Genomic DNA, 144,179 nt, shown 5'->3' on the forward strand with positions numbered 1-144,179 from the left:
CTTAAGATTTTGCATGAACCGAACTCTGGCAGCCACATTACACGAGAAAAAGCGATAAGTGGTAATTCGTAGTAAAAACCGCAGAAAACATAACGTTTTCAACATTTGTTTTCGAAATGACGTAACTGAAAATCTTCACATTGGACGCATTACTCTCAGAAACGTTTACATTTATCGTCTGGCAACTAATGCAGCGTGATGACGTTTGCGGTCGTACCACTCTGTACGAAGTAGAAGCTTCTAAGTTGTTGCAGTCACCAAGAAAGAGGCACAGAAATTCAAGTTTTAGTTTTTGAAAATTCAGTTTTTGGCTGCTTTTGCTGCCTTGTAGTTGACCTAGGACCTTAAGATTTTGCATGAACCGAACTCTGGCAGCCACATTACACGAGAAAAAGCGAGAAGTGGTAATTCGTAGTAAAAACCGCAGAAAACATAACGTTTTCTACATTTGTTTTCGAAATGACGTAACTGAAAATCTTCACATTGGACGCATTACTCTCAGAAACGTTTACATTTATCGTCTGGCAATTAATGCAGCGTGATGACGTTTGCGGTCGCACCACTCTGTACGAAGTAGAAGCTTCTAAGTTGTTGCAGTCACCAAGAAAGAGGCACAGAAATTCAAGTTTTAGTTTTTGAAAATTCAGTTTTTGGCTGCTTTTGCTGCCTTGTAGTTGACCTAGGACCTTAAGATTTTGCATGCACCGAACTCTGGCAGCCACATTACACGAGAAAAAGCGAGAAGTGGTAATTCGTAGCAAAAACCGCAGAAAATATAACGTTTTCTACATTGTTTTCGTATCGACGTAACTGAAAATCTTCACATTGGACGCATTACTCTAAGAAACGTTTACATTTATCGTCTGGCAACTAATGCAGCGTGATGACGTTTGCGGTCGCACCACTCTGTACGAAGTAGAAGCTTCTAAGTTGTTGCAGTCACCAAGAAAGAGGCACAGAAATTCAAGTTTTAGTTTTTGAAAATTCAGTTTTTGGCTGCTTTTGCTGCCTTGTAGTTGACCTAGGACCTTAAGATTTTGCATGCACCGAACTCTGGCAGCCACATTACACGAGAAAAAGCGAGAAGTGGTAATTCGTAGCAAAAACCGCAGAAAACATAACGTTTTCTACATTGTTTTCGTATCGACGTAACTGAAAATCTTCACATTGGACGCATTACTCTAAGAAACGTTTACATTTATCGTCTGGCAACTAATGCAGCGTGATGACGTTTGCGGTCGCACCACTCTGTACGAAGTAGAAGCTTCTAAGTTGTTGCAGTCACCAAGAAAGAGGCACAGAAATTCAAGTTTTAGTTTTTGAAAATTCAGTTTTTGGCTGCTTTTGCTGCCTTGTAGTTGACCTAGGACCTTAAGATTTTGCATGAACCGAACTCTGGCAGCCACATTACACAAGAAAAAGCGAGAAGTGGTAATTCGTAGTAAAAACCGCAGAAAACATAACGTTTTCTACATTTGTTTTCGAAATGACGTAACTGAAAATCTTCACATTGGACGCATTACTCTCAGAAACGTTTACATTTATCGTCTGGCAATTAATGCAGCGTGATGACGTTTGCGGTCGCACCACTCTGTACGAAGTAGAAGCTTCTAAGTTGTTGCAGTCACCAAGAAAGAGGCACAGAAATTCAAGTTTTAGTTTTTGAAAATTCAGTTTTTGGCTGCTTTTGCTGCCTTGTAGTTGACCTAGGACCTTAAGATTTTGCATGCACCGAACTCTGGCAGCCACATTACACGAGAAAAAGCGAGAAGTGGTAATTCGTAGCAAAAACCGCAGAAAACATAACGTTTTCTACATTGTTTTCGTATCGACGTAACTGAAAATCTTCACATTGGACGCATTACTCTAAGAAACGTTTACATTTATCGTCTGGCAACTAATGCAGCGTGATGACGTTTGCGGTCGCACCACTCTGTACGAAGTAGAAGCTTCTAAGTTGTTGCAGTCACCAAGAAAGAGGCACAGAAATTCAAGTTTTAGTTTTTGAAAATTCAGTTTTTGGCTGCTTTTGCTGCCTTGTAGTTGACCTAGGACCTTAAGATTTTGCATGAACCGAACTCTGGCAGCCACATTACACGAGAAAAAGCGAGAAGTGGTAATTCGTAGTAAAACCCGCAGAAAACATAACGTTTTCTACATTGTTTTCGTATCGACGTAACTGAAAATCTTCACATTGGACGCATTACTCTCAGAAACGTTTACATTTATCGTCTGGCAACAAATGCAGCGTGATGACGTTTGCGGTCGCACCACTCTGTACGAAGTAGAAGCTTCTAAGCTGTTGCAGTCACCAAGGAAGAGGCACAGAAATTCAAGTTTTAGTTTTTGAAAATTCAGTTTTTTGCTGCTTTTGCTGCCTTGTAGTTGACCTAGGACCTTAAGATTTTGCATGAACCGAACTCTGGCAGCCACATTACACGAGAAAAAGCGAGAAGTGGTAATTCGTAGTAAAAACCGCAGAAAACATAACGTTTTCTACATTGTTTACGTATCGACGTAAGTGAAAATCTTCACATTGGACGCATTACTCTCAGAAACGTTTACATTTATCGTCTGGCAACTAATGCAGCGTGATGACGTTTGCGGTCGCACCACTCTGTACGAAGTAGAAGCTTCTAAGTTGTTGCAGTCACCAAGAAAGAGGCACAGAAATTCAAGTTTTAGTTTTTGAAAATTCAGTTTTTGGCTGCTTTTGCTGCCTTGTAGTTGACCTAGGACCTTAAGATTTTGCATGAACCGAACTCTGGCAGCCACATTACACGAGAAAAAGCGATAAGTGGTAATTCGTAGTAAAAACCGCAGAAAACATAACGTTTTCTACATTTGTTTTCGAAATGACGTAACTGAAAATCTTCACATTGGACGCATTACTCTCAGAAACGTTTACATTTATCGTCTGGCAACTAATGCAGCGTGATGACGTTTGCGGTCGCACCACTCTGTACGAAGTAGAAGCTTCTAAGTTGTTGCAGTCACCAAGAAAGAGGCACAGAAATTCAAGTTTTAGTTTTTGAAAATTCAGTTTTTGGCTGCTTTTGCTGCTTTGTAGTTGACCTAGGACCTTAAGATTTTGCATCAACCGAACTCTGGCAGCCACATTACACGAGAAAAAGCGAGAAGTGGTAATTCGTAGTAAAAACCGCAGAAAACATAACGTTTTCAACATTTGTTTTCGAAATGACGTAACTGAAAATCTTCACATTGGACGCATTACTCTCAGAAACTTTTACATATATCGTCTGGCAACTAATGCAGCGTGATGACGTTTGCGGTCGCACCACTCTGTACGAAGTAGAAGCTTTTAAGTTGTTGCAGTCACCAAGAAAGAGGCACAGAAATTCAAGTTTTAGTTTTTGAAAATTCAGTTTTTGGCTGCTTTTGCTGCCTTGTAGTTGACCTAGGACCTTAAGAATTTGCATGAACCGAACTCTGGCAGCCACATTACACGAGAAAAAGCGAGAAGTGGTAATTCGCAGTAAAAACCGCAGAAAACATAGCGTTTCCTACATTGTTTTCGTATCGACGTAACTGAAAATCTTCACATTGGACGCATTACTCTCAGAAACGTTTACATTTATCGTGTGGCAACAAATGCAGCGTGATGACGTTTGCGGTCGCCCCACTCTGTACGAAGTAGAAGCTTCTAAGTTGTTGCAGTCACCAAGAAAGAGGCACAGAAATTCAAGTTTTAGTTTTTGAAAATTCAGTTTTTTGCTGCTTTTGCTGCCTTGTAGTTGACCTAGGACCTTAAGATTTTGCATGAACCGAACTCTGGCAGCCACATTACACGAGAAATAGCGAGAAGTGGTAATTCGTAGTAAAAACCGCAGAAAACATAACGTTTTCAACATTTGTTTTCGAAATGACGTAACTGAAAATCTTCACATTGGACGCATTACTCTTAGAAACGTTTACATTTATCGTCTGGCAACTAATGCAGCGTGATGACGTTTGCGGTCGCACCACTCTGTACGAAGTGGAAGCTTCTAAGTTGTTGCAGTCACCAAGAAAGAGGCACAGAAATTCAAGTTTTACTTTTTGAAAATTCAGTTTTTGGCTGCTTTTGCTGCTTTGTAGTTGACCTAGGACCTTAAGATTTTGCATGAACCGAACTCTGGCAGCCACATTACACGAGAAAAAGCGAGAAGTGGTAATTCGTAGTAAAAACAGCAGAAAACATAACGTTTTCAACATTTGTTTTCGAAATGACGTAACTGAAAATCTTCACATTGGACGCATTACTATCAGAAACGTTTACATTTATCGTCTGGCAACTAATGCAGCGTGATGACGTTTGCGGTCGCACCACTCTGTACGAAGTAGAAGCTTTTAAGTTGTTGCAGTCACCAAGAAAGAGGCACAGAAATTCAAGTTTTAGTTTTTGAAAATTCAGATTTTGGCTGCTTTTGCTGCCTTGTAGTTGACCTAGGACCTTAAGATTTTGCATGAACCGAACTCTGGCAGCCACATTACACGAGAAAAAGCGAGAAGTGGTAATTCGTAGTAAAAACCGCAGAAAACATAACGTTTTCAACATTTGTTTTCGAAATGACGTAACTGAAAATCTTCACATTGGACGCATTACTCTCAGAAACGTTTACATTTATCGTCTGGCAACTAATGCAGCGTGATGACGTTTGCGGTCGCACCACTCTGTACGAAGTAGAAGCTTCTAAGTTGTTGCAGTCACCAAGAAAGAGGCACAGAAATTCAAGTTTTAGTTTTTGAAAATTCAGTTTTTGGCTGCTTTTGCTGAATTGTAGTTGACCTAGGACCTTAAGATTTTGCATGAACCGAACTCTGGCAGCCACATTACACGAGAAAAAGCGAGAAGTGGTAATTCGTAGTAAAAACGGCAGAAAACATAACGTTTTCTACATTGTTTTCGTATCGACGTAACTGAAAATCTTCACGTTGGACGCATTACTCTCAGAAACGTTTACATTTATTGTCTGGCAACTAATGCAGCGTGATGCCGTTTGCGGTCGCACCACTCTGTACGAAGTAGAAGCTTCTAAGTTGTTGCAGTCACGAAGAAAGAGGCACAGAAATTCAAGTTTTAGTTTTTGAAAATTTAGTTTTTGGCTGCTTTTGCTGCCTTGTAGTTCGCCTAGGACCTTAAGATTTTGCATGAACCGAACTCTGGCAGCCACATTACACGAGAAAAAGCGATAAGTGGTAATTCGTAGTAAAAACCGCAGAAAACATAACGTTTTCAACATTTGTTTTCGAAATGACGTAACTGAAAATCTTCACATTGGACGCATTACTCTCAGAAACGTTTACATTTATCGTCTGGCAACTAATGCAGCGTGATGACGTTTGCGGTCGTACCACTCTGTACGAAGTAGAAGCTTCTAAGTTGTTGCAGTCACCAAGAAAGAGGCACAGAAATTCAAGTTTTAGTTTTTGAAAATTCAGTTTTTGGCTGCTTTTGCTGCCTTGTAGTTGACCTAGGACCTTAAGATTTTGCATGAACCGAACTCTGGCAGCCACATTACACGAGAAAAAGCGAGAAGTGGTAATTCGTAGTAAAAACCGCAGAAAACATAACGTTTTCTACATTTGTTTTCGAAATGACGTAACTGAAAATCTTCACATTGGACGCATTACTCTCAGAAACGTTTACATTTATCGTCTGGCAATTAATGCAGCGTGATGACGTTTGCGGTCGCACCACTCTGTACGAAGTAGAAGCTTCTAAGTTGTTGCAGTCACCAAGAAAGAGGCACAGAAATTCAAGTTTTAGTTTTTGAAAATTCAGTTTTTGGCTGCTTTTGCTGCCTTGTAGTTGACCTAGGACCTTAAGATTTTGCATGCACCGAACTCTGGCAGCCACATTACACGAGAAAAAGCGAGAAGTGGTAATTCGTAGCAAAAACCGCAGAAAATATAACGTTTTCTACATTGTTTTCGTATCGACGTAACTGAAAATCTTCACATTGGACGCATTACTCTAAGAAACGTTTACATTTATCGTCTGGCAACTAATGCAGCGTGATGACGTTTGCGGTCGCACCACTCTGTACGAAGTAGAAGCTTCTAAGTTGTTGCAGTCACCAAGAAAGAGGCACAGAAATTCAAGTTTTAGTTTTTGAAAATTCAGTTTTTGGCTGCTTTTGCTGCCTTGTAGTTGACCTAGGACCTTAAGATTTTGCATGAACCGAACTCTGGCAGCCACATTACACGAGAAAAAGCGAGAAGTGGTAATTCGTAGTAAAACCCGCAGGAAACATAACGTTTTCTACATTGTTTTCGTATCGACGTAACTGAAAATCTTCACATTGGACGCATTACTCTCAGAAACGTTTACATTTATCGTCTGGCAACAAATGCAGCGTGATGACGTTTGCGGTCGCACCACTCTGTACGAAGTAGAAGCTTCTAAGTTGTTGCAGTCACCAAGGAAGAGGCACAGAAATTCAAGTCTTAGTTTTTGAAAATTCAGTTTTTGGCTGCTTTTGCTGCCTTGTAGTTGACCTAGGACCTTAAGATTTTGCATGAACCGAACTCTGGCAGCCACATTACACGAGAAAAAGCGAGAAGTGGTAATTCGTAGTAAAAACCGCAGAAAACATAACGTTTTCTACATTGTTTACGTATCGACGTAAGTGAAAATCTTCACATTGGACGCATTACTCTCAGAAACGTTTACATTTATCGTCTGGCAACTAATGCAGCGTGATGACGTTTGCGGTCGCACCACTCTGTACGAAGTAGAAGCTTCTAAGTTGTTGCAGTCACCAAGAAAGAGGCACAGAAATTCAAGTTTTAGTTTTTGAAAATTCAGTTTTTGGCTGCTTTTGCTGCCTTGTAGTTGACCTAGGACCTTAATATTTTGCATGAACCGAACTCTGGCAGCCACATTACACGAGAAAAAGCGATAAGTGGTAATTCGTAGTAAAAACCGCAGAAAACATAACGTTTTCTACATTTGTTTTCGAAATGACGTAACTGAAAATCTTCACATTGGACGCATTACTCTCAGAAACGTTTACATTTATCGTCTGGCAACTAATGCAGCGTGATGACGTTTGCGGTCGCACCACTCTGTACGAAGTAGAAGCTTTTAAGTTGTTGCAGTCACCAAGAAAGAGGCACAGAAATTCAAGTTTTAGTTTTTGAAAATTCAGTTTTTGGCTGCTTTTGCTGCCTTGTAGTTGACCTAGTACCTTAAGATTTTGCATGAACCGAACTCTGGCAGCCACATTACACGAGAAAAAGCGAGAAGTGGTAATTCGCAGTAAAAACCGCAGAAAACATAGCGTTTCCTACATTGTTTTCGTATCGACGTAACTGAAAATCTTCACATTGGACGCATTACTCTCAGAAACGTTTACATTTATCGTGTGGCAACAAATGCAGCGTGATGACGTTTGCGGTCGCCCCACTCTGTACGAAGTAGAAGCTTCTAAGTTGTTGCAGTCACCAAGAAAGAGGCACAGAAATTCAAGTTTTAGTTTTTGAAAATTCAGTTTTTTGCTGCTTTTGCTGCCTTGTAGTTGACCTAGGACCTTAAGATTTTGCATGAACCGAACTCTGGCAGCCACATTACACGAGAAATAGCGAGAAGTGGTAATTCGTAGTAAAAACCGCAGAAAACATAACGTTTTCAACATTTGTTTTCGAAATGACGTAACTGAAAATCTTCACATTGGACGCATTACTCTTAGAAACGTTTACATTTATCGTCTGGCAACTAATGCAGCGTGATGACGTTTGCGGTCGCACCACTCTGTACGAAGTGGAAGCTTCTAAGTTGTTGCAGTCACCAAGAAAGAGGCACAGAAATTCAAGTTTTAGTTTTTGAAAATTCAGTTTTTGGCTGCTTTTGCTGCTTTGTAGTTGACCTAGGACCTTAAGATTTTGCATGAACCGAACTCTGGCAGCCACATTACACGAGAAAAAGCGAGAAGTGGTAATTCGTAGTAAAAACAGCAGAAAACATAACGTTTTCAACATTTGTTTTCGAAATGACGTAACTGAAAATCTTCACATTGGACGCATTACTCTCAGAAACGTTTACATTTATCGTCTGGCAACTAATGCAGCGTGATGACGTTTGCGGTCGCACCACTCTGTACGAAGTAGAAGCTTTTAAGTTGTTGCAGTCACCAAGAAAGAGGCACAGAAATTCAAGTTTTAGTTTTTGAAAATTCAGATTTTGGCTGCTTTTGCTGCCTTGTAGTTGACCTAGGACCTTAAGATTTTGCATGAATCGAACTCTGGCAGCCACATTACACGAGAAAAAGCGAGAAGTGGTAATTCGTAGTAAAAACCGCAGAAAACATAACGTTTTCAACATTTGTTTTCGAAATGACGTAACTGAAAATCTTCACATTGGACGCATTACTCTCAGAAACGTTTACATTTATCGTCTGGCAACTAATGCAGCGTGATGACGTTTGCGGTCGCACCACTCTGTACGAAGTAGAAGCTTCTAAGTTGTTGCAGTCACCAAGAAAGAGGCACAGAAATTCAAGTTTTAGTTTTTGAAAATTCAGTTTTTGGCTGCTTTTGCTGAATTGTAGTTGACCTAGGACCTTAAGATTTTGCATGAACCGAACTCTGGCAGCCACATTACACGAGAAAAAGCGAGAAGTGGTAATTCGTAGTAAAAACGGCAGAAAACATAACGTTTTCTACATTGTTTTCGTATCGACGTAACTGAAAATCTTCACGTTGGACGCATTACTCTCAGAAACGTTTACATTTATTGTCTGACAACTAATGCAGCGTGATGCCGTTTGCGGTCGCACCACTCTGTACGAAGTAGAAGCTTCTAAGTTGTTGCAGTCACGAAGAAAGAGGCACAGAAATTTAAGTTTTAGTTTTTGAAAATTCAGTTTTTGGCTGCTTTTGCTGCCTTGTAGTTGACCTAGGACCTTAAGATTTTGCATGAACCGAACTCTGGCAGCCACATTACACGAGAAAAAGCGAGAAGTGGTAATTCGTAGTAAAAACCGCAGAAAACATAACGTTTTCTACATTGTTTTCGTATCGACGTAAGTGAAAATCTTCACATTGGACGCATTACTCTCTGAAACGTTTACATTTATCGTCTGGCAACTAATGCAGCGTGATGACGTTTGCGGTCGCACCACTCTGTACGAAGTAGAAGCTTCTAAGTTGTTGCAGTCACCAAGAAAGAGGCACAGAAATTCAAGTTTTAGTTTTTGAAAATTCAGTTTTTTGCTGCTTTTGCTGCCTTGTAGTTGACCTAGGACCTTAAGATTTTGCATGAACCGAACTCTAGCAGCCACATTACACGAGAAAATGCGAGAAGTGGTAATTCGTAGTAAAAACCGCAGAAAACATAACGTTTTCTACATTGTTTTCGTATCGACGTAACTGAAAATCTTCACATTGGACGCATTACTCTCAGAAACATTTACATTTATCGTCTGGCAACTAATGCAGCGTGATGACGTTTGCGGTCGCACCACTCTGTACGAAGTAGAAGCTTCTAAGTTGTTGCAGTCACCAAGAAAGAGGCACAGAAATTCCAGTTTTAGTTTTTGAAAATTCAGTTTTTGGCTGCTTTTGCTGCCTTGTAGTTGACCTAGGACCTTAAGATTTTGCATGAACCGAACTCTGGCAGCCACATTACACGACAAAAAGCGAGAAGTGGTAATTCGTAGTAAAAACCGCAGAAAACATAACGTTTCCTACATTTGTTTTCGAAATGAGTTAACTGAAAATCTTCACATTGGACGCATTACTCTCAGAAACGTTTACATTTATCGTCTGGCAACTAATGCAGCGTGATGACGTGTGCGGTCGCACCACTCTGTACGAAGTAGAAGCTTCTAAGTTGTTGCAGTCACCAAGAAAGAGGCACAGAAATTCAAGTTTTAGTTTTTGAAAATTTAGTTTTTGGCTGCTTTTGCTGCCTTGTAGTTCGCCTAGGACCTTAAGATTTTGCATGAACCGAACTCTGGCAGCCACATTACACGAGAAAAAGCGATAAGTGGTAATTCGTAGTAAAAACCGCAGAAAACATAACGTTTTCAACATTTGTTTTCGAAATGACGTAACTGAAAATCTTCACATTGGACGCATTACTCTCAGAAACGTTTACATTTATCGTCTGGCAACTAATGCAGCGTGATGACGTTTGCGGTCGTACCACTCTGTACGAAGTAGAAGCTTCTAAGTTGTTGCAGTCACCAAGAAAGAGGCACAGAAATTCAAGTTTTAGTTTTTGAAAATTCAGTTTTTGGCTGCTTTTGCTGCCTTGTAGTTGACCTAGGACCTTAAGATTTTGCATGAACCGAACTCTGGCAGCCACATTACACGAGAAAAAGCGAGAAGTGGTAATTCGTAGTAAAAACCGCAGAAAACATAAAGTTTTCAACATTTGTTTTCGAAATGACGTAACTGAAAATCTTCACATTGGACGCATTACTCTCAGAAACGTTTACATTTATCGTCTGGCAACTAATGCAGCGTGATGACGTTTGTGGTCGCACCACTCTGTACGAAGTTGAAGCTTCTAAGTTGTTGCAGTCACCAAGAAAGAGGCACAGAAATTCAAGTTTTAGTTTTTGAAAATTCAGTTTTTGGCTGCTTTTGCTGCTTTGTAGTTGACCTACGACCTTAAGATTTTGCATGAACCGAACTCTGGCAGCCACATTACACGAGAAAAAGCGAGAAGTGGTAATTCGTAGTAAAAACCGCAGAAAACATAACGTTTTCAACATTTGTTTTTGAAATGACGTAACTGAAAATCTTCACATAGGACGCATTACTCTCAGAAACGTTTACATTTATCGTCTGGCAACTAATGCAGCGTGATGACGTTTGCGGCCGCACCACTCTGTACGAAGTAGAAGCTTCTAAGTTGTTGCAGTCACCAAGAAAGAGGCACAGAAATTCAAGTTTTAGTTTTTGAAAATTCAGTTTTTGGCTGCTTTTTTTGCCTTGTAGTTGACCTAGGACCTTAAGATTTTGCATGAACCGAACTCTGGCAGCCACATTACACGAGAAAAAGCGAGAAGTGGTAATTCGTAGTAAAAACCGCAGAAAACATAATGTTTTCTACACTGTTTTCGTATCGACGTAACTGAAAATCTTCACATTGGACGCATTACTCTCAGAAACGTTTACATTTATCGTCTGGCAACTAATGCAGCGTGATGACGTTTGCGGTCGCACCACTCTGTGCGAAGTAGAAGCTTCTAAGTTGTTGCAGTCACCAAGAAAGGGGCACAGAAATTCAAGTTTTAGTTTTTGAAAATTCAGTTTTTGGCTGCTTTTGCTGCCTTGTAGTTGACCTAGGACCTTAAGATTTTGCATGAACCGAACTCTGGCAGCCACATTACACGAGAAGTGGTAATTCGTAGTAAAAACCGCAGAAAACATAACGTTTTCAACATTTGTTTTCGAAATGACGTAACTGAAAATCTTCACATTGGACGCACTACTCTCAGAAACGTTTACATTTATCGTCTGGCAACTAATGTAGCGTGATGACGTTTGCGGTCGCACCACTCTGTACGAAGTAGAAGCTTCTAAGTTGTTGCAGTCACCAAGAAAGAGGCACAGAAATTCCAGTTTTAGTTTTTGAAAATTCAGTTTTTGGCTGCTTTTGCTGCCTTGTAGTTCACCTAGGACCTTAAGATTTTGCATGAACCGAACTCTGGCAGCCACATTACACGAGAAAAAGCGAGAAGTGGTAATTCGTAGTAAAAACCGCAGAAAACATAACGTTTTCAACATTTGTTTTCGAAATGACGTAACTGAAAATCTTCACATTGGACGCATTACTCTCAGAAATGTTTACATTTATCGTCTGGCAACTAATGCAGCGTGATGACGTTTGCGGTCGCACCACTCTGTACGAAGTAGAAGCTTCTAAGTTGTTGCAGTCACCAAGAAAGAGGCACAGAAATTCAAGTTTTAGTTTTTGAAAATTCAGTTTTCGGCTGCTTTTGCTGCCTTGTAGTTGACCTAGGACCTTAAGATTTTGCATGAACCGAACTGTGGCAGCCACATTACACGAGAAAAAGCGAGAAGTGGTAATTCGTAGTAAAAACAGCAGAAAACATAACGTTTTCTACATTTGTTTTCCAAATGACGTAACTGAAAATCTTCACATTGGACGCATTACTCTCAGAAACGTTTACATTTATCGTCTGGCAACTAATGTAGCGTGATGACGTTTGCGGTCGCACCACTCTGTACGAAGTAGAAGCTTCTAAGTTGTTGCAGTCACCAAGAAAGAGGCACAGAAATTCAAGTTTTAGTTTTTGAAAATTCAGTTTTTGGTTGCTTTTGCTGCCTTGTAGTTGACCTAGGACCTTAACATTTTGCATGAACCGAACTCTGGCAGCCACATTACACGAGAAAAAGCGAGAAGTGGTAATTCGTAGTAAAAACCGCAAAAAACATAACGTTTTCAACATTTGTTTTCGAAATTACGTAACTGAAAATCTTCACATTGGGCGCATTACTCTCAGAAACGTCTACATTTATCGTCTGGCAAATAATGCAGCGTGATGACGTTTGCCATCGCACCACTCTGTACGAAGTAGAAGCTTCTAAGTTTTTGCAGTCACCAAGAAAGAGGCACAGAAATTCAAGTTTTAGTTTTTGAAAATTCAGTTTTTGGCTGCTTTTGCTGCCTTGTAGTTGACCTAGGACCTTAAGATTTTGCATGAACCGAACTCTGGCAGCCACATTACACGAGAAAAAGCGAGAAGTGGTAATTCGTAGTAAAAACCGCAGAAAACATAACGTTTCCTACATTTGTTTTCGAAATGAGTTAACTGAAAATCTTCACATTGGACGCATTACTCTCAGAAACGTTTACATTTATCGTCTGGCAACTAATGCAGCGTGATGACGTTTGCGGTCGCACCACTCTGTACGAAGTAGAAGCTTCTAAGTTGTTGCAGTCAACAAGAAAGAGGCACAGTTATTCAAGTTTTAGTTTTTGAAAATTTAGTTTTTGGCTGCTTTTGCTGCCTTGTAGTTAACCTAGGACCTTAAGATTTTGCATGAACCGAACTCTGGCAGCCACATTACACGAGAAAAAGCGAGAAGTGGTAATTCGTAGTAAAAACCGCAGAAAACATAACGTTTTCAACATTTGTTTTCGAAATGACGTAACTGAAAATCTTCACATTGGACGCATTACTCTCAGAAACGTTTACATTTATCGTCTGGCAACTAATGCAGCGTGATGACGTTTGCGGTCGTACCACTCTGTACGAAGTAGAAGCTTCTAAGTTGTTGCAGTCACCAAGAAAGAGGCACAGAAATTCAAGTTTTAGTTTTTGAAAATTCAGTTTTTGGCTGCTTTTTTTGCCTTGTAGTTGACCTAGGACCTTAAGATTTTGCATGAACCGAACTCTGGCAGCCACATTACACGAGAAAAAGCGAGAAGTGGTAATTCATAGTAAAAACCGCAGAAAACATAATGTTTTCTACATTGTTTTCGTATCGACGTAACTGAAAATCTTCACATTGGACGCATTACTCTCAGAAACGTTTACATTTATCGTCTGGCAACTAATGCAGCGTGATGACGTTTGCGGTCGCACCACTCTGTGCGAAGTAGAAGCTTCTAAGTTGTTGCAGTCACCAAGAAAGGGGCACAGAAATTCAAGTTTTAGTTTTTGAAAATTCAGTTTTTGGCTGCTTTTGCTGCCTTGTAGTTGACCTAGGACCTTAAGATTTTGCATGAACCGAACTCTGGCAGCCACATTACACGAGAAGTGGTAATTCGTAGTAAAAACCGCAGAAAACATAACGTTTTCAACATTTGTTTTCGAAATGACGTAACTGAAAATCTTCACATTGGACGCATTACTCTCAGAAACGTTTACATTTATCGTCTGGCAACTAATGTAGCGTGATGACGTTTGCGGTCGCACCACTCTGTACGAAGTAGAAGCTTCTAAGTTGTTGCAGTCACCAAGAAAGAGGCACAGAAATTCAAGTTTTAGTTTTTGAAAATTCAGTTTTTGGCTGCTTTTGCTGCCTTGTAGTTGACCTAGGACCTTAAGATTTTGCATGAACCGAACTCTGGCAGCCACATTACACGAGAAAAAGCGAGAAGTGGTAATTCGTAGTAAAAACCGCAGAAAACATAACGTGTTCAACATTTGTTTTCGAAATGACGTAACTGAAAATCTTCACATTGGACGCATTACTCTCAGAAACGTTTACATTTATCGTCTGGCAACTAATGCAGCGTGATGACGTTTGCGGTCGCACCACTCTGTACGAAGTAGAAGCTTCTAAGTTGTTGCAGTCACCAAGAAAGAGGCACACAAATTCAAGTTTTAGTTTTTGAAAATTCAGTTTTTGGCTGCTTTTGCTGCCTTGTAGTTGACCTAGGACCTTACGATTTAGCATGAACCGAACTCTGGCGGCCACATTACACGAGAAAAAGCGAGAAGTGGTAATTCGTAGTAAAAACCGCAGAAAACATAACGTTTTCAACATTTGTTTTCGAAATGACGTAACTGAAAATCTTCACATTGGACGCATTACTCTCAGAAACGTTTACATTTATCGTCTGGCAACTAATGCAGCGTGATGACGTTTGCGGTCGCACCACTCTGTACGAAGTAGAAGCTTCTAAGTTGTTGCAGTCACCAATAAAGGGGCACAGAAATTCAAGTTTTAGTTTTTGAAAATTCAGTTTTTGGCTGCTTTTGCTGCCTTGTAGTTGACCTAGGACCTTAAGATTTTGCATGAACCGAACTCTGGCAGCCACATTACACGAGAAGTGGTAATTCGTAGTAAAAACCGCAGAAAACATAACGTTTTCAACATTTGTTTTCGAAATGACGTAACTGAAAATCTTCACATTGGACGCATTACTCTCAGAAACGTTTACACTTATCGTCTGGCAACTAATGCAGCGTGATGACGTTTGCGGTCGCACCACTCTGTACGAAGTAGAAGCTTCTAAGTTGTTGCAGTCACCAAGAAAGAGGCACAGAAATTCAAGTTGTAGTTTTTGAAAATTCAGTTTTTGGCTGCTTTTGCTGCCTTGTAGTTCACCTAGGACCTTAAGATTTTGCATGAACCGAACTCTGGCAGCCACATTACACGAGAAAAAGCGAGAAGTGGTAATTCGTAGTAAAAACCGCAGAAAACATAACGTTTTCAACATTTGTTTTCGAAATGACGTAACTGAAAATCTTCACATTGGACGCATTACTCTCAGAAATGTTTACATTTATCGTCTGGCAACTAATGCAGCGTGATGACGTTTCGGGTCGCACCACTCTGTACGAAGTAGAAGCTTCTAAGTTGTTGCAGTCACCAAGAAAGAGGCACAGAAATTCAAGTTTTAGTTTTTGAAAATTCAGTTTTCGGCTGCTTTTGCTGCCTTGTAGTTGACCTAGGACCTTAAGATTTTGCATGAACCGAACTCTGGCAGCCACATTACACGAGAAAAAGCGAGAAGTGGTAATTCGTAGTAAAAACAGCAGAAAACATAACGTTTTCTACATTTGTTTTCGAAATGACGTAACTGAAAATCTTCACATTGGACGCATTACTCTCAGAAACGTTTACATTTATCGTCTGGCAACTAATGTAGCGTGATGACGTTTGCGGTCGCACCACTCTGTACGAAGTAGAAGCTTCTAAGTTGTTGCAGTCACCAAGAAAGAGGCACAGAAATTCAAGTTTTAGTTTTTGAAAATTCAGTTTTTGGTTGCTTTTGCTGCCTTGTAGTTGACCTAGGACCTTAACATTTTGCATGAACCGAACTCTGGCAGCCACATTACACGAGAAAAAGCGAGAAGTGGTAATTCGTAGTAAAAACCGCAGAAAACATAACGTTTTCAACATTTGTTTTCGAAATGACGTAACTGAAAATCTTCACATTGGGCGCATTACTCTCAGAAACGTTTACATTTATCGTCTGGCAAATAATGCAGCGTGATGACGTTTGCCATCGCACCACTCTGTACGAAGTAGAAGCTTCTAAGTTGTTGCAGTCACCAAGAAAGAGGCACAGAAATTCAAGTTTTAGTTTTTGAAAATTCAGTTTTTGGCTGCTTTTGCTGCCTTGTAGTTGACCTAGGACCTTAAGATTTTGCATGAACCGAACTCTGGCAGCCACATTACACGAGAAAAAGCGAGAAGTGGTAATTCGTAGTAAAAACCGCAGAAAACATAACGTTTCCTACATTTGTTTTCGAAATGAGTTAACTGAAAATCTTCACATTGGACGCATTACTCTCAGAAACGTTTACATTTATCGTCTGGCAACTAATGCAGCGTGATGACGTTTGCGGTCGCACCACTCTGTACGAAGTAGAAGCTTCTAAGTTGTTGCAGTCACCAAGAAAGAGGCACAGAAATTCAAGTTTTAGTTTTTGAAAATTTAGTTTTTGGCTGCTTTTGCTGCCTTGTAGTTAACCTAGGACCTTAAGATTTTGCATGAACCAAACTCTGGCAGCCACATTACACGAGAAAAAGCGAGAAGTGGTAATTCGTAGTAAAAACCGCAGAAAACATAACGTTTTCAACATTTGTTTTCGAAATGACGTAACTGAAAATCTTCACATTGGACGCATTACTCTCAGAAACGTTTACATTTATCGTCTGGCAACTAATGCAGCGTGATGACGTTTGCGGTCGTACCACTCTGTACGAAGTAGAAGCTTCTAAGTTGTTGCAGTCACCAAGAAAGAGGCACAGAAATTCAAGTTTTAGTTTTTGAAAATTCAGTTTTTGGCTGCTTTTGCTGCCTTGTAGTTGACCTAGGACCTTAAGATTTTGCATGAACCGAACTCTGGCAGCCACATTACACGAGAAAAAGCGAGAAGTGGTAATTCGTAGTAAAAACCGCAGAAAACATAAAGTTTTCAACATTTGTTTTCGAAATGACGTAACTGAAAATCTTCACATTGGACGCATTACTCTCAGAAACGTTTACATTTATCGTCTGGCAACTAATGCAGCGTGATGACGTTTGTGGTCGCATCACTCTGTACGAAGTTGAAGCTTCTAAGTTGTTGCAGTCACCAAGAAAGAGGCACAGAAATTCAAGTTTTAGTTTTTGAAAATTCAGTTTTTGGCTGCTTTTGCTGCCTTGTAGTTGACCTAGGACCTTAAGATTTTGCATGAACCGAACTCTGGCAGCCACATTACATGAGAAAAAGCGAGATGTGGTAATTCGTAGTAAAAACCGCAGAAAACATAACGTTTTCAACATTTGTTTTCGAAATGACGTAACTGAAAATCTTCACATTGGACGCATTACTCTCAGAAACGTTTACATTTATCGTCTGGCAACTAATGCAGCGTGATGACGTTTGCGGTCGCACCACTCTGTACGAAGTAGAAGCTTCTAAGTTGTTGCAGTCACCAAGAAAGAGGCACAGAAATTCAAGTTTTAGTTTTTGAAAATTCAGTTTTTGGTTGCTTTTGCTGCCTTGTAGTTGAACTAAGACCTTAAGATTTTGCATGAACCGAACTGTGGCAGCCACATTACACGAGAAAAAGCGAGAAGTGGTAATTCGTAGTAAAAACCGCAGAAAACATAACGTGTTCAACATTTGTTTTCGAAATGACGTAACTGAAAATCTTCACATTGGACGCATTACTCTCAGAAACGTTTACATTTATCGTCTGGCAACTAATGCAGCGTGATGACGTTTGCGGTCGCACCACTCTGTACGAAGTAGAAGCTTCTAAGTTGGTGCAGTCACCAAGAAAGAGGCACACAAATTCAAGTTTTAGTTTTTGAAAATTCAGTTTTTGGCTGCTTTTGCTGCCTTGTAGTTGACCTAGGACCTTACGATTTAGCATGAACCGAACTCTGGCAGCCACATTACACGAGAAAAAGCGAGAAGTGGTAATTCGTAGTAAAAACCGCAGAAAACATAACGTTTTCAACATTTGTTTTCGAAATGACGTAACTGAAAATCGTCACATTGGACGCATTACTCTCAGAAACGTTTACATTTATCGTCTGGCAACTAATGCAGCGTGATGACGTTTGCGGTCGCACCACTCTGTACGAAGTAGAAGCTTCTAAGTTGTTGCAGTCACCAAGAAAGAGGCACAGAAATTCAAGTTTTAGTTTTTGAAAATTCAGTTTTTGGCTGCTTTTGCTGCCTTGTAGTTGACCTAGGACCTTAAGATTTAGCATGAACCGAACTCTGGCAGCCACATTACACGAGAAAAAGCGAGAAGTGGTAATTCGTAGTAAAAACCGCAGAAAACATAACGTTTTCTACATTGTTTTCGTATCGACGTAACTGAAAATCTTCACATTGGATGCATTACTCTCAGAAACGTTTACATTTATCGTCTGGCAACTAATGCAGCGTGATGACGTTTGCGGTCGCACCACTCTGTACGAAGTAGAAGCTTCAAAGTTGTTGCAGTCACCAAGAAAGAGGCACAGAAATTCAAGTTTTAGTTTTTGAAAATTCAGTTTTTGGCTGCTTTTGCTGCCTTGTAATTGACCTAAGACCTTAAGATTTTGCATGAACCGAACTCTGCCAGCCACATTACACGAGAAAAAGCGAGAAGTGGTAATTCGTAGTAAAAACCGCAGAAAACATAACGTTTCCTACATTTGTTTTCGAAATGACGTAACTGAAAATCTTCACATTGGACGCATTACTCTCAGAAACGTTTACATTTATCGGCTGGCAACTAATGCCGCGTGATGACGTTTGCGGTCGCACCACTCTGTACGAAGTAGAAGCTTCTAAGTTGTTGCAGTCACGAAGAAAGAGGCACAGAAATTCAAGTTTTAGTTTTTGAAAATTCAGTTTTTGGCTGCTTTTGCTGCCTTGTAGTTGACCTTGGACCTTAAGATTTTGCATGAACCGAACTGTGGCAGCCACATTACACGAGAAAAAGCGAGAAGTGGTAATTCGTAGTAAAAACCGCAGAAAACATAACGTTTTCTACATTGTTTTCGTATCGACGTAACTGAAAATCTTCACATTGGACGCATTACTCTCAGAAACGTTTACATTTATTGTCTGGCAACTAATGCAGCGTGATGACGTTTGCGGTCGCACCACTCTGTACGAAGTAGAAGCTTCTAAGTTGTTGCAGTCACCAAGAAAGAGGCACAGAAATTCAAGTTTTAGTTTTTGAAAATTCAGTTTTTGGCTGCTTTTGCTGCCTTGTAGTGGACCTAGGACCTTAAGATTTTGCATGAACCGAACTCTGGCAGCCACATTACACGAGAAAAAGCGAGAAGTGGTAATTCGTAGTAAAAACCGCAGAAAACATAACGTTTTCTACATTGTTTTCGTATCGACGTAACTGAAAATCTTCACATTGGACGCATTACTCTCAGAAACGTTTACATTTATCGTCTAGCAACTAATGCAGCGTGATGACGTTTGCGGTCGCACCACTCTGTACGAAGTAAAAGCTTCTAAGTTGTTGCAGTCACCAAGAAAGAGGCACAGAAATTCCAGTTTTAGTTTTTGAAAATTCAGTTTTTGGCTGCTTTTGCTGCCTTGTAGTTGTCCTAGGACCTTAAGATTTTGCATGAACCGAACTCTGGCAGCCACATTACATGAGAAAAAGCGAGAAGTGGTAATTCGTAGTAAAAACCGCAGAAAACATAACGTTTTCTACATTGTTTTCGTATCGACGTGACTGAAAATCTTCACATTGGACGCATTACTCTCAGAAACGTTTACATTTATCGTCTGGCAACTAATGCAGCGTGATGACGTTTGCGGTCGCACCACACTGTACGAAGTAGAAGCTTCTAAGTTGTTGCAGTCACCAAGAAAGAGGCACAGAAATTCAAGTTTTAGTTTTTGAAAATTCAGTTTTTGGCTGCTTTTGCTGCCTTGTAGTTGACCTAGGACCTTAAGATTTTGCATGAACCGAAATCTGGCAGCCACATTACACGAGAAAAAGCGAGAAGTGGTAATTCGTAGTAAAAACCGCAGAAAACATAACGTTTTCTACATTGTTTACGTATCGACGTAACTGAAAATCTCCACATTGGACGCATTACTCTCAGGAACGTTTACATTTATCGTCTGGCAACTAATGCAGCGTGATGACGTTTGCGGTCGCACCACTCTGTACGAAGTAGAAGCATCTAAGTTGTTGCAGTCACCAAGAAAGAGGCACAGAAATTCAAGTTTTTGTTTTTGAAAATTCAGTTTTTGGCTGCTTTTGCTGCCTTGTAGTTGACCTAGGACCTTAAGATTTTGCATGAACCGAACTCTGGCAGCCACATTACACGAGAAAAAGCGAGAAGTGGTAATTCGTAGTAAAAACCGCAGAAAACATAACGTTTTCTACATTGTTTTCGTATCGACGTAACTGAAAATCTTCACATTGGACGCATTACTCTCAGAAACCTTAACATTTATCGTCTGGAAACTAATGCAGCGTGATGACGTTTGCGGTCGCACCACTCCGTACGAAGTAGAAGCTTCTAAGTTGTTGCAGTCACCAAGAAAGAGGCACAGAAATTCCAGTTTTAGTTTTTGAAAATTAAGTTTTTGGCTGCTTTTGCTGCCTTGTAGTTGACCTAGGAACTTAAGATTTTGCATGAACCGAACTCTGGCAGCCACATTACACGAGAAAAAGCGAGAAGTGGTAATTCGTAGTAAAAACCGCAGAAAACATAACGTTTTCTACATTGTTTTCGTATCGACGTAACTGAAAATCTTCACATTGGACGCATTACTCTCAGAAACGTTTACATTTATCGTCTAGCAACTAATGCAGCGTGATGACGTTTGCGGTCGCACCACTCTGTACGAAGTAAAAGCTTCTAAGTTGTTGCAGTCACCAAGAAAGAGGCACAGAAATTCCAGTTTTAGTTTTTGAAAATTCAGTTTTTGGCTGCTTTTGCTGCCTTGTAGTTGTCCTAGGACCTTAAGATTTTGCATGAACCGAACTCTGGCAGCCACATTACACGAGAAAAAGCGAGAAGTGGTAATTCGTAGTAAAAACCGCAGAAAACATAACGTTTTCTACATTGTTTTCGTATCGACGTAACTGAAAATCTTCACATTGGACGCATTACTCTCAGAAACGTTTACATTTATTGTCTGGCAGCTAATGCAGCGTGATGACGTTTGCGGTCGCACCACTATGTACGAAGTAGAAGCTTCTAAGTAGTTGCAGTCACCAAGAAAGAGGCACAGAAATTCAAGTTTTAGTTTTTGAAAATTCAGTTTTTGGCTGCTTTTGCTGCCTTGTAGTTGTCCTAGGACCTTAAGATTTTGCATGAACCGAACTCTGGCAGCCACATTACATGAGAAAAAGCGAGAAGTGGTAATTCGTAGTAAAAACCGCAGAAAACATAACGTTTTCTACATTGTTTTCGTATCGACGTGACTGAAAATCTTCACATTGGACGCATTACTCTCAGAAACGTTTACATTTAACGTCTGGCAACTAATGCAGCGTGATGACGTTTGCGGTCGCACCACTCTGTACGAAGTAGAAGCATCTAAGTTGTTGCAGTCACCAAGAAAGAGGCACAGAAATTCAAGTTTTAGTTTTTGAAAATTCAGTTTTTGGCTGCTTTTGCTGCCTTGTAGTTGACCTAGGACCTTAAGATTTTGCATGAACCTTACTCTGGCAGCCACATTCTACATCTACATCTACATTGATACTCCGCAAGCCACCCAACGGTGTGTGGCGGAGGGCACTTTACGTGCCACTGTCATTACCTCCCTTTCCTGTTCCAGTCGCGTATGGTTCGCGGGAAGAACGACTGTCTGAAAGCCTCCGTGCGCGCTGTAATCTCTCTAATTTTACATTCGTGATCTCCTCGGGAAGTATAAGTAGGGGGAAGCAATATATTCGATACCTCATCCAGAAACGCACCCTCTCGAAACCTGGCGAGCAAGCTACACCGCGATGCAGAGCGCCTCTCTTGCAGAGTCTGCCACTTGAGTTTGTTAAACATCTCCGTAACGCTATCACGGTTACCAAATAACCCAGTGACGAAACGCGCCGCTCTTCTTTGGATCTTCTCTATCTCCTCCGTCAACCCGACCTGGTACGGATCCCACACTGATGAGCAATACTCAAGTATAGGTCGAACGAGTGTTTTGTAAGCCACCTCCTTTGTTGATGGACTACATTTTCTAAGCACTCTCCCAATGAATCTCAACCTGGTACCCGCCTTACCAACAATTAGTTTTATATGATCATTCCACTTCAAATCGTTCCGTACGCATACTCCCAGATATTTTACAGAAGTAACTGCTACCAGTTACACGAGAAAAAGCGAGAAGTGGTAATTCGTAGTAAAAACCGCAGAAAACATAACGTTTTCTACATTGTTTTCGTATCGACGTAACTGAAAATCTTCACATTGGAAGCATTACTCTCAGAAACGTTTACATTTATCGTCTGGAAACTAATGCAGCGTGATGACGTTTGCGGTCGCACCACTCTGTACGAAGTAGAAGCTTCTAAGTTGTTGCAGTCACCAAGAAAGAGGCACAGAAATTCCAGTTTTAGTTTTTGAAAATTCAGTTTTTGGCTGCTTTTGCTGCCTTGTAGTTGACCTAGGAACTTAAGATTTTGCATGAACCGAACTCTGGCAGCCTCATTACACGAGAAAAAGCGAGAAGTGGTAATTCGTAGTAAAAACCGCAGAAAACATAACGTTTTCAACATTTGTTTTCGAAATGACGTAACTGAAAATCTTCACATTGGACGCATTACTCTCAGAAACGTTTACATCTATCGTCTGGCAACTAATGCAGCGTGATGACGTTTGCGGTCGCACCACTCTGTACGAAGTAGAAGCTTCTAAGTTGTTGCAGTCACCAAGAAAGAGGCACAGAAATTCAAGTTTTAGTTTTTGAAAATTCAGTTTTTGGCTGCTTTTGCTGCTTTGTAGTTGACCTAGGACCTTAAGATTTAGCATGAACCGACCTCTGGCAGCCACATTACACGAGAAAAAGCGAGAAGTGGTAATTCGTAGTAAAAACCGCAGAAAACATAACGTTTTCAACATTTGTTTTCGAAATGACGTAACTGAAAATCTTCACATTGGACGCATTACTCTCAGAAACGTTTACATTTATCGTCTGGCAACTAATGCAGCGTGATGACGTTTGCGGTCGCACCACTCTGTACGAAGTAGAAGCTTCTAAGTTGTTGCAGTCACCAAGAAAAAGGCACAGTAATTCAAGTTTTAGTTTTTGAAAATTCAGTTTTTGGCTGCTTTTGCTGCCTTGTAGTTGACCTAGGACCTTAAGATTTTGCATGAACCGAACTCTGGCAGCCACATTACACGAGAAAAAGCGAGAAGTGGTAATTCGTAGTAAAAACCGCAGAAAACATAACGTTTTCTACATTGTTTTCGTATCGACGTAACTGAAAATCTTCACATTGGACGCATTACTCTCAGAAACGTTTACATTTATCGTCTGGCAACTAATGCAGCGTGATGACGTTTGCGGTCGCACCACTCTGTAGGAAGTAGAAGCTTCTAAGTTGTTGCAGTCACCAAGAAAGAGGCACAGAAATTCAAGTTTTAGTTTTTGAAAATTCAGTTTTTGGCTGCTTTTGCTGCCTTGTAGTTGACCTAGGACCTTAAGATTTTGCATGAACCGATCTCTGGCAGCCACATTACACGAGAAAAAGCGAGAAGTGGTAATTCGTAGTAAAAACAGCAGAAAACATAACGTTTTCTACATTTGTTTTCGAAATGACGTAACTGAAAATCTTCACATTGGACGCATTACTCTCAGAAACGTTTACATTTATCGTCTGGCAACTAATGCAGCGTGATGACGTTTGCGGTCGCACCACTCTGTACGAAGTAGAAGCTTCTAAGTTGTTGCAGTCACCAAGAAAGAGGCACAGAAATTCAAGTTTTAGTTTTTGAAAATTCAGTTTTTGGCTGCTTTTGCTGCTTTGTAGTTGACCTAGGACCTTAACATTTTGCATGAACCGAACTCTGGCAGCCACATTACACGAGAAAAAGCGAGAAGTGGTAATTCGTAGTAAAAACCGCAGGAAACATAACGTTTTCAACATTTGTTTTCGAAATGACGTAACTGAAAATCTTCACATTGGGCGCATTACTCTCAGAAACGTTTACATTTATCGTCTGGCAAATAATGCAGCGTGATGACGTTTGCCATCACACCACTCTGTACGAAGTAGAAGCTTCTAAGTTGTTGCAGTCACCAAGAAAGAGGCACAGAAATTCAAGTTTTAGTTTTTGAAAATTCAGTTTTTGGCTGCTTTTGCTGATTTGTAGTTGACCTAGGACCTTAAGATTTTGCATGAACCGAACTCTGGCAGCCACATTACACGAGAAAAAGCGAGAAGTGGTAATTCGTAGTAAAAACCGCAGAAAACATAACGTTTCCTACATTTGTTTTCGAAATGAGTTAACTGAAAATCTTCACATTGGACGCATTACTCTCAGAAACGTTTACATTTATCGTCTGGCAACTAATGCAGCGTGATGACGTTTGCGGTCGCACCACTCTGTGCGAAGTAGAAGCTTCTAAGTTGTTGCAGTCACCAAGAAAGAGGCACAGAAATTCCAGTTTTAGTTTTTGAAAATTCAGTTTTTGACTGCTTTTGCTGCCTTGTAGTTAACCTAGGGCCTTAAGATTTTGCATGAACCGAACTATGGCAGCCACATTACACGAGAATAAGCGAGAAGTGGTACTTCGTAGTAAAAACCGCAGAAAACATAACGTTTTCTACATTGTTTACGTATCGACGTAACTGAAAATCTCCACATTGGACGCATTACTCTCAGGAACGTTTACATTTATCGTCTGGCAACTAATGCAGCGTGATGACGTTTGCGGTCGCACCACTCTGTACGAAGTAGAAGCATCTAAGTTGTTGCAGTCACCAAGAAAGAGGCACAGAAATTCAAGTTTTATTTTTTGAAAATTCAGTTTTTGGCTGCTTTTGCTGCCTTGTAGTTGACCTAGGACCTTAAGATTTTGCATGAACCTTACTCTGGCAGCCACATTACACGAGAAAAAGCGAGAAGTGGTAATTCGTAGTAAAAACCGCAGAAAACATAACGTTTTCTACATTGTTTTCGTATCGACGTAACTGAAAATCTTCACATTGGACGCATTACTCTCAGAAACGTTAACATTTATCGTCTGGAAACTAATGCAGCGTGATGACGTTTGCGGTCGCACCACTCCGTACGAAGTAGAAGCTTCTAAGTTGTTGCAGTCACCAAGAAAGAGGCACAGAAATTCCAGTTTTATTTTTTGAAAATTCAGTTTTTGGCTGCTTTTGCTGCCTTGTAGTTGACCTAGGAACTTAAGATTTTGCATGAACCGAACTCTGGCAGCCACATTACACGAGAAAAAGCGAGAAGGGTAATTCGTAGTAAAAACCGCAGAAAACATAAGGTTTTCAACATTTGTTTTCGAAATGACGTAACTGAAAATCTTCACATTGGACGCATTACTCTCAGAAACGTTTACATTTATCGTCTGGCAACTAATGCAGCGTGATGACGTTTGCGGTCGCACCACTCTGTACGAAGTAGAAGCTTCTAAGTTGTTGCAGTCACCAAGAAAGAGGCACAGAAATTCAAGTTTTAGTTTTTGAAAATTCAGTTTTTGGCTGCTTTTGCTGCTTTGTAGTTGACCTAGGACCTTAAGATTTAGCATGAACCGAACTCTGGCAGCCACATTACACGAGAAAAAGCGAGAAGTGGTAATTCGTAGTAAAAACCGCAGAAAACATAACGTTTTCAACATTTGTTTTCGAAATGACGTAACTGAAAATCTTCACATTGGACGCATTACTCTCAGAAACGTTTACATTTATCGTCTGGCAACTAATGCAGCGTGATGACGTTTGCGGTCGCACCACTCTGTACGAAGTAGAAGCTTCTAAGTTGTTGCAGTTACCAAGAAAAAGGCACAGTAATTCAAGTTTTAGTTTTTGAAAATTCAATTTTTGGCTGCTTTTGCTGCCTTGTAGTTGACCTAGGACCTTAAGATTTAGCATGAACCGACCTCTGGCAGCCACATTACACGAGAAAAAGCGAGAAGTGGTAATTCGTAGTAAAAACCGCAGAAAACATAACGTTTTCAACATTTGTTTTCGAAATGACGTAACTGAAAATCTTCACATTGGACGCATTACTCTCAGAAACGTTTACATTTATCGTCTGGCAACTAATGCAGCGTGATGACGTTTGCGGTCGCACCACTCTGTACGAAGTAGAAGCTTCTAAGTTGTTGCAGTCACCAAGAAAAAGGCACAGTAATTCAAGTTTTAGTTTTTGAAAATTCAGTTTTTGGCTGCTTTTGCTGCCTTGTAGTTGACCTAGGACCTTAAGATTTTGCATGAACCGAACTCTGGCAGCCACATTACACGAGAAAAAGCGAGAAGTGGTAATTCGTAGTAAAAACCGCAGAAAACATAACGTTTTCTACATTGTTTTCGTATCGACGTAACTGAAAATCTTCACATTGGACGCATTACTCTCAGAAACGTTTACATTTATCGTCTGGCAACTAATGCAGCGTGATGACGTTTGCGGTCGCACCACTCTGTAGGAAGTAGAAGCTTCTAAGTTGTTGCAGTCACCAAGAAAGAGGCACAGAAATTCAAGTTTTAGTTTTTGAAAATTCAGTTTTTGGCTGCTTTTGCTGCCTTGTAGTTGACCTAGGACCTTAAGATTTTGCATGAACCGATCTCTGGCAGCCACATTACACGAGAAAAAGCGAGAAGTGGTAATTCGTAGTAAAAACAGCAGAAAACATAACGTTTTCTACATTTGTTTTCGAAATGACGTAACTGAAAATCTTCACATTGGACGCATTACTCTCAGAAACGTTTACATTTATCGTCTGGCAACTAATGCAGCGTGATGACGTTTGCGGTCGCACCACTCTGTACGAAGTAGAAGCTTCTAAGTTGTTGCAGTCACCAAGAAAGAGGCACAGAAATTCAAGTTTTAGTTTTTGAAAATTCAGTTTTTGGCTGCTTTTGCTGCTTTGTAGTTGACCTAGGACCTTAACATTTTGCATGAACCGAACTCTGGCAGCCACATTACACGAGAAAAAGCGAGAAGTGGTAATTCGTAGTAAAAACCGCAGGAAACATAACGTTTTCAACATTTGTTTTCGAAATGACGTAACTGAAAATCTTCACATTGGGCGCATTACTCTCAGAAACGTTTACATTTATCGTCTGGCAAATAATGCAGCGTGATGACGTTTGCCATCACACCACTCTGTACGAAGTAGAAGCTTCTAAGTTGTTGCAGTCACCAAGAAAGAGGCACAGAAATTCAAGTTTTAGTTTTTGAAAATTCAGTTTTTGGCTGCTTTTGCTGATTTGTAGTTGACCTAGGACCTTAAGATTTTGCATGAACCGAACTCTGGCAGCCACATTACACGAGAAAAAGCGAGAAGTGGTAATTCGTAGTAAAAACCGCAGAAAACATAACGTTTCCTACATTTGTTTTCGAAATGAGTTAACTGAAAATCTTCACATTGGACGCATTACTCTCAGAAACGTTTACATTTATCGTCTGGCAACTAATGCAGCGTGATGACGTTTGCGGTCGCACCACTCTGTGCGAAGTAGAAGCTTCTAAGTTGTTGCAGTCACCAAGAAAGAGGCACAGAAATTCCAGTTTTAGTTTTTGAAAATTCAGTTTTTGACTGCTTTTGCTGCCTTGTAGTTAACCTAGGGCCTTAAGATTTTGCATGAACCGAACTATGGCAGCCACATTACACGAGAATAAGCGAGAAGTGGTACTTCGTAGTAAAAACCGCAGAAAACATAACGTTTTCTACATTGTTTACGTATCGACGTAACTGAAAATCTCCACATTGGACGCATTACTCTCAGGAACGTTTACATTTATCGTCTGGCAACTAATGCAGCGTGATGACGTTTGCGGTCGCACCACTCTGTACGAAGTAGAAGCATCTAAGTTGTTGCAGTCACCAAGAAAGAGGCACAGAAATTCAAGTTTTATTTTTTGAAAATTCAGTTTTTGGCTGCTTTTGCTGCCTTGTAGTTGACCTAGGACCTTAAGATTTTGCATGAACCTTACTCTGGCAGCCACATTACACGAGAAAAAGCGAGAAGTGGTAATTCGTAGTAAAAACCGCAGAAAACATAACGTTTTCTACATTGTTTTCGTATCGACGTAACTGAAAATCTTCACATTGGACGCATTACTCTCAGAAACGTTAACATTTATCGTCTGGAAACTAATGCAGCGTGATGACGTTTGCGGTCGCACCACTCCGTACGAAGTAGAAGCTTCTAAGTTGTTGCAGTCACCAAGAAAGAGGCACAGAAATTCCAGTTTTATTTTTTGAAAATTCAGTTTTTGGCTGCTTTTGCTGCCTTGTAGTTGACCTAGGAACTTAAGATTTTGCATGAACCGAACTCTGGCAGCCACATTACACGAGAAAAAGCGAGAAGGGTAATTCGTAGTAAAAACCGCAGAAAACATAAGGTTTTCAACATTTGTTTTCGAAATGACGTAACTGAAAATCTTCACATTGGACGCATTACTCTCAGAAACGTTTACATTTATCGTCTGGCAACTAATGCAGCGTGATGACGTTTGCGGTCGCACCACTCTGTACGAAGTAGAAGCTTCTAAGTTGTTGCAGTCACCAAGAAAGAGGCACAGAAATTCAAGTTTTAGTTTTTGAAAATTCAGTTTTTGGCTGCTTTTGCTGCTTTGTAGTTGACCTAGGACCTTAAGATTTAGCATGAACCGAACTCTGGCAGCCACATTACACGAGAAAAAGCGAGAAGTGGTAATTCGTAGTAAAAACCGCAGAAAACATAACGTTTTCAACATTTGTTTTCGAAATGACGTAACTGAAAATCTTCACATTGGACGCATTACTCTCAGAAACGTTTACATTTATCGTCTGGCAACTAATGCAGCGTGATGACGTTTGCGGTCGCACCACTCTGTACGAAGTAGAAGCTTCTAAGTTGTTGCAGTCACCAAGAAAAAGGCACAGTAATTCAAGTTTTAGTTTTTGAAAATTCAATTTTTGGCTGCTTTTGCTGCCTTGTAGTTGACCTAGGACCTTAAGATTTTGCATGAACCGAACTCTGGCAGCCACATTACACGAGAAAAAGCGAGAAGTGGTAATTCGTAGTAAAAACCGCAGAAAACATAACGTTTTCTACATTTGTTTTCGAAATGACGTAACTGAAAATCTTCACATTGGACGCATTACTCTCAGAAACGTTTACATTTATCGTCTGGCAACTAATGCAGCGTGATGACGTTTGCGGTCGCACCAATCTGTACGAAGTAGAAGCTTCTAAGTTGTTGCAGTCACCAAGAAAGAGGCACAGAAATTCAAGTTTTAGTTTTTGAAAATTCAGTTTTTGGCTGCTTTTGCTGCCTTGAAGTTGACCTAGGACCTTAAGATTTTGCATGAACCGAACTCTGGCAGCCACATTACACGAAAAAAAGCGAGAAGTGGTAATTCGTAGTAAAAACCGCAGAAAACATAACGTTTTCTACATTTGTTTTTGAAATGACGTAACTGAAAATCTTCACATTGGACGCATTACTCTCAGAAACGTTTACATTTATCGTCTGGCAACTAATGCCGCGTGATGACGGTTGCGGTCGCCCCACTCTGTACGAAGTAGAAGCTTCTAAGTTGTTGCAGTCACCAAGAAAGAGGCACAGAAATTCAAGTTTTTGTTTTTGAAAATTCAGTTTTTGGCTGCTTTTGCTGCCTTGTAGTTGACCTAGGACCTTAAGATTTTGCATGAACCGAACTCTGGCAGCCACATTACACGAGAAAAAGCGAGAAGTGGTAATTCGTAGTAAAAACCGCAGAAAACATAACGTTTTCAACATTTGTTTTCGAAATGACGTAACTGAAAATCTTCACATTGGACGCATTACTCTCAGAAACGTTTACATTTATCGTCTGGCAACTAATGCAGCGTGATAACGTTTGCGGTCGCACCCCTCTGTACGAAGTTGAAGCTTCTAAGTTGTTGCAGTCACCAAGAAAGAGGCACAGAAATTCAAGTTTTAGTTTTTGAAAATTCAGTTTTTGGCTGCTTTTGCTGCCTTGTAGTTGACCTAGGACCTTAAGATTTTGCATGAACCGAACTCTGGCAGCCACATTACACGAGAAAAAGCGAGAAGTGGTAATTCGTAGTAAATACCGCAGAAAACATAACGTTTTCTACATTTGTTTTCGAAATGACGTAACTGAAAATCTTCACATTGGACGCATTACTCTAAGAAACGTTTACATTTATCGTCTGGCAACTAATGCAGCGAGATGACGTTTGCGGTCGCACCACTCTGTACGAAGTAGAAGCTTCTAAGTTGTTGCAGTCACCAAGAAAGAGGCACAGAAATTCAAGTTTTATTTTTTGAAAATTCAGTTTGTGGCTGCTTTTGCTGCCTTGTAGTTGACCTAGGACCTTACGCTTTAGCATGAACCGAACTCTGGCAGCCACATTACACGAGAAAAAGCGAGAAGTGGTAATTCGTAGTAAAAACCGCAGAAAACATAACGTTTTCAACATTTGTTTTCGAAATGACGTAACTGAAAATCTTCACATTGGACGCATTACTCTCAGAAACGTTTACATTTATCGTCTGGCAACTAATGCAGCGTGATGACGTTTGCGGTCGCACCACTCTGTACGAAGTAGAAGCTTCTAAGTTGTTGCAGTCACCAAGAAAGAGGCACAGAAATTCAAGTTTTAGTTTTTGAAAATTCAGTTTTTGGCTGCTTTTGCTGCCTTGTAGTTGACCTAGGACCTTAAGATTTTGGATGAACCGAACTCTGGCAGCCACATTACACGAGAAAAAGCGAGAAGTGGTAATTCGTAGTAAAAACCGCAGAAAACATAACGTTTTCAACATTTAGTTTCGAAATGACGTAACTGAAAATCTTCACATTGGACGCATTACTCTCAGAAACGTTTACATTTATCGTCTGGCAACTAATGCAGCGTGATGACGTTTGCGGTCGCACCACTCTGTACGAAGTAGAAGCTTCTAAGTTGTTGCAGTCACCAAGAAAGAGGCACAGAAATTCAAGTTTTAGTGTTTGGAAATTCAATTTTTGGCTGCTTTTGCTGCCTTGTAGTTGACCTAGGACCTTACGCTTTAGCATGAACCGAACTCTGGCAGCCACATTACACGAGAAAAAGCGAGAAGTGGTAATTCGTAGTAAAAACCGCAGAAAACATAACGTTTTCAACATTTGTTTTCGAAATGACGTAACTGAAAATCTTCACATTGGACGCATTACTCTCAGAAACGTTTACATTTATCGTCTGGCAACTAATGCAGCGTGATAACGTTTGCGGTCGCACCACTCTGTACGAAGTAGAAGCTTCTAAGTTGTTGCAGTCACCAAGAAAGAGGCACAGAAATTCAAGTTTTAGTTTTTGAAAATACAGTTTTTGGCTGCTTTTGCTGCCTTGTAGTTGACCTAGGACCTTAAGATTTTGCATCAACCGAACTCTGGCAGCCACATTACACGAGAGAAAGCGAGAAGTGGTAATTCGTAGTAAAAACCGCAGAAAACATAACGTTTTCTACATTGTTTTCGAAATGACGTAACTGAAAATCTTCACATTGGACGCATTACTCTCAGAAACGTTTACATTTATCGTCTGGCAACTAATGCAGCGTGATGACGTTTGCGGTCGCACCACTCTGTACGAAGTTGAAGCTTCTAAGTTGTTGCAGTCACCAAGAAAGAGGCACAGAAATTCAAGTTTTAGTTTCTGAAAATTCAGTTTTTGGCTGCTTTTGCAGCCTTGTAGTTGACCTACGACCTTAAGATTTGGCATGAACCGAACTCTGGCAGCCACATTACACGAGAAAAAGCGAGAAGTGGTAATTCGTAGTAAAACCCGCAGAAAAAATAACGTTTTCAACATTTGTTTTCGAAATGACGTAACTGAAAATCTTCACATTGGACGCATTACTCTCAGAAACGTTTACATTTATCGTCTGGCAACTAATGCAGCGTGATGACGTTTGCGGTCGCACCACTCTGTACGAAGTAGAAGCTTCTAAGTTGTTGCAGTCACCAAGAAAGAGGCACAGAAATTCAAGTTTTAGTTTTTGAAAATTCAGTTTTTGGCTGCTTTTGCTGCCTTGTAGTTGACCTAGGACCTTAAGATTTTGCATGAACCGAACTCTGGCAGCCACATTACACGAGAAAAAGCGAGAAGTGGTAATTCGTAGTAAATACCGCAGAAAACATAACGTTTTCTACATTTGTTTTCGAAATGACGTAACTGAAAATCTTCACATTGGACGCATTACTCTAAGAAACGTTTACATTTATCGTCTGGCAACTAATGCAGCGAGATGACGTTTGCGGTCGCACCACTCTGTACGAAGTAGAAGCTTCTAAGTTGTTGCAGTCACCAAGAAAGAGGCACAGAAATTCAAGTTTTATTTTTTGAAAATTCAGTTTGTGGCTGCTTTTGCTGCCTTGTAGTTGACCTAGGACCTTACGCTTTAGCATGAACCGAACTCTGGCAGCCACATTACACGAGAAAAAGCGAGAAGTGGTAATTCGTAGTAAAAACCGCAGAAAACATAACGTTTTCAACATTTGTTTTCGAAATGACGTAACTGAAAATCTTCACATTGGACGCATTACTCTCAGAAACGTTTACATTTATCGTCTGGCAACTAATGCAGCGTGATGACGTTTGCGGTCGCACCACTCTGTACGAAGTAGAAGCTTCTAAGTTGTTGCAGTCACCAAGAAAGAGGCACAGAAATTCAAGTTTTAGTTTTTGAAAATTCAGTTTTTGGCTGCTTTTGCTGCCTTGTAGTTGACCTAGGACCTTAAGATTTTGGATGAACCGAACTCTGGCAGCCACATTACACGAGAAAAAGCGAGAAGTGGTAATTCGTAGTAAAAACCGCAGAAAACATAACGTTTTCAACATTTAGTTTCGAAATGACGTAACTGAAAATCTTCACATTGGACGCATTACTCTCAGAAACGTTTACATTTATCGTCTGGCAACTAATGCAGCGTGATGACGTTTGCGGTCGCACCACTCTGTACGAAGTAGAAGCTTCTAAGTTGTTGCAGTCACCAAGAAAGAGGCACAGAAATTCAAGTTTTAGTGTTTGGAAATTCAATTTTTGGCTGCTTTTGCTGCCTTGTAGTTGACCTAGGACCTTACGCTTTAGCATGAACCGAACTCTGGCAGCCACATTACACGAGAAAAAGCGAGAAGTGGTAATTCGTAGTAAAAACCGCAGAAAACATAACGTTTTCAACATTTGTTTTCGAAATGACGTAACTGAAAATCTTCACATTGGACGCATTACTCTCAGAAACGTTTACATTTATCGTCTGGCAACTAATGCAGCGTGATAACGTTTGCGGTCGCACCACTCTGTACGAAGTAGAAGCTTCTAAGTTGTTGCAGTCACCAAGAAAGAGGCACAGAAATTCAAGTTTTAGTTTTTGAAAATACAGTTTTTGGCTGCTTTTGCTGCCTTGTAGTTGACCTAGGACCTTAAGATTTTGCATGAACCGAACTCTGGCAGCCACATTACACGAGAGAAAGCGAGAAGTGGTAATTCGTAGTAAAAACCGCAGAAAACATAACGTTTTCTACATTGTTTTCGAAATGACGTAACTGAAAATCTTCACATTGGACGCATTACTCTCAGAAACGTTTACATTTATCGTCTGGCAACTAATGCAGCGTGATGACGTTTGCGGTCGCACCACTCTGTACGAAGTTGAAGCTTCTAAGTTGTTGCAGTCACCAAGAAAGAGGCACAGAAATTCAAGTTTTAGTTTCTGAAAATTCAGTTTTTGGCTGCTTTTGCAGCCTTGTAGTTGACCTACGACCTTAAGATTTGGCATGAACCGAACTCTGGCAGCCACATTACACGAGAAAAAGCGAGAAGTGGTAATTCGTAGTAAAACCCGCAGAAAAAATAACGTTTTCAACATTTGTTTTCGAAATGACGTAACTGAAAATCTTCACATTGGACGCATTACTCTCAGAAACGTTTACATTTATCGTCTGGCAACTAATGCAGCGTGATGACGTTTGCGGTCGCACCACTCTGTACGAAGTAGAAGCTTCTAAGTTGTTGCAGTCACCAAGAAAGAGGCACAGAAATTCAAGTTTTAGTTTTTGAAAATTCAGTTTTTGGCTGCTTTTGCTGCCTTGTAGTTGACCTAGGACCTTAAGATTTTGCATGAACCGAACGCTGGCAGCCACATTACACGAGAAAAAGCGAGAAGTGGTAATTCGTAGTAAAAACCGCAGAAAACATAACGTTTTCAACATTTGTTTTCGAAATGACGTAACTGAAAATCTTCACATTGGACGCATTACTCTCAGAATCGTTTACATTTATCGTCTGGCAACTAATGTAGCGTGATGACGTTTGCTGTCGCACCACTCTGTACGAAGTAGAAGCTTCTAAGTTGTTGCAGTCACCAAGAAAGAGGCACAGAAATTCAAGTTTTAGTTTTTGAAAATTCAGTTTTTGGTTGCTTTTGCTGCCTTGTAGTTGACCTAGGACCTTAAGATTTTGCATGAACCGAACTCTGGCAGCCACATTACACGAGAAAAAGCGAGAAGTGGTAATTCGTAGTAAAAACCGCAGAAAACATAACGTGTTCAACATTTGTTTTCGAAATGACGTAACTGAAAATCTTCACATTGGACGCATTACTCTCAGAAACGTTTACATTTATCGTCTGGCAAATAATGCAGCGTGATGACGTTTGCGGTCGCACCACTCTGTACGAAGTAGAAGCTTCTAAGTTGTTGCAGTCACCAAGAAAGAGGCACAGAAATTCAAGTTTTAGTTTTTGAAAATTCAGTTTTTGGCTGCTTTTGCTGCCTTGTAGTTGACCTATGACCTTATGATTTTGCATGAACCGAACTCTGGCAGCCACATTACACGAGAAAAAGCGAGAAGTTGTAATTCGTAGTAAAAACCGCAGAAAACATAACGTTTCCTACATTTGTTTTCGAAATGACGTAACTGAAAATTTTCACATTGGACGCATTACTCTCAGAAACGTTTACATTTATCGTCTGGCAACTTATGCCGCTTGATGACGTTTGCGGTCGCATCACTCTGTACGAAGTAGAAGCTTCTAAGTTGTTGCAGTCACCAAGAAAGAGGCACAGAAATTCAAGTTTTAGTTTTTGAAAATTCAGTTTTTGGCTGCTTTTGCTGCCTTGTAGTTGACCTAGGACCTTAAGATTTTGCATGAACCGAACTCTGGCAGCCACATTACACGAGAAAAAGCGAGAAGTGGTAATTCGTAGTAAAAACCGCAGAAAACATAACGTTTTCAACATTTGTTTTCGAAATGACGTAACTGAAAATCTTCACATTGGACGCATTACTCTCAGAAACGTTTACATTTATCGTCTGGCAACTAATGCAGCGTGATGACGTTTGCGGTCGCACCACTCTGTACGAAGTAGAAGCTTCTAAGTTGTTGCAGTCACCAAGAAAGAGGCACAGAAATTCAAGTTTTATTTTTTGAAAATTCAGTTTGTGGCTGCTTTTGCTGCCTTGTAGTTGACCTAGGACCTTACGCTTTAGCATGAACCGAACTCTGGCAGCCACATTACACGAGAAAAAGCGAGAAGTGGTAATTCGTAGTAAAAACCGCAGAAAACATAACGTTTTCAACATTTGTTTTCGAAATGACGTAACTGAAAATCTTCACATTGGACGCATTACTCTCAGAAACGTTTACATTTATCGTCTGGCAACTAATGCAGCGTGATGACGTTTGCGGTCGCACCACTCTGTACGAAGTAGAAGCTTCTAAGTTGTTGCAGTCACCAAGAAAGAGGCACAGAAATTCAAGTTTTAGTTTTTGAAAATTCAGTTTTTGGCTGCTTTTGCTGCCTTGTAGTTGACCTAGGACCTTAAGATTTTGGATGAACCGAACTCTGGCAGCCACATTACACGAGAAAAAGCGAGAAGTGGTAATTCGTAGTAAAAACCGCAGAAAACATAACGTTTTCAACATTTAGTTTCGAAATGACGTAACTGAAAATCTTCACATTGGACGCATTACTCTCAGAAACGTTTACATTTATCGTCTGGCAACTAATGCAGCGTGATGACGTTTGCGGTCGCACCACTCTGTACGAAGTAGAAGCTTCTAAGTTGTTGCAGTCACCAAGAAAGAGGCACAGAAATTCAAGTTTTAGTGTTTGGAAATTCAATTTTTGGCTGCTTTTGCTGCCTTGTAGTTGACCTAGGACCTTACGCTTTAGCATGAACCGAACTCTGGCAGCCACATTACACGAGAAAAAGCGAGAAGTGGTAATTCGTAGTAAAAACCGCAGAAAACATAACGTTTTCAACATTTGTTTTCGAAATGACGTAACTGAAAATCTTCACATTGGACGCATTACTCTCAGAAACGTTTACATTTATCGTCTGGCAACTAATGCAGCGTGATAACGTTTGCGGTCGCACCACTCTGTACGAAGTAGAAGCTTCTAAGTTGTTGCAGTCACCAAGAAAGAGGCACAGAAATTCAAGTTTTAGTTTTTGAAAATACAGTTTTTGGCTGCTTTTGCTGCCTTGTAGTTGACCTAGGACCTTAAGATTTTGCATGAACCGAACTCTGGCAGCCACATTACACGAGAGAAAGCGAGAAGTGGTAATTCGTAGTAAAAACCGCAGAAAACATAACCTTTTCTACATTGTTTTCGTATCGACGTAACTGAAAATCTTCACATTGGACGCATTACTCTCAGAAACGTTTACATTTATCGTCTGGCAACTAATGCAGCGTGATGACGTTTGCGGTCGCACCACTCTGTACGAAGTAGAAGCTTCTTAGTTGTTGCAGTCACCAAGAAAGAGGCACAGAAATTCAAGTTTTAGTTTTTGAAAATTCAGTTTTTGGCTGCTTTTGCTGCCTTGTAGTTGAAATAGGACCTTACGATTTAGCATGAACCGAACTCTGGCAGCCACATTACACGAGAAAAAGCGAGAAGTGGTAATTCGTAGTAAAAACCGCAGAAAACATAACGTTTTCAACATTTGTTTTCGAAATGACGTAACTGAAAATCTTCACATTGGACGCATTACTCTAAGAAACGTTTACATTTATCGTCTGGCAACTAATGCAGCGTGATGACGTTTGCGGTCGCACCACTCTGTACGAAGTAGAAGCTTCTAAGTTGTTGCAGTCACCAAGAAAGAGGCACAGAAATTCAAGTTTTAGTTTTTGAAAATTCAGTTTTTGGCTGCTTTTGCTGCCTTGTAGTTGACCTACGACCTTAAGATTTTGCATGAACCGAACTCTGGCAGCCACATTACACGAGAAAAAGCGAGAAGTTGTAATTCGTAGTAAAAACCGCAGAAAACATAACGTTTCCTACATTTGTTTTCGAAATGACGTAACTGAAAATTTTCACATTGGACGCATTACTCTCAGAAACGTTTACATTTATCGTCTGGCAACTTATGCCGCTTGATGACGTTTGCGGTCGCATCACTCTGTACGAAGTAGAAGCTTCTAAGTTGTTGCAGTCACCAAGAAAGAGGCACAGAAATTCAAGTTTTAGTTTTTGAAAATTCAGTTTTTGGCTGCTTTTGCTGCCTTGTAGTTGACCTAGGACCTTAAGATTTTGCATGAACCGAACTCTGGCAGCCACATTACACGAGAAAAAGCGAGAAGTGGTAATTCGTAGTAAAAACCGCAGAAAACATAACGTTTTCAACATTTGTTTTCGAAATGACGTAACTGAAAATCTTCACATTGGACGCATTACTCTCAGAAACGTTTACATTTATCGTCTGGCAACTAATGCAGCGTGATGACGTTTGCGGTCGCACCACTCTGTACGAAGTAGAAGCTTCTAAGTTGTTGCAGTCACCAAGAAAGAGGCACAGAAATTCAAGTTTTAGTTTTTGAAAATTCAGTTTTTGGCTGCTTTTGCTGCCTTGTAGTTGACCTAGGACCTTACGATTTAGCATGAACCGAACTCTGGCAGCCACATTACACGATAAAAAGCGAGAAGTGGTAATTCGTAGTAAAAACCGCAGAAAACATAACGTTTTCAACATTTGTTTTCGAAATGACGTAACTGAAAATCTTCACATTGGACGCATTACTCTCAGAAACGTTTACATTTATCGTCTGGCAACAAATCCAGCGTGATAACGTTTGCGGTCGCACCACTCTGTACGAAGTAGAAGCTTCTAAGTTGTTGCAGTCACCAAGAAAGAGGCACAGAAATTCAAGTTTTAGTTTTTGAAAATTCAGTTTTTGGCTGCTTTTGCTGCCTTGTAGTTGACCTAGGACCTTAAGATTTTGCATGAACCGAACTCTGGCAGCCACATTACACGAGAAAAAGCGAGAAGTGGTAATTCGTAGTAAAAACCGCAGAAAACATAACGTTTTCAACATTTGTTTTCGAAATGACGTAACTGAAAATCTTCACATTGGACGCATTACTCTCAGAAACGTTTACATTTATCGTCTGGCAACTAATGCAGCGTTATGACGTTTGCAGTCGCACCACTCTGTACGAAGTAGAAGCTTATAAGTTGTTGCAGTCACCAAGAAAGAGGCACAGAAATTCAAGTTTTAGTTTTTGAAAATTCAGTTTTTGGCTGCTTTTGCTGCCTTGTAGTTGACCTAGGACCTTAAGATTTTGCATGAACCGAACTCTGGCAGCCACATTACACGAGAAAAAGCGAGAAGTGGTAATTCGTAGTAAAAACCGCAGAAAACATAACGTTTTCAACATTTGTTTTCGAAATGACGTAACTGAAAATCTTCACATTGGACGCATTACTCTCAGAAACGTTTACATTTATCGTCTGGCAACTAATGCAGCGTGATGACGTTTGCGGTCGCACCACTCTGTACGAAGTAGAAGCTTCTAAGTTGTTGCAGTCACCAAGAAAGAGGCACAGAAATTCAAGTTTTAGTTTTTGATAATTCAGTTTTTGGCTGCTTTTGCTGGATTGTAGTTGACCTAGGACCTTCAGATATTGCATGAACCGAACTCTGGCAGCCACATTACACGAGAAAAAGCGAGAAGTGGTAATTCGTAGTAAAAACCGCAGAAAACATAACGTTTCCTACATTTGTTTTCGAAATGACGTAACTGAAAATGTTCACATTGGACGCATTACTCTCAGAAACGTTTACATTTATCGTCTGGCAACTAATGCAGCGTGATGACGTTTGTGGTCGCACCACTCTGTACGAAGTAGAAGCTTCTAAGTTGTTGCAGTCACCAAGAAAGAGGCACAGAAATTCAAGTTTTAGTTTTTGAAAATTCAGTTTTTGGCTGCTTTTGCTGCCTTGTAGTTGACCTAGGACCTTACGATTTAGCATGAACCGAACTCTGGCAGCCGAATTACACGAGAAAAAGCGAGAAGTGGTAATTCGTAGTAAAAACCGCAGAAAACATAACGTTTTCAACTTTTGTTTTCGAAATGACGTAACTGAAAATCTTCACATTGGACGCATTACTCTCAGAAACGTTTACATTTATCGTCTGGCAACTAATGCAGCGTGATGACGTTTGCGGTCGCACCACTCTGTACGAAGTAGAAGCTTCTAAGTTGTTGCAGTCACCAAGAAAGAGGCACAGAAATTCAAGTTTTAGTTTTTGAAAGTTCAGTTTTTGGCTGCTTTTGCTGAATTGTAGTTAACCTAGGACCTTACGATTTTGCATGAACCGAACTCTGGCAGCCACATTACACGAGAAAAAGCGAGAAGTGGTAATTCGTAGTAAAAACCGCAGAAAACATAACCTTTTCTACATTGTTTTCGTATCGACGTAACTGAAAATCTTCACATTGGACGCATTACTCTCAGAAACGTTTACATTTATCGTCTGGCAACTAATGCAGCGTGATGACGTTTGCGGTCGCACCACTCTGTACGAAGTAGAAGCTTCTTAGTTGTTGCAGTCACCAAGAAAGAGGCACAGAAATTCAAGTTTTAGTTTTTGAAAATTCAGATTTTGGCTGCTTTTGCTGCCTTGTAGTTGAAATAGGACCTTACGATTTAGCATGAACCGAACTCTGGCAGCCACATTACACGAGAAAAAGCGAGAAGTGGTAATTCGTAGTAAAAACCGCAGAAAACATAACGTTTTCAACATTTGTTTTCGAAATGACGTAACTGAAAATCTTCACATTGGACGCATTACTCTAAGAAACGTTTACATTTATCGTCTGGCAACTAATGCAGCGTGATGACGTTTGCGGTCGCACCACTCTGTACGAAGTAGAAGCTTCTAAGTTGTTGCAGTCACCAAGAAAGAGGCACAGAAATTCAAGTTTTAGTTTTTGAAAATTCAGTTTTTGGCTGCTTTTGCTGCCTTGTAGTTGACCTACGACCTTAAGATTTTGCATGAACCGAACTCTGGCAGCCACATTACACGAGAAAAAGCGAGAAGTGGTAATTCGTAGTAAAAACCGCAGAAAACATAACGTTTTCAACATTTGTTTTCGAAATGACGTAACTGAAAATCTTCACATTGGACGCATTACTCTCAGAAACGTTTACATTTATCGTCTGGCAACTAATGCAGCGTGATGACGTTTGCGGTCGCACCACTCTGTACGAAGTTGAAGCTTCTAAGTTGTTGCAGTCACCAAGAAAGAGGCACAGATATTCAAGTTTTAGTTTCTGAAAATTCAGTTTTTGGCTGCTTTTGCTGCCTTGTAGTTGACCTAGGACCTTAAGATTTTGCATGAACCGAACTCTGGCAGCCACATTACACGAGAAAAAGCGAGAAGTGGTAATTCGTAGTAAAAACCGCAGAAAACATAACGTTTTCAACATTTGTTTTCGAAATGACGTAACTGAAAATCTTCACATTGGACGCATTACTCTCAGAAACGTTTACATTTATCGTCTTGCAACTAATGCAGCGTGATGACGTTTGCGGTCGCACCACTCTGTACGAAGTAGAAGCTTCTAAGTTGTTGCAGTCACCAAGAAAGAGGCACAGAAATTCAAGTTTTAGTTTTTGAAAATTCAGTTTTTGGCTGCTTTTTCTGCCTTGTAGTTGACCAAGGACCTTAAGATTTTGCATGAACCGAACTCTGGCAGCCACATTACACGAGAAAAAGCGAGAAGTGGTAATTCGTAGTAAAAACCGCAGAAAACATAACGTTTTCGACATTTGTTTTCGAAATGACGTAACTGAAAATCTTCACATTGGACGCATTACTCTCAGAAACGTTTACATTTATCGTCTGGCAACTAATGCAGCGTGATGACGTTTGCGGTCGCACCACTCTGTACGAAGTAGAAGCTTCTAAGTTGTTGCAGTCACCAAGAAAGAGGCACAGAAATTCAAGTTTTAGTTTTTGAAAATTCAGTTTTTGGCTGCTTTTGCTGCCTTGTAGTTGACCTAGGACCTTAAGATTTTGCATGAACCGAACTCTGGCAGCCACATTACACGAGAAAAAGCGAGAAGTGGTAATTCGTAGTAAGAACCGCAGAAAACATAACGTTTTCTACATTGTTTTCGTATCGACGTAACTGAAAATCTTCACATTGGACGCATTACTCTCAGAAACGTTTACATTTATCGTCTGGCAACTAATGCCGCGTGATGACGTTTGCAGTCGCACCACTCTGTACGAAGTAGAAGCTTCTAAGTTGTTGCAGTCACCAAGAAAGAGGCACAGAAAATCAAGTTTTAGTTTTTAAAAATTCAGTTTTTGGCTGCTTTTGCTGCCTTGTAGTTGACCTAGGACCTTAAGATTTTGCATGAACCGAACTCTGGCAGCCACATTACACGAGAAAAAGCGAGAAGTGGTAATTCGTAGTAAAAACTACAGAAAACATAACGTTTTCAACATTTGTTTTCGAAATGACGTAACTGAAAATCTTCACATTGGACGCATTACTCTCAGAAACTTTTACATTTATCGTCTGGCAACTAATGCAGCGTGATGACGTTTGCGGTCCCACCACTCTGTACGAAGTAGAAACTTCTAAGTTGCTGCAGTCACCAAGAAAGAGGCACAGAAATTCAAGTTTTTGTTTTTGAAAATTCAGTTTTTGGCTGCTTTTGCTGCCTTGTAGTTGACCTAGGACCTTAAGATTTTGCATGAACCGAACTCTGGCAGCCACATTACACGAGAAAAAGCGAGAAGTGGTAATTCGTAGTAAAAACCGCAGAAAACATAACGTTTTCTACATTGTTTTCGTATCGACGTAACTGAAAATCTTCACATTGGACGCATTACTCTCAGAAACGTTTACATTTATCGTCTGGCAACTAATGCCGCGTGATGACGTTTCCGGTCGCACCACTCTGTACGAAGTAGAAGCTTCTAAGTTGTTGCTGTCACGAAGAAAGAGGCACAGAAATTCAAGTTTTAGTTTTTGAAAATTCAGTTTTTGGCTGCTTTTGCTGCCTTGTAGTTGACCTAGGACCTTAAGATTTTTCATGAACCGAACTCTGGCAGCCACAATACACGAGAAAAAGCGAGAAGTGGTAATTCGTAGTAAAAACCGCAGAAAACATAACGTTTTCAACATTTGTTTTCGAAATGACGTAACTGAAAATCTTCACATTGGACGCATTACTCTCAGAAACGTTTACATTTATCGTCTGGCAACTAATGCAGCGTGATGACGTTTGCGGTCGCACCACTCTGTACGAAGTAGAAGCTTCTAAGTTGTTGCAGTCACCAAGAAAGAGGCACAGAAATTCAAGTTTTAGTTTTTGAAAGTTCAGTTTTTGGCTGCTTTTGCTGAATTGTAGTTAACCTAGGACCTTACGATTTTGCATGAACCGAACTCTGGCAGCCACATTACACGAGAAAAAGCGAGAAGTGGTAATTCGTAGTAAAAACCGCAGAAAACATAACCTTTTCTACATTGTTTTCGTATCGACGTAACTGAAAATCTTCACATTGGACGCATTACTCTCAGAAACGTTTACATTTATCGTCTGGCAACTAATGCAGCGTGATGACGTTTGCGGTCGCACCACTCTGTACGAAGTAGAAGCTTCTTAGTTGTTGCAGTCACCAAGAAAGAGGCACAGAAATTCAAGTTTTAGTTTTTGAAAATTCAGATTTTGGCTGCTTTTGCTGCCTTGTAGTTGAAATAGGACCTTACGATTTAGCATGAACCGAACTCTGGCAGCCACATTACACGAGAAAAAGCGAGAAGTGGTAATTCGTAGTAAAAACCGCAGAAAACATAACGTTTTCAACATTTGTTTTCGAAATGACGTAACTGAAAATCTTCACATTGGACGCATTACTCTAAGAAACGTTTACATTTATCGTCTGGCAACTAATGCAGCGTGATGACGTTTGCGGTCGCACCACTCTGTACGAAGTAGAAGCTTCTAAGTTGTTGCAGTCACCAAGAAAGAGGCACAGAAATTCAAGTTTTAGTTTTTGAAAATTCAGTTTTTGGCTGCTTTTGCTGCCTTGTAGTTGACCTACGACCTTAAGATTTTGCATGAACCGAACTCTGGCAGCCACATTACACGAGAAAAAGCGAGAAGTGGTAATTCGTAGTAAAAACCGCAGAAAACATAACGTTTTCAACATTTGTTTTCGAAATGACGTAACTGAAAATCTTCACATTGGACGCATTACTCTCAGAAACGTTTACATTTATCGTCTGGCAACTAATGCAGCGTGATGACGTTTGCGGTCGCACCACTCTGTACGAAGTTGAAGCTTCTAAGTTGTTGCAGTCACCAAGAAAGAGGCACAGATATTCAAGTTTTAGTTTCTGAAAATTCAGTTTTTGGCTGCTTTTGCTGCCTTGTAGTTGACCTAGGACCTTAAGATTTTGCATGAACCGAACTCTGGCAGCCACATTACACGAGAAAAAGCGAGAAGTGGTAATTCGTAGTAAAAACCGCAGAAAACATAACGTTTTCAACATTTGTTTTCGAAATGACGTAACTGAAAATCTTCACATTGGACGCATTACTCTCAGAAACGTTTACATTTATCGTCTTGCAACTAATGCAGCGTGATGACGTTTGCGGTCGCACCACTCTGTACGAAGTAGAAGCTTCTAAGTTGTTGCAGTCACCAAGAAAGAGGCACAGAAATTCAAGTTTTAGTTTTTGAAAATTCAGTTTTTGGCTGCTTTTTCTGCCTTGTAGTTGACCAAGGACCTTAAGATTTTGCATGAACCGAACTCTGGCAGCCACATTACACGAGAAAAAGCGAGAAGTGGTAATTCGTAGTAAAAACCGCAGAAAACATAACGTTTTCGACATTTGTTTTCGAAATGACGTAACTGAAAATCTTCACATTGGACGCATTACTCTCAGAAACGTTTACATTTATCGTCTGGCAACTAATGCAGCGTGATGACGTTTGCGGTCGCACCACTCTGTACGAAGTTGAAGCTTCTAAGTTGTTGCAGTCACCAAGAAAGAGGCACAGAAATTCAAGTTTTAGTTTTTGAAAATTCAGTTTTTGGCTGCTTTTGCTGCCTTGTAGTTGACCTAGGACCTTAAGATTTTGCATGAACCGAACTCTGGCAGCCACATTACACGAGAAAAAGCGAGAAGTGGTAATTCGTAGTAAGAACCGCAGAAAACATAACGTTTTCTACATTGTTTTCGTATCGACGTAACTGAAAATCTTCACATTGGACGCATTACTCTCAGAAACGTTTACATTTATCGTCTGGCAACTAATGCCGCGTGATGACGTTTGCAGTCGCACCACTCTGTACGAAGTAGAAGCTTCTAAGTTGTTGCAGTCACCAAGAAAGAGGCACAGAAAATCAAGTTTTAGTTTTTAAAAATTCAGTTTTTGGCTGCTTTTGCTGCCTTGTAGTTGACCTAGGACCTTAAGATTTTGCATGAACCGAACTCTGGCAGCCACATTACACGAGAAAAAGCGAGAAGTGGTAATTCGTAGTAAAAACTACAGAAAACATAACGTTTTCAACATTTGTTTTCGAAATGACGTAACTGAAAATCTTCACATTGGACGCATTACTCTCAGAAACTTTTACATTTATCGTCTGGCAACTAATGCAGCGTGATGACGTTTGCGGTCCCACCACTCTGTACGAAGTAGAAACTTCTAAGTTGCTGCAGTCACCAAGAAAGAGGCACAGAAATTCAAGTTTTTGTTTTTGAAAATTCAGTTTTTGGCTGCTTTTGCTGCCTTGTAGTTGACCTAGGACCTTAAGATTTTGCATGAACCGAACTCTGGCAGCCACATTACACGAGAAAAAGCGAGAAGTGGTAATTCGTAGTAAAAACCGCAGAAAACATAACGTTTTCTACATTGTTTTCGTATCGACGTAACTGAAAATCTTCACATTGGACGCATTACTCTCAGAAACGTTTACATTTATCGTCTGGCAACTAATGCCGCGTGATGACGTTTCCGGTCGCACCACTCTGTACGAAGTAGAAGCTTCTAAGTTGTTGCTGTCACGAAGAAAGAGGCACAGAAATTCAAGTTTTAGTTTTTGAAAATTCAGTTTTTGGCTGCTTTTGCTGCCTTGTAGTTGACCTAGGACCTTAAGATTTTTCATGAACCGAACTCTGGCAGCCACAATACACGAGAAAAAGCGAGAAGTGGTAATTCGTAGTAAAAACCGCAGAAAACATAACGTTTTCAACATTTGTTTTCGAAATGACGTAACTGAAAATCTTCACATTGGACGCATTACTCTCAGAAACGTTTACATTTATCGTCTGGCAACTAATGCAGCGTGATGACGTTTGCGGTTGCACCACTCTGTACGAAGTAGAAGCTTCTAAGTTGTTGCAGTCACCAAGAAAGAGGCACAGAAATTCAAGTTTTAGTTTTTGAAAATTCAGTTTTTGGCTGCTTTTTCTGCCTTGTAGTTGACCTAGGACCTTAAGATTTTGCATGAACCGAACTCTGGCAGCCACATTACACGAGAAAAAGCGAGAAGTGGTAATTCGTAGTAAAAACCGCAGAAAACATAACGTTTTCTACATTGTTTTCGTATCGACGTAACTGAAAATCTTCACTTTGGACGCATTACTCTCAGAAACGTTTACATTTATCGTCTGGCAACTAATGCAGCGTGATGACGTTTGCGGTCGCACCACTCTGTACGAAGTAGAAGCTTATAAGTTGTTGCAGTCACCAAGAAAGAGGCACAGAAATTCAAGTTTTAGTTTTTGAAAATTCAGTTTTTGGCTGCTTTTGCTGCCTTGTAGTTGACCTAGGACCTTAAGATTTTGCATGAACCGAACTCTGGCAGCCACATTACACGAGAAAAAGCGAGAAGTGGTAATTCGTAGTAAAAACCGCAGAAAACATAACGTTTTCAACATTTGTTTTCGAAATGACGTAACTGAAAATCTTCACATTGGACGCATTACTCTCAGAAACGTTTACATTTATCGTCTGGCAACTAATGCAGCGTGATGACGTTTGCGGTCGCACCACTCTGTACGAAGTAGAAGCTTCTAAGTTGTTGCAGTCACCAAGAAAGAGGCACAGAAATTCAAGTTTTAGTTTTTGATAATTCAGTTTTTGGCTGCTTTTGCTGGATTGTAGTTGACCTAGGACCTTCAGATATTGCATGAACCGAACTCTGGCAGCCACATTACACGAGAAAAAGCGAGAAGTGGTAATTCGTAGTAAAAACCGCAGAAAACATAACGTTTCCTACATTTGTTTTCGAAATGACGTAACTGAAAATGTTCACATTGGACGCATTACTCTCAGAAACGTTTACATTTATCGTCTGGCAACTAATGCAGCGTGATGACGTTTGTGGTCGCACCACTCTGTACGAAGTAGAAGCTTCTAAGTTGTTGCAGTCACCAAGAAAGAGGCACAGAAATTCAAGTTTTAGTTTTTGAAAATTCAGTTTTTGGCTGCTTTTGCTGCCTTGTAGTTGACCTAGGACCTTACGATTTAGCATGAACCGAACTCTGGCAGCCGAATTACACGAGAAAAAGCGAGAAGTGGTAATTCGTAGTAAAAACCGCAGAAAACATAACGTTTTCAACTTTTGTTTTCGAAATGACGTAACTGAAAATCTTCACATTGGACGCATTACTCTCAGAAACGTTTACATTTATCGTCTGGCAACTAATGCAGCGTGATGACGTTTGCGGTCGCACCACTCTGTACGAAGTAGAAGCTTCTAAGTTGTTGCAGTCACCAAGAAAGAGGCACAGAAATTCAAGTTTTAGTTTTTGAAAGTTCAGTTTTTGGCTGCTTTTGCTGAATTGTAGTTAACCTAGGACCTTACGATTTTGCATGAACCGAACTCTGGCAGCCACATTACACGAGAAAAAGCGAGAAGTGGTAATTCGTAGTAAAAACCGCAGAAAACATAACCTTTTCTACATTGTTTTCGTATCGACGTAACTGAAAATCTTCACATTGGACGCATTACTCTCAGAAACGTTTACATTTATCGTCTGGCAACTAATGCAGCGTGATGACGTTTGCGGTCGCACCACTCTGTACGAAGTAGAAGCTTCTTAGTTGTTGCAGTCACCAAGAAAGAGGCACAGAAATTCAAGTTTTAGTTTTTGAAAATTCAGTTTTTGGCTGCTTTTGCTGCCTTGTAGTTGAAATAGGACCTTACGATTTAGCATGAACCGAACTCTGGCAGCCACATTACACGAGAAAAAGCGAGAAGTGGTAATTCGTAGTAAAAACCGCAGAAAACATAACGTTTTCAACATTTGTTTTCGAAATGACGTAACTGAAAATCTTCACATTGGACGCATTACTCTAAGAAACGTTTACATTTATCGTCTGGCAACTAATGCAGCGTGATGACGTTTGCGGTCGCACCACTCTGTACGAAGTAGAAGCTTCTAAGTTGTTGCAGTCACCAAGAAAGAGGCACAGAAATTCAAGTTTTAGTTTTTGAAAATTCAGTTTTTGGCTGCTTTTGCTGCCTTGTAGTTGACCTACGACCTTAAGATTTTGCATGAACCGAACTCTGGCAGCCACATTACACGAGAAAAAGCGAGAAGTGGTAATTCGTAGTAAAAACCGCAGAAAACATAACGTTTTCAACATTTGTTTTCGAAATGACGTAACTGAAAATCTTCACATTGGACGCATTACTCTCAGAAACGTTTACATTTATCGTCTGGCAACTAATGCAGCGTGATGACGTTTGCGGTCGCACCACTCTGTACGAAGTTGAAGCTTCTAAGTTGTTGCAGTCACCAAGAAAGAGGCACAGATATTCAAGTTTTAGTTTCTGAAAATTCAGTTTTTGGCTGCTTTTGCTGCCTTGTAGTTGACCTAGGACCTTAAGATTTTGCATGAACCGAACTCTGGCAGCCACATTACACGAGAAAAAGCGAGAAGTGGTAATTCGTAGTAAAAACCGCAGAAAACATAACGTTTTCAACATTTGTTTTCGAAATGACGTAACTGAAAATCTTCACATTGGACGCATTACTCTCAGAAACGTTTACATTTATCGTCTGGCAACTAATGCAGCGTGATGACGTTTGCGGTCGCACCACTCTGTACGAAGTAGAAGCTTCTAAGTTGTTGCAGTCACCAAGAAAGAGGCACAGAAATTCAAGTTTTAGTTTTTGAAAATTCAGTTTTTGGCTGCTTTTTCTGCCTTGTAGTTGACCAAGGACCTTAAGATTTTGCATGAACCGAACTCTGGCAGCCACATTACACGAGAAAAAGCGAGAAGTGGTAATTCGTAGTAAAAACCGCAGAAAACATAACGTTTTCGACATTTGTTTTCGAAATGACGTAACTGAAAATCTTCACATTGGACGCATTACTCTCAGAAACGTTTACATTTATCGTCTGGCAACTAATGCAGCGTGATGACGTTTGCGGTCGCACCACTCTGTACGAAGTAGAAGCTTCTAAGTTGTTGCAGTCACCAAGAAAGAGGCACAGAAATTCAAGTTTTAGTTTTTGAAAATTCAGTTTTTGGCTGCTTTTGCTGCCTTGTAGTTGACCTAGGACCTTAAGATTTTGCATGAACCGAACTCTGGCAGCCACATTACACGAGAAAAAGCGAGAAGTGGTAATTCGTAGTAAGAACCGCAGAAAACATAACGTTTTCTACATTGTTTTCGTATCGACGTAACTGAAAATCTTCACATTGGACGCATTACTCTCAGAAACGTTTACATTTATCGTCTGGCAACTAATGCCGCGTGATGACGTTTGCGGTCGCACCACTCTGTACGAAGTAGAAGCTTCTAAGTTGTTGCAGTCACCAAGAAAGAGGCACAGATCATCAAGTTTTAGTTTTTAAAAATTCAGTTTTTGGCTGCTTTTGCTGCCTTGTAGTTGACCTAGGACCTTAAGATTTTGCATGAACCGAACTCTGGCAGCCACATTACACGAGAAAAAGCGAGAAGTGGTACTTCGTAGTAAAAACTACAGAAAACATAACGTTTTCAACATTTGTTTTCGAAATGACGTAACTGAAAATCTTCACATTGGACGCATTACTCTCAGAAACTTTTACATTTATCGTCTGGCAACTAATGCAGCGTGATGACGTTTGCGGTCGCACCACTCTGTACGAAGTAGAAGCTTCTAAGTTGTTGCAGTCACCAAGAAAGAGGCACAGAAATTCAAGTTTTAGTTTTTGAAAATTCAGTTTTTGGCTGCTTTTGCTGCCTTGTAGTTGACCTAGGACCTTAAGATTTTGCATGAAGCGAACTCTGGCAGCCACATTACACGAGAAAAAGCGAGAAGTGGTAATTCGTAGTAAAAACCGCAGAAAACATAACGTTTTCTACATTGTTTTCGTATCGACGTAACTGAAAATCTTCACATTGGACGCATTACTCTCAGAAACGTTTACATTTATCGTCTGGCAACTAATGCCGCGTGATGACGTTTCCGGTCGCACCACTCTGTACGAAGTAGAAGCTTCTAAGTTGTTGCTGTCACGAAGAAAGAGGCACAGAAATTCAAGTTTTAGTTTTTGAAAATTCAGTTTTTGGCTGCTTTTGCTGCCTTGTAGTTGACCTAGGACCTTAAGATTTTTCATGAACCGAACTCTGGCAGCCACAATACACGAGAAAAAGCGAGAAGTGGTAATTCGTAGTAAAAACCGCAGAAAACATAACGTTTTCAACATTTGTTTTCGAAATGACGTAACTGAAAATCTTCACATTGGACGCATTACTCTCAGAAACGTTTACATTTATCGTCTGGCAACTAATGCAGCGTGATGACGTTTGCGGTTGCACCACTCTGTACGAAGTAGAAGCTTCTAAGTTGTTGCAGTCACCAAGAAAGAGGCACAGAAATTCAAGTTTTAGTTTTTGAAAATTCAGTTTTTGGCAGCTTTTTCTGCCTTGTAGTTGACCTAGGACCTTAAGATTTTGCATGAACCGAACTCTGGCAGCCACATTACACGAGAAAAAGCGAGAAGTGGTAATTCGTAGTAAAAACCGCAGAAAACATAACGTTTTCTACATTGTTTTCGTATCGACGTAACTGAAAATCTTCACTTTGGACGCATTACTCTCAGAAACGTTTACATTTATCGTCTGGCAACTAATGCAGCGTGATGACGTTTGCGGTCGCACCACTCTGTACGAAGTAGAAGCTTCTAAGTTGTTGCAGTCACCAAGAAAGAGGCACAGAAAGTCAAGTTTTAGTTTTTAAAAATTCAGTTTTTGGCTGCTTTTGCTGCCTTGTAGTTGACCTAGGACCTTAAGATTTTGCATGAACCGAACTCTGGCAGCCACATTACACGAGAAAAAGCGAGAAGTGGTAATTCGTAGTAAAAACTACAGAAAACATACCGTTTTCAACATTTGTTTTCGAAATGACAGAACTGAAAATCTTCACATTGGACGCATTACTCTCAGAAACTTTTACATTTATCGTCTGGCAACTAATGCAGCGTGATGACGTTTGCGGTCCCACCACTCTGTACGAAGTAGAAACTTCTAATTTGTTGCAGTCACCAAGAAAGAGGCACAGAAATTCAAGTTTTAGTTTTTGAAAATTCAGTTTTTGGCTGCTTTTGCTGCCTTGTAGTTGACCTAGGACCTTAAGATTTTGCATGAACCGAACTCTGGCAGCCACATTACACGAGAAAAAGCGAGAAGTGGTAATTCGTAGTAAAAACCGCAGAAAACATAACGTTTTCTACATTGTTTTCGTATCGACGTAACTGAAAATCTTCACATTGGACGCATTACTCTCAGAAACGTTTACATTTATCGTCTGGCAACTAATGCCGCGTGATGACGTTTGCGGTCGCACCACTCTGTACGAAGTAGAAGCTTCTAAGTTGTTGCAGTCACGAAGAAAGAGGCACAGAAATTCAAGTTTTAGTTTTTGAAAATTCAGTTTTTGGCTGCTTTTGCTGCCTTGTAGTTGACCTAGGACCTTAAGATTTTTCATGAACCGAACTCTGGCAGCCACAATACACGAGAAAAAGCGAGAAGTGGTAATTCGTAGTAAAAACCGCAGAAAACATAACGTTTTCAACATTTGTTTTCGAAATGACGTAACTGAAAATCTTCACATTGGACGCATTACTCTCAGAAACGTTTACATTTATCGTCTGGCAACTAATGCAGCGTGATGACGTTTGCGGTTGCACCACTCTGTACGAAGTAGAAGCTTCTAAGTTGTTGCAGTCACCAAGAAAGAGGCACAGAAATTCAAGTTTTAGTTTTTGAAAATTCAGTTTTTGGCTGCTTTTTCTGCCTTGTAGTTGACCTAGGACCTTAAGATTTTGCATGAACCGAACTCTGGCAGCCACATTACACGAGAAAAAGCGAGAAGTGGTAATTCGTAGTAAAAACCGCAGAAAACATAACGTTTTCAACATTTGTTTTCGAAATGACGTAACTGAAAATCTTCACATTGGACGCATTACTCTCAGAAACGTTTACATTTATCGTCTGGCAACTAATGCAGCGTGATGACGTTTGCGGTCGCACCACTGTGTACGAAGTAGAAGCTTCTAAGTTGTTGCAGTCACCAAGAAAGAGGCACAGAAATTCAAGTTTTAGTTTTTGAAAATTCAGTTTTTGGCTGCTTTTGCTGGATTGTAGTTGACCTAGGACCTAAAGATTTTGCATGAACCGAACTCTGGCAGTCACATTACACGTGAAAAAGCGAGAAGTGGTAATTCGTAGTAAAAACCGCAGAAAACATAACGTTTCCTACATTTGTTTTCGAAATGACGTAACTGAAAATCTTCACATTGGACGCATTACTCTCAGAAACGTTTACATTTATCGTCTGGCAACTAATGCAGCGTGATGACGTTTGTGGTCGCACTACTCTGTACGAAGTAGAAGCTTCTAAGTTGTTGCAGTCACCAAGAAAGAGGCACAGAAATTCAAGTTTTAGTTTTTGAAAATTCAGTTTTTGGCTGCTTTTGCTTCCTTGTAGTTGACCTAGGTCCTTACGATTTAGCATGAACCGAACTCTGGCAGCCACATTACACGAGAAAAAGCGAGAAGTGGTAATTCGTAGTAAAAACCGCAGAAAACATAACGTTTTCAACATTTGTTTTCGAAATGACGTAATTGAAAATCTTCACATTGGACGCATTACTTTCAGAAACGTTTACATTTATCGTCTGGCAACCAATGCAGCGTGATGACGTTTGCGGTCGCACGACTCTGTACGAAGTAGAAGCTTCTAAGTTGTTGCAGTCACCAAGAAAGAGGCACAGAAATTCAAGTTTTAGTTTTTGAAAATTCAGTTTTTGGCTGATTTTGCTGCCTTGTAGATGACCTACGACCTTAAGATTTTGCATGAACCGAACTCTGGCAGCCACATTACACGAGAAAAAGCGAGAAGTATTAATTCGTAGTAAAAACCGCAGAAAACATAACGTTTCCTACATTTGTTTTCGAAATGACGTAACTGAAAATCTTCACATTGGACGCATTACTCTCAGAAACGTTTACATTTATCGTCTGGCAACTAATGCAGCGTGATGACGTTTGTGGTCGCACTACTCTGTACGAAGTAGAAGCTTCTAAGTTGTTGCAGTCACCAAGAAAGAGGCACAGAAATTCAAGTTTTAGTTTTTGAAAATTCAGTTTTTGACTGCTTTTGCTTCCTTGTAGTTGACCTAGGTCCTTACGATTTAGCATGAACCGAACTCTGGCAGCCACATTACACGAGAAAAAGCGAGAAGTGGTAATTCGTAGTAAAAACCGCAGAAAACATAATGTTTTCAACATTTGTTTTCAAAATGACGTAACTGAAAATCTTCACATTGGACGCATTACTCTCAGAAACGTTTACATTTATCGTCTGGCAACTAATGTAGCGTGATGACGTTTGCGGTCGCACCACTCTGTACGAAGTAGAAGCTTCTAAGTTGTTGCAGTCACCAAGAAAGAGGACTCAGAAATTCAAGTTTTAGTTTTTGAAAATTCAGTTTTTGGTTGCTTTTGCTGCCTTGTAGTTGACCTAGGACCTTAAGATTTTGCATGAACCGAACTCTGGCAGCCACATTACACGAGAAAAAGCGAGAAGTGGTAATTCGTAGTAAAAACCGCAGAAAACATAACGTTTTCAACATTTGTTTTCGAAATGACGTAACTGAAAATCTTCACATTGGACGCATTACTCTCAGAAACGTTTACATTTATCGTCTGGCAACTAATGCAGCGTGATCACGTTTGCGGTCGCACCACTCTGTACGAAGTAGAAGCTTCTAAGTTGTTGCAGTCACCAAGAAAGAGGCACAGAAATTCAAGTTTTAGTTTTTGAAAATTCAGTTTTTGGCTGCTTTTGCTGCCTTGTAGTTGACCTAGGACCTTAAGATTTTGCATGATTCGAACTCTGGCAGCCACATTACACGAGAAAAAGCGAGAAGTGGTAATTCGTAGTAAAAACCGCAGAAAACATAACGTTTTCAACATTTGTTTTCGAAATGACGTAACTGAAAATCTTCACATTGGACGCATTACTCTCAGAAACGTTTACATTTATCGTCTGGCAACTAATGCAGCGTGATGACGTTTGCGGTCGCACCACTCTGTACGAAGTAGAAGCTTTTAAGTTGTTGCAGTCACCAAGAAAGGGGCACAGAAATTCAAGTTTTAGTTTTTGAAAATTCAGTTTTTGGTTGCTTTTGCTGCCTTGTAGTTGACCTAGGACCTTACGATTTAGCATGAACCGAACTCTGGCAGCCACATTACACGAGAAAAAGCGAGAAGTGGTAATTCGTAGTAAAAACCGCAGAAAACATAACGTTTTCTACATTGTTTTCGAAATGACGTAACTGAAAATCTTCACATTGGTCGCATTACTCTCAGAAACGTTTACATTTGTCGTCTGGCAACTAATGCAGCGTGATGGCGTTTGCGGTCGCACCACTCTGTACGAAGTAGAAGCTTCTAAGTTGTTGCAGTCACCAAGAAAGAGGCACAGAAATTCAAGTTTTAGTTTTTGAAAATTCAGTTTTTGGCTGCTTTTGCTGCCTTGTAGTTGACCTAGGACCTTAAGATTTTGCATGAACCGAACTCTGGCAGCCACATTACACGAGAAAAAGCGAGAAGTGGTAATTCGTAGTAAAAACCGCAGAAAACATAACGTTTTCAACATTTGTTTTCGAAATGACGTAACTGAAAATCTTCACATTGGACGCATTACTCTCAGAAACGTTTACATTTATCGTCTGGCAACTAATGCAGCGTGATGACGTTTGCGGTCGCACCACTCTGTACGAAGTAGAAGCTTCTAAGTTGTTGCAGTCACCAAGAAAGAGGCACAGAAATTCAAGTTTTAGTTTTTGAAAATTCAGTTTTTGGCTGCTTTTGCTGCCTTGTAGTTGACCTAGGACCTTAAGATTTAGCATGAACCGAACTCTGGCAGCCACATTACACGAGAAAAAGCGAGAAGTGGTAATTCGTAGAAAAACCGCAGAAAACATAACGTTTTCTACATTATTTTCGTATCGACGTAACTGAAAATCTTCACATTGGACGCATTACTCTCAGAAACGTTTACATTTATCGTCTGGCAACTAATGCAGCGTGATGACGTTTGCGGTCGCACCACTCTGTACGATGTAGAAGCTTCTAAGTTGTTGCAGTCACCAAGAAAGAGGCACAGAAATTCAAGTTTTAGTTTTTGAAAATTCAGTTTTTGGCTGCTTTTGCTGCCTTGTAGTTGACCTAGGACCTTACGATTTAGCATGAACCGAACTCTGGCAGCCACATTACACGAGAAAAAGCGAGAAGTGGTAATTCGTAGTAAAAACCGCAGAAAACATAACGTTTCCTACATTTGTTTTCGAAATGACGTAACTGAAAATCTTCACATTGGGCGCATTACTCTCAGAAACGTTTACATTTATCGTCTGGCAACTAATGCAGCGTGATAACGTTTGCGGTCGCACCACTCTATACGAAGTAGAAGCTCCTAAGTTGTTGCAGTCACCAAGAAAGAGGCACAGAAATTCAAGTTTTAGTTTTTGGAAATTCAGTTTTTGGCTGCTTTGCTGCCTTGTAGTTGACCTAGGACCTTACGATGTAGCATGAACCGACCTCTGGCAGCCACATTACACGAGAAAAAGCGAGAAGTGGTAATTCGTAGTAAAAACCGCAGAAAACATAACGTTTCCTACATTTGTTTTCGAAATGACGTAACTGAAAATCTTCACATTGGACGCATTACTCTCAGAAACGTTTACATTTATCGTCTGGCAACTAATGCAGCGTGATGACGTTCGCGGTCGCACCACTCTGTACGAAGTAGAAGCTTCTAAGTTGTTGCAGTCACCAAGAAAGAGGCACAGAAATTCAAGTTTTAGTTTTTGAAAATTCAGTTTTTGGCAGCTTTTGCTGCCTTGTAGTTGACCTAGGACCTTACGATTTAGCATGAACCGAACTCTGGCAGCCACATTACACGAGAAAAAGCGAGAAGTGGTAATTCGTAGTAAAAACCGCAGAAAACATAACGTTTTCAACATTTGTTTTCGAAATGACGTAACTGAAAATCTTCACATTGGACGCATTACTCTCAGAAACGTTTACATTTATCGTCTGGCAACTAATGCCGCGTGATGACGTTTGCGGTCGCACCACTCTGTACGAATTAGAAGCTTCTAAGTTGTTGCAGTCACCAAGAAAGAGGCACAGAAATTCAAGTTTTAGTTTTTGAAAATTCAGTTTTTGGCTGCTTTTGCTGCCTTGTAGTTGATCTAGGACCTTTAGATTTTGCATGAACCGAACTCTGGCAGCCGCATTACACGAGAAAAAGCGAGAAGTGGTAATTCGTAGTAAAAACCGCAGAAAACATAACGTTTTCTACATTGTTTTCGTATCGACGTAACTGAAAATCTTCACATTGGACGCATTACTCTCAGAAACGTTTACATTTATCGTCTGGCAACTAATGCAGCGTGATGACGTTTGCGGTCGCACCACTCTGTACGAAGTAGAAGCTTCTAAGTTGTTGCAGTCACCAAGAAAGAGGCACAGAAATTCAAGTTTTAGTTTTTGAAAATTCAGTTTTTGGCTGCTTTTGCTGCCTTGTAGTTGACCTAGGACCTTAAGATTTTGCATGAACCGAACTCTGGCAGCCACATTACACGAGAAAAAGCGAGAAGTGGTAATTCGTAGTAAAAACCGCAGAAAACATAACGTTTTCAACATTTGTTTTCGAAATGACGTAACTGAAAATCTTCACATTGGACGCATTACTCTCAGAAACGTTTACATTTATCGTCTGGCAACTAATGCCGCGTGATGACGTTTGCGGTCGCACCACTCTGTACGAAGTAGAAGCTTCTAAGTTGTTGCAGTCACCAAGAAAGAGGCACAGAAATTCAAGTTTTAGTTTTTGAAAATTCAGTTTTTGGCTGCTTTTGCTGGATTGTAGTTGACCTAGGACCTTAAGATTTTGCATGAACCGAACTCTGGCAGTCACATTACACGTGAAAAAGCGAGAAGTGGTAATTCGTAGTAAAAACCGCAGAAAACATAACGTTTCCTACATTTGTTTTCGAAATGACGTAACTGAAAATCTTCACATTGGACGCATTACTCTCAGAAACGTTTACATTTATCGTCTGGCAACTAATGCAGCGTGATGACGTTTGTGGTCGCACTACTCTGTACGAAGTAGAAGCTTCTAAGTTGTTGCAGTCACCAAGAAAGAGGCACAGAAATTCAAGTTTTAGTTTTTGAAAATTCAGTTTTTGGCTGCTTTTGCTTCCTTGTAGTTGACCTAGGTCCTTACGATTTAGCATGAACCGAACTCTGGCAGCCACATTACACGAGAAAAAGCGAGAAGTGGTAATTCGTAGTAAAAACCGCAGAAAACATAACGTTTTCAACATTTGTTTTCGAAATGACGTAATTGAAAATCTTCACATTGGACGCATTACTTTCAGAAACGTTTACATTTATCGTCTGGCAACCAATGCAGCGTGATGACGTTTGCGGTCGCACGACTCTGTACGAAGTAGAAGCTTCTAAGTTGTTGCAGTCACCAAGAAAGAGGCACAGAAATTCAAGTTTTAGTTTTTGAAAATTCAGTTTTTGGCTGATTTTGCTGCCTTGTAGGTGACCTACGACCTTAAGATTTTGCATGAACCGAACTCTGGCAGCCACATTACACGAGAAAAAGCGAGAAGTATTAATTCGTAGTAAAAACCGCAGAAAACATAACGTTTCCTACATTTGTTTTCGAAATGACGTAACTGAAAATCTTCACATTGGACGCATTACTCTCAGAAACGTTTACATTTATCGTCTGGCAACTAATGCAGCGTGATGACGTTTGTGGTCGCACTACTCTGTACGAAGTAGAAGCTTCTAAGTTGTTGCAGTCACCAAGAAAGAGGCACAGAAATTCAAGTTTTAGTTTTTGAAAATTCAGTTTTTGACTGCTTTTGCTTCCTTGTAGTTGACCTAGGTCCTTACGATTTAGCATGAACCGAACTCTGGCAGCCACATTACACGAGAAAAAGCGAGAAGTGGTAATTCGTAGTAAAAACCGCAGAAAACATAATGTTTTCAACATTTGTTTTCAAAATGACGTAACTGAAAATCTTCACATTGGACGCATTACTCTCAGAAACGTTTACATTTATCGTCTGGCAACTAATGTAGCGTGATGACGTTTGCGGTCGCACCACTCTGTACGAAGTAGAAGCTTCTAAGTTGTTGCAGTCACCAAGAAAGAGGACTCAGAAATTCAAGTTTTAGTTTTTGAAAATTCAGTTTTTGGTTGCTTTTGCTGCCTTGTAGTTGACCTAGGACCTTAAGATTTTGCATGAACCGAACTCTGGCAGCCACATTACACGAGAAAAAGCGAGAAGTGGTAATTCGTAGTAAAAACCGCAGAAAACATAACGTTTTCAACATTTGTTTTCGAAATGACGTAACTGAAAATCTTCACATTGGACGCATTACTCTCAGAAACGTTTACATTTATCGTCTGGCAACTAATGCAGCGTGATCACGTTTGCGGTCGCACCACTCTGTACGAAGTAGAAGCTTCTAAGTTGTTGCAGTCACCAAGAAAGAGGCACAGAAATTCAAGTTTTAGTTTTTGAAAATTCAGTTTTTGGCTGCTTTTGCTGCCTTGTAGTTGACCTAGGACCTTAAGATTTTGCATGATTCGAACTCTGGCAGCCACATTACACGAGAAAAAGCGAGAAGTGGTAATTCGTAGTAAAAACCGCAGAAAACATAACGTTTTCAACAATTGTTTTCGAAATGACGTAACTGAAAATCTTCACATTGGACGCATTACTCTCAGAAACGTTTACATTTATCGTCTGGCAACTAATGCAGCGTGATGACGTTTGCGGTCGCACCACTCTGTACGAAGTAGAAGCTTTTAAGTTGTTGCAGTCACCAAGAAAGGGGCACAGAAATTCAAGTTTTAGTTTTTGAAAATTCAGTTTTTGGTTGCTTTTGCTGCCTTGTAGTTGACCTAGGACCTTACGATTTAGCATGAACCGAACTCTGGCAGCCACATTACACGAGAAAAAGCGAGAAGTGGTAATTCGTAGTAAAAACCGCAGAAAACATAACGTTTTCTACATTGTTTTCGAAATGACGTAACTGAAAATCTTCACATTGGTCGCATTACTCTCAGAAACGTTTACATTTGTCGTCTGGCAACTAATGCAGCGTGATGGCGTTTGCGGTCGCACCACTCTGTACGAAGTAGAAGCTTCTAAGTTGTTGCAGTCACCAAGAAAGAGGCACAGAAATTCAAGTTTTAGTTTTTGAAAATTCAGTTTTTGGCTGCTTTTGCTGCCTTGTAGTTGACCTAGGACCTTAAGATTTTGCATGAACCGAACTCTGGCAGCCACATTACACGAGAAAAAGCGAGAAGTGGTAATTCGTAGTAAAAACCGCTGAAAACATAACGTTTTCAACATTTGTTTTCGAAATGACGTAACTGAAAATCTTCACATTGGACGCATTACTCTCAGAAACGTTTACATTTATCGTCTGGCAACTAATGCAGCGTGATGACGTTTGCGGTCGCACCACTCTGTACGAAGTAGAAGCTTCTAAGTTGTTGCAGTCACCAAGAAAGAGGCACAGAAATTCAAGTTTTAGTTTTTGAAAATTCAGTTTTTGGCTGCTTTTGCTGCCTTGTAGTTGACCTAGGACCTTAAGATTTTGCATGAACCGAACTCTGGCAGCCACATTACACGAGAAAAAGCGAGAAGTGGTAATTCGTAGAAAAACCGCAGAAAACATAACGTTTTCTACATTATTTTCGTATCGACGTAACTGAAAATCTTCACATTGGACGCATTACTCTCAGAAACTTTTACATTTATCGTCTGGCAACTAATGCAGCGTGATGACGTTTGCGGTCGCACCACTCTGTACGATGTAGAAGCTTCTAAGTTGTTGCAGTCACCAAGAAAGAGGCACAGAAATTCAAGTTTTAGTTTTTGAAAATTCAGTTTTTGGCTGCTTTTGCTGCCTTGTAGTTGACCTAGGACCTTACGATTTAGCATGAACCGAACTCTGGCAGCCACATTACACGAGAAAAAGCGAGAAGTGGTAATTCGTAGTAAAAACCGCAGAAAACATAACGTTTCCTACATTTGTTTTCGAAATGACGTAACTGAAAATCTTCACATTGGGCGCATTACTCTCAGAAACGTTTACATTTATCGTCTGGCAACTAATGCAGCGTGATAACGTTTGCGGTCGCACCACTCTATACGAAGTAGAAGCTCCTAAGTTGTTGCAGTCACCAAGAAAGAGGCACAGAAATTCAAGTTTTAGTTTTTGGAAATTCAGTTTTTGGCTGCTTTGCTGCCTTGTAGTTGACCTAGGACCTTACGATTTAGCATGAACCGACCTCTGGCAGCCACATTACACGAGAAAAAGCGAGAAGTGGTAATTCGTAGTAAAAACCGCAGAAAACATAACGTTTCCTACATTTGTTTTCGAAATGACGTAACTGAAAATCTTCACATTGGACGCATTACTCTCAGAAACGTTTACATTTATCGTCTGGCAACTAATGCAGCGTGATGACGTTCGCGGTCGCACCACTCTGTACGAAGTAGAAGCTTCTAAGTTGTTGCAGTCACCAAGAAAGAGGCACAGAAATTCAAGTTTTAGTTTTTGAAAATTCAGTTTTTGGCAGCTTTTGCTGCCTTGTAGTTGACCTAGGACCTTACGATTTAGCATGAACCGAACTCTGGCAGCCACATTACACGAGAAAAAGCGAGAAGTGGTAATTCGTAGTAAAAACCGCAGAAAACATAACGTTTTCAACATTTGTTTTCGAAATGACGTAACTGAAAATCTTCACATTGGACGCATTACTCTCAGAAACGTTTACATTTATCGTCTGGCAACTAATGCCGCGTGATGACGTTTGCGGTCGCACCACTCTGTACAAATTAGAAGCTTCTAAGTTGTTGCAGTCACCAAGAAAGAGGCACAGAAATTCAAGTTTTAGTTTTTGAAAATTCAGTTTTTGGCTGCTTTTGCTGCCTTGTAGTTGATCTAGGACCTTTAGATTTTGCATGAACCGAACTCTGGCAGCCACATTACACGAGAAAAAGCGAGAAGTGGTAATTCGTAGTAAAAACCGCAGAAAACATAACGTTTTCTACATTGTTTTCGTATCGACGTAACTGAAAATCTTCACATTGGACGCATTACTCTCAGAAACGTTTACATTTATCGTCTGGCAACTAATGCAGCGTGATGACGTTTGCGGTCGCACCACTCTGTACGAAGTAGAAGCTTCTAAGTTGTTGCAGTCACCAAGAAAGAGGCACAGAAATTCAAGTTTTAGTTTTTGAAAATTCAGTTTTTGGCTGCTTTTGCTGCCTTGTAGTTGACCTAGGACCTTAAGATTTTGCATGAACCGAACTCTGGCAGCCACATTACACGAGAAAAAGCGAGAAGTGGTAATTCGTAGTAAAAACCGCAGAAAACATAACGTTTTCAACATTTGTTTTCGAAATGACGTAACTGAAAATCTTCACATTGGACGCATTACTCTCAGAAACGTTTACATTTATCGTCTGGCAACTAATGCCGCGTGATGACGTTTGCGGTCGCACCACTCTGTACGAAGTAGAAGCTTCTAAGTTGTTGCAGTCACCAAGAAAGAGGCACAGAAATTCAAGTTTAATTTTTTGAAAATTCAGTTTTTGGCTGCTTTTGCTGCCTTGTAGTTGACCTAGGACCTTAAGATTTTGCATGAACCGAACTCTGGCAGCCACATTACACGAGAAAAAGCGAGAAGTGGTAATTCGTAGTAAAAACCGCAGAAAACATAACGTTTTCAACATTTGTTTTCGAAATGACGTAACTGAAAATCTTCACATTGGACGCATTACTCTCAGAAACGTTTACATTTATCGTCTGGCAACTAATGCAGCGTGATCACGTTTGCGGTCGCACCACTCTGTACGAAGTAGAAGCTTCTAAGTTGTTGCAGTCACCAAGAAAGAGGCACAGAAATTCAAGTTTTAGTTTTTGAAAATTCAGTTTTTGGCTGCTTTTGCTGCCTTGTAGTTGACCTAGGACCTTAAGATTTTGCATGATTCGAACTCTGGCAGCCACATTACACGAGAAAAAGCGAGAAGTGGTAATTCGTAGTAAAAACCGCAGAAAACATAACGTTTTCAACATTTGTTTTCGAAATGACGTAACTGAAAATCTTCACATTGGACGCATTACTCTCAGAAACGTTTACATTTATCGTCTGGCAACTAATGCAGCGTGATGACGTTTGCGGTCGCACCACTCTGTACGAAGTAGAAGCTTTTAAGTTGTTGCAGTCACCAAGAAAGGGGCACAGAAATTCAAGTTTTAGTTTTTGAAAATTCAGTTTTTGGTTGCTTTTGCTGCCTTGTAGTTGACCTAGGACCTTACGATTTAGCATGAACCGAACTCTGGCAGCCACATTACACGAGAAAAAGCGAGAAGTGGTAATTCGTAGTAAAAACCGCAGAAAACATAACGTTTTCTACATTGTTTTCGAAATGACGTAACTGAAAATCTTCACATTGGTCGCATTACTCTCAGAAACGTTTACATTTGTCGTCTGGCAACTAATGCAGCGTGATGGCGTTTGCGGTCGCACCACTCTGTACGAAGTAGAAGCTTCTAAGTTGTTGCAGTCACCAAGAAAGAGGCACAGAAATTCAAGTTTTAGTTTTTGAAAATTCAGTTTTTGGCTGCTTTTGCTGCCTTGTAGTTGACCTAGGACCTTAAGATTTTGCATGAACCGAACTCTGGCAGCCACATTACACGAGAAAAAGCGAGAAGTGGTAATTCGTAGTAAAAACCGCAGAAAACATAACGTTTTCAACATTTGTTTTCGAAATGACGTAACTGAAAATCTTCACATTGGACGCATTACTCTCAGAAACGTTTACATTTATCGTCTGGCAACTAATGCAGCGTGATGACGTTTGCGGTCGCACCACTCTGTACGATGTAGAAGCTTCTAAGTTGTTGCAGTCACCAAGAAAGAGGCACAGAAATTCAAGTTTTAGTTTTTGAAAATTCAGTTTTTGGCTGCTTTTGCTGCCTTGTAGTTGACCTAGGACCTTAAGATTTTGCATGAACCGAACTCTGGCAGCCACATTACACGAGAAAAAGCGAGAAGTGGTAATTCGTAGTAAAAACCGCAGAAAACATAACGTTTTCTACATTATTTTCGTATCGACGTAACTGAAAATCTTCACATTGGACGCATTACTCTCAGAAACGTTTACATTTATCGTCTGGCAACTAATGCAGCGTGATGACGTTTGCGGTCGCACCACTCTGTACGATGTAGAAGCTTCTAAGTTGTTGCAGTCACCAAGAAAGAGGCACAGAAATTCAAGTTTTAGTTTTTGAAAATTCAGTTTTTGGCTGCTTTTGCTGCCTTGTAGTTGACCTAGGACCTTACGATTTAGCATGAACCGAACTCTGGCAGCCACATTACACGAGAAAAAGCGAGAAGTGGTAATTCGTAGTAAAAACCGCAGAAAACATAACGTTTCCTACATTTGTTTTCGAAATGACGTAACTGAAAATCTTCACATTGGGCGCATTACTCTCAGAAACGTTTACATTTATCGTCTGGCAACTAATGCAGCGTGATAACGTTTGCGGTCGCACCACTCTATACGAAGTAGAAGCTCCTAAGTTGTTGCAGTCACCAAGAAAGAGGCACAGAAATTCAAGTTTTAGTTTTTGGAAATTCAGTTTTTGGCTGCTTTGCTGCCTTGTAGTTGACCTAGGACCTTACGATTTAGCATGAACCGACCTCTGGCAGCCACATTACACGAGAAAAAGCGAGAAGTGGTAATTCGTAGTAAAAACCGCAGAAAACATAACGTTTCCTACATTTGTTTTCGTATCGACGTAACTGAAAATCTTCACATTGGACGCATTACTCTCAGAAACGTTTACATTTATCGTCTGGCAACTAATGCAGCGTGATGACGTTCGCGGTCGCACCACTCTGTACGAAGTAGAAGCTTCTAAGTTGTTGCAGTCACCAAGAAAGAGGCACAGAAATTCAAGTTTTAGTTTTTGAAAATTCAGTTTTTGGCAGCTTTTGCTGCCTTGTAGTTGACCTAGGACCTTACGATTTAGCATGAACCGAACTCTGGCAGCCACATTACACGAGAAAAAGCGAGAAGTGGTAATTCGTAGTAAAAACCGCAGAAAACATAACGTTTTCAACATTTGTTTTCGAAATGACGTAACTGAAAATCTTCACATTGGACGCATTACTCTCAGAAACGTATACATTTATCGTCTGGCAACTAATGCCGCGTGATGACGTTTGCGGTCGCACCACTCTGTACGAAGTAGAAGCTTCTAAGTTGTTGCAGTCACCAAGAAAGAGGCACAGAAATTCAAGTTTTAGTTTTTGAAAATTCAGTTTTTGGCTGCTTTTGCTGCCTTGTAGTTGATCTAGGACCTTTAGATTTTGCATGAACCGAACTCTGGCAGCCACATTACACGAGAAAAAGCGAGAAGTGGTAATTCGTAGTAAAAACCGCAGAAAACATAACGTTTTCTACATTGTTTTCGTATCGACGTAACTGAAAATCTTCACATTGGACCCATTACTCTCAGAAACGTTTACATTTATCGTCTGGCAACTAATGCAGCGTGATGACGTTTGCGGTCGCACCACTCTGTACGAAGTAGAAGCTTCTAAGTTGTTGCAGTCACCAAGAAAGAGGCACAGAAATTCAAGTTTTAGTTTTTGAAAATTCAGTTTTTGGCTGCTTTTGCTGCCTTGTAGTTGACCTAGGACCTTAAGATTTTGCATGAACCGAACTCTGGCAGCCACATTACACGAGAAAAAGCGAGAAGTGGTAATTCGTAGTAAAAACCGCAGAAAACATAACGTTTTCAACATTTGTTTTCGAAATGACGTAACTGAAAATCTTCACATTGGACGCATTACTCTCAGAAACGTTTACATTTATCGTCTGGCAACTAATGCCGCGTGATGACGTTTGCGGTCGCACCACTCTGTACGAAGTAGAAGCTTCTAAGTTGTTGCAGTCACCAAGAAAGAGGCACAGAAATTCAAGTTTTAGTTTTTGAAAATTCAGTTTTTGGCTGCTTTTGCTGCCTTGTAGTTGATCTAGGACCTTTAGATTTTGCATGAACCGAACTCTGGCAGCCACATTAGACGAGAAAAAGCGAGAAGTGGTAATTCGTAGTAAAAACCGCAGAAAACATAACGTTTTCTACATTGTTTTCGTATCGACGTAACTGAAAATCTTCACATTGGACGCATTACTCTCAGAAACGTTTACATTTATCGTCTGGCAACTAATGCAGCGTGATGACGTTTGCAGTCGCACCACTCTGTACGAAGTAGAAGCTTCTAAGTTGTTGCAGTCACCAAGAAAGAGGCACAGAAATTCAAGTTTTAGTTTTTGAAAATTCAGTTTTTGGCTGCTTTTGCTGCCTTGTAGTTGACCTAGGACCTTAAGATTTTGCATGAACCGAACTCTGGCAGCCACATTACACGAGAAAAAGCGAGAAGTGGTAATTCGTAGTAAAAACCGCAGAAAACATAACGTTTTCAACATTTGTTTTCGAAATGACGTAACTGAAAATCTTCACATTGTACGCATTACTCTCAGAAACGTTTACATTTATCGTCTGGCAACTAATGCAGCGTGATGACGTTTGCGGTCACACCACTCTGTACGAAGTAGAAGCTTCTAAGTTGTTGCAGTCACCAAGAAAGAGGCACAGAAATTCAAGTTTCAGTTTTTGAAAATTCAGTTTTTGGCATCTTTTGCTGCCTTGTAGTTGACCTAGGACCTTAAGATTTTGCATGAACCGAACTCTGGCAGCCACATTACACGAGAAAAAGCGAGAAGTGGTAATTCGTAGTAAAAACCGCAGAAAACATAACGTTTTCAACATTTGTTTTCGAAATGACGTAACTGAAAATCTTCACATTGGACGCATTACTCTCAGAAACGTTTACATTTATCGTCTGGCAACTAATGCAGCGTGATGACGTTTGCGGTCGCACCACTCTGTACGAAGTAGAAGCTTTTAAGTTGTTGCAGTCACCAAGAAAGGGGCACAGAAATTCAAGTTTTAGTTTTTGAAAATTCAGTTTTTGGTTGCTTTTGCTGCCTTGTAGTTGACCTAGGACCTTACGATTTAGCATGAACCGAACTCTGGCAGCCACATTACACGAGAAAAAGCGAGAAGTGGTAATTCGTAGTAAAAACCGCAGAAAACATAACGTTTTCTACATTGTTTTCGAAATGACGTAACTGAAAATCTTCACATTGGTCGCATTACTCTCAGAAACGTTTACATTTGTCGTCTGGCAACTAATGCAGCGTGATGGCGTTTGCGGTCGCACCACTCTGTACGAAGTAGAAGCTTCTAAGTTGTTGCAGTCACCAAGAAAGAGGCACAGAAATTCAAGTTTTAGTTTTTGAAAATTCAGTTTTTGGCTGCTTTTGCTGCCTTGTAGTTGACCTAGGACCTTAAGATTTTGCATGAACCGAACTCTGGCAGCCACATTACACGAGAAAAAGCGAGAAGTGGTAATTCGTAGTAAAAACCGCAGAAAACATAACGTTTTCAACATTTGTTTTCGAAATGACGTAACTGAAAATCTTCACATTGGACGCATTACTCTCAGAAACGTTTACATTTATCGTCTGGCAACTAATGCAGCGTGATGACGTTTGCGGTCGCACCACTCTGTACGATGTAGAAGCTTCTAAGTTGTTGCAGTCACCAAGAAAGAGGCACAGAAATTCAAGTTTTAGTTTTTGAAAATTCAGTTTTTGGCTGCTTTTGCTGCCTTGTAGTTGACCTAGGACCTTAAGATTTTGCATGAACCGAACTCTGGCAGCCACATTACACGAGAAAAAGCGAGAAGTGGTAATTCGTAGTAAAAACCGCAGAAAACATAACGTTTTCTACATTATTTTCGTATCGACGTAACTGAAAATCTTCACATTGGACGCATTACTCTCAGAAACGTTTACATTTATCGTCTGGCAACTAATGCAGCGTGATGACGTTTGCGGTCGCACCACTCTGTACGATGTAGAAGCTTCTAAGTTGTTGCAGTCACCAAGAAAGAGGCACAGAAATTCAAGTTTTAGTTTTTGAAAATTCAGTTTTTGGCTGCTTTTGCTGCCTTGTAGTTGACCTAGGACCTTACGATTTAGCATGAACCGAACTCTGGCAGCCACATTACACGAGAAAAAGCGAGAAGTGGTAATTCGTAGTAAAAACCGCAGAAAACATAACGTTTCCTACATTTGTTTTCGAAATGACGTAACTGAAAATCTTCACATTGGGCGCATTACTCTCAGAAACGTTTACATTTATCGTCTGGCAACTAATGCAGCGTGATAACGTTTGCGGTCGCACCACTCTATACGAAGTAGAAGCTCCTAAGTTGTTGCAGTCACCAAGAAAGAGGCACAGAAATTCAAGTTTTAGTTTTTGGAAATTCAGTTTTTGGCTGCTTTGCTGCCTTGTAGTTGACCTAGGACCTTACGATTTAGCATGAACCGACCTCTGGCAGCCACATTACACGAGAAAAAGCGAGAAGTGGTAATTCGTAGTAAAAACCGCAGAAAACATAACGTTTCCTACATTTGTTTTCGTATCGACGTAACTGAAAATCTTCACATTGGACGCATTACTCTCAGAAACGTTTACATTTATCGTCTGGCAACTAATGCAGCGTGATGACGTTCGCGGTCGCACCACTCTGTACGAAGTAGAAGCTTCTAAGTTGTTGCAGTCACCAAGAAAGAGGCACAGAAATTCAAGTTTTAGTTTTTGAAAATTCAGTTTTTGGCAGCTTTTGCTGCCTTGTAGTTGACCTAGGACCTTACGAGTTAGCATGAACCGAACTCTGGCAGCCACATTACACGAGAAAAAGCGAGAAGTGGTAATTCGTAGTAAAAACCGCAGAAAACATAACGTTCTCAACATTTGTTTTCGAAATGACGTAACTGAAAATCTTCACATTGGACGCATTACTCTCAGGAACGTTTACATTTATCGTCTGGCAACTAATGCAGGGTGATGACGATTGCGGTCGCACCACTCTGTACGAAGTAGAAGCTTTTAAGTTGTTGCAGTCACCAAGAAAGGGGCACAGAAATTCAAGTTTAAGTTTTTGAAAATTCAGTTTTTGGTTGCTTTTGCTGCCTTGTAGTTGACCTAGGACCTTACGATTTAGCATGAACCGAACTCTGGCAGCCACATTACACGAGAAAAAGCGAGAAGTGGTAATTCGTAGTAAAAACCGCAGAAAACATAACGTTTTCTACATTGTTTTCGAAATGACGTAACTGAAAATCTTCACATTGGTCGCATTACTCTCAGAAACGTTTACATTTGTCGTCTGGCAACTAATGCAGCGTGATGGCGTTTGCGGTCGCACCACTCTGTACGAAGTAGAAGCTTCTAAGTTGTTGCAGTCACCAAGAAAGAGGCACAGAAATTCAAGTTTTAGTTTTTGAAAATTCAGTTTTTGGCTGCTTTTGCTGCCTTGTAGTTGACCTAGGACCTTAAGATTTTGCATGAACCGAACTCTGGCAGCCACATTACACGAGAAAAAGCGAGAAGTGGTAATTCGTAGTAAAAACCGCAGAAAACATAACGTTTTCAACATTTGTTTTCGAAATGACGTAACTGAAAATCTTCACATTGGACGCATTACTCTCAGAAACGTTTACATTTATCGTCTGGCAACTAATGCAGCGTGATGACGTTTGCGGTCGCACCACTCTGTACGATGTAGAAGCTTCTAAGTTGTTGCAGTCACCAAGAAAGAGGCACAGAAATTCAAGTTTTAGTTTTTGAAAATTCAGTTTTTGGCTGCTTTTGCTGCCTTGTAGTTGACCTAGGACCTTAAGATTTTGCATGAACCGAACTCTGGCAGCCACATTACACGAGAAAAAGCGAGAAGTGGTAATTCGTAGTAAAAACCGCAGAAAACATAACGTTTTCTACATTATTTTCGTATCGACGTAACTGAAAATCTTCACATTGGACGCATTACTCTCAGAAACGTTTACATTTATCGTCTGGCAACTAATGCAGCGTGATGACGTTTGCGGTCGCACCACTCTGTACGATGTAGAAGCTTCTAAGTTGTTGCAGTCACCAAGAAAGAGGCACAGAAATTCAAGTTTTAGTTTTTGAAAATTCAGTTTTTGGCTGCTTTTGCTGCCTTGTAGTTGACCTAGGACCTTACGATTTAGCATGAACCGAACTCTGGCAGCCACATTACACGAGAAAAAGCGAGAAGTGGTAATTCGTAGTAAAAACCGCAGAAAACATAACGTTTCCTACATTTGTTTTCGAAATGACGTAACTGAAAATCTTCACATTGGGCGCATTACTCTCAGAAACGTTTACATTTATCGTCTGGCAACTAATGCAGCGTGATAACGTTTGCGGTCGCACCACTCTATACGAAGTAGAAGCTCCTAAGTTGTTGCAGTCACCAAGAAAGAGGCACAGAAATTCAAGTTTTAGTTTTTGGAAATTCAGTTTTTGGCTGCTTTGCTGCCTTGTAGTTGACCTAGGACCTTACGATTTAGCATGAACCGACCTCTGGCAGCCACATTACACGAGAAAAAGCGAGAAGTGGTAATTCGTAGTAAAAACCGCAGAAAACATAACGTTTCCTACATTTGTTTTCGTATCGACGTAACTGAAAATCTTCACATTGGACGCATTACTCTCAGAAACGTTTACATTTATCGTCTGGCAACTAATGCAGCGTGATGACGTTCGCGGTCGCACCACTCTGTACGAAGTAGAAGCTTCTAAGTTGTTGCAGTCACCAAGAAAGAGGCACAGAAATTCAAGTTTTAGTTTTTGAAAATTCAGTTTTTGGCAGCTTTTGCTGCCTTGTAGTTGACCTAGGACCTTACGATTTAGCATGAACCGAACTCTGGCAGCCACATTACACGAGAAAAAGCGAGAAGTGGTAATTCGTAGTAAAAACCGCAGAAAACATAACGTTTTCAACATTTGTTTTCGAAATGACGTAACTGAAAATCTTCACATTGGACGCATTACTCTCAGAAACGTATACATTTATCGTCTGGCAACTAATGCCGCGTGATGACGTTTGCGGTCGCACCACTCTGTACGAAGTAGAAGCTTCTAAGTTGTTGCAGTCACCAAGAAAGAGGCACAGAAATTCAAGTTTTAGTTTTTGAAAATTCAGTTTTTGGCTGCTTTTGCTGCCTTGTAGTTGATCTAGGACCTTTAGATTTTGCATGAACCGAACTCTGGCAGCCACATTACACGAGAAAAAGCGAGAAGTGGTAATTCGTAGTAAAAACCGCAGAAAACATAACGTTTTCTACATTGTTTTCGTATCGACGTAACTGAAAATCTTCACATTGGACGCATTACTCTCAGAAACGTTTACATTTATCGTCTGGCAACTAATGCAGCGTGATGACGTTTGCGGTCGCACCACTCTGTACGAAGTAGAAGCTTCTAAGTTGTTGCAGTCACCAAGAAAGAGGCACAGAAATTCAAGTTTTAGTTTTTGAAAATTCAGTTTTTGGCTGCTTTTGCTGCCTTGTAGTTGACCTAGGACCTTAAGATTTTGCATGAACCGAACTCTGGCAGCCACATTACACGAGAAAAAGCGAGAAGTGGTAATTCGTAGTAAAAACCGCAGAAAACATAACGTTTTCAACATTTGTTTTCGAAATGACGTAACTGAAAATCTTCACATTGGACGCATTACTCTCAGAAACGTTTACATTTATCGTCTGGCAACTAATGCCGCGTGATGACGTTTGCGGTCGCACCACTCTGTACGAAGTAGAAGCTTCTAAGTTGTTGCAGTCACCAAGAAAGAGGCACAGAAATTCAAGTTTTAGTTTTTGAAAATTCAGTTTTTGGCTGCTTTTGCTGCCTTGTAGTTGATCTAGGACCTTTAGATTTTGCATGAACCGAACTCTGGCAGCCACATTAGACGAGAAAAAGCGAGAAGTGGTAATTCGTAGTAAAAACCGCAGAAAACATAACGTTTTCTACATTGTTTTCGTATCGACGTAACTGAAAATCTTCACATTGGACGCATTACTCTCAGAAACGTTTACATTTATCGTCTGGCAACTAATGCAGCGTGATCACGTTTGCGGTCGCACCACTCTGTACGAAGTAGAAGCTTCTAAGTTGTTGCAGTCACCAAGAAAGAGGCACAGAAATTCAAGTTTTAGTTTTTGAAAATTCAGTTTTTGGCTGCTTTTGCTGCCTTGTAGTTGACCTAGGACCTTAAGATTTTGCATGAACCGAACTCTGGCAGCCACATTACACGAGAAAAAGCGAGAAGTGGTAATTCGTAGTAAAAACCGCAGAAAACATAACGTTTTCAACATTTGTTTTCGAAATGACGTAACTGAAAATCTTCACATTGTACGCATTACTCTCAGAAACGTTTACATTTATCGTCTGGCAACTAATGCAGCGTGATGACGTTTGCGGTCACACCACTCTGTACGAAGTAGAAGCTTCTAAGTTGTTGCAGTCACCAAGAAAGAGGCACAGAAATTCAAGTTTCAGTTTTTGAAAATTCAGTTTTTGGCATCTTTTGCTGCCTTGTAGTTGACCTAGGACCTTAAGATTTTGCATGAACCGAACTCTGGCAGCCACATTACACGAGAAAAAGCGAGAAGTGGTAATTCGTAGTAAAAATCGCAGAAAACATAACGTTTTCTACATTGTTTTCGTATCGACGTAACTGAAAATCTTCACATTGGACGCATTACTCTCAGAAACGTTTACATTTATCGTCTGGCAACTAATGCCGCGTGATGACGTTTGCGGTCGCACCACTCTGTACGAAGTAGAAGCTTCTAAGTTGTTGCAGTCACCAAGAAAGAGGCACAGAAATTCAAGTTTTAGTTTTTGAAAATTCAGTGTTTGGCTGCTTTTGCTGCCTTGTAGTTGACCTAGGACCTTAAGATTTTGCATGAACCGAACTCTGGCAGCCACATTACACGAGAAAAAGCGAGAAGTGGTAATTCGTAGTAAAAACCGCAGAAAACATAACGTTTTCAACATTTGTTTTCGAAATGACGTAACTGAAAATCTTCACATTGGACGCATTACTCTCAGAAACGTTTACATTTATCGTCTGGCAACTAATGCAGCGTGATGACGTTTGCGGTCGAACCACTCTGTACGAAGCAGTAGCTTCTAAGTTGTTGCAGTCACCAAGAAAGAGGCACAGAAATTCAAGTTTTAGTTTGTGAAAATTCAGTTTTTGGCTGCTTTTGCTGCCTTGTAGTTGACCTAGGACCTTAAGATTTTGCATGAACCGAACTCTGGCAGCCACATTACACGAGAAAAAGCGAGAAGTGGTAATTCGTAGTAAAAACCACAGAAAACATAACGTTTTCTACATTGTTTTCGTATCGACGTAACTGAAAATCTTCACATTGGACGCATTACTCTCAGAAACGTTTACATTTATCGTCTGGCAACTAATGCAGCGTGATGACGTTTGCGGTCGCACCACTCTGTACGATGTAGAAGCTTCTAAGTTGTTGCAGTCACCAAGAAAGAGGCACAGAAATTCAAGTTTTAGTTTTTGAAAATTCAGTTTTTGGCTGCTTTTGCTGCCTTGTAGTTGACCTAGGACCTTAAGATTTAGCATGAACCGAACTCTGGCAGCCACATTACACGAGAAAAAGCGAGAAGTGGTAATTCGTAGTAAAAACCGCAGAAAACATAACGTTTTCAACATTTGTTTTCGAAATGACGTAACTGAAAATCTTCACATTGGACGCATTACTCTCAGAAACGTTTACATTTATCGTCTGGCAACTAATGCAGCGTGATGACGTTTGCGGTCGCACCACACTGTACGAAGTAGAAGCTTCTAAGTTGTTGCAGTCACCAAGAAAGAGGCACAGAAATTCAAGTTTTAGTTTTAGAAAATTCAGTTTTTGGCTGCTTTTGCTGCCTTGTAGTTGATCTAGGACCTTTAGATTTTGCATGAACCGAACTCTGGCAGCCACATTAGACGAGAAAAAGCGAGAAGTGGTAATTCGTAGTAAAAACCGCAGAAAACATAACGTTTTCTACATTGTTTTCGTATCGACGTAACTGAAAATCTTCACATTGGACGCATTACTCTCAGAAACGTTTACATTTATCGTCTGGCAACTAATGCAGCGTGATGACGTTTGCGGTCGCACCACTCTGTACGAAGTAGAAGCTTCTAAGTTGTTGCAGTCACCAAGAAAGAGGCACAGAAATTCAAGTTTTAGTTTTTGAAAATTCAGTTTTTGGCTGCTTTTGTTGCCTTGTAGTTGACCTAGGACCTTCAGATTTTGCATGAACCGAACTCTGGCAGCCACATTACACGAGAAAAAGCGAGAAGTGGTAATTCGTAGTAAAAACCGCAGAAAACATAACGTTTTCAACATTTGTTTTCGAAATGACGTAACTGAAAATCTTCACATTGGACGCATTACTCTCAGAAACGTTTACATTTATCGTCTGGCAACTAATGCAGCGTGATGACGTTTGCGGTCGCACCACTCTGTACGAAGTAGAAGCTTCTAAGTTGTTGCAGTCACCAAGAAAGAGGCACAGAAATTCAAGTTTTAGTTTTTGAAAATTCAGTTTTTGGCATCTTTTGCTGCCTTGTAGTTGACCTAGGACCTTAAGATTTTGCATGAACCGAACTCTGGCAGCCACATTACACGAGAAAAAGCGAGAAGTGGTAATTCGTAGTAAAAATCGCAGAAAACATAACGTTTTCTACATTGTTTTCGTATCGACGTAACTGAAAATCTTCACATTGGACGCGTTACTCTCAGAAACGTTTACATTTATCGTCTGGGAACTAATGCCGCGTGATGACGTTTGCGGTCGCACCACTCTGTACGAAGTAGAAGCTTCTAAGTTGTTGCAGTCACCAAGAAAGAGGCACAGAAATTCAAGTTTTAGTTTTTGAAAATTCAGTGTTTGGCTGCTTTTGCTGCCTTGTAGTTGACCTAGGACCTTAAGATTTTGCATGAACCGAACTCTGGCAGCCACATTACACGAGAAAAAGCGAGAAGTGGTAATTCGTAGTAAAAACCGCAGAAAACATAACGTTTCCTACATTTGTTTTCGAAATGACGTAACTGAAATTCTTCACATTGGGCGCATTACTCTCAGAAACGTTTACATTTATCGTCTGGCAACTAATGCAGCGTGATAACGTTTCCGGTCGCACCACTCTGTACGAAGTAGAAGCTCCTAAGTTGTTGCAGTCACCAAGAAAGAGGCACAGAAATTCAAGTTTTAGTTTTTGAAAATTCAGTTTTTGGCTGCTTTTGCTGCCTTGTAGTTGACCTAGGACCTTACGATTTAGCATGAACCGAACTCTGGCAGCCACATTACACGAGAAAAAGCGAGAAGTGGTAATTCGTAGTAAAAACCGCAGAAAACATAACGTTTTCAACATTTGTTTTCGAAATGACGTAACTGAAAATCTTCACATTGGACGCATTACTCTCAGAAACGTTTACATTTATCGTCTGGCAACTAATGCAGCGTGATGACGTTAGCGGTCGCACCACTCTGTACGAAGTAGAAGCTTCTAAGTTGTTGCAGTCACCAAGAAAGAGGCACAGAAATTCAAGATTTAGTTTTTGAAAATTCAGTTTTTGGCTGCTTTTGCTGGATTGTAGTTGAACTAGGACCTTCAGATTTTACATGAACCGAACTCTGGCAGCCACATTACACGAGAAAAAGCGAGAAGTGGGAATTCGTAGTAAAAACCGCAGAAAACATAACGTTTCCTACATTTGTTTTCGAAATGACGTAACTGAAAATCTTCACATTGGACGCATTACTCTCAGAAACGTTTACATTTATCGTCTGGCAACTAATGCAGCGTGATGACGTTTGCGGTCGCACCACTCTGTACGAAGTAGAAGCTTCTAAGTTGTTGCAGTCACCAAGAAAGAGGCACAGAAATTCAAGTTTTAGTTTTTGAAAATTCAGTTTTTGGCTGCTTTTGCTGCCTTGTAGTAGACCTAGGACCTTACGATTTAACATGAACCGAACTCTGGCAGCCACATTACACGAGAAAAAGCGAGAAGTGGTAATTCGTAGTAAAAACCGCAGAAAACATAACGTTTTCAACATTTGTTTTCGAAATGACGTAACTGAAAATCTTCACATTGGACGCATTACTCTCAGAAACGTTTACATTTATCGTCTGGCAACTAATGCAGCGTGATGACGTTTGCGGTCGCACCACACTGTACGAAGTAGAAGCTTCTAAGTTGTTGCAGTCACCAAGAAAGAGGCACAGAAATTCAAGTTTTAGTTTTTGAAAATTCAGTTTTTGGCTGCTTTTGCTGCCTTGTAGTTGATCTAGGACCTTTAGATTTTGCATGAACCGAACTCTGGCAGCCACATTAGACGAGAAAAAGCGAGAAGTGGTAATTCGTAGTAAAAACAGCAGAAAACATAACGTTTTCTACATTGTTTTCGTATCGACGTAACTGAAAATCTTCACATTGGACGCATTACTCTCAGAAACGTTTACATTTATCGTCTGGCAACTAATGCAGCGTGATGACGTTTGCGGTCGCACCACTCTGTACGAAGTAGAAGCTTCTAAGTTGTTGCAGTCACCAAGAAAGAGGCACAGAAATTCAAGTTTTAGTTTTTGAAAATTCAGTTTTTGGCTGCTTTTGCTGCCTTGTAGTTGACCTAGGACCTTCAGATTTTGCATGAACCGAACTCTGGCAGCCACATTACACGAGAAAAAGCGAGAAGTGGTAATTCGTAGTAAAAACCGCAGAAAACATAACGTTTTCAACATTTGTTTTCGAAATGACGTAACTGAAAATCTTCACATTGGACGCATTACTCTCAGAAACGTTTACATTTATCGTCTGGCAACTAATGCAGCGTGATGACGTTTGCGGTCGCACCACTCTGTACGAAGTAGAAGCTTCTAAGTTGTTGCAGTCACCAAGAAAGAGGCACAGAAATTCAAGTTTAAGTTTTTGAAAATTCAGTTTTTGGCATCTTTTGCTGCCTTGTAGTTGACCTAGGACCTTAAGATTTTGCATGAACCGAACTCTGGCAGCCACATTACACGAGAAAAAGCGAGAAGTGGTAATTCGTAGTAAAAATCGCAGAAAACATAACGTTTTCTACATTGTTTTCGTATCGACGTAACTGAAAATCTTCACATTGGACGCGTTACTCTCAGAAACGTTTACATTTATCGTCTGGGAACTAATGCCGCGTGATGACGTTTGCGGTCGCACCACTCTGTACGAAGTAGAAGCTTCTAAGTTGTTGCAGTCACCAAGAAAGAGGCACAGAAATTCAAGTTTTAGTTTTTGAAAATTCAGTGTTTGGCTGCTTTTGCTGCCTTGTAGTTGACCTAGGACCTTAAGATTTTGCATGAACCGAACTCTGGCAGCCACATTACACGAGAAAAAGCGAGAAGTGGCAATTCGTAGTAAAAACCGCAGAAAACATAACGTTTTCAACATTTGTTTTCGAAATGACGTAACTGAAAATCTTCACATTGGACGCATTACTCTCAGAAACGTTTACATTTATCGTCTGGCAACTAATGCAGCGTGATGACGTTTGCGGTCGCAACACTCTGTACGAAGTAGAAGCTTCTAAGTTGTTGCAGTCACCAAGAAAGAGGCACAGAAATTCAAGTTTTAGTTTTTGAAAATACAGTTTTTGGCTGCTTTTGCTGCCTTGTAGTTGACCTAGGACCTTAAGATTTTGCATGAACCGAACTCTGGCAGCCACATTACACGAGAGAAAGCGAGAAGTGGTAATTCGTAGTAAAAACCGCAGAAAACATAACGTTTTCTACATTGATTTCGAAATGACGTAACTGAAAATCTTCACATTGGACGCATTACTCTCAGAAACGTTTACATTTATCGTCTGGCAACTAATGCAGCGTGATGAAGTTTGCGGTCGCACCACTCTGTACGAAGTAGAAGCTTCTAAGTTGTTACAGTCACCAAGAAAGAGGCACAGAAATTCAAGTTTTAGTTTTTGAAAATTCAGTTTTTGGCTGCTTTTGCTGCCTTGAAGTTGACCTAGGACCTTAAGATTTTGCATGAACCGAACTCTGGCAGCCACATTACACGAGAAAAAGCGAGAAGTGGTAATTCGTAATAAAAACCGCAGAAAACATAACGTTTTCAACATTTGTTTTCGAAATGACGTAACTGAAAATCTTCACATTGGACGCATTACTCTCAGAAACGTTTACATTTATCGTCTGGCAACTAATGCAGCGTGATGACGTTTGCGGTCGCACCACTCTGTACGAAGTAGAAGCTTCTAAGTTGTTGCAGTCACCAAGAAAGAGGCACAGAAATTCATTTTAGTTTTTGAAAATTCAGTTTTTGGCAGCTTTTGCTGCCTTGTAGTTGACCTACGACCTTAAGATTTTGCATGAACCGAACTCTGGCAGCCACATTACACGAGAAAAAGCGAGAAGTGGTAATTCGTAGTAAAAACCGCAGAAAACATAACGTTTTCTACTTTGTTTTCGAAATGACGTAACTGAAAATCTTCACATTGGACGCATTACTCTCAGAAACGTTTACATTTATCGTCCGGCAACTAATGCAGCGTGATGAAGTTTGCGGTCGCACCACTCTGTACGAAGTAGAAGCTTCTAAGTTGTTGCAGTCACCAAGAAAGAGGCACAGAAATTCAAGTTTTAGTTTTTGAAAATTCAGTTTTTGGCTGCTTTTGCTGCCTTGTAGTTGACCTAGGACCTTAAGATTTTGCATGAACCGAACTCTGGCAGCCACATTACACGAGAAAAAGCGAGAAGTGGTAATTCGTAGTAAAAACCGCAGAAAACATAACGTTTTCTACATTGTTTGCGTATCGACGTAACTGAAAATCTTCACATTGGACGCATTACTCTCAGAAACGTTTACATTTATCGTCTGGCAACTAATGCAGCGTGATGACGTTTGCGGTCGCACCACTCTGTACGAAGTAGAAGCTTCTAAGTTGTTGCAGTCACCAAGAAAGAGGCACAGAAATTCAAGTTTTAGTTTTTGAAAATTCAGTTTTTGGCTGCTTTTGCTGCCTTGTAGTTGACCTAGGACCTTAAGATTTTGCATGAACCGAACTCTGGCAGCCACATTACACGAGAAAAAGCGAGAAGTGGTAATTCGTAGTAAAAACCGCAGAAAACATAACGTTTTCAACATTTGTTTTCGAAATGACGTAACTGAAAATCTTCACATTGGACGCATTACTCTCAGAAACGTTTACATTTATCGTCTGGCAACTAATGCAGCGTGATGACGTTTGCGGTCGCACCACTCTGTACGAAGTAGAAGCTTCTAAGTTGTTGCAGTCACCAAGAAAGAGGCACAGAAATTCAAGTTTTAGTTTTTGAAAATTCAGTTTTTGGCAGCTTTTGCTGCCTTGTAGTTGACCTACGACCTTAAGATTTTGCATGAACCGAACTCTGGCAGCCACATTACACGAGAGAAAGCGAGAAGTGGTAATTCGTAGTAAAAACCGCAGAAAACATAACGTTTTCTACATTGTTTTCGAAATGACGTAACTGAAAATCTTCACATTGGACGCATTACTCTCAGAAACGTTTACATTTATCGTCTGGCAACTAATGCAGCGTGATGAAGTTTGCGGTCGCACCACTCTGTACGAAGTAGAAGCTTCTAAGTTGTTGCAGTCACCAAGAAAGAAGCACAGAAATTCAAGTTTTAGTTTTTGAAAATTAAGTTTTTGGCTGCTTTTGCTGCCTTGAAGTTGACCTAGGACCTTAAGATTTTGCATGAACCGAACTCTGGCAGCCACATTACACGAGAAAAAGCGAGAAGTGGTAATTCGTAGTAAAAACCGCAGAAAACATAACGTTTTCTACATTTGTTTTCGAAATGACGTAACTGAAAATCTTCACATTGGACGCATTACTCTCAGAAACGTTTACATTTATCGTCTGGCAACTAATGCAGCGTGATGACGTTTGCGGTCGGACCACTCTGTACGAAGTAGAAGCTTCTAAGTTGTTGCAGTCACCAAGAAAGAGGCACAGAAATTCAAGTTTTAGTTTTTGAAAATTCAGTTTTTGGCTGCTTTTGCTGCCTTGTAGTTGACCTAGGACCTTAAGATTTTGCATGAACCGAACTCTGGCAGCTACATTACACGAGAAAAAGCGAGAAGTGGTAATTCGTAGTAAAAACCGCAGAAAACATAACGTTTTCTACATTGTTTGCGTATCGACGTAACTGAAAATCTTCACATTGGACGCATTACTCTCAGGAACGTTTACATTTATCGTCTGGCAACTAATGCAGCGTGAAGACGTTTGCGGTCGCACCGCACCACTCTGTACGAAGTAGAAGCTTCTAAGTTGTTGCAGTCACCAAGAAAGAGGCACAGAAATTCAAGTTTTAGTTTTTGAAAATTCAGCTTTTGGCTGCTTTTGCTGCCTTGTAGTTGACCTAGGACCTTAAGATTTTGCATGAACCGAACTCTGGCAGCCACATTACACGAGAAAAAGCGAGAAGTGGTAATTCGTAGTAAAAACCGCAGAAAACATAACGATTTCAACATTTGTTTTCGAAATGACGTAACTGAAAATCTTCACATTGGACGCATTACTCTCAGAAACGTTTACATTTATCGTCTGGCAACTAATGCAGCGTGATGACGTTTGCGATCGCACCACTCTGTACGAAGTAGAAGCTTCTAAGTTGTTGCAGTCACCAAGATAGAGGCACAGAAATTCAAGTTTTAGTTTTTGAAAATTCAGTTTTTGGCTGCTTTTGCTGCCTTGTAGTTGACCTAGGACCTTACGATTTTGCATGAACCGAACTCTGCCAGCCACATTACACGAGAAAAAGCGGAAAGTGGTAATTCGTAGTAAAAACCGCAGAAAACATAACGTTTTCTACATTGTTTTCGTATCGACGTAACTGAAAATCTTCACATTGGACGCATTACTCTCAGAAACGTTTACATTTATCGTCTGGCAACTAATGCAGCGTGATGACGTTTGCGGTCGCACCACTCTGTACGAAGTAGAAGCTTCTAAGTTGTTGCAGTCACCAAGAAAGAGACACAGAAATTCAAGTTTTAGTTTTTGAAAATTCAGTTTTTGGCTGCTTTTGCTGCCTTGTAGTTGACCTAGGACCTTAATATTTTGCATCAACCGAACTCTGGCAGCCACATTACACGAGAAAAAGCGAGAAGTGGTAATTCGTAGTAAAAACCGCAGAAAACATAACGTTTTCTACATTGTTTTCGTATCGACGTAACTGAAAATCTTCATATTGGACGCATTACTCTTAGAAACATTTACATTTATCGTCTGGCAACTAATGCAGCGTGATGACGTTTGCGGTCGCACCACTCTGTACGAAGTAGAAGCTTCTAAGTTGTTGCAGTCACCAAGAAAGAGGCACAGAAATTCAAGTTTTAGTTTTGAAAATTCAGTTTTTGGCTGCTTTTGCTGCCTTGTAGTTGACCTAGGACCTTAAGATTTTGCATGAACCGAACTCTGGCAGCCACATTACACGAGAAAAAGCGAGAAGTGGTAATTCGTAGTAAAAACCGCAGAAAACATAACGATTTCAACATTTGTTTTCGAAATGACGTAACTGAAAATCTTCACATTGGACGCATTACTCTCAGAAACGTTTACATTTATCGTCTGGCAACTAATGCAGCGTGATGACGTTTGCGATCGCACCACTCTGTACGAAGTAGAAGCTTCTAAGTTGTTGCAGTCACCAAGAAAGAGGCACAGAAATTCAAGTTTTAGTTTTTGAAAATTCAGTTTTTTCTGCTTTTGCTGCCTTCTAGGTGACCTAGGACCTTACGATTTTGCATGAACCGAACTCTGGCAACCACATTACACGAGAAATAGCGGAAAGTGGTAATTCGTAGTAAAAACCGCAGAAAACATAACGTTTTCTACATTGTTTTCGTATCGACGTAACTGAAAATCTTCACATTGGACGCATTACTCTCAGAAACGTTTACATTTATCGTCTGCCAACTAATGCAGCGTGATGACGTTTGCGGTCGCACCACTCTGTACGAAGTAGAAGCTTCTAAATTGTTGCAGTCACCAAGAAAGAGGCACAGAAATTCAAGTTTTAGTTTTTAAAAATTCAGTTTTTGGCTGCTTTTGCTGCCTTGTGGTTGACCTAGGACCTTAAGATTTTGCATGAATCGAACTCTGGCAGCCACAGTACACGAGAGAAAGCGAGAAGTGGTAATTCGTAGTAAAAACCGCAGAAAACATAACGTTTTCAACATTTGTTTTCGAAATAACGTAACTGAAAATCGTCACATTGGACGCATTACTCTCAGAAACGTTTACATTTACCGTCTGGCAACTAATGCAGCGTGATGACGTTTGCGGTCGCATCACTCTGTACGAAGTAGAAGCTTCTAAGTTGTTGCAGTCACCAAGAAAGAGGCACAGAAATTCAAGTTTTAGTTTTTGAAAATTCAGTTTTTGGCTGCTTTTGCTGCCTTGTAGTAGACCTAGGACCTTAAGATTTTGCATGAACCGAACTCTGGCAGCCAAATTACACGAGAAAAAGCGAGAAGTGGTAATTCGTAGTAAAAACCGCAGAAAACATAACGTTTTCTACATTGTTTTCGAAATGACGTAACTGAAAATCTTCACATTGGACGCATTGCTCTCAGAAACGTTTACATTTATCGTCTGGCAACTAATGCAACGTGATGACGTTTGCGGTCGCACCACTCTGTACGAAGTAGAAGCTTCTAAGTTGTTGCAGTCACCAAGAAAGAGGCACAGAAATTAAAGTTTTAGTTTTTGAAAATTCAGTTTTTGGCTGCTTTTGCTTCCTTGTAGTTGACCTAGGACCTTAAGATTTTGCATGAACCGAACTCTGGCAGCCACATTACACGAGAAAAAGCGAGAAGTGTTAATTCGAATTAAAAACAGCAGAAAACATAACGTTTTCTACATTGTTTTCGAAATGACGTACCTGAAAATCTTCACATTGGACGCATTGCTCTCAGAAACGTTTACATTTATCGTCTGGCAACTAATGCAGCGTGATGACGTTTGCGGTCGCACCACTCTGTACGAAGTAGAAGCTTCTAAGTTGTTGCAGTCACCAAGAAAGGGGCACAGAAATTCAAGTTTTAGTATTTGTAAATTCACTTTTTGGCTGCTTTTGCTGCCTTGTAGTTGACCTAGGACCTTAAGATTTTGCATGAACCGAACTCTGGCAGCCACATTACACGAGAAAAAGCGAGAAGTGGTAATTCGTAGTAAAAACCGCAGAAAACATAACGTTTTCAACATTTGTTTTCGAAATGACGTAACTGAAAATCTTCACATTGGACGCATTACTCTCAGAAACGTTTACATTTATCGTCTGGCAACTAATGCAGCGTGATGACGTTTGCGGTCGCACCACTCTGTACGAAGTAGAAGCATCTAAGTTGTTGCAGTCACCAAGAAAGAGGCACAGAAATTCAAGTTTTAGTTTTTGAAAATTCAGTTTTTGGCTGCTTTTGCTGCCTTGTAGTTGACCTAGGACCTTAAGATTTTGCATGAACCGAACTCTGGCAGCCACATTACACGAGAAAAAGCGAGAAGTGGTAATTCGTAGTAAAAACCGCAGAAAACATAACGTTTTCAACATTTGTTTTCGAAATGACGTAACTGAAAATCTTCACATTGGACGCATTACTCTCAGAAACGTTTACATTTATCGTCTGGCAACTAATGCAGCGTGATGACGTTTGCGGTCGCACCACTCTGTACGAAGTAGAAGCATCTAAGTTGTTGCAGTCACCAAGAAAGAGGCACAGAAATTCAAGTTTTAGTTTTTGAAAATTCAGTTTTAGGCTGCTTTTGCTGTCTTGTAGTTGACCTAGGACCTTAAGATTTTGCATGAACCGAACTCTGGAGGCCACATTACACGAGAAAAAGCGAGAAGTGGTAATTCGTAGTAAAAACCGCAGAAAACATAACGTTTTCAACATTTGTTTTCGAAATGACGTAACTGAAAATCTTCACATTGGACGCATTACTCTCAGAAACGTTTACATTTATCGTCTGGCAACTAATGCAGCGTGATGACGTTTGCGGTCGCACCACTCTGTACGAAGTAGAAGCTTCTAAGTTGTTGCAGTCACCAAGAAAGAGGCACAGAAATTCAAGTTTTAGTTTTTGAAAATTCAGTTTTTGGCTGCTTTTGCTGCCTTGTAGTTGACCTAGGACCTTAAGATTTTGCATGAACCGAACGCTGGCAGCCACATTACACGAGAAAAAGCGAGAAGTGGTAATTCGTAGTAAAAACCGCAGAAAACATAACGTTTTCAACATTTGTTTTCGAAATGACGTAACTGAAAATCTTCACATAGGACGCATTACTCTCAGAAACGTTTACATTTATCGTCTGGCAACTAATGCAGCGTGATGACGTTTGCGGTCGCACCACTCTGTACGAAGTAGAAGCTTCTAAGTTGTTGCAGTCACCAAGAAAGAGGCACAGAAATTCCAGTTTTAGTTTTTGAAAATTCAGTTTTTGGCTGCTTTTGCTGCCTTGTAGTTGACCTAGGACCTTAAGATTTTGCATGAACCGAACTCTGGCAGCCACATTACACGAGAAAAAGCGAGAAGTGGTAATTCGTAGTAAAAACCGCAGAAAACATAACGTTTTCAACATTTGTTTTCGAAATGACGTAACTGAAAATCTTCACATTGGACGCATTACTCTCAGGGACGTTTACATTTATCGTCTGGCAACTAATGCAGCGTGATGACGTTTGCGGTCGCACCACTCTGTACGAAGTAGAAGCTTCTAAGTTGTTGCAGTCACCAAGAAAGAGGCACAGAAATCAAGTTTTAGTTTTTGAGAATTCAGTTTTTGGCTGCTTTTGCTGCCTTGTAGTTGACCTACGACCTTAAGATTTTGCATGAACTGAACTCTGGCAGCCACATTACACGAGAAAAAGCGAGAAGTGGTAATTCGTAGTAAAAACCGCAGAAAACATAACGTTTTCTACATTGTTTTCGAAATGACGTAACGGAAAATCTTCCCATTGGTCGCATTACTCTCAGAAACGTTTACATTTATCGTCTGGCAACTAATGCAGCGTGATGACGTTTGCCGTCGCACCACTCTGAACGAAGTAGAAGCTTCTAAGTTGTTGCAGTCACCAAGAAAGCGGCACTGAAATTCAAGTTTTAGTTTTTGAAAATTCAGTTTTTGGCTGCTTTTGCGGCCTTGTAGTTGACCTAGGACCTTAATATTTTGCATCAACCGAACTCTGGCAGCCACATTACACGAGAAAAAGCGAGAAGTGGTAATTCGTAGCAAAAACCGCAGAAAACATAACGTTTTCAACATTTGTTTTCGAAATGATGTAACTGATAATCTTCACATTGGACGCATTACTCTCAGAAACGTTTACATTTATCGTCTGGCAACTAATGCAGCGTGATGACGTTTGCGGTCGCACCACTCTGTACGAAGTAGAAGCTTCTAAGTTGTTGCAGTCACCAAGAAAGAGGCACAGAAATTCAAGTTTTAGTTTTTGAAAATTCAGTTTTTGGCTGCTTTTGCTGCCTTGTAGTTGACCTAGGACCTTAAGATTTTGCATGAACCGAACTCTGGCAGCCACATTACACGAGAAAAAGCGAGAAGTGGTAATTCGTAGTAAAAACTGCAGAAAACATAACGTTTTCAACATTTGTTTTCGTATCGACGTAACTGGAAATCTTCACATTGGACGCATTACTCTCAGAAACGTTTACATTTATCGTCTGGCAACTAATGTAGCGTGATGACGTTTGCGGTCGCACCACTCTGTACGAATTAGAAGCTTCTAAGTTGTTGCAGTCACCAATAAAGAGGCACAGAAATTCAAATTTTAGTTTTTGAAAATTCAGCTTTGGCTGCTTTTGCTGCCTTGTAGTTGACCTAGGACCTTAAGATTTTCCATGAACCGAACTCTGGCAGCCACATTACACGAGAAAAAGCGAGAAGTGGTAATTCGTAGTAAAAACCGCAGAAAACATAACGTTTTCTACATTGTTTTCGAAATGACGTAAGTGAAAATCTTCACATTGGACTCATTACTCTCAGAAACGTTTACATTTATCGTCTGGCAACTAATGCAGCGTGATGACGTTTGCGGTTGCACCACTCTGTGCGAAGTAGAAGCTTCTAAGTTGTTGCAGTCACCAAGAAATAGGCACAGAAATTCAAGTTTTAGTTTTTGATAATTCGGTTTTATGCTGCTTTTGCTGCCTTGTAGTTGACCTAGGACCTTAAGATTTTGCATGAACCGAACGCTGGCAGCCACATTACACAAGAAAAAGCGAGAAGTGGTAATTCGTAGTAAAAACCGCAGAAAACATAACGTTTTCAACATTTGTTTTCGTATCGACGTAACTGAAAATCTTCACATTGGACGCATTACTCTCAGAAACGTTTACATTTATCGTCTGGCAACTAATGCAGCGTGATGACGTTTGCGGTCGCACCACTCTGTACGAAGTAGAAGCTTCTAAGTTGTTGCAGTCACCAAGAAAGAGGCACAGAAATTCAAGTTTTAGTTTTTGAAAATTCAGTTTTTGGCTGCTTTTGCTGCCTTGTAGTTGACCTAGGACCTTAAGATTTTGCATGAACCGAACTCTGGCAGCCACATTACACGAGAAAAAGCGAGAAGTGGTAATTCGTAGTAAAGACCGCAGAAAACATAACGTTTTCTACATTGTTTTCGTATCGACGTAACTGAAAATCTTCACATTGGACGCATTACTCTCAGAAACGTTTACATTTTCCGTCTGGCAACTAATGCAACGTGATGACGTTTGCGGTCGCACCACTCTGTACGAAGTAGAAGCTTCTAAGTTGTTGCAGTCACCAAGAAAGAGGCACAGAAATTAAAGTTTTAGTTTTTGAAAATTCAGTTTTTGGCTGCTTTTGCTGCCTTGTAGTTGACCTACGACCTTAAGATTTTGCATGAACCGAACTCTGGCAGCCACACTACACGAGAAAAAGCGAGAAGTGTTAATTCGAATTAAAAACAGCAGAAAACATAACGTTTTCTACATTGTTTTCGAATTGACGTAACTGAAAATCTTCACATTGGACGCATTGCTCTCAGAAACGTTTACATTTATCGTCTGGCAACTAATGCAGCGTGATGACGTTTGCAGTCGCACCACTCTGTACGAAGTAGAAGCTTCTAAGTTGTTGCAGTCACCAAGAAAGGGGCACAGAAATTCAAGTTTTAGTATTTGTAAATTCAGTTTTTGGCTGCTTTTGCTGCCTTGTAGTTGACCTAGGACCTTAAGATTTTGCATGAACCGAACTCTGGCAGCCACATTACACGAGAAAAAGCGAGAAGTGGTAATTCGTAGTAAAAACCGCAGAAAACATAACGTTTTCAACATTTGTTTTCGAAATGACGTAACTGAAAATCTTCACATTGGACGCATTACTCTCAGAAACGTTTACATTTATCGTCTGGCAACTAATGCAGCGTGATGACGTTTGCGGTCGCACCACTCTGTACGAAGTAGAAGCATCTAAGTTGTTGCAGTCACCAAGAAAGAGGCACAGAAATTCAAGTTTTAGTTTTTGAAAATTCAGTTTTTGGCTGCTTTTGCTGCCTTGTAGTTGACCTAGGACCTTAAGATTTTGCATGAACCGAACTCTGGCAGCCACATTACACGAGAAAAAGCGAGAAGTGGTAATTCGTAGTAAAAACCGCAGAAAACATAACGTTTTCAACATTTGTTTTCGAAATGACGTAACTGAAAATCTTCACATTGGACGCATTACTCTCAGAAACGTTTACATTTATCGTCTGGCAACTAATGCAGCGTGATGACGTTTGCGGTCGCACCACTCTGTACGAAGTAGAAGCTTCTAAGTTGTTGCAGTCACCAAGAAAGAGGCACAGAAATTCAAGTTTTAGTTTTTGAAAATTCAGTTTTTGGCTGCTTTTGCTGCCTTGTAGTTGACCTAGGACCTTAATATTTTGCATGAACCGAACGCTGGCAGCCACATTACACGAGAAAAAGCGAGAAGTGGTAATTCGTAGTAAAAACCGCAGAAAACATAACGTTTTCAACATTTGTTTTCGAAATGACGTAACTGAAAATCTTCACATAGGACGCATTACTCTCAGAAACGTTTACATTTATCGTCTGGCAACTAATGCAGCGTGATGACGTTTGCGGTCGCACCACTCTGTACGAAGTAGAAGCTTCTAAGTTGTTGCAGTCACCAAGAAAGAGGCACAGAAATTCCAGTTTTAGTTTTTGAAAATTCAGTTTTTGGCTGCTTTTGCTGCCTTGTAGTTGACCTAGGACCTTAAGATTTTGCATGAACCGAACTCTGGCAGCCACATTACACGAGAAAAAGCGAGAAGTGGTAATTCGTAGTAAAAACCGCAGAAAACATAACGTTTTCAACATTTGTTTTCGAAATGACGTAACTGAAAATCTTCACATTGGACGCATTACTCTCAGGGACGTTTACATTTATCGTCTGGCAACTAATGCAGCGTGATGACGTTTGCGGTCGCACCACTCTGTACGAAGTAGAAGCTTCTAAGTTGTTGCAGTCACCAAGAAAGAGGCACAGAAATTCAAGTTTTAGTTTTTGAGAATTCAGTTTTTGGCTGCTTTTGCTGCCTTGTAGTTGACCTACGACCTTAAGATTTTGCATGAACTGAACTCTGGCAGCCACATTACACGAGAAAAAGCGAGAAGTGAGAATTCGTAGTAAAAACCGCAGAAAACATAACGTTTTCTACATTGTTTTCGAAATGACGTAACGGAAAATCTTCCCATTGGTCGCATTACTCTCAGAAACGTTTACATTTATCGTCTGGCAACTAATGCAGCGTGATGACGTTTGCCGTCGCACCACTCTGTACGAAGTAGAAGCTTCTAAGTTGTTGCAGTCACCAAGAAAGCGGCACAGAAATTCAAGTTTTAGTTTTTGAAAATTCAGTTTTTGGCTGCTTTTGCGGCCTTGTAGTTGACCTAGGACCTTAAGATTTTGCATCAACCGAACTCTGGCAGCCACATTACACGAGAAAAAGCGAGAAGTGGTAATTCGTAGCAAAAACCGCAGAAAACATAACGTTTTCAACGTTTGTTTTCGAAATGATGTAACTGAAAATCTTCACATTGGACGCATTACTCTCAGAAACGTTTACATTTATCGTCTGGCAACTAATGCAGCGTGATGACGTTTGCGGTCGCACCACTCTGTACGAAGTAGAAGCTTCTAAGTTGTTGCAGTCACCAAGAAAGAGGCACAGAAATTCAAGTTTTAGTTTTTGAAAATTCAGTTTTTGGCTGCTTTTGCTGCCTTGTAGTTGACCTAGGACCTTAAGATTTTGCATGAACCGAACTCTGGCAGCCACATTACACGAGAAAAAGCGAGAAGTGGTAATTCGTAGTAAAAACTGCAGAAAACATAACGTTTTCAACATTTGTTTTCGTATCGACGTAACTGGAAATCTTCACATTGGACGCATTACTCTCAGAAACGTTTACATTTATCGTCTGGCAACTAATGTAGCGTGATGACGTTTGCGGTCGCACCACTCTGTACGAATTAGAAGCTTCTAAGTTGTTGCAGTCACCAATAAAGAGGCACAGAATTTCAAATTTTAGTTTTTGAAAATTCAGTTTTTGGCTGCTTTTGCTGCCTTGTAGTTGACCTAGGACCTTAAGATTTTCCATGAACCGAACTCTGGCAGCCACATTACACGAGAAAAAGCGAGAAGTGGTAATTCGTAGTAAAAACCGCAGAAAACATAACGTTTTCTACATTGTTTTCGAAATGACGTAAGTGAAAATCTTCACATTGGACTCATTACTCTCAGAAACGTTTACATTTATCGTCTGGCAACTAATGCAGCGTGATGACGTTTGCGGTTGCACCACTCTGTGCGAAGTAGAAGCTTCTAAGTTGTTGCAGTCACCAAGAAATAGGCACAGAAATTCAAGTTTTAGTTTTTGATAATTCGGTTTTATGCTGCTTTTGCTGCCTTGTAGTTGACCTAGGACCTTAAGATTTTGCATGAACCGAACGCTGGCAGCCACATTACACAAGAAAAAGCGAGAAGTGGTAATTCGTAGTAAAAACCGCAGAAAACATAACGTTTTCAACATTTGTTTTCGTATCGACGTAACTGAAAATCTTGACATTGGACGCATTACTCTCAGAAACGTTTACATTTATCGTCTGGCAACTAATGCAGCGTGATGACGTTTGCGGTCGCACCACTCTGTACGAAGTAGAAGCTTCTAAGTTGTTGCAGTCACCAAGAAAGAGGCACAGAAATTCAAGTTTTAGTTTTTGAAAATTCAGTTTTTGGCTGCTTTTGCTGCCTTGTGGTTGACCTAGGACCTTACGATTTTGCATGAACCGAACTCTGGCAGCCACATTACACGAGAAAAAGCGAGAAGTGGTAATTCGTAGTAAAAACCGCAGAAAACATAACGTTTTCAACATTTGTTTTCGAAATGACGTAACTGAAAATCTTCACATTGGACGCATTACTCTCAGAAACTATTACATTTATCGTCTGGCAACTAATGCCGCGTGCTGACGTTTGCGGTCGCACCACTCTGTACGAAGTAGAAGCTTCTAAGTTGTTGCAGTCACCAAGAAAGAGGCACAGAAATTCAAGTTTTAGTTTTTGAAAATTCAGTTTTTGGCTGCTTTTGCTGCCTTGTAGTTGACCTACGACCTTAAGATTTTGCATGAACTGAACTCTGGCAGCCACATTACACGAGAAAAAGCGAGAAGTGGTAATTCGTAGTAAAAACCGCAGAAAACATAACGTTTTCTACATTGTTTTCGAAATGACGTAACGGAAAATCTTCCCATTGGTCGCATTACTCTCAGAAACGTTTACATTTATCGTCTGGCAACTAATGCCGCGTGATGACGTTTGCGGTCGCACCACTCTGTACGAAGTAGAAGCTTCTAAGTTGTTGCAGTCACCAAGAAAGAGGCACAGAAATTCAAGTTTTAGTTTTTGAAAATTCAGTTTTTGGCTGCTTTTGCTGCCTTGTGGTTGACCTAGGACCTTACGATTTTGCATGAACCGAACTCTGGCAGCCACATTACACGAGAAAAAGCGAGAAGTGGTAATTCGTAGTAAAAACCGCAGAAAACATAACGTTTTCAACATTTGTTTTCGAAATGACGTAACTGAAAATCTTCACATTGGACGCATTACTCTCAGAAACGTTTACATTTATCGTCTGGCAACAAATGCCGCGTGCTGACGTTTGCGGTCGCACCACTCTGTACGAAGTAGAAGCTTCTAAGTTGTTGCAGTCACCAAGAAAGAGGCACAGAAATTCAAGTTTTAGTTTTTGAAAATTCAGTTTTTGGCTGCTTTTGCTGCCTTGTAGTTGACCTAGGACCTTACGATTTGGCATGAACCGAACTCTCGCAGCCACATTACACGAGAAAAAGCGAGAAGTGGTAATTCGTAGTAAAAACCGCAGAAAACATAACGTTTTCAACATTTGTTTTCGTATCGACGTAACTGGAAATCTTCACATTGGACGCATTACTCTCAGAAACGTTTACATTTATCGTCTGGCAACTAATGTAGCGTGATGACGTTTGCGGTCGCACCACTCTGTACGAATTAGAAGCTTCTAAGTTGTTGCAGTCACCAAGAAAGAGGAACAGAAATTCAAATTTTAGTTTTTGAAAATTCAGTTTTTGGCTGCTTTTGCTGCCTTGTAGTTGACCTAGTACCTTAAGAATTTCCATGAACCGAACTCTGGCAGCCACATTACACGAGAAAAAGCGAGAAGTGGTAATTCGTAGTAAAACCCGCAGAAAACATAACGTTTTCTACATTGTTTTCGAAATGACGTAACTGAAAATCTTCACATTGGACGCATTACTCTCAGAAACGTTTACATTTATCGTCTGGCAACTAATGCAGCGTGATGACGTTTGCGGTTGCATCACTCTGTGCGAAGTAGAAGCTTCTAAGTTGTTGCAGTCACCAAGAAAGAGGCACAGAAATTCAAGTTTTAGTTTTTGATAATTCAGTTTTATGCTGCTTTTGCTGCCTTGTAGTTGACCTAGGACCTTAAGATTTTGCATGAACCGAACGCTGGCAGCCACATTACACAAGAAAAAGCGAGAAGTGGTAATTCGTAGTAAAAACCGCAGAAAACATAACGTTTTCAACATTTGTTTTCGTATCGACGTAACTGAAAATCTTCACATTGGACGCATTACTCTCAAAAACGTTTACATTTATCGTCTGGCAACTAATGCAGCGTGATGACGTTTGCGGTCGCACCACTCTGTACGAAGTAGAAGCTTCTAAGTTGTTGCAGTCACCAAGAAAGAGGCACAGAAATTCAAGTTTTAGTTTTTGAAAATTCAGTTTTTGGCTGCTTTTGCTGCCTTGTGGTTGACCTAGGACCTTACGATTTTGCATGAACCGAACTCTGGCAGCCACATTACACGAGAAAAAGCGAGAAGTGGTAATTCGTAGTAAAAACCGCAGAAAACATAACGTTTTCAACATTTGTTTTCGAAATGACGTAACTGAAAATCTTCACATTGGACGCATTACTCTCAGAAACGTTTACATTTATCGTCTGGCAACTAATGCCGCGTGCTGACGTTTGCGGTCGCACCACTCTGTACGAAGTAGAAGCTTCTAAGTTGTTGCAGTCACCAAGAAAGAGGTACAGAAATTCAAGTTTAAGTTTTTGAAAATTCAGTTTTTGGCTGCTTTTGCTGCCTTGTAGTTGACCTAGGACCTTAAGATTTTGCATGAACCGAACGGTGGCAGCCACATTACACAAGAAAAAGCGAGAAGTGGTAATTCGTAGTAAAAACCGCAGAAAACATAACGTTTTCAACATTTGTTTTCGTATCGACGTAACTGAAAATCTTCACATTGGACGCATTACTCTCAGAAACGTTTACATTTATCGTCTGGCAACTAATGCAGCGTGATGACGTTTGCGGTCGCACCACTCTGTACGAAGTAGAAGCTTCTAAGTTGTTGCAGTCACCAAGAAAGAGGCACAGAAATTCAAGTTTTAGTTTTTGAAAATTCAGTTTTTGGCTGCTTTTGCTGCCTTGTGGTTGACCTAGGACCTTAAGATTTTGCATGAACCGAACTCTGACAGCCACATTACACGAGAAAAAGCGAGAAGTGGTAATTCGTAGTAAAAACCGCAGAAAACATAACGTTTTCAACATTTGTTTTCGAAATGACGTAACTGAAAATCTTCACATTGGACGCATTACTCTCAGAAACGTTTACATTTATCGTCTGGCAACTAATGCCGCGTGCTGACGTTTGCGGTCGCACCAGTCTGTACGAAGTAGAAGCTTCTAAGTTGTTGCAGTCACCAAGAAAGAGGCACAGAAATTCAAGTTTTAGTTTTTGAAAATTCAGTTTTTGGCTGCTTTTGCTGCCTTGTAGTTGACCTAGGACCTTACGATTTAGCATGAACCGAACTCTGGCAGCCACATTACACGAGAAAAAGCGAGAAGTGGTAATTCGTAGTAAAAACCGCAGAAAACATAACGTTTTCAACATTTGTTTTCGAAATGACGTAACTGAAAATCTTCACATTGGACGCATTACTCTCAGAAACGTTTACATTTATCGTCTGGCAACTAATGCAGCGTGATGACGTTTGCGGTCGCACCACTCTGTACGAAGTAGAAGCTTCTAAGTTGTTGCAGTCACCAAGAAAGAGGCACAGAAATTCAAGTTTTAGTTTTTGAAAATTCAGTTTTTGGCTGCTTTTGCTGCCTTGTAATTGACCTAGGACCTTAAGATTTTGCATGAACCGAACTCTGGCAGCCACATTACACGAGAAAAAGCGAGAAGTGGTAATTCGTAGTAAAAACCGCAGAAAACATAACGTTTTCTACATTGTTTTCGTATCGACGTAACTGAAAATCTTCACATTGGACGCATTACTCTCAGAAACGTTTACATTTATCGTCTGGCAACTAATGCAGCGTGATGACGTTTGCGGTCGCACCACTCTGTACGGAGTAGAAGCTTCTAAGTTGTTGCAGTCACCAAGAAAGAGGCACAGAAATTCAAGTTGTAGTTTTTGAAAATTCAGTTTTTGGCTGCTTTTGCTGCCTTGTAGTTGACCTAGGACCTTAAGATTTTGCATGAACCGAACTCTGGCAGCCACATTACACGAGAAAAAGCGAGAAGTGGTAATTCGTAGTAAAAACCGCAGAAAACATAACGTTTTCAACATTTGTTTTCGAAATGACGTAACTGAAAATCTTCACATTGGACGAATTACTCTAAGAAACGTTTACATTTATCGTCTGGCAACTAATGCAGCGTGATGACGTTTGCGGTAGCACCACTCTGTACGAAGTAGAAGCTTCTAAGTTGTTGCAGTCACCAAGAATGAGGCACAGAAATTCAAGTTTTAGTTTTTGAAAATTCAGTTTTTGGCTGCTTTTGCTGTCTTGTAGTTGACCTAGGACCTTAAGATTTTGCATCAACCGATCTCTGGCAGCCACATTTCAAGAGAAAAAGCGAGAAGTGGTAATTCGTAGTAGAAACCGCAGAAAACATAACGTTTTCAACATTTGTTTTCGAAATGACGTAACTGTAAATCTTCACATTGGACGCATTACTCTCAGAAACGTTTACATTTATCGTCTGGCAACTAATGCAGCGTGATGACGTTTGCGGTCGAACCACTCTGTACGAAGTAGAAGCTTCTAAGTTGTTGCAGTCACCAAGAAAGAGGCACAGAAATTCAAGTTTTAGTTTTTGAAAATTCAGTTTTTGGCTACTTTTGCTGCCTTGTAGTTGACCTAGGACCTTAAGATTTTGCATGAACCGAACTCTGGCAGCCACATTACACGAGAAAAAGCGAGAAGTGGTAATTCGTAGTAAAAACCGCAGAAAACATAACGTTTTCAACATTTGTTTTCGAAATGACGTAACTGAAAATCTTCACATTGGACGCATTACTCTCAGGAACGTTTACATTTATCGTCTGGCAACTAATGCAGCGTGATGACGATTGCGGTCGCACCACTCTGTACGAAGTAGAAGCTTCTAAGTTGTTGCAGTCACCAAGAAAGAGGCACAGAAATTCAAGTTTTAGTTTTTGAAAATTCAGTTTTTGGCTGCTTTTGCTGCCTTGTAGTTGACCTAGGACCTTAAGATTTTGCATCAACCGAACTCTGGCAGCCACATTGCACGAGAAAAAGCGAGAAGTGGTAATTCGTAGTAAAAACCGCAGAAAACATAACGTTTTCTACATTGTTTTCGAAATGACGTAACTGAAAATCTTCCCATTGGACGCACTACTCTCAGAAACGTTAACATTTATTGTCTGGCAACTAATGCCGCGTGCTGAGGTTTGCGGTCGCACCACTCTGTACGAAGTAGAAGCTTCTAAGTTGTTGCAGTCACCAAGAAAGAGGCACAGAAATTCAAGTTTTAGTTTTTGAAAATTCAGTATTTGGCTGCTTTTGCTGCCTTGTAGTTGACCAAGACCTTAAGATTTTGCATGAACCGAACTCTGGCAGCCACATTACACGAGCAAAAGCGAGAAGTGGTAATTCGTAGTAAAAACCGCAGAAAACGTAACGTTTTCTACATTGTTTTCGTATCGACGTAACTGAAAATCTTCACATTGGACGCATTACTCTCAGAAACGTTTACATTTATCGTCTGGCAACTAATGCAGCGTGATGACGTTTGCGGTCGCACCACTCTGTACGAAGTAGAAGCTTCTAAGTTGTTGCAGTCACCAAGAAAGAGGCACAGAAATTCAAGTTTTAGTTTTTGAAAATTCAGTTTTTGGCTGCTTTTGCTGCCTTGTAGTTGACCTAGGACCTTAAGATTTTGCATGAACCAAACTCTGGCAACCACATTACACGAGAAAAAGCGAGAAGTGGTAATTCGTAGTAAAAACCGCAGAAAACATAACGTTTTCAACATTTGTTTTCGAAATGACGTAACTGAAAATCTTCACATTGGACGCATTACTCTAAGAAACGTTTACATTTATCGTCTGGCAACTAATGCAGCGTGATGACGTTTGCGGTAGCACCACTCTGTACGAAGTAGAAGCTTCTAAGTTGTTGCAGTCACCAAGAAAGAGGCACAGAAATTCAAGTTTTAGTTTTTGAAAATTCAGTTTTTGGCTGCTTTTGCTGCCTTGTAGTGGACCTAGGACCTTAAGATTTTGCATCAACCGAACTCTGGCAGCCACATTTCAAGAGAAAAAGCGAGAAGTGGTAATTCGTAGTAAAAACCGCAGAAAACATAACGTTTTCAACATTTGTTTTCGAAATGACGTAACTGAAAATCTTCACATTGGACGCATTACTCTCAGAAACGTTTACATTTATCGTCTGGCAACTAGTGCAGCGTGATGACGTTTGCGGTCGCACCACTCTGTACGAAGTAGAAGCTTCTAAGTTGTTGCAGTCACCAAGAAAGAGGCACAGAAATTCAAGTTTTAGTTTTTGAAAATTCAGTTTTTGGCTGCTTTTGCTGCCTTGTAGTTGACCTAGGACCTTAAGATTTTGCATGAACAGAATTCTGGCAGCCACATTACACGAGAAAAAGCGAGAAGTGATAATTCGTAGTAAAAACCGCAGAAAACATATTGTTTTCAACATTTGTTTTCGAAATGACGTAACTGAAAATCTTCACATTGGACGCATTACTCTCAGAAACGTTTACATTTATCGTCTGGCAACTAATGCAGAGTGATCACGTTTGCGGTCGCACCACTCTGTACGAAGTAGAAGCTTCTAAGTTGTTGCAGTCACCAAGAAAGAGGCACAGAAATTCAAGTTTTAGTTTTTGAAAATTCAGTTTTTGGCTGCTTTTGCTGCCTTGTAGTTGACCTAGGACCTTAAGATTTTGCATGAACCGAACTCTGGCAGCCACATTACACGAGAAAAAGCGAGAAGTGGTAATTCGTAGTAAAAACCGCAGAAAACATAACGTTTTCTACATTGTTTTCGAAATGACGTAACTGAAAATCTTCCCATTGGACGCACTACTCTCAGAAACGTTAACATTTATTGTCTGGCAACTAATGCCGCGTGCTGAGGTTTGCAGTCGCACCACTCTGTACGAAGTAGAAGCTTCTAAGTTGTTGCAGTCACCAAGAAAGAGGCACCGAAATTCAAGTTTTAGTTTTTGAAAATTCAGTTTTTGGCTGCTTTTGCTGCCTTGTAGTTGACCTAGGACCTTAAGATTTTGCATGAACCGAACCCTGGCAGCCACATTACACGAGAAAAAGCGAGAAGTGGTAATTCGTAGTAAAAACCGCAGAAAACATAACGTTTTCAACATTTGTTTTCGAAATGACGTAACTGAAAATCTTCACATTGGACGCATTACTCTCAGAAACGTTTACATTTATCGTCTGGCAACTAATGCAGCGTGATGACGTTTGCGGTCGCACCACTCTGTACGAAGTAGAAGTTTCTAAGTTGTTGCAGTCACCAAGAAAGAGGCACAGAAATTCAAGTTTTAGTTTTGAAAATTCAGTTTTTGGCTGCTTTTGCTGCCTTGTAGTTGACCTAGGACCTTAAGATTTTGCATGAACCGAACTCTGGCAGCCACATTACACGAGAAAAAGCGAGAAGTGGTAATTCGTAGTAAAAACCGCAGAAAACATAACTTTTTCTACATTGTTTTCGTATCGACGTAACTGAAAATCTTCACATTGGACGCATTACTCTCAGACACGTTTACATTTGTCGTCTGGCAACTAATGCAGCGTGATGACGTTTGCGGTAGCACCACTCTGTACGAAGTAGAAGCTTCTAAGTTGTTGCAGTCACCAAGAAAGAGGCACAGAAATTCAAGTTTTAGTTTTTGAAAATTCAGTTTTTGGCTGCTTTTGCTGCCTTGTGGTTGACCTAGGACCTTACGATTTTGCATGAACCGAACTCTGGCAGCCACATTACACGAGAAAAAGCGAGAAGTGGTAATTCGTAGTAAAAACCGCAGAAAACATAACGTTTTCCACATTTGTTTTCGAAATGACGTAACTGAAAATCTTCACATTGGACGCATTACTCTCAGAAACGTTTACATTTATCGTCTGGCAACTAATGCCGCGTGCTGACGTTTGCGGTCGCACCACTCTGTACGAAGTAGAAGCTTCTAAGTTGTTGCAGTCACCAAGAAAGAGGCACAGAAATTCAAGTTTTAGTTTTTGAAAATTCAGTTTTTGGCTGCTTTTGCTGCCTTGTAGTTGACCTAGGACCTTACGATTTAGCATGAACCGAACTCTGGCAGCCACATTACACGAGAAAAAGCGAGAAGTGGTAATTCGTAGTAAAAACCGCAGAAAACATAACGTTTTCAACATTTGTTTTCGAAATGACGTAACTGAAAATCTTCACATTGGACGCATTACTCTAAGAAACGTTTACATTTATCGTCTGGCAACTAATGCAGCGTGATGACGTTTGCGGTAGCACCACTCTGTACGAAGTAGAAGCTTCTAAGTTGTTGCAGTCACCAAGAAAGAGGCACAGAAATTCAAGTTTTAGTTTTTGAAAATTCAGTTTTTGGCTGCTTTTGCTGCCTTGTAGTTGACCTAGGACCTTAAGATTTTGCATCAACCGAACTCTGGCAGCCACATTTCACGAGAGAAAGCGAGAAGTGGTAATTCGTAGTAAAAACCGCAGAAAACATAACGTTTTCAACATTTGTTTTCGAAATGACGTAACTGAAAATCTTCACATTGAACGCATTACTCTCAGAAACGTTTACATTTATCGTCTGGCAACTAATGCAGCGTGATGACGTTTGCGGTTGCACCACTCTGTGCGAAGTAGAAGCTTCTAAGTTGTTGCAGTCACCAAGAAAGAGGCACAGAAATTCAAGTTTTAGTTTTTGAAAATTCAGTTTTTGGCTGCTTTTGCTGCCTTGTAGTTGACCTAGGACCTTAGGATTTTGCATGAACCGAACTCTGGCAGCCACATTACACAAGAAAAAGCGAGAAGTGGTAATTCGTAGTAAAAACCGCAGAAAACATAACGTTTTCAACATTTGTTTTCGTATCTACGTAACTGAAAATCTTCACATTGGACGCATTACTCTCAGAAACGTTTACATTTATCGTCTGGCAACTAATGCAGCGTGATGACGTTTGCGGTCGCACCACTCTGTACGAAGTAGAAGCTTCTAAGTTGTTGCAGTGACCAAGAAAGAGGCACAGAAATTCAAGTTTTAGTTTTTGAAAATTCAGTTTTTGGCTGCTTTTGCTGCCTTGTGGTTGTCGTAGGACCTTAAGATTTTGCATGAACCGAACTCTGGCAGCCACATTACACGAGAAAAAGCGAGAAGTGGTAATTCGTAGTAAAAACCGCAGAAAACATAACGTTTTCAACATTTGTTTTCGAAATGACGTAACTGAAAATCTTCACATTGGACGCATTACTCTCAGAAACGTTTACATTTATCGTCTGGCAACTAATGCAGCGTGATGACGTTTGCGGTCGCACCACTCTGTACGAAGTAGAAGCTTCTAAGTTGTTGCAGTCACCAAGAAAGAGGCACAGAAATTCAAGTTTTAGTTTTTGAAAATTCAGTTTTTGGCTGCTTTTGCTGCCTTGTAGTTGACCTAGGACCTTAAGATTTTGCATGAACCGAACTCTGGCAGCCACATTACACGAGAAAAAGCGAGAAGTGGTAATTCGTAGTAAAAACCGCAGAAAACATAACGTTCTCAACATTTGTTTTCGAAATGACGTAACTGAAAATCTTCACATTGGACGCATTACTCTCAGGAACGTTTACATTTATCGTCTGGCAACTAATGCAGGGTGATGACGATTGCGGTCGCACCACTCTGTACGAAGTAGAAGCTTCTAAGTTGTTGCAGTCACCAAGAAAGAGGCACAGAAATTCAAGTTTTAGTTTTTGAAAATTCAGTTTTTCGCTGCTTTTGCTGCCTTGTAGTTGACCTAGGACCTTAAGATTTTGCATCAACCGAACTCTGGCAGCCACATTGCACGAGAAAAAGCGAGAAGTGGTAATTCGTAGTAAAAACCGCAGAAAACATAACGTTTTCTACATTGTTTTCGAAATGACGTAACTGAAAATCTTCCCATTGGACGCACTACTCTCAGAAACGTTAACATTTATTGTCTGGCAACTAATGCCGCGTGCTGAGGTTTGCGGTCGCACCACTCTGTACGAAGTAGAAGCTTCTAAGTTGTTGCAGTCACCAAGAAAGAGGCACAGAAATTCAAGTTTTAGTTTTTGAAAATTCAGTATTTAGCTGCTTTTGCTGCCTTGTAGTTGACCTAGGACCTTAAGATTTTGCATGAACCGAACTCTGGCAGCCACATTACACGAGAAAAAGCGAGAAGTGGTAATTCGTAGTAAAAACCGCAGAAAACATAACGATTTCTACATTGTTTTCGTATCGACGTGACTGAAAATCTTCACATTGGACGCATTACTCTCAGAAACGTTTACATTTATCGTCTGGCAACTAATGCAGCGTGATGACGTTTGCGGTCGCACCACTCTGTACGAAGTAGAAGCTTCTAAGTTGTTGCAGTCACCAAGAAAGAGGCACAGGAATTCAAGTTTTAGTTTTTGAAAATTCAGTTTTTGGCTGCTTTTGCTGCCTTGTAGTTGACCTAGGACCTTAAGATTTTGCATGAACCGAACTCTGGCAGCCACATTACACGAGAAAAAGCGAGAAGTGGTAATTCGTAGTAAAAACCGCAGAAAACATAACGTTTTCAACATTTGTTTTCGAAATGACGTAACTGAAAATCTTCACATTGGACGCATTACTCTAAGAAACGTTTACATTTATCGTCTGGCAACTAATGCAGCGTGATGACGTTTGCGGTAGCACCACTCTGTACGAAGTAGAAGCTTCTAAGTTGTTGCAGTCACCAAGAAAGAGGCACAGAAATTCAAGTTTTAGTTTTTGAAAATTCAGTTTTTGGCTGCTTTTGCTGCCTTGTAGTTGACCTAGGACCTTAAGATTTTGCATCAACCGAACTCTGGCAGCCACATTTCAAGAGAAAAAGCGAGAAGTGGTAATTCGTAGTAAAAACCGCAGAAAACATAACGTTTTCAACATTTGTTTTCGAAATGACGTAACTGAAAATCTTCACATTGGACGCATTACTCTCAGAAACGTTTACATTTATCGTCTGGCAACTAGTGCAGCGTGATGACGTTTGCGGTCGCACCACTCTGTACGAAGTAGAAGCTTCTAAGTTGTTGCAGTCACCAAGAAAGAGGCACAGAAATTCAAGTTTTAGTTTTTGAAAATTCAGTTTTTGGCTGCTTTTGCTGCCTTGTAGTTGACCTAGGACCTTAAGATTTTGCATGAACAGAATTCTGGCAGCCACATTACACGAGAAAAAGCGAGAAGTGGTAATTCGTAGTAAAAACCGCAGAAAACATAACGTTTTCAACATTTGTTTTCGAAATGACATTACTGAAAATCTTCACATTGGACGCATTACTCTCAGTAACGTTTACATTTATCGTCTGGCAACTAATGCAGCGTGATGACGTTTGCGGTCGCACCACTCTGTACGAAGTAGAAGTTTCTAAGTTGTTGCAGTCACCAAGAAAGAGGCACAGAAATTCAAGTTTTAGTTTTTGAAAATTCAGTTTTTGGCTGCTTTTGCTGCCTTGTAGTTGACCTAGGACCTTAAGATTTTGCATGAACCGAACTCTGGCAGCCACATTACACGAGAAAGAGCGAGAAGTGGTAATTCGTAGTAAAAACCGCAGAAAACATAACGTTTTCTACATTGTTTTCGAAATGACGTAACTGAAAATCTTCCCATTGGACGCACTACTCTCAGAAACGTTAACATTTATTGTCTGGGAACTAATGCCGCGTGCTGAGGTTTGCGGTCGCACCACTCTGTACGAAGTAGAAGCTTCTAAGTTGTTGCAGTCACCAAGAAAGAGGCACAGAAATTCAAGTTTTAGTTTTTGAAAATTCAGTTTTTGGCTGCTTTTGCTGCCTTGTAGTTGACCTAGGACCTTAAGATTTTGCATGAACCGAACTCTGGCAGCCACATTACACGAGAAAAAGCGAGAAGTGGTAATTCGTAGTAAAAACCGCAGAAAACATAACGTTTTCTACATTGTTTTCGAAATGACGTACCTGAAAATCTTCACATTGGACGCATTACTCTCAGAAACGTTTACATTTATCGTCTGGCAACTAATGCAGCGTGATGACGTTTGCGGTCGCACCACTCTGTACGAAGTAGAAGTTTCTAAGTTGTTGCAGTCACCAAGAAAGAATCACAGAAATTTAAGTTTTAGTTTTTGAAAATTCAGTTTTTGGCTGCTTTTGCTGCCTTGTAGTTGACCTAGGACCTTAAGATTTTGCATGAACCGAACTCTGGCAGCCACATTACACGAGAAAAAGCGAGAAGTGGTAATTCGTAGTAAAAACCGCAGAAAACATAACGTTTTCTACATTGTTTTCGTATCGACGTAACTGAAAATCTTCACATTGGACGCATTACTCTCAGAAACGTTTACATTTGTCGTCTGGCAACTAATGCAGCGTGATGACGTTTGCGGTAGCACCACTCTGTGCGAAGTAGAAGCTTCTAAGTTGTTGCAGTCACCAAGAAAGAGGCACAGAAATTCAAGTTTTAGTTTTTGAAAATTCAGTTTTTGGCTGCTTTTGCTGCCCTGTAGTTGACGTAGGACCTTAAGATTTAGCATCAACCGAACTCTGGCAGCCACATTTCACGAGAAAAAGCGAGAAGTGGTAATTCGTAGTAAAAACCGCAGAAAACATAACGTTTTCAACATTTGTTTTCGAAATGACGTAACTGAAAATCTTCACATTGGACGCATTACTCTCAGAAACGTTTACATTTATCGTCTGGCAACTAATGCAGCGTGATGACGTTTGCGGTCGCACCACTCTGTACGAAGTAGAAGCTTCTAAGTTCTTCCAGTCACCAAGAAAGAGGCACAGAAATTCAAGTTTTAGTTTTTGAAAATTCAGTTTTTGGCTGCTTTTGCTGCCTTGTAGTTGACCTAGGACCTTAAGATTTTGCATGAACCGAACTCTGGCAGCCACATTACACGAGAAAAAGCGAGAAGTGGTAATTCGTAGTAAAAACCGCAGAAAACATAACGTTTTCTACATTGTTTTCGTATCGACGTAACTGAAAATCTTCACATTGGACGCATTACTCTCAGAAACGTTTACATTTATCGTCTGGCAACTAATGCAGCGTGATGACGTTTGCGGTCGCACCACTCTGTACGAAGTAGAAGCTTCTAAGTTGTTGCAGTCACCAAGAAAGAGGCACAGAAATTCAAGTTTTAGTTTTTGAAAATTCAGTTTTTGGCTGCTTTTGCTGCCTTGTAGTTGACCTAGGACCTTAAGATTTTGCATGAACCGAACTCTGGCAGCCACATTACACGAGAAAAAGCGAGAAGTGGTAATTCGTAGTAAAAACCGCAGAAAACATAACGTTTTCAACATTTGTTTTCGAAATGACGTAACTGAAAATCTTCACATTGGACGCATTACTCTCAGAAACGTTTACATTTATCGTCTGGCAACTAATGCAGCGTGATGACGTTTGCGGTAGCACCACTCTGTACGAAGTAGAAGCTTCTAAGTTGTTGCAGTCACCAAGAAAGAGGCACAGAAATTCAAGTTTTAGTTTTTGAAAATTCAGTTTTTGGCTGCTTTTGCTGCCTTGTAGTTGACCTAGGATCTTAAGATTTTGCATCAACCGAACTCTGGGAGCCACATTTCACGAGAAAAAGCGATATGTGGTAATTCGTAGTAAAAACCGCAGAAAACATAATGTTTTCAACATTTGTTTTCGAAATGACGTAACTGAAAATCTTCACATTGGACGCATTACTCTCAGAAACGTTTACATTTATCGTCTGGCAACTAATGCAGCGTGATGACGTTTGCGGTCGCACCACTCTGTACGCAGTAGAACCTTCTAAGTTGTTGCAGTCACCAAGAAAGAGGCACAGAAATTCAAGTTTTAGTTTTTGAAAATTCAGTTTTTGGCTGCTTTTGCTGCCTTGTAGTTCACCTAGGACCTTAAGATTTTGCATGAACCGAACTCTGGCAGCCACATTACACGAGAAAGAGCGAGAAGTGGTAATTCGTAGTAAAAACCGCAGAAAACATAACGTTTTCTACATTGTTTTCGAAATGACGTAACTGAAAATCTTCCCATTGGACGCACTACTCTCAGAAACGTTAACATTTATTGTCTGGGAACTAATGCCGCGTGCTGAGGTTTGCGGTCGCACCACTCTGTACGAAGTAGAAGCTTCTAAGTTGTTGCAGTCACCAAGAAAGAGGCACAGAAATTCAAGTTTTAGTTTTTGAAAATTCAGTTTTTGGCTGCTTTTGCTGCCTTGTAGTTCACCTAGGACCTTAAGATTTTGCATGAACCGAACTCTGGCAGCCACATTACACGAGAAAAAGCGAGAAGTGGTAATTCGTAGTAAAAACCGCAGAAAACATAACGTTTTCAACATTTGTTTTCGAAATGACGTAACTGAAAATCTTCACATTGGACGCATTACTCTCAGAAACGTTTACATTTATCGTCTGGCAACTAATGCAGCGTGATGACGTTTGCGGTCGCACCACTCTGTACGAAGTAGAAGTTTCTAAGTTGTTGCAGTCACCAAGAAAGAGGCACAGAAATTTAAGTTTTAGTTTTTGAAAATTCAGTTTTTGGCTGCTTTTGCTGCCTTGTAGTTGACCTAGGACCTTAAGATTTTGCATGAACCGAACTCTGGCAGCCACATTACACGAGAAAAAGCGAGAAGTGGTAATTCGTAGTAAAAACCGCAGAAAACATAACGTTTTCTACATTGTTTTCGTATCGACGTAACTGAAAATCTTCACATTGGACGCATTACTCTCTGAAACGTTTACATTTGTCGTCTGGCAACTAATGCAGCGTGATGCCGTTTGCGGTAGCACCACTCTGTGCGAAGTAGAAGCTTCTAAGTTGTTGCAGTCACCAAGAAAGAGGCACAGAAATTCAAGTTTTAGTTTTTGAAAATTCAGTTTTTGGCTGCTTTTGCTGCCTTGTAGTTGACGTAGGACCTTAAGATTTAGCATCAACCGAACTCTGGCAGCCACATTTCACGAGAAAAAGCGAGAAGTGGTAATTCGTAGTAAAAACCGCAGAAAACATAACGTTTTCAACATTTGTTTTCGAAATGACGTAACTGAAAATCTTCACATTGGACGCATTACTCTCAGAAACGTTTACATTTATCGTCTGGCAACTAATGCAGCGTGATGACGTTTGCGGTCGCACCACTCTGTACGAAGTAGAAGCTTCTAAGTTCTTCCAGTCACCAAGAAAGAGGCACAGAAATTCAAGTTTTAGTTTTTGAAAATTCAGTTTTTGGCTGCTTTTGCTGCCTTGTAGTTGACCTAGGACCTTAAGATTTTGCATGAACCGAACTCTGGCAGCCACATTACACGAGAAAAAGCGAGAAGTGGTAATTCGTAGTAAAAACCGCAGAAAACATAACGTTTTCTACATTGTTTTCGTATCGACGTAACTGAAAATCTTCACATTGGACGCATTACTCTCAGAAACGTTTACATTTATCGTCTGGCAACTAATGCAGCGTGATGACGTTTGCGGTCGCACCACTCTGTACGAAGTAGAAGCTTCTAAGTTGTTGCAGTCACCAAGAAAGAGGCACAGAAATTCAAGTTTTAGTTTTTGAAAATTCAGTTTTTGGCTGCTTTTGCTGCCTTGTAGATGACCTAGGACCTTAAGATTTTGCATGAACCGAACTCTGGCAGCCACATTACACGAGAAAAAGCGAGAAGTGGTAATTCGTAGTAAAAACCGCAGAAAACATAACGTTTTCAACATTTGTTTTCGAAATGACGTAACTGAAAATCTTCACATTGGACGCATTACTCTCAGAAACGTTTACATTTATCGTCTGGCAACTAATGCAGCGTGATGACGTTTGCGGTAGCACCACTCTGTACGAAGTTGAAGCTTCTAAGTTGTTGCAGTCACCAAGAAAGAGGCACAGAAATTCAAGTTTTAGTTTTTGAAAATTCAGTTTTTGGCTGCTTTTGCTGCCTTGTAGTTGACCTAGGACCTTAAGATTTTGCATCAACCGAACTCTGGGAGCCACATTTCACGAGAAAAAGCGATATGTGGTAATTCGTAGTAAAAACCGCAGAAAACATAATGTTTTCAACATTTGTTTTCGAAATGACGTAACTGAAAATCTTCACATTGGACGCATTACTCTCAGAAACGTTTACATTTATCGTCTGGCAACTAATGCAGCGTGATGACGTTTGCGGTCGCACCACTCTGTACGCAGTAGAAGCTTCTAAGTTGTTGCAGTCACCAAGAAAGAGGCACAGAAATTCAAGTTTTAGTTTTTGAAAATTCAGTTTTTGGCTGCTTTTGCTGCCTTGTAGTTGACCTAGGACCTTAAGATTTTGCATGAACCGAATTCTGGCAGCCACATTACACGAGAAAAAGCGAGAAGTGGTAATTCGTAGTAAAAACCGCAGAAAACATAACGTTTTCAACATTTGTTTTCGAAATGACGTAACTGAAAATCTTCACATTGGACGCATTACTCTCAGAAACGTTTACATTTATCGTCTGGCAACTAATGCAGCGTGATGACGTTTGCGGTCGAACCACTCTGTACGAAGTAGAAGCTTCTAAGTTGTTGCAGTCACCAAGAATGAGGCACAGAAATTCAAGTTTTAGTTTTTGAAAATTCAGTTTTTGGCTGCTTTTGCTGCCTTGTAGTTGACCTAGGACCTTAAGATTTTGCATGAACCGAACTCTGGCAGCCACATTACACGAGAAAAAGCGAGAAGTGGTAATTCGTAGTAAAAACCGCAGAAAACATAACGTTTTCAACATTTGTTTTCGAAATGACGTAACTGAAAATCTTCACATTGGACGCATTACTCTAAGGAACGTTTACATTTATCGTCTGGCAACTAATGCAGCGTGATGACGATTGCGGTCGCACCACTCTGTACGAAGTAGAAGCTTCTAAGTTGTTGCAGTCACCAAGAAAGAGGCACAGAAATTCAAGTTTTAGTTTTTGAAAATTCAGTTTTTGGCTGCTTTTGCTGCCTTGTAGTTGACCTAGGACCTTAAGATTTTGCATGAACCGAACTCTGGCAGCCACATTACACGAGAAAAAGCGAGAAGTGGTAATTCGTAGTAAAAACCGCAGAAAACATAACGTTTTCAACATTTGTTTTCGAAATGACGTAACTGAAAATCTTCACATTGGACGCATTACTCTCAGAAACGTTTACATTTATCGTCTGGCAACTAATGCAGCGTGATGACGTTTGCGGTCGCACCACTCTGTACGAAGTAGAAGCTTCTAAGTTGTTGCAGTCACCAAGAAAGAGGCACAGAAATTCAAGTTTTAGTTTTTCAAACTTCAGTTTTAGGCTGCTTTTGCTGCCTTGTAGTTGACCTAGGAGCTTAAGATTTTGCATGAACCGAACTCTGGCAGCCACATTACACGAGAAAAAGCGAGAAGTGGTAATTCGTAGTAAAAACCGCAGAAAACATAACGTTTTCTACATTGTTTTCGTATCGACGTAACTGAAAATCTTCACATTGGACGCATTACTCTCAGAAACGTTTACATTTATCGTCTGGCAACAAATGCAGCGTGATGACGTTTGCGGTCGCACCACTCTGTACGAAGTAGAAGCTTCTAAGTTGTTGCAGTCACCAAGAAAGAGGCACAGAAATTCAAGTTTTAGTTTTTGAAAATTCAGTTTTTGGCTGCTTTTGCTGCCTTGTAGTTGACCTAGGACCTTAAGATTTTGCATGAACCGAACTCTGGCAGCCACATTACACGAGAAAGAGCGAGAAGTGGTAATTCGTAGTAAAAACCGCAGAAAACATAACGTTTTCAACATTAGTTTTCGAAATGACGTAACTGAAAATCTTCACATTGGACGCATTACTCTAAGAAACGTTTACATTTATCGTCTGGCAACTAATGCAGCGTGATGACGTTTGCGGTAGCACCACTCTGTACGAAGTAGAAGCTTCTAAGTTGTTGCATTCACTAAGAATGAGGCACAGAAATTCAAGTTTTAGTTTTTGAAAATTCAGTTTTTGGCTGCTTTTGCTGCCTTGTAGTTGACCTAGGACCTTAAGATTTTGCATCAACCGAACTCAGGCAGCCACATTTCACGAGAAAAAGCGAGAAGTGGTAATTCGTAGTAAAAACCGCAGAAAACATAACGTTTTCAACATTTGTTTTCGAAATGACGTAACTGAAAATCTTCACATTGGACGCATTACCCTCAGAAACGTTTACATTTATCGTCTGGCAACTAATGCAGCGTGATGACGTTTGCGGTCGCACCACTCTGTACGAAGTAGAAGCTTCTAAGTTGTTGCAGTCACCAAGAAAGAGGCACAGAAATTCAAGTTTTAGTTTTTGAAAATTCAGTTTTTGGCTGCTTTTGCTGCCTTGTAGTTGACCTAGGACCTTAAGATTTTGCATGAACCGAATTCTGGCAGCCACATTACACGAGAAAAAGCGAGAAGTGGTAATTCGTAGTAAAAACCGCAGAAAACATAACGTTTTCAACATTTGTTTTCGAAATGACGTAACTGAAAATCTTCACATTGGACGCATTACTCTTAGAAACGTTTACATTTATCGTCTGGCAACTAATGCAGCGTGATGACGTTTGCGGTCGAACCACTCTGTACGAAGTAGAAGCTTCTAAGTTGTTGCAGTCACCAAGAAAGAGGCACAGAAATTCAAGTTTTAGTTTTTGAAAATTCAGTTTTTGGCTGCTTTTGCTGCCTTGTAGTTGACCTAGGACCTTAAGATTTTGCATGAACCGAACTCTGGCAGCCACATTACACGAGAAAAAGCGAGAAGTGGTAATTCGTAGTAAAAACCGCAGAAAACATAGCGTTTTCAACATTTGTTTTCGAAATGACGTAACTGAAAATCGTCACATTGGACGCATTACTCTCAGGAACGTTTACATTTATCGTCTGGCAACTAATGCAGCGTGATGACGATTGCGGTCGCACCACTCTGTACGAAGTAGAAGCTTCTAAGTTGTTGCAGTCACCAAGAAAGAGGCACAGAAATTCAAGTTTTAGTTTTTGAAAATTCAGTTTTTGGCTGCTTTTGCTGCCTTGTAGTTGACCTAGGACCTTAAGATTTTGCATGAACCGAACTCTGGCAGCCACATTACACGAGAAAAAGCGAGAAGCGGTAATTCGTAGTAAAAACCGCAGAAAACATAACGTTTTCTACATTGTTTTCGAAATGACGTAACTGAAAATCTTCCCATTGGACGCACTACTCTCAGAAACGTTAACATTTATTGTCTGGCAACAAATGCCGCGTGCTGAGGTTTGCGGTCGCACCACTCTGTACGAAGTAGAAGCTTCTAAGTTGTTGCAGTCACCAAGAAAGAGGCACAGAAATTCAAGTTTTAGTTTTTGAAAATTCAGTTTTTGGCTGCTTTTGCTGCCTTGTAGTTGACCTAGGACCTTAAGATTTTGCATGAACCGAACTCTGGCAGCCACATTACACGAGAAAAAGCGAGAAGTGGTAATTCGTAGTAAAAACCGCAGAAAACATAACGTTTTCAACATTTGTTTTCGAAATGACGTAACTGAAAATCTTCACATTGGACGCATTACTCTCAGAAACGTTTACATTTATCGTCTGGCAACTAATGCAGCGTGATGACGTTTGCGGTCGCACCACTCTGTACGAAGTAGAAGCTTCTAAGTTGTTGCAGTCACCAAGAGGCACAGAAATTCAAGTTTTATTTTTTGAAAATTCAGTTTTTGGCTGCTTTTGCTGCCTTGTAGTTGACCAAGGACCTTAAGATTTTGCATGAACCGAACTCTGGCAGCCACATTACACGAGAAAAAGCGAGAAGTGGTAATTCGTAGTGAAAACCGCAAAAAACATAACGTTTTCAACATTTGTTTTCGAAATGACGTAACTGAAAATCTTCACATTGGACGCATTACTCTCAGAAACGTTTACATTTATCGTCTGGCAACTAATGCAGCGTGATGACGTTTGCGGTCGCACCACTCTGTACGAAGTAGAAGCTTCTAAGTTGTTGCAATCACCAAGAAAGAGGCACAGAAATTCAAGTTTTAGTTTTTGAAAATTCAGTTTTTGGCTGCTTTTGCTGCCTTGTAGTTGACCTAGGACCTTAAGATTTTGCATGAACCGAACTCTGGCAGCCACATTACACGAGAAAAAGCGAGAAGTGGTAATTCATAGTAAAAACCGCAGAAAACATAACGTTTTCTACATTGTTTTCGAAATGACGTAACTGAAAATCTTCACATTGGACGCATTACTCTCAGAAACGTTTACATTTATCGTCTGGCAACTAATGCAGCGTGATGACGTTTGCGGTCGCACCACTCTGTACGAAGTAGAAGCTTCTAAGTTGTTGCAGTCACCAAGAAAGAGGCACAGAAATTCAAGTTTTAGTTTTTGATAATTCAGTTTTTGGCTGCTTTTGCTGCCTTGTAGTTGACCTAGGACCTTAAGATTTTGCATGAACCGAACTCTGGCAGCCACATTACACAAGAAAAAGCGAGAAGTGGTAATTCGTAGTAAAAACCGCAGAAAACATAACGTTTTCAACATTTGTTTTCGAAATGACGTAAATGAAAATCTTCACATTGGACGCATTACTCTCAGAAACGATTACATTTATCATCTGGCAACTAATGCAGCTTGATGACGTTTGCGGTCGCACCAGTCTGTACGAAGTAGAAGCTTCTAAGTTGTTGCAGTCACCAAGAAAGAGGCACAGAAATTCAAGTTTTAGTTTTTGAAAATTCAGTTTTTGGCTGCTTTTGCTGCCTTGTAGTTGACCTAGGACCTTAAGATTTTGCATGAACCGAACTCTGGCAGCCACATTACACGAGAAAAAGCGAGAAGTGGTAATTCGTAGTAAAAACCGCAGAAAACATAACGTTTTTAACATTTGTTTTCCAGATGACGTAACTGAAAATCTTCACATTGGACGCATTACTCTCAGAAACGTTTACATTTATCGTCTGGCAACTAATGCAGCGTGATGACGTTTGCGGTCGCACCACTCTGTACGAAGTAGAAGCTTCTAAGTTGTTGCAGTCACCAAGAAAGAGGCACAGAAATTCAAGTTTTAGTTTTTGAAAATTCAGTTTTTGGCTGCTTTTGCTGCCTTGTAGTTGACCTAGGACCTTAAGATTTTGCATGAACCGAACTCTGGCAGCCACATTATACGAGAATTAGCGAGAAGTGGTAATTCGTAGTAAAAACCGCAGAAAACATAACGATTTCAACATTTGTTTTCGAAATGACGTAACTGAAAATCTTCACATTGGACGCATTACTCTCAGAAACGTTTACATTTATCGTCTGGCAACTAATGCAGCGTGATGACGTTTGCGGCCGCACCACTGTGTACGAAGTAGAAGCTTCTAAGTTGTTGCAGTCACCAAGAAAGAGGCACAGAAATTCAAGTTTTAGTTTTTGAAAATACAGTTTTTGGCTGCTTTTGCTGCCTTGTAGTTGACCTAGGACCTTAAGATTTTGCATGAACCGAACTCTGGCAGCCACATTACACGAGAAAAAGCGAGAAGTGGTAATTCGTAGTAAAAACCGCAGAAAACATAACGTTTTCTACATTGTTTTCGAAATGACGTAACTGAAAATCTTCACATTGGACGCATTACTCTCAGAAACGTTTACATTTATCGTCTGGCAACTAATGCAGCGTGATGACGTTTGCGGTCGCACCACTCTGTACGAAGTAGAAGCTTCTAAGTTGTTGCAGTCACCAAGAAAGAGGCACAGAAATTCAAGTTTTTGTTTTTGATAATTCAGTTTTTGGCTGCTTTTGCTGCCTTGTATTTGACCTAGGACCTTAAGATTTTGCATGAACCGAACTCTGACAGCCACATTACACGAGAAAAAGCGAGAAGTGGTAATTCGTAGTAAAAACCGCAGAAAACATAACGTTTTCAACATTTGTTTTCGAAATGACGTAACTGAAAATCTTCACATTGGAAGCATTACTCTCAGAAACGTTTACATTTATCGTCTGGTAACTAATGCAGCGTGATGACGTTTGCGGTCGCACCACTCTGTGCGAAGTAGAAGCTTCTAAGTTGTTGCAGTCACCAAGAAAGAGGCACAGAAATTCAAGTTTTAGTTTTTGAAAATTCAGTTTTTGGCTGCTTTTGCTGCCTTGTAGTTGACCTAGGACCTTAAGATTTTGCATGAACCGAACTCTGGCAGCCACATTACACGAGAAAAAGCGAGAAGTGGTAATTCGTAGTAAAAACCGCAGAAAACATAAAGTTTTCAACATTTGTTTTCGAAATGACGTAACTGAAAATCTTCACATTGGCTCATTACTCTCAGAAACGTTTACATTTATCGTTTGGCAACTAATGCAGCGTGATGACGTTTGCGGTCGCACCACTCTGTACGAATAGAAGCTTCTAAGTTGTTGCAGTCACCAAGAAAGAGGCACAGAAATTCAAGTTTTAGTTTTTGATAATTCAGTTTTTGGCTGCTTTTGCTGCCTTGTAGTTGACCTAGGACCTTAAGATTTTGAATGAACCGAACTCTGGCAGCCACATTACACAAGAAAAAGCGAGAAGTGGTAATTCGTAGTAAAAACCGCAGAAAACATAACGTTTTCAACATTTGTTTTCGAAATGACGTAACTGAAAATCTTCACATTGGACGCATTACTCTCAGAAACGTTTACATTTATCGTCTGGCAACTAATGCAGCGTGATGACGTTTGCGGTCGCACCACTCTGTACGAAGTAGAAGCTTCTAAGTTGTTGCAGTCACCAAGAAAGAGGCACAGAAATTCAAGTTTTAGTTTTTGAAAATTCAGTTTTTGGCTGCTTTTGCTGCCTTGTAGTTGACCTAGGACCTTAAGATTTTGCATAAACCGAACTCTGGCAGCCACATTACACGAGAAAAAGCGAGTAGTGGTAATTCGTAGTAAAAACCGCAGAAAACATAACGTTTTTAACATTTGTTTTCGAAATGACGTAACTGAAAATCTTCACATTGGACGCATTACTCTCAGAAACGTTTACATTTATCGTCTGGCAACTAATGCAGCGTGATCACGTTTGCGGTCGCACCACTCTGTACGAAGTAGAAGCTTCTAAGTTGTTGCAGTCACCAAGAAAGAGGCACAGAAATTCAAGTTTTAGTTTTTGAAAATTCAGTTTTTGGCTGCTTTTGCTGCCTTGTAGTTGACCTAGGACCTTAAGATTTTGCATGAACCGAACTCTGGCAGCCACATTATACGAGAATTAGCGAGAAGTGGTAATTCGTAGTAAAAACCGCAGAAAACATAACGATTTCAACATTTGTTTTCGAAATGACGTAACTGAAAATCTTCACATTGGACGCATTACTCTCAGAAACGTTTACATTTATCGTCTGGCAACTAATGCAGCGTGATGACGTTTGCGGCCGCACCACTGTGTACGAAGTAGAAGCTTCTAAGTTGTTGCAGTCACCAAGAAAGAGGCACAGAAATTCAAGTTTTAGTTTTTGATAATTCAGTTTTTGGCTGCTTTTGCTGCCTTGTAGTTGACCTAGGACCTTAAGATTTTGAATGAACCGAACTCTGGCAGCCACATTACACAAGAAAAAGCGAGAAGTGGTAATTCGTAGTAAAAACCGCAGAAAACATAACGTTTTCAACATTTGTTTTCGAAATGACGTAATTGAAAATCTTCACATTGGACGCATTACTCTCAGAAACGTTTACATTTATCGTCTGGCAACTAATGCAGCGTGATGACGTTTGCGGTCGCACCACTCTGTACGAAGTAGAAGCTTCTAAGTTGTTGCAGTCACCAAGAAAGAGGCACAGAAATTCAAGTTTTAGTTTTTGAAAATTCAGTTTTTGGCTGCTTTTGCTGCCTTGTAGTTGACCTAGGACCTTAAGATTTTGCATGAACCGAACTCTGGCAGCCACATTACACGAGAAAAAGCGAGTAGTGGTAATTCGTAGTAAAAACCGCAGAAAACATAACGTTTTCAACACTTGTTTTCGAAATGACGTAACTGAAAATCTTCACATTGGACGCATTACTCTCAGAATCGTTTACATTTATCGTCTGGCAACTAATGCAGCGTGATGACGTTTGCGGTCGCACCACTCTGTACGAAGTAGAAGCTTCTAAGTTGTTGAAGTCACCAAGAAAGAGGCACAGAAATTCAAGTTTTAGTTATTGAAAATTCAGTTTTTGGCTGCTTGTGCTGCCTTGTAGTTGACCTAGGACCTTAAGATTTTGCATGAACCGAACTCTGCCAGCCATATTACACGAGAAATAGCGAGAAGTGGTAATTCCTAGTAAAAACCGCAGAAAACATACCGATTTCAACATTTGTTTTCGAAATGACGTAACTGAAAATCTTCACATTGGACGCATTACTCTCAGAAACGTTTACATTTATCGTCTGGCAACTAATGCAGCGTGATGACGTTTGCGGCCGCACCACTGTGTACGAAGTAGAAGCTCCTAAGTTGTTGCAGTCACCAAGAAAGAGGCACAGAAATTCAAGTTTTAGTTTCTGAAAATTCAGTTTTTGGCTGCTTTTGCTGCCTTGTAGTTGACCTAGGACCTTAAGATTTTGCATGAACCGAACTCTGGCAGCCACATTACACGAGAAAAAGCGAGAAGTGGTAATTCGTAGTAAAAACGACAGAAAACATAACGTTTTCTACATTGTTTTCGAAATGACGTAACTGAAAATCTTCACATTGGACGCATTACTCTCAGAAACATTTACATTTATCGTCTGGCAACTAATGCAGCGTGATGACGTTTGCGGTCGCACCACTCTGTGCGAAGTAGAAGCTTCTAAGTTGTTGCAGTCACCAAGAAAGAGGCACAGAAATTCAAGTTTTAGTTTTTGAAAATTCAGTTTTTGGCTGCTTTTGCTGCCTTGTAGTTGACCTAGGACCTTAAGATTTTGCATGAACCGAACTCTGGCAGCCACATTACACAAGAAAAAGCGAGAAGTGGTAATTCGTAGTAAAAACCGCATAAAACATAACGTTTTCAACATTTGTTTTCGAAATGACGTAACTGAAAATCTTCACATTGGACGCATTACTCTCAGAAACGTTTACATTTATCGTCTGGCAACTAATGCAGCGTGATGACGTTTGCGGTCGCACCACTCTGTACGAAGTAGAAGCTTCTAAGTTGTTGCAGTCACCAAGAAAGAGGCACAGAAATTCAAGTTTTAGTTTTTGAAAATTCAGTTTTTGGCTGCTTTTGCTGCCTTGTAGTTGACCTAGGACCTTAAGATTTTGCATGAACCGAACTCTGGCAGCCACATTACACGAGAAAATGCGAGAAGTGGTAATTCGTAGTAAAAACCGCAGAAAACATAACGTTTTCAACATTTGTTTTCGAAATGACGTAACTGAAAATCTTCACATTGGACGCATTACTCTCAGAAACGTTTACATTTATCGTCTGGCAACTAATGCAGCGTGATGACGTTTGCGGTCGCACCACTCTGTACGAAGTAGAAGCTTCTAAGTTGTTGCAGTCACCAAGAAAGAGGCACAGAAATTCAAGTTTAAGTTTTTGAAAATTCAGTTTTTGGCTGCTTTTGCTGCCTTGTAGTTGACCTAGGACCTTAAGATTTTGCATGAACCGAACTCTGGCAGCCACATTACACGAGAAATAGCGAGAAGTGCTAATTCGTAGTAAAAACCGCAGAAAACATAACGATATCAACATTTGTTTTCGAAATGACGTAACTGAAAATCTTCACATTGGACGCATTACTCTCAGAAACGTTTACATTTATCGTCTGGCAACTAATGCAGCGTGATGACGTTTGCGGTCGCACCACTCTGTGCGAAGTAGAAGCTTCTAAGTTGTTGCAGTCACCAAGAAAGAGGCACAGAAATTCAAGTTTTAGTTTTTGAAAATTCAGTTTTTGGCTGCTTTTGCTGCCTTTTAGTTGACCTAGGACCTTAAGATTTTGCATGAACCGAACTCTGGCAGCCACATTACACGAGAAAAAGCGAGAAGTGGTAATTCGTAGTAAAAACCGCAGAAAACATAACGTTTTCAACATTTGTTTACGAAATGACGTAACTGAAAATCTTCACATTGGACGCATTACTCTCAGAAACGTTTACATTTATCGTCTGGCAACTAATGCAGCGTGATGACGTTTGCGGTCGCACCACTCTGTACGAAGTAGAAGCTTCTAAGTTGTTGCAGTCACCAAGAAAGAGGCACAGAAAATCAAGTTTTAGTTTTTGATAATTCAGTTTTTGGCTGCTTTTGCTGCCTTGTAGTTGACCTAGGACCTTAAGATTTTGCATGAACCGAACTCTGGCAGCCACATTACACAAGAAAAAGCGAGAAGTGGTAATTCGTAGTAAAAACCGCAGAAAACATAACGTTTTCAACATTTGTTTTCGAAATGACGTAACTGAAAATCTTCACATTGGACGCATTACTCTCAGAAACGTTTACATTTATCGTCTGGCAACTAATGCAGCGTGATGACGTTTGCGGTCGCACCACTCTGTACGAAGTAGAAGCTTCTAAGTTGTTGCAGTCACCAAGAAAGAGGCACAGAAATTCAAGTTTTAGTTTTTGAAAATTCAGTTTTTGGCTGCTTTTGCTGCCTTGTAGTTGACCTAGGACCTTAAGATTTTGCATGAACCGAACTCTGGCAGCCACATTACACGAGAAAAAGCGAGAAGTGGTAATTCGTAGTAAAAACCGCAGAAAACATACGTTTTCAACATTTGTTTTCGAAATGACGTAACTGAAAATCTTCACATTGGACGCATTACTCTCAGAAACGTTTACATTTATCGTCTGGCAACTAATGCAGCGTGATGACGTTTGCGGTCGCACCACTCTGTACGGAGTAGAAGCTTCTAAGTTGTTGCAGTCACCAAGAAAGAGGCACAGAAATTCAAGTTTTAGTTTTTGAAAACTCAGTTTTTGGCTGCTTTTGCTGCCTTGTAGTTGACCTAGGACCTTAAGATTTTGCATGAACCGAACTCTGGCAGCCACATTACACGAGAAATAGCGAGAAGTGGTAATTCGTAGTAAAAACCGCAGAAAACATAACGTTTTCAACATTTGTTTTCGAAATGACGTAACTGAAAATCTTCACATTGGAAGCATTACTCTCAGAAACGTTTACATTTATCGTCTGGTAACTAATGCAGCGTGATGACGTTTGCGGTCGCACCACTCTGTGCGAAGTAGAAGCTTCTAAGTTGTTGCAGTCACCAAGAAAGAGGCACAGAAATTCAAGTTTTAGTTTTTGAAAATTCAGTTTTTGGCTGCTTTTGCTGCCTTGTAGTTGACCTAGGACCTTAAGATTTTGCATGAACCGAACTCTGGCAGCCACATTACACGAGAAAAAGCGAGAAGTGGTAATTCGTAGTAAAAACCGCAGAAAACATAACGTTTTCAACATTTGTTTTCGAAATGACGTAACTGAAAATCTTCACATTGGCTCATTACTCTCAGAAACGTTTACATTTATCGTTTGGCAACTAATGCAGCGTGATGACGTTTGCGGTCGCACCACTCTGTACGAATAGAAGCTTCTAAGTTGTTGCAGTCACCAAGAAAGAGGCACAGAAATTCAAGTTTTAGTTTTTGATAATTCAGTTTTTGGCTGCTTTTGCTGCCTTGTAGTTGACCTAGGACCTTAAGATTTTGAATGAACCGAACTCTGGCAGCCACATTACACAAGAAAAAGCGAGAAGTGGTAATTCGTAGTAAAAACCGCAGAAAACATAACGTTTTCAACATTTGTTTTCGAAATGACGTAACTGAAAATCTTCACATTGGACGCATTACTCTCAGAAACGTTTACATTTATCGTCTGGCAACTAATGCAGCGTGATGACGTTTGCGGTCGCACCACTCTGTACGAAGTAGAAGCTTCTAAGTTGTTGCAGTCACCAAGAAAGAGGCACAGAAATTCAAGTTTTAGTTTTTGAAAATTCAGTTTTTGGCTGCTTTTGCTGCCTTGTAGTTGACCTAGGACCTTAAGATTTTGCATGAACCGAACTCTGGCAGCCACATTACACGAGAAAAAGCGAGTAGTGGTAATTCGTAGTAAAAACCGCAGAAAACATAACGTTTTCAACACTTGTTTTCGAAATGACGTAACTGAAAATCTTCACATTGGATGCATTACTCTCAGAATCGTTTACATTTATCGTCTGGCAACTAATGCAGCGTGATGACGTTTGCGGCCGCACCACTGTGTACGAAGTAGAAGCTCCTAAGTTGTTGCAGTCACCAAGAAAGAGGCACAGAAATTCAAGTTTTAGTTTCTGAAAATTCAGTTTTTGGCTGCTTTTGCTGCCATGTAGTTGACCTAGGACCTTAAGATTTTGCATGCACCGAACTCTGGCAGCCACATTACACGAGAAAAAGCGAGAAGTGGTAATTCGTAGTAAAAACGACAGAAAACATAACGTTTTCTACATTGTTTTCGAAATGACGTAACTGAAAATCTTCACATTGGACGCATTACTCTCAGAAACGTTTACATTTATCGTCTGGCAACTAATGCAGCGTGATGACGTTTGCGGTCGCACCACTCTGTGCGAAGTAGAAGCTTCTAAGTTGTTGCAGTCACCAAGAAAGAGGCACAGAAATTCAAGTTTTAGTTTTTGAAAATTCAGTTTTTGGCTGCTTTTGCTGCCTTGTAGTTGACCTAGGACCTTAAGATTTTGCATGAACCGAACTCTGGCAGCCACATTACACGAGAAAAAGCGAGAAGTGGTAATTCGTAGTAAAAACCGCAGAAAACATAACGTTTTCAACATTTGTTTTCGAAATGACGTAACTGAAAATCTTCACATTGGACGCATTACTCTCAGAAACGTTTACATTTATCGTCTGGCAACTAATGCAGCGTGATGACGTTTGCGGTCGCACCACTCTGTACGAAGTAGAAGCTTCTAAGTTGTTGCAGTCACCAAGAAAGAGGCACAGAAAATCAAGTTTTAGTTTTTAATAATTCAGTTTTTGGCTGCTTTTGCTGCCTTGTAGTTGACCTAGGACCTTAAGATTTTGCATGAACCGAACTCTGGCAGCCACATTACACAAGAAAAAGCGAGAAGTGGTAATTCGTAGTAAAAACTGCATAAAACATAACGTTTTCAACATTTGTTTTCGAAATGACGTAACTGAAAATCTTCACATTGGACGCATTACTCTCAGAAACGTTTACATTTATCGTCTGGCAACTAATGCAGCGTGATGACGTTTGCGGTCGCACCACTCTGTACGAAGTAGAAGCTTCTAAGTTGTTGCAGTCACCAAGAAAGAGGCACAGAAATTCAAGTTTTAGTTTTTGAAAATTCAGTTTTTGGCAGCTTTTGCTGCCTTGTAGTTGACCTAGGACCATAAGATTTTGCATGAACCGAACTCTGGCAGCCACATTACACGAGAAAATGCGAGAAGTGGTAATTCGTAGTAAAAACCGCAGAAAACATAACGTTTTCAACATTTGTTTTCGAAATGACGTAACTGAAAATCTTCACATTGGACGCATTACTCTCAGAAACGTTTACATTTATCGTCTGGCAACTAATGCAGCGTGATGACGTTTGCGGTCGCACCACTCTGTACGAAGTAGAAGCTTCTAAGTTGTTGCAGTCACCAAGAAAGAGGCACAGAAATTCAAGTTTTAGTTTTTGAAAATTCAGTTTTTGGCTGCTTTTGCTGCCTTGTAGTTGACCTAGGACCTTAAGATTTTGCATGAACCGAACTCTGGCAGCCACATTACACGAGAAATAGCGAGAAGTGCTAATTCGTAGTAAAAACTGCATAAAACATAACGTTTTCAACATTTGTTTTCGAAATGACGTAACTGAAAATCTTCACATTGGACGCATTACTCTCAGAAACGTTTACATTTATCGTCTGGCAACTAATGCAGCGTGATGACGTTTGCGGTCGCACCACTCTGTACGAAGTAGAAGCTTCTAAGTTGTTGCAGTCACCAAGAAAGAGGCACAGAAATTCAAGTTTTAGTTTTTGAAAATTCAGTTTTCGGCTGCTTTTGCTGCCTTGTAGTTGACCTAGGACCATAAGATTTTGCATGAACCGAACTCTGGCAGCCACATTACACGAGAAAATGCGAGAAGTGGTAATTCGTAGTAAAAACCGCAGAAAACATAACGTTTTCAACATTTGTTTTCGAAATGACGTAACTGAAAATCTTCACATTGGACGCATTACTCTCAGAAACGTTTACATTTATCGTCTGGCAACTAATGCAGCGTGATGACGTTTGCGGTCGCACCACTCTGTACGAAGTAGAAGCTTCTAAGTTGTTGCAGTCGCCAAGAAAGAGGCACAGAAATTCAAGTTTTAGTTTTTGAAAATTCAGTTTTTGGCTGCTTTTGCTGCCTTGTAGTTGACCTAGGACCTTAAGATTTTGCATGAACCGAACTCTGGCAGCCACATTACACGAGAAATAGCGAGAAGTGCTAATTCGTAGTAAAAACCGCAGAAAACATAACGATATCAACATTTGTTTTCGAAATGACGTAACTGAAAATCTTCACATTGGACGCATTACTCTCAGAAACGTTTACATTTATCGTCTGGCAACTAATGCAGCGTGATGACTTTTGCGGCCGCACCACTGTGTACGAGGTAGAAGCTTCTAAGTTGTTGCAGTCACCAAGAAAGAGGCACAGAAATTCAAGTTTTAGTTTTTGAAAATTCAGTTTTTGGCTGCATTTGCTGCCTTGTAGTTGACCAAGGACCTTAAGATTTTGCATGAACCGAACTCTGGCAGCCACATTACACGAGAAAAAGAGAGAAGTGGTAATTCGTAGTAAAAACCACAGAAAACATAACGTTTTCTACATTGTTTTCGAAATGACGTAACTGAAAATCTTCACATTGGACGCATTACTCTCAGAAACGTTTACATTTATCGTCTGGCAACTAATGCAGCGTGATGACGTTTGCGGTCGCACCACTCTGTACGAAGTAGAAGCTTCTAAGTTGTTGCAGTCACCAAGAAAGAGGCACAGAAATTCAAGTTTTAGTTTTTGATAATTCAGTTTTTGGCTGCTTTTGCTGCCTTGTAGCTGACCTAGGACCTTAAGATTTTGCATGAACCGAACTCTGACAGCCACATTACACGAGAAAAAGCGAGAAGTGGTAATTCGTAGTAAAAACCGCAGAAAACATAACGTTTTCAACATTTGTTTTCGAAATGACGTAACTGAAAATCTTCACATTGGACGCATTACTCTCAGAAACGTTTACATTTATCGTCTGGCAACTAATGCAGCGTGATGACGTTTGCGGTCGCACCACTCTGTACGAAGTAGAAGCTTCTAAGTTGTTGCAGTCACCAAGAAAGAGGCACAGAAATTCAAGTTTTAGTTTTTGAAAATTCAGTTTTTGGCTGCTTTTGCTGCCTTGTAGTTGACCTAGGACCTTAAGATTTTGCATGAACCGAACTCTGGCAGCCACATTACAGGAGAAAAAGCGAGAAGTGGTAATTCGTAGTAAAAACCGCAGAAAACATAACGTTTTCTACATTGTTTTCGAAATGACGTAACTGAAAATCTTCACATTGGACTCATTACTCTCAGAAACGTTTACATTTATCGTCTGGCAACTAATGCAGCGTGATGACGTTTGCGGTCGCACCACTCTGTGCGAAGTAGAAGCTTCTAAGTTGTAGCAGTCACCAAGAAAGAGGCACAGAAATTCAAGTTTTAGTTTTTAGTTATTCAGTTTTTGGCTGCTTTCTGCTGCCTTGTAGTTGACCTAGGACCTTAAGATTTTGCACGAACCGAACTCTGGCAGCCACATTACACAATAAAAAGCGAGAAGTGGTAATTCGTAGTAAAAACCGCAGAAAACATAACGTTTTCAACATTTGTTTTCGTATCGACGTAACCGAAAATCTTCACATTGGACGCATTACTCTCAGAAACGTTTACATTTATCGTCTGGCAACTAGTGCAGCGTGATGAAGTTTGCGGTCGCACCACTCTGTACGAAGTAGAAGCTTCTAAGTTGTTGCAGTCACCAAGAAAGAGGCACAGAAATTCAAGTTTTAGTTTTTGAAAATTCAGTTTTTGGCAGCTTTTGCTTCCTTGCAGTTGACCTAGGACCTTAAGATTTTGCATGAACCGAACTCTGGCAGCCACATTACACGAGAAAAAGCGAGAAGTGGTAATTCGTAGTAAAAACCGTAGAAACCATAACGTTTTCAACATTTGTTTTCGCAATGACGTAACTGAAAATCTTCACATTGGACGCATTACTCTCAGAAACGTTTACATTTATCGTCTGGCAACTAATGCAGCGTGATGACGTTTGCGGTCGCACCACTCTGTACGAAGTAGAAGCTTCTAAGTTGTTGCAGTCACCAAAAAAGAGCCACAGAAATTCAAGTTTTAGTTTTTGAAAATTCAGTTTTTGGCTGTTTTTGCTGCCTTGTAGTTGACCTAGGACCTTAAGATTTTGCATGAACCGAACTCTGGCAGCCACATTACACAAGAAAAAGCGAGAAGTGGTAATTCGTTGTAAAAACCGCAGAAAACATAACGTTTTCAACATTTGTTTTCGAAATGACGTAACTGAAAATCTTCACATTGGACGCATTACTCTCAGAAACGTTTACATTTATCGTCTGGCAACTAATGCAGCGTGATGACGTTTGCGATCGCACCACTCTGTACGAAGTAGAAGATTCTAAGTTGTTGCAGTCACCAAGAAAGAGGCGCAGAAATTCAAGTTTTAGTTTTTAATTATTCAGTTTTTGGCTGCTTTTGCTGCCTTGTAGTTGACCTAGGACCTTAAGATTTTGCATGAACCGAACTCTGGCAGCCACATTACACGAGAAAATGCGAGAAGTGGTAATTCGTAGTAAAAACCGCAGAAAACATAACGTTTTCAACATTTGTTTTCGAAATGACGTAACTGAAAATCTTCACATTGGACGCATTACTCTCAGAAACGTTTACATTTATCGTCTGGCAACTAATGCAGCGTGATGACGTTTGCGGTCGCACCACTCTGTACGAAGTAGAAGCTTCTAAGTTGTTGCAGTCGCCAAGAAAGAGGCACAGAAATTCAAGTTTTAGTTTTTGAAAATTCAGTTTTTGGCTGCTTTTGCTGCCTTGTAGTTGACCTAGGACCTTAAGATTTTGCATGAACCGAACTCTGGCAGCCACATTACACGAGAAATAGCGAGAAGTGCTAATTCGTAGTAAAAACCGCAGAAAACATAACGATATCAACATTTGTTTTCGAAATGACGTAACTGAAAATCTTCACATTGGACGCATTACTCTCAGAAACGTTTACATTTATCGTCTGGCAACTAATGCAGCGTGATGACGTTTGCGGTCGCACCACTCTGTGCGAAGTAGAAGCTTCTAAGTTGTTGCAGTCACCAAGAAAGAGGCACAGAAATTCAAGCTTTAGTTTTTGAAAATTCAGTTTTTGGCTGCTTTTGCTGCCTTGTAGTTGACCTAGGACCTTAAGATTTTGCATGAACCGAACTCTGGCAGCCACATTACACGAGAAAAAGCGAGAAGTGGTAATTCGTAGTAAAAACCGCAGAAAACATAACGTTTTCAACATTTGTTTACGAAATGACGTAACTGAAAATCTTCACATTGGACGCATTACTCTCAGAAACGTTTACATTTATCGTCTGGCAACTAATGCAGCGTGATGACGTTTGCGGTCGCACCACTCTGTACGAAGTAGAAGCTTCTAAGTTGTTGCAGTCACCAAGAAAGAGGCACAGAAATTCAAGTTTTAGTTTTTGAAAATTCAGTTTTTGGCTGCTTTTGCTGCCTTGTAGTTGACCTAGGACCTTAAGATTTTGCATGAACCGAACTCTGGCAGCCACATTACACGAGAAAAAGCGAGAAGTGGTAATTCGTAGTAAAAACCGCAGAAAACATACGTTTTCAACATTTGTTTTCGAAATAACGTAACTGAAAATCTTCACATTGGACGCATTACTCTCAGAAACGTTTACATTTATCGTCTGGCAACTAATGCAGCGTGATGACGTTTGCGGTCGCACCACTCTGTACGAAGTAGAAGCTTCTAAGTTGTTGCAGTCACCAAGAAAGAGGCACAGAAATTCAAGTTTTAGTTTTTGAAAACTCAGTTTTTGGCTGCTTTTGCTGCCTTGTAGTTGACCTAGGACCTTAAGATTTTGCATGAACCGAACTCTGGCAGCCACATTACACGAGAAATAGCGAGAAGTGCTAATTCGTAGTAAAAACCGCAGAAAACATAACGATATCAACATTTGTTTTCGAAATGACGTAACTGAAAATCTTCACATTGGACGCATTACTCTCAGAAACGTTTACATTTATCGTCTGGCAACTAATGCAGCGTGATGACGTTTGCGGCCGCACCACTGTGTACGAAGTAGAAGCTTCTAAGTTGTTGCAGTCACCAAGAAAGAGGCACAGAAATTCAAGTTTTAGTTTTTGAAAATTCAGTTTTTGGCTGCATTTGCTGCCTTGTAGTTGACCAAGGACCTTAAGATTTTGCATGAACCGAACTCTGGCAGCCACATTACACGAGAAAAAGAGAGAAGTTGTAATTCGTAGTAAAAACCACAGAAAACATAACGTTTTCTACATTGTTTTCGAAATGACGTAACTGAAAATCTTCACATTGGACGCATTACTCTCAGAAACGTTTACATTTATCGTCTGGCAACTAATGCAGCGTGATGACGTTTGCGGTCGCACCACTCTGTACGAAGTAGAAGCTTCTAAGTTGTTGCAGTCACCAAGAAAGAGGCACAGAAATTCAAGTTTTAGTTTTTGAAAATTCAGTTTTTGGCAGCTTTTGCTTCCTTGCAGTTGACCTAGGACCTTAAGATTTTGCATGAACCGAACTCTGGCAGCCACATTACACGAGAAAAAGCGAGAAGTGGTAATTCGTAGTAAAAACCGTAGAAACCATAACGTTTTCAACATTTGTTTTCGCAATGACGTAACTGAAAATCTTCACATTGGACGCATTACTCTCAGAAACGTTTACATTTATCGTCTGGCAACTAATGCAGCGTGATGACGTTTGCGGTCGCACCACTCTGTACGAAGTAGAAGCTTCTAAGTTGTTGCAGTCACCAAAAAAGAGCCACAGAAATTCAAGTTTTAGTTTTTGAAAATTCAGTTTTTGGCTGTTTTTGCTGCCTTGTAGTTGACCTAGGACCTTACGATTTTGCATGAACCGAACTCTGGCAGCCACATTACACAAGAAAAGGCGAGAAGTGGTAATTCGTTGTAAAAACCGCAGAAAACATAACGTTTTCAACATTTGTTTTCGAAATGACGTAACTGAAAATCTTCACATTGGACGCATTACTCTCAGAAACGTTTACATTTATCGTCTGGCAACTAATGCAGCGTGATGACGTTTGCGATCGCACCACTCTGTACGAAGTAGAAGATTCTAAGTTGTTGCAGTCACCAAGAAAGAGGCGCAGAAATTCAAGTTTTAGTTTTTAATTATTCAGTTTTTGGCTGCTTTTGCTGCCTTGTAGTTGACCTAGGACCTTAAGATTTTGCATGAACCGAACTCTGGCAGCCACATTACACGAGAAAAAGCGAGAAGTGGTAATTCGTAGTAAAAACCGCAGAAAACATAACGTTTTCTACATTGTTTTCGTATCGACGTAACTGTAAATCTTCACATTGGACGCATTACTCTCAGAAACGTTTACATTTATCGTCTGGCAACTAATGCAGCGTGATGACGTTTGCGGTCGCACCACTCTGTACGAAGTAGAAGCTTCTAAGTTGATGCAGTCACCAAGAAAGAGGCACAGAAATTCAAGTTTTAGTTTTTGAAAATTCAGTTTTTGGCTGCTTTTGCTGCCTTGTAGTTGACCTAGGACCCTAAGATTTTGCATGAACCGAACTCTGGCAGCCACATTACACGAGAAAAAGCGAGTAGTGGTAATTCGTAGTAAAAACCGCAGAAAACATAACGTTTTCTACATTGTTTTCGTATCGACGTAACTGAAAATCTTCACATTGGACGCATTACTCTCAGAAACGTTTACATTTATCGTCTGGCAACTAATGCAGCGTGATGACGTTTGCGGTCGCACCACTGTGTACGAAGTAGAAGCTTCTAAGTTGTTGCAGTCACCAAGAAAGAGGCACAGAAACTCAAGTTTTAGTTTTTGAAAATTCAGTTTTTGGCTGCTTTTGCTGCCTTGTAGTTGACCTAGGACCTTAAGATTTTGCATGAACCTAACTCTGGCAGCCACATTACACGATAAAAAGCGAGAAGTGGTAATTCGTAGTAAAAACCGCAGAAAACATAACGTTTTCTACATTGTTTTCGTATCGATGTAACTGAAAATCTTCACATTGGACGCATTACTCTCAGAAACGTTTACATTTATCGTCTGGCAACTAATGCAGCGTGATGACGTTTGCGGTCGCACCACTCTGTACGAAGTAGAAGCTTCTAAGTTGTTGCAGTCACCAAGAAAGAGGCACAGAAATTCAAGTTTTAGTTTTTGAAAATTCAGTTTTTGGCTGCTTTTGCTGCCTTGTAGTTGACCTAGGACCTTAAGATTTTGCATGAACGGAACTCTGGCAGCCACATTACACGAGAAAATGCGAGAAGTGGTAATTCGTAGTAAAAACCGCAGAAAACATAACGTTTTCAACATTTGTTTTCGAAATGACGTAACTGAAAGTCTTCACATTGGACGCATTACTCTCAGAAACGTTTACATTTATCGTCTGGCAACTAATGCAGCGTGATGACGTTTGCGGTCGCACCACTCTGTACGAAGTAGAAGCTTCTAAGTTGTTGCAGTCACCAAGAAAGAGGCACAGAAATTCAAGTTTTAGTTTTTGAAAATTCAGTTTTTGGCTGCTTTTGCTGCCTTGTAGTTGACCTAGGACCTTAAGATTTTGCATGAACCGAACTCTGGCAGCCACATTACACGAGAAATAGCGAGAAGTGCTAATTCGTAGTAAAAACCGCAGAAAACATAACGATTTCAACATTTAGTTTCGAAATGACGTAACTGAAAATTTTCACATTGGACGCATTACTCTCAGAAACGTTTACATTTATCGTCTGGCAACTAATGCAGCGTGATGACGTTTGCGGCCGCACCACTGTGTACGAAGTAGAAGCTTCTAAGTTGTTCCAGTCACCAAGAAAGAGGCACAGAAATTCAAGTTTTAGTTTTTGAAAATTCAGTTTTGGGCTGCATTTGCTGCCTTGTAGTTGACCAAGGACCTTAAGATTTTGCATGAACCGAACTCTGGCAGCCACATTACACGAGAAAAAGAGAGAAGTGGTAATTCGTAGTAAAAACCACAGAAAACATAACGTTTTCTACATTGTTTTCGAAATGACGTAACTGAAAATCTTCACATTGGACGCATTACTCTCAGAAACGTTTAAATTTATCGTCTGGCAACTAATGCAGCGTGATGACGTTTGCGGTCGCACCACTCTGTACGAAGTAGAAGCTTCTAAGTTGTTGCAGTCACCAAGAAAGAGGCACAGAAATTCAAGTTTTAGTTTTCGATAATTCAGTTTTTGGCTGCTTTTGCTGCCTTGTAGCTGACCTAGGACCTTAAGATATTGCATGAACCGAACTCTGACAGCCACATTACACGAGAAAAAGCGAGAAGTGGTAATTCGTAGTAAAAACCGCAGAAAACATAACGTTTTCAACATTTGTTTTCGAAATGACGTAACTGAAAATCTTCACATTGGACGCATTACTCTCAGAAACGTTTACATTTATCGTCTGGCAACTAATGCAGCGTGATGACGTTTGCGGTCGCACCACTCTGTACGAAGTAGAAGCTTCTAAGTTGTTGCAGTCACCAAGAAAGAGGCACAGAAATTCAAGTTTTAGTTTTTGAAAATTCAGTTTTTGGCTGCTTTTGGTGCCTTGTAGTTTACCTAGGACCCTAAGATTTTGCATGAACCGAACTCTGGCAGCCACATTACACGAGAAAAAGCGAGTAGTGGTAATACGTAGTAAAAACCGCAGAAAACATAACGTTTTCTACATTGTTTTCGTATCGACGTAACTGAAAATCTTCACATTGGACGCATTACTCTCAGAAACGTTTACATTTATCGTCTGGCAACTAATGCAGCGTGATGACGTTTGCGGTCGCACCACTGTGTACGAAGTAGAAGCTTCTAAGTTGTTGCAGTCACCAAGAAAGAGGCACAGAAACTCAAGTTTTAGTTTTTGAAAATTCAGTTTTTGGCTGCTTTTGCTGCCTTGTAGTTGACTTAGGACCTTAAGATTTTGCATGAACCTAACTCTGGCAGCCACATTACACGATAAAAAGCGAGAAGTGGTAATTCGTAGTAAAAACCGCAGAAAACATAACGTTTTCTACATTGTTTTCGTATCGATGTAACTGAAAATCTTCACATTGGACGCATTACTCTCAGAAACGTTTACATTTATCGTCTGGCAACTAATGCAGCGTGATGACGTTTGCGGTCGCACCACTCTGTACGAAGTAGAAGCTTCTAAGTTGTTGCAGTCACCAAGAAAGAGGCACAGAAATTCAAGTTTTAGTTTTTGAAAATTCAGTTTTTGGCTGCTTTTGCTGCCTTGTAGTTGACCTAGGACCTTAAGATTTTGCATGAACCGAACTCTGGCAGCCACATTACACGAGAAAATGCGAGAAGTGGTAATTCGTAGTAAAAACCGCAGAAAACATAACGTTTTCAACATTTGTTTTCGAAATGACGTAACTGAAAGTCTTCACATTGGACGCATTACTCTCAGAAACGTTTACATTTATCGTCTGGCAACTAATGCAGCGTGATGACGTTTGCGGTCGCACCACTCTGTACGAAGTAGAAGCTTCTAAGTTGTTGCAGTCACCAAGAAAGAGGCACAGAAATTCAAGTTTTAGTTTTTGAAAATTCAGTTTTTGGCTGCTTTTGCTGCCTTGTATTTGACCTAGGACCTTAAGATTTTGCATGAACCGAACTCTGGCAGCCACATTACACGAGAAATAGCGAGAAGTGCTAATTCGTAGTAAAAACCGCAGAAAACATAACGATTTCAACATTTAGTTTCGAAATGACGTAACTGAAAATTTTCACATTGGACGCATTACTCTCAGAAACGTTTACATTTATCGTCTGGCAACTAATGCAGCGTGATGACGTTTGCGGCCGCACCACTGTGTACGAGGTAGAAGCTTCTAAGTTGTTCCAGTCACCAAGAAAGAGGCACAGAAATTCAAGTTTTAGTTTTTGAAAATTCAGTTTTTGGCTGCATTTGCTGCCTTGTAGTTGACCAAGGACCTTAAGATTTTGCATGAACCGAACTCTGGCAGCCACATTACACGAGAAAAAGAGAGAAGTGGTAATTCGTAGTAAAAACCACAGAAAACATAACGTTTTCTACATTGTTTTCGAAATGACGTAACTGAAAATCTTCACATTGGACGCATTACTCTCAGAAACGTTTAAATTTATCGTCTGGCAACTAATGCAGCGTGATGACGTTTGCGGTCGCACCACTCTGTACGAAGTAGAAGCTTCTAAGTTGTTGCAGTCACCAAGAAAGAGGCACAGAAATTCAAGTTTTAGTTATTAATTATTCAGTTTTTGGCTGCTTTTGCTGCCTTGTAGTTGACCTAGGACCTTAAGATTTTGCATGAACCGAACTCTGGCAGCCACATTACACAAGAAAAAGCGAGAAGTGGTAATTCGTAGTAAAAACCGCAGAAAACATAACGTTTTCAACATTTGTTTTCGTATCGACGTAACCGAAAATCTTCACATTGGACGCATTACTCTCAGAAACGTTTACATTTATCGTCTGGCAACTAGTGCAGCGTGATGACGGTTGCGGTCGCACCACTCTGTACGAAGAAGAAGCTTCTAAGTTGTTGCAGTCACCAAAAAAGAGGCACAGAAATTCAAGTTTTAGTTTTTGAAAATTCAGTTTTTGGCTGTTTTTGCTGCCTTGTAGTTGACCTAGGACCTTAAGATTTTGCATGAACCGAACTCTGGCAGCCACATTACACAAGAAAAAGCGAGAAGTGGTAATTCGTTGTAAAAACCGCAGAAAACATAACGTTTTCAACATTTGTTTTCGAAATGACGTAACTGAAAATCTTCACATTGGACGCATTACTTTTAGAAACGTTTACATTTATCGTCTGGCAACTAATGCAGCGTGATGACGTTTGCGATCGCACCACTCTGTACGAAGTAGAAGCTTCTAAGTTGTTGCAGTCACCAAGAAAGAGGCACAGAAATTCAAGTTTTAGTTTTTGAAAATTCAGTTTTTGGCTGCTTTTGCTGCCTTGTAGTTGACCTAGGACCTTAATATTTTGCATGAACCGAACTCTGGCAGCCACATTACACGAGAAAAAGAGAAGTGGTAATTCGTAGTAAAAACCGCAGAAAACATAACGTTTTCTACATTGTTTTCGTATCGACGTAACTGTAAATCTTCACATTGGACGCATTACTCTCAGAAACGTTTACATTTATCGTCTGGCAACTAATGCAGCGTGATGACGTTTGCGGTCGCACCACTCTGTACGAAGTAGAAGCTTCTAAGTTGTTGCAGTCACCAAGAAAGAGGCACAGAAACTCAAGTTTAAGTTTTTGAAAATTCAGTTTTGGCTGCTTTTGCTGCCTTGTAGTTGACCTAGGACCTTAAGATTTTGCATGAACCGAACTCTGGCAGCCACATTACACGAGAAAAAGCGAGAAGTGGTAATTCGTAGTAAAAACCGCAGAAAACATAACGTTTTCTACATTGTTTTCGTATCGATGTAACTGAAAATCTTCACATTGGACGCATTACTCTCAGAAACGTTTACATTTATCGTCTGGCAACTAATGCAGCGTGATGACGTTTGCGGTCGCACCACTCTGTACGAAGTAGAAGCTTCTAAGTTGTTGCAGTCACCAAGAAAGTGGCACAAAAATTCAAGTTTTAGTTTTTGAAAATTCCGTTTTTGGCTGCTTTTGCTGCCTTGTAGTTGACCTAGGACCTTAAGATTTTGCATGAACCGAACTCTGGCAGCCACATTACACGAGAAAAAGCGAGAAGTGGTAATTCGTAGTAAAAACCGCAAAAAACATAACGTTTTCTACATTGTTTTCGAAATGACGTATCTGAAAATCATCACATTGGACGCATTACTCTCAGAAACGTTTACATTTATCGTCTGGCAACTAATGCAGCGTGATGACGTTTGCGGCCGCACCACTGTGTACGAAGTAGAAGCTTCTAAGTTGTTGCAGTCACCAAGAAAGAGGCACAGAAATTCAAGTTTTAGTTTTTGAAAATTCAGTTTTTGGCTGCTTTTGCTGCCTTGTAGTTGACCTAGGACCTTAAGATTTTGCATGAACCGAACTCTGGCAGCCACATTACACGAGAAAAAGCGAGAAGTGGTAATTCGTAGTAAAAACCGCAGAAAACATAACGTTTTCCAAATTTGTTTTCGAAATGACGTAACTGAAAATCTTCACATTGGACGCATTACTCTCAGAAACGTTTACATTTATCGTCTGGCAACTAATGCAGCGTGATGACGTTTGCGGTCGCACCACTCTGTACGAAGTAGAAGCTTCTAAGTTGTTGCAGTCACCAAGAAAGTGGCACAAAAATTCAAGTTTTAGTTTTTGAAAATTCAGTTTTTGGCTGCTTTTGCTGCCTTGTAGTTGACCTAGGACCTTAAGATTTTGCATGAACCGAACTCTGGCAGCCACATTACACGAGAAAAAGCGAGAAGTGGTAATTCGTAGTAAAAACCGCAGAAAACATAACGTTTTCCAAATTTGTTTTCGAAATGACGTAACTGAAAATCTTCACATTGGACGCATTACTCTCAGAAACGTTTACATTTATCGTCTGGCAACTAATGCAGCGTGATGACGTTTGCGGTCGCACCACTCTGTGCGAAGTAGAAGCTTCTAAGTTGTTGCAGTCACCAAGAAGAGGCACAGAAATTCAAGTTTTAGTTTTTGATAATTCAGTTTTTGGCTGCTTTTGCTGCCTTGTAGTTGACCTAGGACCTTAAGATTTTGCATGAACCGAACTCTGGCAGCCACATTACACGAGAAAAAGCGAGAAGTGGTAATTCGTAGTAAAAACCGCAGAAATTATAACGTTTTCTACATTGTTTTCGAAATGACGTAACTGAAAATCTTCACATTGGACGCTTTACTCTCAGAAACGTTTACATTTATCGTCTGGCAACTAATGCAGCGTGATGACGTTTGCGGTCGCACCACACTGTGCGAAGTGGAAGTTTCTAAGTTGTTGCAGTCACCAAGAAAGAGGCACAGAAATTCAAGTTTTAGTTTTTGAAAATTCCGTTTTTGGCTGCTTTTGCTGCCTTGTAGTTGACCTAGGACCTTAAGATTTTGCATGAACCGAACTCTGGCAGCCACATTACACGAGAAAAAGCGAGAAGTGGTAATTCGTAGTAAAAACCGCAAAAAACATAACGTTTTCTACATTGTTTTCGAAATGACGTATCTGAAAATCATCACATTGGACGCATTACTCTCAGAAACGTTTACATTTATCGTCTGGCAACTAATGCAGCGTGATGACGTTTGCGGCCGCACCACTGTGTACGAAGTAGAAGCTTCTAAGTTGTTGCAGTCACCAAGAAAGAGGCACAGAAATTCAAGTTTTAGTTTTTGAAAATTCAGTTTTTGGCTGCTTTTGCTGCCTTGTAGTTGACCTAGGACCTTAAGATTTTGCATGAACCGAACTCTGGCAGCCACATTACACGAGAAAAAGCGAGAAGTGGTAATTCGTAGTAAAAACCGCAGAAAACATAACGTTTTCCAAATTTGTTTTCGAAATGACGTAACTGAAAATCTTCACATTGGACGCATTACTCTCAGAAACGTTTACATTTATCGTCTGGCAACTAATGCAGCGTGATGACGTTTGCGGTCGCACCACTCTGTACGAAGTAGAAGCTTCTAAGTTGTTGCAGTCACCAAGAAAGTGGCACAAAAATTCAAGTTTTAGTTTTTGAAAATTCAGTTTTTGGCTGCTTTTGCTGCCTTGTAGTTGACCTAGGACCTTAAGATTTTGCATGAACCGAACTCTGGCAGCCACATTACACGAGAAAAAGCGAGAAGTGGTAATTCGTAGTAAAAACCGCAGAAAACATAACGTTTTCCAAATTTGTTTTCGAAATGACGTAACTGAAAATCTTCACATCGGACGCATTACTCTCAGAAACGTTTACATTTATCGTCTGGCAACTAATGCAGCGTGATGACGTTTGCGGTCGCACCACTCTGTGCGAAGTAGAAGCTTCTAAGTTGTTGCAGTCACCAAGAAGAGGCACAGAAATTCAAGTTTTAGTTTTTGATAATTCAGTTTTTGGCTGCTTTTGCTGCCTTGTAGTTGACCTAGGACCTTAAGATTTTGCATGAACCGAACTCTGGCAGCCACATTACACGAGAAAAAGCGAGAAGTGGTAATTCGTAGTAAAAACCGCAGAAATTATAACGTTTTCTACATTGTTTTCGAAATGACGTAACTGAAAATCTTCACATTGGACGCTTTACTCTCAGAAACGTTTACATTTATCGTCTGGCAACTAATGCAGCGTGATGACGTTTGCGGTCGCACCACACTGTGCGAAGTGGAAGTTTCTAAGTTGTTGCAGTCACCAAGAAAGAGGCACAGAAATTCAAGTTTTAGTTTTTGAAAATTCAGTTTTTGGCTGCTTTTGCTGCCTTGTAGTTGACCTAGGACCTTAAGATTTTGCATGAACCGAACTCTGGCAGCCACATTACACGAGAAAAAGCGAGAAGTGGTAATTCGTAGTAAAAACCGTAGAAACCATAACGTTTTCAACATTTGTTTTCGAAATGACGTAACTGAAAATCTTCACATTGGACGCATTACTCTCAGAAACGTTTACATTTATCGTCTGGCAACTAATGCAGCGTGATGACGTTTGCGGTCGCACCACTCTGTACGAAGTAGAAGCTTCTAAGTTGTTGCAGTCACCAAAAAAGAGGCACAGAAATTCAAGTTTTAGTTTTTGAAAATTCAGTTTTTGGCTGTTTTTGCTGCCTTGTAGTTGACCTAGGACCTTAAGATTTTGCATGAACCGAACTCTGGCAGCCACATTACACAAGAAAAAGCGAGAAGTGGTAATTCGTTGTAAAAACCACAGAAAACACAACGTTTTCAACATTTGTTTTCGAAATGACGTAACTGAAAATCTTCACATTGGACGCATTACTCTCAGAAACGTTTACATTTATCGTCTGGCAACTAATGCAGCGTGATGACGTTTGCGGTCGCACCACTCTGTACGAAGTAGAAGCTTCTAAGTTGTTGCAGTCACCAAGAAAGAGGCACAGAAATTCAAGTTTTAGTTTTTGAAAATTCAGTTTTTGGCTGCTTTTGCTGCTTTGTAGTTGACCTAGGACCTTAATATTTTGAATGAACCGAACTCTGGCAACCACATTACACGAGAAAAAGCGAGAAGTGGTAATTCGTAGTAAAAACCGCGGAAAACATAACGTTTTCTACATTGTTTTCGTATCGATGTAACTGAAAATCTTCACATTGGACGCATTACTCTCAGAAACGTTCACATTTATCGTCTGGCAACTAATGCAGCGTGATGACGTTTGCGGTCGAACCACTCTGTACGAAGTAGAAGCTTCTAAGTTGTTGCAGTCAGCAAGAAAGAGGCACCGAAATTCAAGTTTTAGTTTTTGAAAATTCAGTTTTTGGCTGCTTTTGCTGCCTTGTAGTTGACCTAGGACCTTACGATTTTGCATGAACCGAACTCTGGCAGCCACATTACACGAGAAAAAGCGAGAAGTGGTAATTCGTAGTAAAAACCGCAGAAAACATAACGTTTTCAACATTTGTTTTCGAAATGACGTAACTGAAAATCTTCACATTGGACGCATTACTCTCAGAAACGTTTACATTTATCGTCTCTCAACTAATGCAGCGTGATGACGTTTGCAGTCGCACCACTCTGTACGAAGTAGAAGATTCTAAGTTGTTGCAGTCACCAAGGAAGAGGCACAGAAATTCAAGTTTTAGTTTTTGAAAATTCGGTTTTTGGCTGATTTTGCTGCCTTGTAGTTGACCTAGGACCTTAATATTTTGCATGAACCGAACTCTGGCAGCCACATTACACGAGAAAAAGCGAGAAGTGGTAATTCGTAGTAAAAACCGCAGAAAACATAACGTTTTCTACATTGTTTTCGTATCGACATAACTGAAAATCTTCACATTGGACGCATTACTCTCAGAAACGTTTACATTTATCGTCTGGCAACTAATGCCGCGTGATCACGTTTGCGGTCGCACCACTCTGTACGAAGTAGAAGCTTCTAAGTAGTTGCAGTCACCAAGAAAGAGGCACAGAAATTCAAGTATTAGTTTTTGAAAATTCAGTTTTTGGCTGCTTTTGCTGCCTTGTAGTTGACCTAGGACCCTAAGATTATGCATGAACCGAACTCTGGCAGCCACATTACACGAGAAAAAGTGAGTAGTGGTAATTCGTAGTAAAAACCGCAGAAAACATAACGTTTTCTACATTGTTTTCGTATCGATGTAACTGAAAATCTTCACATTGGACGCATTACTCTCAGAAACGTTTACATTTATCGTCTGGCAACTAATGCAGCGTGACGACGTTTGCAGTCGCACCAGTCTGTACGAAGTAGAAGCTTCTAAGTAGTTGCAGTCACCAAGAAAGAGGCACAGAAATTCAAGTATTAGTTTTTGAAAATTCAGTTTTTGGCTGCTTTTGCTGCCTTGTTGTTGACCTAGGACCCTAAGATTATGCATGAACCGAACTCTGGCAGCCACATTACACGAGAAAAAGCGAGAAGTGGTAATTCGTAGTAAAAACCGCAGAAAACATAACGTTTTCTACATTGTTTTCGAAATGACGTAACTGAAAATCTTCACATTGGACGCATTACTCTCAGAAACGTTTACATTTATCGTCTCTCAACTAATGCAGCGTGATGACGTTTGCGGTCGCACCACTCTGTACGAAGTAGAAGCTTCTAAGTTGTTGCAGTCACCAAGAAAGAGGCACAGAAATTCAAGTTTTAGTTTTTGAAAATTCAGTTTTTGGCTGCTTTTGCTGCCTTGTAGTTGACCTAGGACCTTAAGATTTTGCATGAAGCGAACTCTGGCAGCCACATTACACGAGAAATAGCGAGAAGTGGTAATTCGTAGTAAAAACCGCAGAAAACATAACGTTTTCAACATTTGTTTTCGAAATGACGTAACTGAAAATCTTCACATTGGACGCATTACTCTCAGAAACGTTTACATTTATCGTCTGGCAACTAATGCAGCGTGATGACGTTTGCGGTCGCACCACTCTGTACGAAGTAGAAGCTTCTAAGTTGTTGCAGCCACCAAGAAAGAGGCACAGAAATTCAAGTTTTAGTTTTTGAAAATTCAATTTTTGGCTGCTTTTGCTGCCTTGTAGTTGACCTAGGACCTTAATATTTTGCATGAACCGAACTCTTGCAGCCACATTACACGAGAAAAAGCGAGAAGTGGTAATTCGTAGTAAAAACCGCAGAAAACATAACGTTTTCTACATTGTTTTCGTATCGACGTAACTGAAAATCTTCACATTGGACGCATTACTCCCAGAAACGTTTACATTTATCGTCTGGCAACTAATGCCGCGTGATCACGTTTGCGGTCGCACCACTCTGTACGAAGTAGAAGCTTCTAAGTAGTTGCAGTCACCAAGAAAGAGGCACAGAAATTCAAGTTTTAGTTTTTGAAAATTCAGTTTTTGGCTGCTTTTGCTGCCTTGTAGTTGACCTAGGACCCTAAGATTATGCATGAACCGAACTCTGGCAGCCACATTACACGAGAAAAAGCGAGTAGTGGTAATTCGTAGTAAAAACCGCAGAAAACATAACGTTTTCTACATTGTTTTCGTATCCACGTAACTGAAAATCTTCACATTGGACGCATTACTCTCAGAAACGTTTACATTTATCGTCTGGCAACTAATGCAGCGTGATGACGTTTGCGGTCGCACCACTCTGTACGAAGTAGAATCTTCTAAGTTGTTGCAGTCACCAAGAAAGAGGCACAGAAATTCAAGTTTTAGTTTTTAAAAATTCAGTTTTTGGCTGCTTTTGGTGCCTTGTAGTTGACCTAGGACCTTAAGATTTTGCATGAACCGAACTCCGGCAGCCACATTACACGAGAAAAAGCGAGAAGTGGTAATTCGAAGTAAAAACCGCAGAAAACATAACGTTTTCAACATTTGTTTTCGAAATGACGTAATTAAAATCTTCACATTGGACGCATTAGTCTCAGAAACGTTTACATTTATCGTCTGGCAACTAATGCAGCGTGATGATGTTTGCGGTCGCACCACTCTGTACGAAGTAGAAGCTTCTAAGTTGTTGCAGTCACCAAGAAAGAGGCACAGAAATTCAAGTTTTAGTTTTTGAAAATTCAGTTTTTGGCTGCTTTTGCTGCCTTGTAGTTGACCTAGGACCTTAAGATTTTGCATGAACCGAACTCTGGCAGCCACATTACACGAGAAAAAGCGAGAAGTGGTAATTCGTAGTAAAAACCGCAGAAAACATAACGTTTTCAACATTTGTTTTCGAAATGACGTAACTGAAAATCTTCACATTGGACGCATTACTCTCAGAAACGTTTACATTTATCGTCTGGCAACTAATGCAGCGTGATGACGTTTGCGGTCGCACCACTCTGTACGAAGTAGAAACTTCTAAGTTGTTGCAGTCACCAAGAAAGAGGCACAGAAATTCAAGTTTTAGTTTTTGATAATTCAGTTTTTGGCTGCTTTTGCTGCCTTGTAGTTGACCTAGGACCTTAAGATTTTGCATGAACCGAAATCTGGTAGCCACATTACACGAGAAAAAGCGAGAAGTGGTAATTCGTAGTAAAAACCGCAGAAAACATAACGTTTTCTACATTGTTTTCGTATCGACGTAACTGAAAATCTTCACATTGGACGCATTACTCTCAGAAACGTTTACATTTATCGTCTGGCAACTAATGCAGCGTGATGACGTTTGCGGTCGCACCACTCTGTACGAAGTAGAAGCTTCTAAGTTGTTGCAGTCACCAAGAAAGAGGCACAGAAATTCAAGTTTTAGTTTTTGAAAATTCAGTTTTTGGCTGCTTTTGCTGCCTTGTAGTTGACCTAGGACCTTAAGATTTTGCATGAACCGAACTCTGGCAGCCACATTACACAAGAAAAAGCGAGAAGTGGTAATTCGTTGTAAAAACCACAGAAAACATAACGTTTTCAACATTTGTTTTCGAAATGACGTAACTGAAAATCTTCACATTGGACGCATTACTCTCAGAAACGTTTACATTTATCGTCTGGCAACTAATGCAGCGTTATCACGTTTGCGGTCGCACCACTCTGTACGAGGTAGAAGCTTCTAAGTTGTTGCAGTCACCAAGAAACAGGCACAGAAACTCAAGTTTTAGTTTTTGAAAATTCAGTTTTTGGCTGCTTTTGCTGCCTTGTAGTTGACCTAGGACCTTAAGATTTTGCATGAACCGAACTCTGGCAGCCACATTACACGAGAAAAAGCGAGAAGTGGTAATTCGTAGTAAAAACCGCAGAAAACATAACGTTTTCTACATTGTTTTCGTATCGACGTAACTGAAAATTTTCACATTGGACGCATTACTCCCAGAAACGTTTACATTTATCGTCTGGCGACTAATGCCGCGTGATCACGTTTGCGGTCGCACCACTCTGTACGAAGTAGAAGCTTCTAAGTAGTTGCAGTCACCAAGAAAGAGGCACAGAAATTCAAGTTTTAGTTTTTGAAAATTCAGTTTTGGCTGCTTTTGCTGCCTTGTAGTTGACCTAGGACACTAAGATTATGCATGAACCGAACTCTGGCAGCCACATTACACGAGAAAAAGCGAGTAGTGGTAATTCGTAGTAAAAACCGCAGAAAACATAACGTTTTCTACATTGTTTTCGTATCCACGTAACTGAAAATCTTCACATTGGACGCATTACTCTCAGAAACGTTTACATTTATCGTCTGGCAACTAATGCAGCGTGATGACGTTTGCGGTCGCACCACTCTGTACGAAGTAGAAGCTTCTAAGTTGTTGCAGTCACCAAGAAAGAGGCACAGAAATTCAAGTTTTAGTTTTTGAAAATTCAGTTTTTGGCTGCTTTTGCTGCCTTGTAGTTGACCTAGGACCTTAATATTTTGCATGAACCGAACTCTGGCAACCACATTACACGAGAAAAAGCGAGAAGTGGTAGTTCGTAGTAAAAACCGCAGAAAACATAACGTTTTCTACATTGTTTTCGTATCGACGTAACTGTAAATCTTCACATTGGACGCATTACTCTCAGAAACGTTTACATTTATCGTCTGGCAACTAATGCAGCGTGATGACGTTTGCGGTCGCACCACTCTATACGAAGTAGAAGCTTCTAAGTTGTTGCAGTCAGCAAGAAAGAGGCACAGAAATTCAAGTTTTAGTTTTTGAAAATTCAGTTTTTGGCTGCTTTTGCTGCCTTGTAGTTGACCTAGGACCTTAAGATTTTGCATGAACCGAACTCTGGCAGCCACATTACACGAGAAAAAGCGAGAAGTGGTAATTCGTAGTAAAAACCGCAGAAAACATAACGTTTTCTACATTGTTTTCGAAATGACGTAACTGAAAATCTTCACATTGGACGCATTACTCTCAGAAACGTTTACATTTATCGTCTCTCAACTAATGCAGCGTGATGACGTTTGCGGTCGCACCACTCTGTACGAAGTAGAAGCTTCTAAGTTGTTGCAGTCACCAAGAAAGAGGCACAGAAATTCAAGTTTTAGTTTTTGAAAATTCAGTTTTTGGCTGCTTTTGCTGCCTTGTAGTTGATCTAGGACCTTAAGATTTTGCATGAAGCGAACTCTGGCAGCCACATTACACGAGAAATAGCGAGAAGTGGTAATTCGCAGTAAAAACCGCAGAAAACATAACGTTTTCAACATTTGTTTTCGAAATGACGTAACTGAAAATCTTCACATTGGACGCATTACTCTCAGAAACGTTTACATTTATCGTCTGGCAACTAATGCAGCGTGATGACGTTTGCGGTCGCACCACTCTGTACGAAGTAGAAGCTTCTAAGTTGTTGCAGCCACCAAGAAAGAGGCACAGAAATTCAAGTTTTAGTTTTTGAAAATTCAATTTTTGGCTGCTTTTGCTGCCTTGTAGTTGACCTAGGACCTTAATATTTTCCATGAACCGAACTCTGGCAGCCACATTACACGAGAAAAAGCGAGCAGTGGTAATTCGTAGTAAAAACCGCAGAAAACATAACGTTTTCTACATTGTTTTCGTATCGACGTAACTGAAAATCTTCACATTGGACGCATTACTCCAAGAAACGTTTACATTTATCGTCTGGCAACTAATGCCGCGTGATCACGTTTGCGGTCGCACCACTCTGTACGAAGTAGAAGCTTCTAAGTAGTTGCAGTCACCAAGAAAGAGGCACAGAAATTCAAGTTTTAGTTTTTGAAAATTCAGTTTTTGGCTGCTTTTGCTGCCTTGTAGTTGACCTAGGACCCTAAGATTATGCATGAACCGAACTCTGGCAGCCACATTACACGAGAAAAAGCGAGTAGTGGTAATTCGTAGTAAAAACCGCAGAAAACATAACGTTTTCTACATTGTTTTCGTATCCACGTAACTGAAAATCTTCACATTGGACACATTACTCTCAGAAACGTTTACATTTATCGTCTGGCAACTAATGCAGCGTGATGACGTTTGCGGTCGCACCACTCTGTACGAAGTAGAAACTTCTAAGTTGTTGCAGTCACCAAGAAAGAGGCACAGAAATTCAAGTTTTAGTTTTTAAAAATTCAGTTTTTGGCTGCTTTTGCTGCCTTGTAGTTGACCTAGAACCTTAAGATTTTGCATGAACCGAACTCTGGCAGCCACATTACACGAGAAAAAGCGAGAAGTGGTAATTCGAAGTAAAAACCGCAGAAAACATAACGTTTTCAACATTTGTTTTCGAAATGACGTAACTAAAATCTTCACATTGGACGCATTAGTCTCAGAAACGTTTACATTTATCGTCTGGCACCTAATGCAGCGTGATGATGTTTGCGGTCGCACCACTCTGTACGAAGTAGAAGCTTCTAAGTTGTTGCAGTCACCAAGAAAGAGGCACAGAAATTCAAGTTTTAGTTTTTGAAAATTCAGTTTTTGGCTGCTTTTGCTGCCTTGTAGATGACCTAGGACCTTAAGATTTTGCATGAACCGAACTCTGGCAGCCACATTACACGAGAAAAAGCGAGAAGTGGTAATTCGTAGTAAAAACCGCAGAAAACATAACGTTTTCAACATTTGTTTTCGAAATGACGTAACTGAAAATCTTCACATTGGACGCATTACTCTCAGAAACGTTTACATTTATCGTCTGGCAACTAATGCAGCGTGATGACGTTTGCGGTCGCACCACTCTGTACGAAGTAGAAGCTTCTAAGTTGTTGCAGTCACCAAGAAAGAGGCACAGAAATTCAAGTTTTAGTTTTTGAAAATTCAGTTTTTGGCTGCTTTTGCTGCCTTGTGGTTGACCTAGGACCTTAAGATTTTGCATGAACCGAACTCTGGCAGCCACATTACACGAGAAAAAGCGAGAAGTGGTAATTCGTAGTAAAAACCGCAGAAAACATAACGTTTTCTACATTGTTTTCGAAATGACGTACCTGAAAATCTTCACATTGGACGCATTACTCTCAGAAACGTTTACATTTATCGTCTGGCAACTAATGCAGCGTGATGAAGTTTGCGGTCGCACCACTCTGTACGAAGTAGAAGCTTCTAAGTTGTTGCAGTCACCAAGAAAGTGGCACAGAAATTCAAGTTTTAGTTTTTGAAAATTCAGTTTTTGGCTGCTTTTGCTGCCTTGTAGTTGACCTAGGACCTTAAGATTTTGCATGAACCGAACTCTGGCAGCCACATTACACGAGAAAAAGCGAGAAGTGGTAATTCGTAGTAAAAACCGCAGAAAACATAACGTTTTCAACATTTGTTTTCGAAATGACGTAACTGAAAATCTTCACATTGGACGCATTACTCTCAGAAACGTTTACATTTATCGTCTGGCAACTAATGCAGCGTGATGACGTTTGCGGTCGCACCACTCTGTACGAAGTAGAAGCTTCTAAGTTGTTGCAGTCACCAAGAAAGAGGCACAAAAATTCAAGTTTTAGTTTTTGAAAATTCAGTTTTTGGCTGCTTTTGCTGCCTTGTAGTTGACCTAGGACCTTAAGATTTTGCATGAACCGAACTGTGGCAGCCACATTACACGAGAAAAAGCGAGAAGTGGTAATTCGTAGTAAAAACCGCAGAAAACATAACGTTTTCAACATTTGTTTTCGAAATGACGCAACTGAAAATCTTCACATTGGACGCATTACTCTCAGAAACGTTTACATTTATCGTCTGGCAACTAATGCAGCGTGATGACGTTTGCGGTCGCACCACTCTGTACGAAGTAGAAGCTTCTAAGTTGTTGCAGTCACCAAGAAAGAGGCACAGAAATTCAAGTTTTAGTTTTTGAAAATTCAGTTTTTGGCTGCTTTTGCTACCTTGTAGTTGACCTAGGACCTTAAGATTTTGCATGAACCGAACTCTGGCAGCCACATTACACGAGAAAAAGCGAGAAGTGGAAATTCGTAGTAAGAACCGCAGAAAACATAACGTTTTCAACATTTGTTTTCGAAATGACGTAACTGAAAATCTTCACATTGGACGCATTACTCTCAGAAACGTTTACATTTATCGTCTGGCAACTATCGCCGCGTGCTGACGTTTGCGGTCGCACCACTCTGTGCGAAGTAGAAGCTTCTAAGTTGTTGCAGTCACCAAGAAAGAGGCACAGAAATTCAAGTTTTAGTTTTTGAAAATTCAGTTTTTGGCTGCTTTTGCTGCCTTGTAGTTGACCTAGGACCTTAAGATTTTGCATGAACCGAACTCTGGCAGCCACATTACACGAGAAAAAGTGAGAAGTGATAACTCGTAGTAAAAACCGCAGAAAACATAACGTTTTCAACATTTGTTTTCGAAATGACGTAACTGAAAATCTTCACATTGGACGCATTACTCTCAGAAACGTTTACATTTATCGTCTGGCAACTAATGCAGCGTGATGATGTTTGCAGTCGCACCACTCTGTACGAAGTAGAAGCTTCTAAGTTGTTGCAGTCACCAAGAAAGAGGCACAGAAATTCAAGTTTTAGTTTTTGAAAATTCAGTTTTTGGCTGATTTTGCTGCCTTGTAGTTGACCTAGGACCTTAAGATTTTGCATGAACCGAACTCTGGCAGCCACATTACACGAGAAAAAGCGAGAAGTGGTAATTCGTAGTAAAAACCGCAGAAAACATAACGTTTTCAACATTTGTTTTCGTATCGACGTAACTGAAAATCTTCACATTGGACGCATTACTCTCAGAAACGTTTACATTTATCGTCTGGCAACTAATGCAGCGTGATGACGTTTGCGGTCGCACCACTCTGTACGAAGTAGAAGCTTCTAAGTTGTTGCAGTCACCAAGAAAGAGGCACAGAAATTCAAGTTTTAGTTTTTGAAAATTCAGTTTTTGGCTGCTTTTGCTGCCTTGTAGTTGACCTAGGACCTTAAGATTTTGCATGAACCGAAATCTGGAAGCCACATTACACGAGAAAAAGCGAGAAGTGGTAATTCGTAGTAAAAACCGCAGAAAACATAACGTTTTCTACATTGTTTCCGTATCGACGTAACTGAAAATCTTCACATTGGACGCATTACTCTCAGAAACGTTTACATTTATCGTCTGGCAACTAATGCAGCGTGATGACGTTTGCGGTCGCACCACTCTGTACGAAGTAGAAGCTTCTAAGTTGTTGCAGTCACCAAGAAAGAGGCACAGAAATTCAAGTTTTAGTTTTTGAAAATTCAGTTTTTGGCTGCTTTTGCTGCCTTGTAGTTGACCTAGGACCTTAAGATTTTGCGTGAACCGAACTCTGGCAGCCACATTACACGAGAAAAAGCGAGAAGTGGTAATTCTTAGTAAAAACCGCAGAAAACATAACGTTTTCAACATTTGTTTTCGAAATGACGTAACTGAAAATCTTCACATTGGACGCATTACTCTCAGAAACGTTTACATTTCTCGTCTGGCAACTAATGCCGCGTGATGACGTTTGCGGTCGCACCACTCTGTACGAAGTAGAAGCTTCTAAGTTGTTGCAGTCACCAAGAAAGAGGCACAGAAATTCAAGTTTTAGTTTTTGAAAATTCAGTTTTTGGCTGCTTTTGCTACCTTGTAGTTGACCTAGGACCTTAAGATTTTGCATGAACCGAACTCTGGCAGCCACATTACACGAGAAAAAGCGAGAAGTGGTAATTCGTAGTAAAAACCGCAGAAATTATAACGTTTTCTACATTGTTTTCGAAATGACGTAACTGAAAATCTTCACATTGGACGCTTTACTCTCAGAAACGTTTACATTTATCGTCTGGCAACTAATGCAGCGTGATGACGTTTGCGGTCGCACCACACTGTGCGAAGTGGAAGTTTCTAAGTTGTTGCAGTCACCAAGAAAGAGGCACAGAAATTCAAGTTTTAGTTTTTGATAATTCAGTTTTTGGCTGCTTTTGCTGCCTTGTAGTTGACCTAGGACCTTAAGATTTTGCATGAACCCAACTCTGGCAGCCACATTACACAAGAAAAAGCGAGAAGTGGTAATTCGTAGTAAAAACCGCAGAAAACATAACGTTTTCAACATTTGTTTTCGTATCGACCTAACTGAAAATCTTCACATTGGACGCATTGCTCTCAGAAACGTTTACATTTGTCGTCTGGCAACTAATGCAGCGTGATGACATTTGCGGTCGCACCACTCTGTACGAAGTAGAAGCTTCTAAGTTGTTGCAGTCACCAAGAAAGAGGCACAGAAATTCAAGTTTTAGTTTTTGAAAATTGAGTTTTTGGCTGCTTTTGCTGCCTTGTAGTTGACCTAGGACCTTAAGATTTTGCATGAACCGAACTCT

The sequence above is a fragment of the Schistocerca serialis genome, chromosome 12, assembly GCF_023864345.2.
Source record: "Schistocerca serialis cubense isolate TAMUIC-IGC-003099 chromosome 12, iqSchSeri2.2, whole genome shotgun sequence".
NCBI classification, from domain to species: domain Eukaryota; kingdom Metazoa; phylum Arthropoda; class Insecta; order Orthoptera; family Acrididae; genus Schistocerca; species Schistocerca serialis.